At 41.5% G+C, this 140649-nt stretch overlaps 2 protein-coding genes across 5 annotated transcripts; one reads left to right on the forward strand and one right to left on the reverse strand.

The window, feature by feature from the left end:
• Positions 1-5561: 5561 nt before the first annotated feature.
• On the reverse strand, positions 5562-43019 carry klhl18 (kelch-like family member 18). Its single transcript, XM_069922084.1, has 10 exons — positions 42891-43019; positions 42599-42729; positions 39273-39413; positions 33713-33911; positions 28669-28829; positions 27564-27700; positions 26504-26726; positions 22499-22603; positions 11309-11420; positions 5562-9281 (listed from the first exon to the last, which is right to left on the reverse strand). Exons 1-10 carry the CDS (start codon positions 43005-43007, stop codon positions 8895-8897), a joined length of 1713 nt encoding a protein of 570 aa, XP_069778185.1. The 5' UTR covers positions 43008-43019; the 3' UTR covers positions 5562-8894.
• Positions 43020-43047: 28 nt separating this feature from the next.
• LOC138755676 (D-serine dehydratase) lies at positions 43048-97686 on the forward strand. Of its 4 annotated transcripts, none has more exons than XM_069922086.1 (10): positions 43048-43294; positions 46112-46178; positions 46301-46468; positions 47477-47638; positions 61813-62093; positions 63863-64043; positions 73928-74049; positions 85791-85980; positions 89371-89476; positions 95439-97686. In XM_069922086.1, exons 4-10 carry the CDS (start codon positions 47490-47492, stop codon positions 95526-95528), a joined length of 1119 nt encoding a protein of 372 aa, XP_069778187.1. In that variant the 5' UTR covers positions 43048-43294; positions 46112-46178; positions 46301-46468; positions 47477-47489; the 3' UTR covers positions 95529-97686. The 4 variants fall into 4 exon arrangements, with proteins under 4 accessions (XP_069778187.1, XP_069778188.1, XP_069778186.1 ...); XM_069922087.1 differs by having other exon boundaries at positions 43048-43190; XM_069922088.1 differs by lacking the exon at positions 43048-43294 and adding an exon at positions 43475-43935.
• The last annotated feature ends 42963 nt before the right edge of the window (positions 97687-140649 follow it).

Below are 140649 nucleotides of genomic sequence, written 5' to 3' on the forward strand. Positions count from 1 at the left end.
ATAGGCAATTAGGCCCAACAAGTTCACTCCGCCATACCATCTTGAGCTAATTCATTCTCCCACTCAGCCCCACTCCCCTATCTTTTCCCCATAATCTTTGATACCCTGACTATTTACATACCTATCAATCTCTGTCTTAAATACATCCAATGACTTGGCTTCCACAGCTGCCTGGCAGAAAATTCCAGAGGTTCACCACATACTGATTGTGGTAAACCACTGTTGCATGTAATTGTCTGATCAGGCACACCTATTGGCCAACTGTGGCCCCTCCCCACAGGCTCCTGTATAAAAGTAACTGCTCCACAGCCCCCTCAGTGCAGGACAGTCGAACACTGTGGATGTCCTGATGTTCTTAAGTGAATAAAAGCTTATTAGTTTCTCAACAACTGTCTTTCAAGTAATTAATGATGCATCAATTTTATTCACAAAGTTTTTTTTTACAATGAAGAAGATCCTGAAGCCAGAAAAGCTGGAGATTGACCTCAATTGCCTGAGGCATCCACCAACTTTGGCGGTGCTGTTTTGAAGCATTCCTGCAGGCTTCCTCTACCATTGTGTGATCAGAGAGTGATAAACTACAAGTGCTGCACTCTTGGGTCAGCACCCTGGTGTATTCCATGATCAGGGATGCAACTCCATACCAGGAAGCCATTGACATTCTTAAAGGACAACATCTACGTAAGATCAATGTTGTCTACGCTCCTCTCCTGACACCATCTTCCCCACCCCCACCCCCCAAGTTGGAGTTCTCACCTTGCTGCTTTCCTTACCACCTTTCTGGCCTTTCAGAGCTCTCCATATAAACCACAATGTTCTTTTCTTTTAACACTGAAGACGGCTCCATACTATGTATAAATAAAAAAAAAGTCTTTCAGTTAGTCCCATTTTGAAATGGTCTGTTCAGTCCTTTCAGCTGGCGACTTTAATCTTTTCATAACTGTCTTAAAAATTCTTGCATTTCTTTATTCTTGAAAATCTGTCCATTACCTCTGAGACCATCCACTCTCAGCATTGCTGGATAAATCATTGAATATTTAAAGTTTTTGGATCGCATTGTCTCTTTACCTCATCAAATTCCTTTCTTTGTTTGACCAAGGCAGGGGTGAAGTCCTGGAAAAACATTACCTTTGCATTGTCCACCTCTTATGAGCCATTATTATTTTCTGAATATTCATATGCTGCTCCCAAGATCGCATCTCTTTCCTGGTAACTTAAAAGTCTTACCAGGACTGGTTGTGATTGTTGTTCATCGGTTCTTCTGGGTCCAAGGGTCCAGTGAGTCTTTTCAATTTGTAGCTTTGCATTTAACTTATTTTATCCCAGCATTTGTAGGATCCATGTTTCAAAGAAACTCACCGTGTCTTTCCCTTCTATTCCTTCTCTCAGTCCAATGATTCTTACGTTGTTATGTCTGCTAAAGTTTTCCATCAGTCCACACTTTTCTGTGTCCCATATTTTTGCTTTTTCTTCCATTGCCTTCAATCTTTTGTTTGGCTCAGCCTCTGAATGAGTCATTCGTTCACTTAAGTCTTCTACAACTTCTTTAATTAACGTTACCTTCTCTGATATATCTTTCATCGCTGATTCCATGCTCATAAAACAACTGCATGAAGTTTCCAATGTGTTCAGGATGGAGGCTATATCTTGGGCCAACTCCCCAGCTCTGCTGGCTTCATCCAGTCCCAAGGCCACTGCTGAGTCATTCCTCATTCGGCTTCCACTCGATATTCCTGAGCTGTCGCTTCTTCAGTTTTTATTCTCAGTTGCCTCAGTTGTTTAGTACTTACTCTATCCATTTTTGACAATAAAATTCTGTTTCTGAGCTTTTATTTAAACCGTCTTTTTAATACTTTTTGTGAAGAGCTATTTAAAAACATTTCTGCTCAACTCATTAGCATGCCCACACCCCTATAAGATATTCTAGAAAGTGTAAAAAAAAGGAAAAAGTGAAGTAGGGTCCATAGGTTTATTGTCCATCCAGGAATCTGATGGCAGAGGGGAAAAAAGCTATTTTTGAAACATCGTGTGTGTGTGTGTGTGCGTGTGTGTGTGTGTGTGTGTGTGTGTGTGTGTGTCTCTTCAGGTTCCTGTACCTCCTTCAGTGTTTCATTAACAGTAAGCTCGGTTTTTTTTTTGGAGTTGCTGGAACTATTCCTTTGTTTTTTATAGCACACAAGTCAAATCAAGTCAAGTTCATTGTCATCTGATTACACAAAAAGAACCCGATGAAACAGCAATCTCCAGTCCATTCCAAAACTACTGAAACAATTTAATCAAAGGATGTAACTTGAAAATTTAGAGGGCACTTGACGACACAGCAGCCAATCCAATAATTAATCTGTGAGTGAGAGAACTCTGCCACAAAGCCTTATAACCTGAGAAGTATGCTGCACAGGATGGAATTGAATTGTTGCAAGATACATCACACTTTCAAGTTAATCAATAAGCTTGCTAACCATAATGCAAACAAATGAATCTCTTTATTTGAGAGAGCAATGAAGCCGAGGGCACAATCCCAGCCACACTGGAGTTGCTCCTGGAACATTGAATAGTTCAGCACAGGAACAGGCCAATTAGCCCACAATTTTGTTTAGCCAGAGGTGTTAGACCATGGAATTTGTTATCATATGGAATTGATGTATCTAAGGAAAAGATAGATAAAAGACAGAAAGGTAAGATATATTATAAATAGGCTTACTAATACAAGAGCATCTTCATGTGGACTATAAATATTAGGATTAACCAGCTGGGCCTAAATACAAGGTTGGAAATAGAGTACAAGAGGAAACTTGCAGGGAACACAAAAAAAAACAGACTGCAAAAGTTTTACAATAAGTCTGGAAAGAGATTAGTTAAAGCAAGTATAGGTCCCTTTCAGTCAGAAAAACAGGGGAATTTACAATGGGGAACAAAGAAATGGTTCAGTCTTCACTAAAGAAGAAACACATAACATTCTGGGGTGGCAGAACTGATGTGTGAAGAAAGGCTAGATAGAGTTATACATTGAAATTTAGAACGAGAGGGTATCTCACTGAAATATAAAATTCTAACAGGTTACTTGCAGGAAGAATCTTAAGGAGTCAATAGAGGATTACAGCATGGAACCAGGACCACAGACTCATCTTTGACACGTTAAATGACGTCCCCTCCTGCTTTAGTCCCACTGGTGGACATTAGGCCAAAATCCCTCCTATCCATAAGTGTTTCTTAAAAGAACCTAACATATCGGTCCCTACCATTTGGTTTGGTAGCTCATTCCATATGCCCTGAGTGAAGAACTGTCCTGTCATGATTCTTCTAAAGAATCCTAAAGGTCCTCTCATCTTAAGATTCTCCTACTCTAGGAAACAGTCCATCACTTTTCACCTCATCTGTGCCCCTCGTGATTTTATAGATTTCAACAAGTCCCCTCTTAACCTCCTGCACTGCAAGGAAAACAGGTCTAATTTTTTCATCTCTCATAATAATTCACTTCCCTAAACCTAACAATTTCATAAACCTCTTTTGTGCTCTTCCCAACTTTATATCCCTTCTAAAGCGAGGCGACCAAAACTGCAATGCGATATTGCAAATGTAGCCACACCAAAATCTTGTTTCGCTTCAACATGAAGTCCCAACTCATGTATTCAATATCCCAAATGATGAAGTGTCTTAAAAGCTCTCTTCACTACTCTGTCTACCTATGCTGCCATCTTTAAAGAGCTATGTACCTGCACCCCTAAGTCCTTCTGCTCCACAGCTACTCTTCAAGGCACTGCTGTTAACAGAGCAAATTCTAGCCTGCTTTGATTTATCCAAATACAGCACCTCACACTTCTCCAAGTTGAACCGCACCTGCCAATTTCTTAGCCCAATTTGCTACCTGATCTAATTCCATGATAAACCTTCTTCATTGTCCGCTGTAGCACATATTTTTTGAAATCAAACCTTGAGGTACTCCACTGGTCATGGTCCTCTGACTCCTATCGCTAAGCCAATTTTTTATCCAGCTGGTTAGATGGCTTGCTAACCATGTGTCCAAGCAGTCCATACCAACCCACCATGTGGGATCTTTAAACACTTTATTTAAAATCCATATAAATAACATCAATTGCCTTGATGAGGACAAGGCAAATGATGTCTCCTCTTCAAAATAATTCTATCAAGTTTGTAAGAAACAATTTCCCCATGCACCAATCCATGTTATCCAAATGTTTATAGATTTTATCACCCAGAACTCTTTCCAACAGTTCCCCTACCAGCAACATCAGACGAACCAAGTCTGTAGTTACCCAGATATCCTAATAGCCATTTTTCAATAACAGCCCCAATGTTCCCAATGTTAGGGTAAGCCCAGTTCGAGGGGTCTGAGATAGAGAAACCTCTTCAGAATTGCAAGCTTGTTGTTGTTGCAACTTCCTACTACAGAAAGGTATTGAAACCTGTTTTATTAGATATATTTAAAAGGAATTGGATGTGGTCCTTATGACTACTGATATCAAAGCATTTGTTGAGAAAGCAGGCATATTTTACTGAAGTTGCATGATCATGTTGCATAGTGGTGCAGGCTTGAAGGCTAATTGGACTCCTCTACCTGTTTTCTGATTTTCTGAGCTGGGCTAAATAGCTGGTTTGTATGCTTGTGGACTCCAGCATTTACAAAATGATTAAACCTAAGCTTTTTGAAAGCAGAAATAGTCCCCCCTGCAGCTTGAGGTAATAATTAGATCAGCTGACTTAAAGATGGCATTTGTATATAACAATGAGGAATAACAGGCAAATAGTATAGAATGCAGACAGTGCCCCTATTATTAAAAAAATGTTTGTCACCACAGACACCATAAAATATTCATGACTTGTTCATGACAATAAATTCTGATTCTGAAGTGAAGGGCAGCGAAGAGGGAAACACTAGATGATTTTCTTTTTATTTAAGCCAACTCATTAAGAGGCAGGCACAGTGAGGAATTTGGTTTGGTTCTCTGTATATGAGGATTGGAATGGTGCTGAGGCATTGTTTACCAGTACTCCACACTGTGCTGCAGTTCAAATTATTCATCAATTTGGAACTTTGCTTCCAAAACAGCTTCCAAACCCTCATCAGATAGGCTTCTCAAGCAGCATTGCTGAGATCTAATCGACAGACAAGCTGAATTCATGGGCACATATCCCATTCCCACTGCTCAGAACTTTAACTGCTGGGAACCTGGCTGGAATCATGTGTTCTACGGTTTTCGCTCTTACAAATTGAAGTTGCGAGGTGCAGGATGGGTGCCGTTTGGCCAAAAGTCCCTGAAGTTTACTCTGAAGTGCCCACAGTCCAGTTGATTTTCAACAATTTCTCAAGTTTCAAGGTCTTTGGATATGAATACATCAAATAAAGCTCAAGATAATATACATTCCACACAGATTCAATTAAGCCTCTGTGATATCATTCGTTACCTAGTTTCAAATTGTGTACAATGAAAAATTATGGAATTCTTCACAAGCAATGTGTGATTATGTAATCTGACTTTAAGAGGTACTCCAAAGTATTGGTAACATCTGACAATTAATAAATGAAACACAGGATCCCATGATTGGGCTCAGTATAGATGCACATAATTTATTAGTTCTCACATTAAAAATATTTATGTATTCCAAAATAATCTGGTAATCAAGATACTGTTTACAATTCAAAGACTGAGCATACAATATACATCTTAATTATGAACTGGTGTGACACATCATTTGCACGAGAATTGCTGTAATAGATGTATTACAATTGGAAATAGATTTCCACAATGCCCATATTCCATCGAGACTTCCGTTAGCCACTTTCTGATAGTGACAAACTATCTTAGTCTTCCCAAATCAGAAAACAAGAGTTCACATGGAATGTGATGAGAAAGTTGGAAGTACAGGAATCAAATTACCTTTCTTTGATCACTTAGTTTAAAAAAGCTCCACGAGTCAGGATAAGCATTCAACAAATTATAATGATTTAGGAAACAATTTATCTCTGTGTATTAACCATTGGTCAAACAACCACTTCACTTTGCTATCGCTCCTGAAATGTAGTAAAATATCCAAAGAATTAAGAGATCACACCCTGAACTGCAGGGTCTCAGAATGCAAGACATTAAAGGAACCTAATATGAATGTAAAGGAACATAAATATGAATGAAAAGGTAGCTCAGTAACATTGATTCCCACAAGCACCAGGAAAGCCCAGTAAACGTTAATGGCTCAGGACTGCGTTAAGGTTGCCAAAGAAAATTGCACTGGCTCAGTACATTTTTATCAACCAGGATCACATAAAATAACAAAAAGGTACAAGTGTGCGGTCAGTAGAATCATGATTAGAAAGCAAATACACAGGCTCCCAAGTCTGAAAGAACCAAATGTGGAATTCTTAATTAGATTTGGAAGAATCAATTTTGGAACCTCACATTTAGAAATTATAGACAGCATGGATCCTAATTAAACAGTGCAACATGATTTATAATTTTCTAACTAGGAAATGTGTCAAAGAGAAAATTGAGTGAAGAACAATTTTTAACTTTTAATCACAGGTAGTTATCCCACACTGCAACCCATTTGGCACGTCTTTCCTAGTCATATTTTCAAGTCTGATACTGAAAATCTGACGCAACTTATTAATTGCAGAGTGAATGAATAGAGCTTGCAATGCCGACACCTTATATGTGAATACTGTATATCCAAATAGGAAACATATTCAGGATTGTGGGGAGAAAGCTGGAGAGCAGATTGTTTTTTTCAAAGTGCCAGCACATTCAGAATTTAGATTTTTTTTGATGTGAAGAAAGTGAACAGTGAGGCATAGTTCCTCTATGGTGTACTTTATCAGAGATTCAACTATTTATGATAGAGACCGATGTCCTAGAACGCTCACTCTGTGGCGTGGATTAACCATATTTCTAGCCATCAATTATCCACAGTATTATAGAAAGAGGACAGGGGAAACAGCTGTCCAAAGACTCCTGTATGTGCAAGGGACAACAGAATATACTTATAATTTTAGTTATAAACTGAATTTACTGTTGGCAGACATAGTGGCATCAAAACAGACACCTATCATTGAACTGCATCACAGCAAAGTCCAGCATCTGCAGAAGAAAAAGTACAAAATGCTGGACAGCAACTTCAGTCTAACAATATTATCTGGGGTTTGTAATATTATCTGAAACTCAATGTAATCTCGCTAGTCTGACAATCCCCAATAAATAAACCAAGTAAACTCCTTGATTGAATTTCAGAGTGGAATTCAGGATATCTGTTCTACGTAAACTGTTCAAACACCTACAAAAGGTGAGGCCAATATTGATACATTTCATGAGCATTCCCATGAGCAAATTTAAAGTCAATTTTATCTCCTCCTCCAAGTGACCTCTTCAGATAGGCTTGCAAAGACAGAATACATAATCATACTGCCACTGGTCTCTAGTTCAGTAGAATATTGCAGGAAATGTTTGAACACCCATCATCCATTCCAACATTTGGAAAGCATTGCTCCCCCCGCCCCCACAATTTATTGCAATGTACCAACTTGCACAAAATCTAGCAAATATCGCCCTTTCATCAAGGATCTCACCAGCACTCCTCACCATCATTTGAATGTGTCATCTATGCTCTTTTGCATTTACATGCTTAACCACCAAGGCAATTTCAAATGGGTAGAACTTAGAAATCCAAATGGAGGTTCATAACAAACATCTTGATGAAGGACCTGATGATTCAGAATTTTGATTATCTGCATCAGTTATGGTCATCTTGCTGGATCATGCAGGCGACAGCTGATATGAATAAGACTCACAAACAGGAAATAAAAACCTCTATGTGTTATTTACAATCATCAAGAACAGATGATGGAATGTGTGACACCTAAACTGCTTATCTGCAAACATAAAGGATGTACTGTAGTGTTACATTCTGGCATCTCAGTACAATTATCTGGCTCAAGCATCCACACATAAAATTGATTAACAAACCCTTCCAAAGAAGTGGCATGATCAGACTAATTCTAATCTGTAAATTCAATCTTGACATTACTCTAACAAACAGAAAAGCACTGATTGTTGTAAACTAGAAATTTTGGCAGAAGCTTTGAAGGACAAATAGTGTGCTAAGGTGGTGTGAGAGAAAGGATTGGAAGCAGGAAAGCTGAAATAATTAATATTAGAGTGTGTGCAAATGTTATCTAGTTGAGGGATAGCAGCAGACTCCACTAAAAAAATTATCCGGGAAACATCTAATCAGACCCTTCACATTTGGACTCGGATACATTTATACAGATTTAGAGTTTTCTAACAAAAATGAACAGAGCACAAAATTCTATTAGACTTGCAACTTGTACCAGTAACAAGACAAATGCACATGCATCAAACTATTAATCTTGCTGAAATGGTAAGCTCCTCATCAACCAAAGTCTCTAGGCAGGAATGATAATAGTGTGGGAAATACAATGCCCCTATTTAGCAGCTAGTATGCAAGGCAACAAAACTGTAAAAGAGCTCCCCCTGTTATGCCAATTTTGTATTTCCCACAGAGATCCTGAAATAAAAGCATCTAAATCATGCAAATATTTAATTTGAGGGTCTCCTTTAATAATACAATGTTCTGCATTTGTATAATTACTAACAAATTATTCATAAGTTAATATTTGGATTTTTAAGTGTAATTTATAACAGATTAATTATTTTATTTAAATGGCTGTCTTTAAAACATCTGGAGACTCAATACTGACCAGCTAGTTAAAGATACCATTCTTTGTTAGGAAATCATAACTTTGGTCATTGGACATCAACCAATAAGCTATGAAAAATAGGGCTCAGTATTCACCCCACTAATGTACCATTGTTTTGACACAGCTACCAAGTACTAGTCTCCCTGATAAGGAAAACGATGACTCCCTATATGCTGAGAAGTGGTATGCAACCTACACCAACTCCACCCTCATGGCACACCATGGGTGCCATGAATGTCCAACGATTCATCTCAGCATCATACATCTCCATAGAGTTCAAATTATATTGTCCATCGTAACCACCAATGGCGTACAAGCGACCACAGTTTGACACAAGGGACACCCGGCTGCGACGAGTGTTCATGGAGACAAGAGGATACCACTGGTCTGAAGAAGAGTTGTAAACCTCCACAATGCTCAGAAAACCCGAGCCATCATAACCGCCACAAACATACATCTGGCTGCCCAAGGATGCTGCCCCATGGCGACAGCGTTTGTTCAGCATACTCGGTGCAGCATACCAGGTAGTGGTGTGATGGTTGTAGCATTCAACCTGTTAAACAGACACATGAAAAAAATATATTTAAAAAAAACAGGAGTAAGAAAAAGCTGCTTAACTCAGTTTGTTCATCCAGATTTAACTAAGAGATCTTCCAACACTTCAACCAATCCATTTTTCAATAATTCAAAATTATTCTTTCTCTAAGGTCTTTAAATGTACATACTCTGAGGTAGGGTTATCTCATTTGTTCCTGGAATTACCGACAAGGTAGCATTTATCACCTTTTCCTTGCTGCCTTGAAAGTGGTGGCAGTTATGGGTCTTTTACATGAAAAGCTGAAATCAATTGCATGAATGTATTGTGACAGCATAGGTTGTGTTTTATACAGGCACACAATCCTTTATCCGGATGGAACCCTTGGGGGACAATGTGTTCTGAATTTCTGATTTTTTCGGATTTCGGAAAGCCAGATTTAAGCCCACCGAATTGTCTTGCCGCATCCACCCCCACCCCCTTCCAGTTGTGCTGCTGTCTTTTCCCACCCCCCCGCCCGCCAGTCTCGGCTGCCAGTCGTCCCCCCTTGCCATCCCGAGTCGCTCTGCCGATCTCTCGCCCGCCAGACTCACGCTGCCGTTTCTCTCCCCACTTGCCGGATTTTGGAGCTTTTCGGATTTTAGATGTCCGGATAAAGGATTGTGTACTTGTATTGCATATTGATATGATTTTGGGAGATAAAATGTGGCAGGTTTTTTGAGTGTAGGGTCACATACAAACATTTCAAAACAGATCTCATTTAAAATACTGGAGCTTTGCTCAAGCCAGACAGGCCAGCTCCGAAGGCCTTTGCAAAAGCTTCGGGAAGTGCCCAAGGGACTTCACTAATGGATTGTTGTTTGGAAAAGCAACAGCTGAAAGAACTCGGAGGAGTAGGTTCAGAACAGCAGGCTGTCTGGAGTGGAACTTGCTTTTCTAAGAGGGTCATGTGGTTTTGCAAGCAGAGAGGGAGTCAAACAGGCTTTTCTCTGAGAGAGAGAGAGAGAGAGAGAGAGAAAGAGAGAGAGGGGATTCAGTTCTGCAGTGCTACAGTCAGCAGCAGCAGCTGGGACTGGAACAGGACAAGCTGGAAAGCTTGTGGAAAACCCCATTTGGAAGATGAGTTGTGAGAGCTTAGTTCAGCCTGGTCAAAGACCTTGTGGTTCATGCAAGAGGAGAGGACTGGCTGTCGAATGTTTCACTTGAAATAAGAGAAACAAAAAGGAACTCTGTGGTGACCTGAAAGAAAGAGGTTATCATCTGGAGAACCCTGATGGGGCAGGTTTCTTCAGCAAGACACTGACATGGCTAATTAAAAGGGATCAGTTTGTGTCCAGGAACAACAAATCTCTCTCTCTCTCTCTCTGAAAAGTGACAAGAACCTTCATGAGCGGTAACCATTTACCTTTCAAACACCAAAGCCTGGTGAAATTCATAATGTTAAATTCTGTGCACAGTATAAGAATTGCTTGATACCAGTGAACTTGGAGAAATGAGATTGTACTGTGAATTAAGAATTTTTCTAAACTTACACACACATGCACTTAGAATTAGAAGGGGGGGGGGTGGGTTAAGTTAGATTAAGTTAATAGTAATAAGAAAGTTTGATCCTGTCAACCTTTGTTTAAGTAACCATTTGTCTTGGTGAATATCTATTGCTGCTGGGTTTTGGGGTCCTCTGGGCTTGTAACAGTGTACTGTTGGGTAGAAAGTTTTGGATTTTGACTCAGTAACCTAAAGGAATACGTTCAAATGAGAAAGCCTATTCTTCATTTCAAGACTGGAGCTCACAAATTGGCAACTTGCTGCAGTCCATTTATAGACGGTGCACACTGCTGCTCTGATGCACCTCCAAAGGAAGAAGTGTTGGGCCAGTTGATATTATCCTTGTAACATGGCAAACTGTTTCTAACCTGATGTTCATGTTACTTATTCCATTTGAATTTTCACTCATGGAGCATTGCAATATGGCTTATTATGCTTCTTGCTTTATGATCACCTCTATTGGCTTTTTTCCCTGCTCTGGCATGACTCTCAAAACATACCGTATTAAATATTTGTAGTCCATCATGCCCTCCAGAAACATAGATCCTTCCTTCAAACACAGTAACTCCTGCTGCACTTCGACAGGCACTCATTGGAGTCACAGTCACCCATCTGTTGAGAACCAGGTGAAAAATGAATTAGCCTTTTGCTTATTTTGCAGTTAATTTTAAATTTAGCAAACAACAGTGCAAATAATTTTGAGCCCTTCATTTTGTTAGAAGTTTCATAACCCTAAAAAGCCGCCACCTGGATTATAACTTCTGATCACTCCTAATCTCCGTATAGTTTAGGAGACTATTTTCCTTTTACATTGTTGAGGACTCCCTTGGCTGCTATTCCTCAGCAAAAGAATTATATTTTTAAAGGTAAAAATGGGGTTGGCAGCAGCTGAGTGAATCTCTTCTGGTTATATCTGTGATTCAGTTAGCAGCACTCTTACCCAAGTTAGAAGATACGAGTTTAGGTTCCACCTGAATACAATATCTAGCATAATGAATACATTACTAAGGAAGTACTGGATTATCAGAGATGCTGACTTTCAGAAAATATAATAACTGAGACCTTTTCTTCTTTCAGACAAGTATAAAAGATATCATATATGCATTTAAAATGTACAATTCCCAGATTCTTAGGAGTATTTATTCCTCAAACAGAACCAAGGTTGATTTTTATGCTCTGTTAATGGAAGCTTGTTGGCGAATTGATGGATTCATTTCTTATATCACAACAGAGACTATACTATAATAATTCAATGGCTGTGAAATAGTGGTAACACGCTAAGGTCTTGAAAAGGCTGAAATAAGTATAATATTTTTGTCTGCATGCTTTCGATTGTCCTATTATCTTTCCTAAATTTGATGGAAGGTTCCATTGACAGTTTGAACAGGTTTGATTTGTATTTGATATTCCATTTGTTACAGAGTTCTGTGTTGTGTATTGGCCTATGTGTTGTGTGTTTTATGTTAAAAAGTGACAGTTTGCCTTAGAGAGCCAAGGTGAAGGTGGACTGCTGAGAGAGTGGGACTTGGACTATAAACCATCACTGGGGGTGGTGTGGAGTGGAAGAAGGCCCAGAGCATGAGTCATGGTCTGGAGGAAAGTTTAGAATGTTGGGATTTCAAAAAGGATGAACATTCCGAAGGCAGCCAGAAGGATCTGGTCCAAGCCAGTGGTTCCTCTCTCTGCAAGCAACACAAGACAACTTTCTCTCACTCTCTCTCTCTCTCTCTCTCTCTCTCTCTCTCTCTGTTAAAGATCTTTTGGCTTCAGTTTACCAAACAAACTAAATTTTGTTTATGATCTTTGCTTCGGTTGAGATCGAAGTTTTGTGAGTCTTGTGTTTGTTTTGTGTCTAAGTTTTTCTGTGGGCTGGTTGGAAGTGTAGCTTAGACTTTGATTTCGGATGTTATATTTAGGCTGGGGAATTTATTAGTTTTACACTGTTATAGAGATTTGCATTGTAACCAGTGGGTATTGTTATAAAAGGGGGGGGGGATTTTGAATTAAAGTTTGAAGGTGAATTTTTTGTTTACCCCTGTGTGATATGCCTTCTTTGTGGTTGCTGGTTTGATATTGTTACACATTTAATAACTACAAGTTTGCAGATCCTTACTTTACACAAACCTTTGATTACTTTGAACACTACCTCACCTTATTCTGCTCTGTAAATTTAATCGCCTCACAATTCCCTTCATAGAAGTCAAATGAAGCAATCTGTTCAAACAAAAATCCTGTTCCTAATGCTATATTACCATTTTCAAAAGAAAAAAAAATCATAGTAGCCATAGCTTACATCCTCAGAGATGGGTGCCAATACATTTTACATGAATAAATGGACTTGGATTTAAATTTTTTGGATATTTCAAAGTGCTTTAAATGAAATGGAGCACAAAATATAGGCTTTGTCATTGGTCATAATATAAGGGATATTGTCAAAGCAAACTTCCACAAACTGCAAAGGGATAATGGTCAGATGTTAGTTAAAAGACTTCAAAGATGGTTTATTATTCGGGAGGAGTCATAAGATGGAGTAGTGGCCGATAGGAAAATACCAGCCCTCTCCAGAAAAGAAGGAAAAAAGTGAAGAAAAAGCAAAGCACCAGACACACAAATCACAACAAATAAAAAATAAAGGTGTGGAGGAAATGGCACCAAAGAAAGAAAAGCCAAAAACAACGAGAAGAAAGCAAGAAAGAAAGACGCCGGAAGAGAAAGGTGAAGGCCTTACCTGTACGAAGAAGCAGGGACCTGCCATGGAAAGAGGAGCCCACTCCCTGAGGTCAGTGGAAACCCCGCAGGGTCGCGACCCACTGAACGCAGGACTGGAAAGATGGCTCACGGAGCCAAACAGAGGTGCGCAACTGCGCACGCGCGAGGAATCGCGCATGCGCGATGCGCACGACAAAGACAACACCGACGGGAGGGGGAACAGCTGAGAAACACCCGACAGCAGGGCTCCCAGCGGGAAGATACAGAAAATAACGGGAACGGGAGGGATGAGAATGAAAAAAGGAAACCAGGGACACAACAGATAACCAGCCCAGAAGAAGAGGACCAACATCAAGACACCATTAAAAAAAACCCAAAAGACTGAGACAAACAGCCCAACAAGAAAGTCAGAAGAGACACAGATACAAGGAAGAGAAGTAGAAGACACAAACCTTAGAGAAGACACAGAAGAAGAAGGAGAACATCAAGCTCTGCATAGAGAAATAGAAAATAAAGGGAATGGGCAGTACATAGATAAAAAAATTTTCAAGACTATATGGAAGCATTAAAAGAATGGCTGACACTAGAACTTAGTGAAATAAAAAGAAGAAGAAAAAGTACAGAAGAAAAAGTGAGTAGATTAGAGCTGGTCATGTCAGAAATAGGGAAAAGAGTAGATAAGGTGGAAGAATGAGAAACAGCCGTAGAAATGGAAATGGATGACTTAAAAAGAAAATTGGAAGAAACTGATAAAAAAGTTAAAGAAATGCAGGAGTTGTTAGCTCAGAAGATGGATATAATGGAAAACTATGATAGAAGAAACAATATAAAGATAGTGGGCCTTAAGGAAGATGAAGAAGACAAAGATATGAAAGAATTTATAAAAGAATGGATCCCAAGGTCCTGGGAATGCCAGAAATGCAGGAAGGAATGGAAATAGAAAGGGCACACAGAACATTAGCCCTGAAACCACAGCCACAACAAAAACCAAGATCCATTTTAGTAAAATTCCTGAGATATACGACAAGAGAAAATATATTGGAGAAGGCAATGAAAAAAATGAGAGAAGACAAAAAGCCACTGGAATACAAAGGTCAAAACATTTTTTTCTACCCAGACATAAGTTTTGAGCTCCTGAAGAAGAGGAAGGAGTTTAACGCAGCAAAATCGATCCTATGGAAGAAAGGCTATAAATTTATGTTAAGATATCCAGCGGTGCTTAAAATAGTTATCCCGGGGCAGCAAAGCAGACTGTTCTCGGATCCGGAGAAAGCACGAGAATTTGCAGAACGCCTGCAAAACAGAAAGATGAAGAGATGTAACAAGAACAAGAATGATGACAAACTTCATATAAAGAAGAAAAATAATGTATAAGTAAGAACTAAGGAGGGGAAGAAAAGGGAAGAAAGGAAGTAAGGGGGGAATTAAGAGGGTGAGCTTTGTTATATGTGAAGATAAAAGTCTTTTCTGGAGGGGGCTGTGTGGGAGAGAATAACAGTCACTGCGAAATCAGTTGACGCTTGCGAGCGGGTTCGCAATCCAAATGGAGAGGGGAGTTGTGGTTGCCCGGCAAGGGACAAGGGGCAACTCAGAGAGGGGGGGACAGTTGGGGTTAAGGGAATTTTAGATGTGGGAATAGTGGAAATATTTTATGTTTTAGAAGTGTTGTCTTATAATGTGTTCAAAAAAAGAAAGAAATAGATAAGAAGGAAAGGTGGTGATGAGGAAGTGGAAATGAAAGGTAAACAAAGTATGAAATGGCCATGCTGAACTATATGACTATAAATATTAACGGAATACATAACCAAATCAAAAGGAAGAGGCTGTTAAATTTACTGAAGAAAGAAAAAATTGATATAGCATTCATGCAGGAAACACATCTAACTGAAGTGGAACACAAGAAATTAAAGAGAGACTGGGTATGGCACGTAACGGCAGCATCATATAATTCAAACGCCAGAGGAGTAGCTATATTAATCAATAAAAATGTACCAATCAAAATAGAGGAGGAAATAATAGATCCAGCAGGGAGGTATGTAATGATAAAGTCTCAGATATATTCAGAATTTTGGAATTTGCTCAATGTATATGCACCTAATGAAATGTATGCAAGATATCTTTTTGAAGATTGCAGATACGCAGGGGAATATACTGATAGGAGGGGCCTTTAACCTTAATTTGGACTCAAAGATGGATAAAACTGGAAAAAAGACTAGCAGAAAGAACAAAGTAACCAAATTTATGGTTAAATCGATGCAGGAAATGCAACTTTTGGATATACGGAGGAGACAACACCCAAAGGAGAAGGAATACTCATATTATTCGGGTAGACATAAAACATACTCAAGGATAGACCTGTTCCTGTTGTCAGCCCACATCCAAGGGAGTTAGAAAAATGGAATATAAAGCTAGATTGTTATTGGATCACTCACTCCTGTTCTTAGCAATAGAGCTGGAGGATATCCCACCAAGAACATATAGATGGAGATTAAACTCCATGCTACTTAAGACAGGATTTTAGAGAATTAATTGAGCGACAAATTAAAATGTACTTTGAAATAAATACGGAATCAGTGAAAGATAAATTTATACTATGGGATGCAATGAAAGCATTTATCAGAGGGCAGATAATAAGTTATGCAACTAAGATAAAGGACTACAATCGTGAAATAGAACAGCTGGAAATGGAAATAGCAAGTACAGAAAAAGAATTATCAACAAGGGAAGATACAACAAAAAGAAGAGAATTGGCGGACAAAAAAATAAAATACGAAACACTACAAACGTACAAGGTGGAGAAGAACATAATGAAGACAAAGCAGAAGTATTATGAGCTAGGAGAAAAAACGCACAAAATACTAGCTTGGCAGCTTAAAACAGAAGAAACTAAAAGAACGGTATTGGCATTAAGGAAAAAGGACAAACGGGGGGCGTGGCAATATGGTGTAGGGAACAGACGTGCCTTCCAGACCTCTCCTGACTCTGATTTATTGTTTTGTCTTTAAGTGCCCGTTAAAGTTCTTTTAAAAGTTTATAAATAATAAGAGGTGTTGGATTAGTGCCTAATGGTTTATATGCAAAAAAAGAGGTAAAAGAAAACATCAACAGACTGTTAAAAAACTACATTTTCCGAAATTGTCTGAGCCTACTTGTTTACAAGAAGCCAGGTCTCAACGTAGAATGGATCCAGAGGAGGACGTGCAGAGTTCGGCATTGAAGCTTCGTTTTAAGCCGGTGAGGCTCTCTGAAGGTCGCACTCAACAGCTTTCAGAACAAGGGGCTGGACGGGTGCCAGTATTTCACACAGTGGCCACTGCAGGTGTTGTTGCTGAGGCTTTGACAGTTGAATCAGCTGGGGCGCCACCAGCTGGAGAGTTAAAGAGTTGTCATTCGACTGCTACAGTGGTGGCGCTGCAAAATGCATCTTCAATTACAACGGTTTTTCCAGACATCGATTCAGTGAAGATGATTAAAGAGATTTGGCTTAAAGATAACCCTGATCTTCAGTCTCCTGGCATTGCTGGGGGGACTTTGAGAGGGATTTTTATACGAAGTCAAACTGCTAGAAAAGATACTAAATTAAGGGAAGGGACAGAAGATCCCGTGGTCTCTAAGGAACAGCAAGACCCCATTATGCCTGAATCTACTTCTGTTGAAATGTCTGTTAAGGATCTTGAAGATAAGATATATACTGTATCGAGTCACTTAGCTAATTTTGTGAACCTGTTTATTTCCAAGATTAATGCGATGGCGGAAGTCATTAATGGAGCTTTTAAGCTTGAAACCATTGAAAGATTTGAAATGTGTGATCAAGGTTTAGTCGATGCACAGGATCAACTGCAAGATGAAAATAGAATAATTGAAACATTGCAGATCCAAAATAAAAATTTAGCAAAAAAGGTTGATTATTTGGAGAATCAATCTAGACGGAACAACATGAAAATTGTTGGTTTGCCAGAAGGCATAGAAGGACCAGATCCAAGAAAATTTTTTACTGAATGGATTCCACGAGTGTTAGGACAGGATAAATTCCCTGAAGGTTTAATACTGGAACGTGCTTATAGAGTTTTAAGAAGAAATTCTTTTTCAGGACAGAATCCAAGATCTGTTTTGATCCGTTGTTTAAACTATTGTGACAGAGAGACAATTTTACGTACGGCTATTAGAAATGCCCAGCAAAATAGATCTCCTTTGATGGTTCAGAATAATCCTGTTTTCTTCTATCAAGATTTGAATCAAGAAATTATGTTTCAACGACGCGAATTTAATTCTGTGAAGAACGGTTGTGGAAAAAAAGACATAAGGGAACATTCAGGTATTCTGCGGTACTGAAGATTTTTTAGGATGGAAATTAGCCAAAGTTCTTTGACGATCCTAAAGAGGTTATGGACTTTGCTCAGTCTCTACCAATCATGCAGTTTCAGGAACGATGTAGTCCTTCAAGGTCTCCAAAGAGAGTAGAGATGTAAGGTGGGATCCAGTTTTTTTTAAAAGAAATGGAAGCAATGGTGACCGAAGTGGTAACGTTGATTTAAAAAAATAAATCTTTTATCTTTTTTTTGAGAAGAGTTTAAATAGTTTAAGTAATGATGATAGTTTAATGAAATGGGAGTTGGGAGAGGGAACTGGGTGGGCACTAGTTTCCAGAAGTCATCAGCTACCTGTGAGTTATCTCACACCCAATATTTTGGGGGAGTTACCGCTTTGGGCGGTTTAAACAGGAGGAAGTAGTTGTGACCTCCGACCTGTTTTTCTTTTCTTTTTAATTTTTGGGTTAAGAAGTGAAGGTTTTTTTAATTTTTTTAAAATAAATAATTTTTTAAAAACTCTTTTTGTTTTCTGATTGTAATTGAGAGGGAATTAGGAGGTTTTTTTTCTCTCCTTTTTTTTCTCTTTTTTTGGGGTTTTTTTTTTCTTTTTTAAGAGGATGATGTCACAGAAGATAATAAGTCAAAAATTGAGGATGTTGAATTAGATGAAGAGGAAGATGAGGGGAAAGGTGATAAGAAGAAAAAGAAAAAAATTAAGTACAAATACATTGAGGGAGAAGAGTTTAATAAAATTAAGTTAATTTCGATAGAGAATTTTGAAGATGTTATAAATGAAGAATATGGAGAATTTTATGAGTTTGAACTTTTTTCTTTTTTTTCTTTTTTTATATAAGGGGAGGGGAAGGGAATAAAAAGTTTATCTGATTGTTTTTCTAAGGGATGTTTTTGTTCTCTCGATGAATTATAAAGGAAACTTGGTATTAATGGAAATTCTGTATTTATGTATTATTAATTATGATTTTTTTGTATAACAGATATGTGGTTGATATATGATTTTAATATTTGAACTTAGTTTTAAAGTGGATTTCATTTGTTAAATACATGTATTATGTTTGATTTAAATATATGTTTATGGGTATTATTTTAGTATTGATATTTTTTTTGTTGTTAGTAATTTTTTTTGTTAAGTTTTATTTTTTTTGTAAGTGGGGGTTCTTTCTATTTTATTTACAATATTGTTAATTAATTCTTCACTCTTTACTTTGGGGGGAGGGTTGGACTAATTTTAAATTAGATGATTAATGTTGTGTTATAATTATTGGGGAGGGTTAATTTGTGTATTTTAATGATGTAGTATTCTAATTTTTATTATCTTATATTTTATTATTTCTTTAAATGTAATTTTTATTTTATTCATGTCATAAAATTTTAAATAAAGTTTAAAAAAAAGGAAAAAGGACAAACAAATTACATATAACCCAATGGAGATCAATGAAAACTTCAAGGAATTCTACGAGCAATTATATCGAACTGAGAACGAAGGGAAAGAAGACAAAATAGATGAGTTTCTATCTAAAACTGAACTACCGAAATTGCAAGAAGAGGAGCAAAACAAATTAATAAAATCATTTGAAATATAGGAAATACAGGATATATTAAAAAAACTACCAAAAAATAAAATTCCGGGAGAGGACGAACTCCCAATAGAATTCTATAAAACATTTAAAGACTTATTAATTCCTCCTCTCCTGGAAGTACTGAACCAGATTGAAGAAACATAAAACATACCAGATTCGTGCAAAACAGCAATAATTACAGTAATACCAAAGACGGGGAAAGATCCACTAACACCAGCATCATATAGACCAATATCTCTACTCAACACAGATTATAAGATAATAGCTAAACTATGAGCAAACAGATTGGCTGACTGTGTACCAAAAATAGTAAAACTAGATCAAACTGGATTTATTAAGAAAAGACGAACAATGGACAATATCTGTAAGTTCATTAACTTAATCCAAGCAATAGAAGGAAACAAGACGCCAACAGTGGCGGTTGCCTTAGACTCAGAGAAAGCCTTTGATAGAGTAGAATGGAATTACTTATTCAAAGTACTACAGAGGTTCAACCTACCAGAGAAATATATTAATTGGATTAAAGCATTATATAAGGGACCATTGGCGAAGGTGACAGTAAATGGATATATATCAAACCAATTTAAATTAAGCAGGTCAACTAAGCAGGGATGTCCACTATCTCTCTCACTGTTCGCGTTAGCTATAGAACCATTGGCAGAACTGATAAGAACAGAAAATAAAATAAGAGGGATAAAATAAAAGAGAAGGAATATAAAATCAGTCTATTTGCTGATGATGTCATAGTATACTTAACAGAACCAGAATTATCAATATAAGAATTACATAAGAAATTGAAGGAATATGGAGAAGTATCGGGGTACAAGATCAACGCAAATAAAAGTGAAGCGATGCCAATGAATAATGGGGATTTCATAAAGTTTAAGAAAGAATCACCATTTAAATGGCAAACACAAGCAATCTGATACCTAGGTATTCAACTAGATAATAATCTAGGCCATCGATACAAATTAAATTATCAGCCATTAATGAAAAAATTACAAGATGACTTAGAACATTGGAAAGATTTACCATTAACACTGATAGGGAGGGTAAATTGCATTAAAATGAATATCTTCCCAAGGATACAATACCTATTTCAATCGTTACCAATTCACCTAACAGAGAAATTCTTCAAGGAGCTAAAGAAAATAATATGGAAATTCTTATGGAAAGGGGGGAAACAGAGGATAGTGCTAGATAAATTAACAAAATGGTACAAACAAGGGGGCTTACAGCTACCAAACTTTAAGAATTATTATAGAGCAGCACAATTAGATACCTATCAGATTTTTATCAAACAAGGGAAAAACCAGATTGGACTAAATTAGAGCTAGATAAAATAGGGGAGAAGGTACCTGAACATATACTATATAAGTGGGATGAAAAGCTGGTGCAACAGGGGAATTCACCAGTACTGCACTATCTGCTCAACATTTGGAAGAAGATTCACGTAGAAAGGAAAAAACAAATTATCAACTACCAAAATTAATATTGACGCAAAATCAACGAATCCCTTTCACAATAGATAACTTTTCCTTTAGAGAATGGGAGAGAAAAGGGATCCAACGAATAGAAAATTGTTTTTCGGGAAATAAATTATTATCTTTTGAACAAATGAAGTACAAATATGGTATAACTCATGGTACAATGTTTTCATACCACCAACTGAAAACCTACTTAAAGGACAAATTGGGAAGCAGACTGAGGTTACCAGAAGGAAGAAATTTTGAATATGTGATTACAGACACAATGATAATTAAAAGATTTATAACAAACATGTACATCAAACTGCAAGAGAAAGAGAACAAGGAAATAAGCTGTAAACCCAAACAAAAGTGGGAACAAGATCTAAACATAAAGATAAAGAATGAAACATGGGAAAAGCTATGCTCTGGAACTATGAGAAATACAATAAACACGAGGTTACGCATGATACAATATAATTGATTACACAGGCTATACACTACGCCCCAAAAGTTAAATAAATGGGACCCAACAGTATCAGGTAGATGTTTTTGCTGTAAGGATGAAATGGGAACAACAGTACATGCAATTCGGGCATGTGAGAAAGTGGAAAAGTTTTGGGAAGATCTAAATCAGGTATTAAATAAAATCACAAAAAGCAACATACCAAAAAATCTAGAGATCTTTCTTCTAAGTAATATAAGAAGTAAAGAACTTGGCCTCGATTTGGAAGGAGCATAAAAAAGATTTATTATGATAGCCTTAGCTGTAGCAAAAGAATGTATTATGTCAACCTGGAAATCAGAAGATAGCCTGAGAATATAGCAGTGGTACATAGAAATGAATAAATGTATTCCATTGGAAAAAATAACATATAATTTAAGAAATAACATCACAGTATTCGAACAAATTTAGGAACCGTACACGGAACACAACAGAGAAGTCCTACCGCGGACCTCCACCACCTAAAATGACAGAATGAGAAGACAAAATGAACTAATTTAAGTTGTAAAAGTAGATGACACAATTTTCTTGTTTATTTTCATTGTGTGATGACATTGTTTAATGGGTTTAATGTATCATATATGTTGAACATTGAGTGGGTGGGGAGGGGGCGTGGGAAGGAGGGTGGGAATGGAGGGGGGAAAAAGGGGAGAAAATGACACTGTATATTCAAGAGGGAAATGTTTATGTGTATTTTGGTCAATATGGTTCATAGTGTGAAAAATAAAATTTTTTTAAAAAAGATGGTTTATTATTCAAAGTCAGTTCTCAAGTCTCCACCCCTTGGCCTTGAACCCAATCTTCTGAGTTAAAGCCAACAGTATTATCTACTAAGTCATAATTGAATAATTAATGAAAAATGGCATATTACTGTCTTTAACCAATGCATCCCTTCCATTCTACTAAATTCATTTAATATCACACACATTACTGAGCACACCCTTTTTAAAAACCTATATACTTTATACCAATGACATTTATCAACAAAAAACCTCTACTCAGACAGTAGTTTCCTTTATGGACATAGGTATTTTCATAATTCCTTATCTCCTTTGGTTAACCCATGGTTTAAAAACAAAAATGAACTGTTAAAATACCTTACTTGTCAGTTTCCGGTGCATAACATTCCACTGAATTGAGGGAAGCGAATCCATCGTAGCCACCACAAACATAGATGTGCCCATCCATTACAGCTGTTCCCATTGCACTAAAACAAAGAGCAGAGCGAGCCTGAAACACCAGCTGGTTTGCTCTCAAACACTAAGGCTTCATTCACATTATGGATAGAAATAACATTTTAGAATATGTGAATCCTCATTGAAATGTACAAAATATGTATTGAGTGAGTCACTCTTCCCCAGCTTGAATTTGCATCCGCTTTCCTGTCACAACTGAAGTAAGGCTTCTAATCAAATACTTTCTCATCTTTTACTTCTTGTATCCCCTAAATGACTGGCCTTCAGACAGCATAGTCAAGGCCATAAAATTTTAACTGTTCCTCATCATTTGAATAACTGCAACCAGCATAATGTTTTCTGTTGCACTTTCTCTTCAAATAAAAAAAAACAGGTTAAGGCTCATTTTGGCACTGTGTGCTTTCAAGAGTAGAATTTGTTTGTAGAAGCTTTGCTAGATAACTTGGTTGGAATGAACCAATTGGGCCAAAAGGCCCATTTCTGTGTCATAAAATCCTATGACTCTTGACAATCGTGTAACTTGTGAGTTAGGGAGATAATTTAGAGTCAGGTTTAAGAACAAGATCGTATTCAAATCTGCAGCCTTAAATTATGAAACAGTCTGATAACACTCACTAAACATACTAGTGGAGGCATCCATCATAGAGTCACACTACAAAATGAATTCTAATGTCTGCTAAGACAAAAGAAAAAAAAGATCAGTGGGTAAGGAATTGAAGCTGCAGATGGCCTCTAAAAGAGAGTCCTGACAAATGCTGGGTTATGGTCCAAGATATAATGCTCCCCATCTGATACCTAGACTTCAATTGCTTGTTTAGCAGACCCAGAATCATCAATGCAATACAATGCAGTCTGCCGCTAACTAACTCAGGGATCTTTTGTCATATCAAAAGATAGCACCATTTTACAGACTTCCTCCTCCAGTTTTTCCTCTCTCTGCAAAACCTCTCACTGAGCATCAATTCCACATGTAGTAGATATACTGATGACCCCCATTCACCAATATCCCTATTAATGATGATTTGTTTTAGTACTCTTGGTCCTAGAGCAGGGGTCCCCCAACCTTTTAGATCAACCCCTTCATGGAATACTTGATCCCTCATCGACCCCAAGGTATAATATGAAGTCTCAGCACTGGATTATTGTGTGGGGGGGGGGGATGGTGAGGGGAGGAGAATGGAGACAGTGCTGGATAGGGGGGGAGGGGGCAGGGTGACGGTACTGGACGAGGGCTCTGGGCAAAAACACTTGCTCGAGATGAACTGACTGAGGGAGAACCAGCCACCACGCAAAGGGGGTGACCAGATCCAAAGAATGTCCACCGTAAGAGCATGCCGGGGGCACCGCCAGAATCGTGGCACACCTCTCGCACATGGTTTCCTGACACGACTATGAATTAGGGTGTTGGGAAAATGAAATAATAAGTTTGACTTGGCAGTTGTTCACCTTGAGAGGGTTCTAATTGCACCTCAATCCCCAGCTGGGGAGTATGTGGTCTGCTACAGAGGTTTGTGCTCCGATGTAAGTAATGAATTAAAATTTGTGTCTCCATTGTGATTCCACTGAATTCCACATGAATTCCACTGCTGCAACCACTATTTACTTTCACGAATTCTAAGGGGTAAGCTAAATATAGATAAAACATGAATTGTGTGTTTATATAGTGTTTGTGTATAAATGGCGATAGTTATCAGGATAATTGTCAGATATCGAAGGTCGAATGGTCTGTTTCCATGCTGTCCTGTTCTCTGTACATCACCTGAATATTCAGAGCTGGAACCCATTCGTTGGAACTTTAAGTTCGAGGTTGGTATTTTTGATCCAATTTCTTACGAGGTTTGATTTTGCTGTATTCCAAGGCTAGCCTTTTCTCTTAGTTTGGACTAAATCTGACCTATGTATGTTACATTAAAACTTGCGGCTGAGATCCTTGCTCAGACGGAGAAATCAAACAGCAAATAGATTTGTGGTCAATTGCTGTCCTTTGCTACGACATAGCCGATCAGTTGTGTTGATACGATTCAGATGGTAAAGTGGCCACAGATCTCTGGTTGCAGTTGGTCTGATGAGAAGCACAAGTCTGTAACACTTCACAATGCCTGGCATGGGGTGCTACCAAAGGTATAAAGAACACTGAGAGTCAATACTGACCACTTTGGAGAACCCCATCCGAGAGCTTATGCTCAGGGGACATAGCCCACTCCATCTTCTCCCCTATATTTTGAAAAAAATCATCTGCTTGGGCTGCATGCTGGAAACCTGCCACAAATGTCTGCCATCCACTGATTGTCCCACAGCAATAACTTGGTAATGACATGGCCCAGTGTGGAGTCAATAACCAATGCGATGGATAAAAGCTGCTCTGTCATGGATACTGTGTGAGCTGGTGAATGTGAGTCATTGATGTGGACTGACAGATTATTAATACAAAAACACCCCTTTAGAAAAGAGGTGAGGAGGAATTTCTTTACCTAGAGGGTGGTGAATTTATGGAATTCGATGCTGTGGACGGCTGTAGAAGTCAAATAGTAGGGGATATTTAAGGTGGAGGCAAATGCGTTATTGATCAGGAGGGGAATCAAGGGTTACAAGAAGAAGGCAGGAGAATGGAGCTGAAAAGGATAGTAAGTAAGCAGTGTGGACTCAATGGGCCAAATGCCCTAATTCTGCTCCTATGTCTTATGGTCTTATTAGATGTTTCAGAATCTGCTGTCTCCCATACTCTTTGCCTAGCTGCAAAGTTCTTGCACAACTGTTGAGTTTGTATCTGCAGCAAAAATCTCCAGTCCAGGAAAAGCTACATAGCCAAAGAAAGAGAGAGGAAAAGAGCAGTTTTCATTATGTGAAGTCCAAATGTTGACAGTAAATGGAATTGTCACTACTTGCATTCTCCACCCCCCCCCACCCCCCACCCCCCACCCAACTACTTCCTCAATGGCCTACACACACCTTGGGGGCCAAGTTAAGTGGAGCTGCAGTGTCTTGGTGGCTCATTCCACATTGAGGCATATGGTCAATAAGTTCACTTTAACCTTTTCATTGTCTTGGTAGTTCTCTTACCCTTCAACCAGGTTCCTGACAGAGTAGCATCCAATGGCAAGGATTCACAACAGGCTTCAGGCACAACATTACTGTATATACTACAAGCCCACCTCACTGACAAAAGGCAAAGGAGGAAAAACCCAACACCCAACCCCAACCAACCAATTTTCCCCTGCAGCCGCTGCAACCGTGTCTGCCTGTCCCGCATCGGACTTGTCAGCCACAAACGAGCCTGCAGCTGACGTGGACTTTTACCCCCTCCATAAATCTTCGTCTGCGAAGCCAAGCCAAAGAAAAGAACAAGGACCCATTTTAGCACTTATTTGACTTGGATTGTTTTTCCTGGAAAATTATCCTGAGCACCAAGGTACTAGCATTATTGTTTAAAAAAAAATCAAGAAATTGACGGCCATGTCCAACCTAGAAAGTTTCTCACGCGTCAGTTTGTAGAACCACTACTGAATCAGAGAAGATGCGTACACATCTCAATCCAGAGAAACTGAAAACCCCAGGATAACACTAATGATAGTGCTGAGGAAATGCTGTACTGCTGGAGATGTCTTTCAAAGGAGATGTTAAACTAAACTGGTATCTACTCACAGGCAAACATAAATGAATCAATGGTAACATTTTGAAGACGAACAGACTCATTGTGCTGTCCTAGCCAATATTAAATGGGAATGATCATTTAAGCTAATTATTTAGTCATTATCACGTCACTGTTTGAGGGAAATCACTGTGTGCATATTGGCTGATAAATCACAATGAGTACATTTCAAGAGTTGTTAACCCACTGGTTTCAGATGCTGTGAGGTCCCGCAGACATTTGATGTTCCACAGTGTGGTTGATCTTGTCCATTTGTTCCTACCTGCGCTTACTGTTCATGCTGGCCACTTTGGTCCATGTGTCCATCTCTGGATTGTAAACTTCCACCGTGCTCAACCTTGAATGTCCATCAAACCCACCTATTGCATACAAGAGCCCGTTTACCATGGCCACACCCACACGGCTCCGGGAGGTCATCATCTCCTGACATCGCTCCCATCGATTGGCAATGGGGTCAAACACCTCAGCCACATTCAAAGAGTCACCTACAAAGTCAAACATGCAGTAGAGGAGCAGTTAGAGAACATTCCAAGGCAATTTTGCATCTGACTACTCAACTGCAGCTCCAGAGTGCATTTAGCTTATAGAAATTAATTATACACAAAGCTAAAGAAAATTACTGGTCAGCCTTGCACTAGGCAGAGGCTATGAAAACAGATATATTAGGGCACAGAACCTTTCTCCATTTGTGACAAATCACAGCAACAGCATTTAACTGCTGCTTCCATTGAGTGTATAACTTGTGTTTAAAAATTCTACATGCCCAGTTATCTTTTGCCCTTCTCCTAATAAACACAGAAGCAAACCAAGTGTGAGTGAGGGGCTAATATATTGTATCATTCAGCAATTCCAACTCAAGTGCCTTTCTTTTGAGCCACTGTCAATCTTGTTGCACATCCCCATGATGTACATCATTAAATCGATGGTGAATGAGATTACTAGGTTAACATATTTTGTAATCAGTCAGATTCAGAGATACAAACTTGTGAAAAGAGACATACAAAGACTTTGGGTAAATTCAATTTGCTGAAACTGTCAGAAAACTAGGACGGAGGCAAGGGACACAAACTTTACAGGTTTTCTTTAGCGTATCTGTTGCAAGTATTGAATAATTGCAAATTTCAGACACAGAATGAATTACTTGCAGCTGGAGGATCATTGTTAATCTATAAAATGCCTCCAGTGATGAAACAACTTTCTAATAACTCTGGACTGTTTTAGATGAACAAAACAAGAAAGCCACTTAATGAGAAACACAAAAGGTGTCCTTTAAAGGAGCTGGGCTAAACCAAACTTTCTGAACATCCTGAATCAACACAAACCAGCAGAATTGAGACCTCCCACAGCATAGATCAAGCCAGCAATGGAGGTGCAGCATCTAGGCCGTGTTTTGAAGGATGGAAGATGTGGTCGGCGTTCAGGCATCAGATGGTAGTCCTTTGCTTCATCAACAAGATCCCTGCAAGACAAAAGGGTCAGTGCTGAGATGCACAGATATGTAGCTAAAATTATTGATCATCCCACATAACAAAGAGCTTAAACTCATCTACAAGTATGGGCTTGAAAGTGTGGGCGAAAAACAAAAGTCTGCCGAAGCTGTGATTGGAGTGAAAACACAGAAATGCTGGAGGAACTCCCTAGGTCTCGCAGCTTCCATAGGAGGAAAAGATATAGAACTGACGTTTCAGGCCTGAGCCGTTCTTCAAGGTATGTGAAAAGCAGCCAGATGCTGGAATTAAAAGGCTGGGGAGAAGGCAAGAAAGGGCAGCAGAAGGATCACAGACCAATAAACAAAAGGTGATAGTTGAACATGGATAGTCAGGAGAGGAAAGATGAGAATTGATCAGGGGAGGGTGCTTCCCCTTTACCATAATCAATTCAGCCCTCACCTGCATATCTTCCTTTACCCACACATCTACCCCAGCCCTCTCCACCCACATGCACAACAGGGACAGGATTCCCCTAGTCCTTATCTACCACCCCACTAGCCTCTTCATCCAACACATCATCCTTCACCATTTCCGCTACCTACCATGTAATCCCACCACCAGACACATCTTCCACTCTCCTCCCCTCCACAGGGATCCTTCATTCCCTGACTCCCTTGTCCACTCCTCCATTCCTATCAATCGCCCTTTGGCACCTTCCCTTGTGTCTGCAGGAAGTGCTGCACTTGTGCCTACACCAACAAAATCCTATTCTTTACCAAGCAATGCCAGAACTTACTTTAATATTTCTGAGTATTTCTTATTTGTTTGGTGGACTGAATTCAGGCGAGAATAGTATCAACAAGCCAGGAATCAAGAGTATATTTCCCACCTGGTCCCTCCATCCTGCCCCATTAAAATGAAAAATGAAAGTGTCTCTGACAATGTTCATCATGTACCCTCTTCTTGAGTGTAGTCAGGAATTACCAAGTAATTTTACCTGCATTTGTGACAGCAACGAACTAAGTCGTCCTGTTGGACTCTATCAGTTAGGAACTGAGGTCGGCAGAGAGGGAGACGTACTTTGGTTAGCAGCTGAGGCAGATAGTTCTCTCGATAATCACTATTAAATCGCACCCAAGCAAGGACTGCCTCAAACACCTGCAGCAACAAATCATAAAACAACATACAAAATACTATTCTAGCCAAGCCTACTCCTCATATTTAAAAAAATTAATAGTTATTAACATGTCTATTACATAAAGTGCTAAGTCCTGGTGTGAACTTTTGCTTGTCATGAATCATGTAGTTTGGAGGTGTAGCAGGTAATGAAAGAGGTAGCTGGGATGTTTGGCCTTCATTGCAAGAGGGAATGAATTAAAGAGTTGGGAGATTCTGCTGCATCTGAACAAGATATGGATAAGCTCACACCTTGAGTACAGTGTGCAGTTCTGGTCTCCATATTTGACACTAGCTTTGGGAGTGGTGCAGAGGAGGTTCATCAGGTTGATTCTGGAAATGAGGTGGTTAGCTTATGAAGAAAGATTGAGTAGCCTGGGAGTTTAAAAGGATGGGGGGGTGCGGGTGGAGAGGTGGGGGAAAATAATCTTGTATTGACATACAAAATTATGAAAGGAATAGTTAGAGAGAAGCAGGTGGGTTTTTCCACTGGAAGACTAAAACACTGCCTTCAGGGGAACAAATTTAAGACAAAGCCAAGAAGGAATTGCATCTGCCAGAGACTAATTAATTTTGGGAATTCTCTGCCCAAAGAAGAAGTAGAGGCTGACTCCTTGAACACACTTAAGACGCAGATAGGTTTTTGAAGAATAGGGAAATAAAAGGTTTTGTGGAACAGGCAGGTTTCATTCCTGTTAGGGACTGTGAGAGTGAGCTGTTACAAGAGCGGAAAAGCCTTTAAAAACAGTGAGAGAAGTAGGTGCTCTCTTCATTTCCATGGGGGAACTGTGAGAGTGGGCTGTTAGTAGAGTGGAGAAGCCTTTAAAAAGCAGTGGAAGAGGTAGGTGCTCTTTTCAATTCCTCCATTGTCCAGTTAGCTGCAGCACATAAAAATAGGGGAAGCTCAAGTGGAGCAGCCAGTGTACAGCAGCCCAGTGTAGGAGTGGGACTTTGACGCTTTGGCTTGCGAGGCTTCAGTGAGCAGAGGCCGAGAAATTGAAGGAGTTGAGGCAAGGCAAAGACAGATTTTTCTAACTCTTTGCTCTTTAATAGACAGAGGGAATGGCAGCCAAGGCAGGGTCATGTTCCTCTTGCAGAACGAGGACTGTCAGGAAGCTAACACTATCCCTGATGTCATCATCTGCGAGAAGAGTACCCAACTGCAGCTCTTGATAGACTGTGTTAGGGAATTGAAGCTAGACCTGGATGAACTCTGGATCATTTGGGAGGCCATGAGGGTAATAGAAAAGAGTAACAGGGATGCAATCACACTGAGGAGGCAGGAGGAAGGTAGCTGGCAAGAGAGGGAAAAGGAATAGGCAAGTAGTGCAAGGTGCCCCTGAGGCCATTCCCCTCAGCAAAAAAAAAAAAACCTCTTTGGATACTTCTGGGGATGGGGCGACCTATCTTGGTCAGGCAGCAGCACCAGACCAATAGCACTGTAGTCAGCTCCTAAGGGAAAATCTTGCTTGATAAAGCTATTAGAATCAATGAGGTAGTGACAAGCAGGCTGGATATGGGAGATGTAGTGGATGTTGTGTATTGGATATTCAAAAGGCATTCGACAAGATGCCGCACATTAGGCTACTTAACAAGATAAAAGCCCATGGAATTACATGAAACATATTAGCATGGGTGGAGCATTGGCTGATTGGCAGGAAGCAGAGAGTTAGAATTCAAGTATCATATTCTGATTGGCTGCCAGTTGCTTGTGGTGTTCCATAGGGGTAGGTGTTGTGCCTGTTTCTTTTTATGTTCTACATCAATGCATTGGATTATGGAAGGAATGGCTTTTGACCAAGTTTGTGGATGATATGAAGGTAGCTGGAGGAGTAGGTAGAGTAGAGGAAACATGGAGATTTAGACAGATTCAGAGAATGGATGAGAAGTAGCAAATGAAATAAAATAGGCAGACTATTTATTAAAGAGGGAGAAAATTGACAATACACAGATGCAAAGGGAACTGGGGGTCCTTGTGTAGGAGGGCCTGAAGATAAACTTGCATGTTGAGATAGTGTTGAATAAGTCAAATGCATTGTATTTTATTCCAAAGAGGAATAAAATACAAGAGGAGGGATGTGATGTTAAGGCTTTATAAGGCGCTGGTGAGAACTCACTTAAGAGTGCAGCGAGCAGTTTTGGGCTCATCTTTTAGAAAAGATGTGATGTTGGAAATACTCAGATTCACATGAATAAAATGGTTATCATATGAGGAGTGTTTGACAGCTCTTGGCCTGTATATGTTGGAATTTAGGAGAATGATGGAGGATCTCATTGAAATATTTTGAATGTTGAAAGGCACGGATAGAGTATAAAGATTGTTTCCCAGGTTGGGAGAGTCTAACACAAGAGGGCACAACTTCAGAATTGAAGGATGTCCACTTAAAACAGAGATGGATAGGAATTTCTTCAGCCAGAGGGTGTTAAATCTATGGAATTTGTTGCAATACACAGGCAGTTGTGGAGGCCACGTCATTGGGTGTATTTAAGACATAGATTGGAAGGTTCTTGATTAGCCAGGGCATCAAACTTTGTGGGGAGAAGGCCAGGCAGTTGGGTTAAGTAGGTAAATGGATCAGATCATGATTAAATGGCAGGACAGACTTGTTGGGCTGAATAGTCTAGTTTTGCTCCTATGTCTTGTGGTCTTATGGTCACGTCTCCAGAATGGAGGACCATCGCCTCCCCAAGATCATGTTATATGGCGAGTTCTCCACTGGCCACCGTGACAGAGGTGCACCGAAGAAGAGGTACAAGGACTGCCTAAAGAAATCTCTTGGTGCCTGCCACATTGACCACCGCCAGTGGGCTGATATCGCCTCAAACCGCTTCAGAGTTCGGCGGGCAGCAACCTCCTTTGAAGAAGACCGCAGAGCCCACCTCACTGACAAAAGACAAAGGAGAAAAAACCCAACCCCAACCAACCAATTTTCCCTTGCAACCGCTGCAACCGTGTCTGCCTGTCCCGCACAGACTTGTCAGCCACAAACGAGCCTGCAGCTGACGTGGACATTACCCCTCCATAAATCTTCGTCCGCGAAGCCAAGCCAAAGAAAGAAAAAAGGCAGCACTGCCAGGTCTACTGTAAGGGCAGTGCTGTTGCTGGTGCAGACGAAGGAGAGCGGAGACACAGCACTGCTCTCAAGGTTTCAACCGCCAGTCCTAATGTCAGTGGCTCTGTAAAGCTTTAGATGGTCTGTTAGAACCCATGATGTTTGCAAGTAAAATCCTGCAACTGTGAGGTCTGTGCCCAAGATGGCAGCACCTGTGCTCAGCAGTGACCATGAGGGGTTGCAGATTCCGGTGGAGCAGATGACTGCGTCAGGGCCCCAGAAACAGGGATAACATGACCTGAAGGAGAAACATGGGAGACGATCCTATAGGATGATAACCATGGCAGTGGACCAGTGAGGGGCTCAGCGGCTGAGGGACCCACACAGGCAACTTGCGGTTGGGGAACCCGCATAGGTTGCTGGAGACTGGCTCATGGGGACAAGGTATTGAAGCTGGGATTCAAGAGGGTGCTGAGGGCAAGAAGGGCTGCTGAAGGGCCTTGGGCATTGAAAGCTTCATGATTATGGCGGAGGTTTGGATCTGGACCTCGGGTTGCTGATTAATTATCTGTGCGGCTGCAGAGGCTGAGGGAGCACTGGAGTTGAATGCATGGACACTCAGTGACTCTAAAGGGACTCCTTTTGCTTCTCTTTTGCCCATTGTTGGGATGCTGGGTTCATGGTGACTATGTTTGACTTACAGCAGACAAAAGTTAAAGTATATCATGTATGTTACATTTATAATGTATAATTCTTCTTTGGCTTGGCTTCGCGGACGAAGATTTATGGAGGGGGTAAAAAGTCCATGTCAGCTGCAGGCTTGTTTGTGGCTGACAAGTCCGATGCGGGACAGGCAGACACGGTTGCAGCGGTTGCAGGGGAAAATTGGTTGGTTGGGGTTGGGTGTTGGGGTTTTCCTCCTTTGCCTTTTGTCAGTGAGGTGGGCTCTGCGGTCTTCTTCAAAGGAGGTTGCTGCCCGCCAAACTGTGAGGCGCCAAGATGCACGGTTTGAGGCGTTATCAGCCCACTGGCGGTGGTCAATGTGGCAGGCACCAAGAGATTTCTTTAGGCAGTCCTTGTACCTTTTCTTTGGTGCACCTCTGTCACGGTGGCCAGTGGAGAGCTCGCCATATAACACGATCTTGGGAAGGCGATGGTCCTCCATTCTGGAGACGTGACCCATCCAGCGCAGCTGGATCTTCAGCAGCGTGGACTCGATGCTGTCGACCTCTGCCATCTCGAGTACTTCGACGTTAGGGATGAAAGCGCTCCAATGGATGTTGAGGATGGAGCGGAGACAACGCTGGTGGAAGCGTTCTAGGAGCCGTAGGTGGTGCCGGTAGAGGATAATTATGTGACAATAAAAGGAACTTTGAATCTAAGTAGAACTGAGTCCATGGCCAGATCAACCATGATCTTGTTGAATGACAGACCAAGCTCAAATGACAAGATAGCCTACTCCTGCTCCCAATCTTATGTTCAATTAGTCACTTTTGGTATTTGCTAATTAAAATAACTTGTACTTGAGCTATGTTTAAGTTTTATATTTTAAAAGGGATACAATTCAAATTTGTAGTTGTCCGTGATGTTTGGAGATACAAGTAGCAGTCATTAAAGAGTAATGATGTTAACAAGTCATAAATGCTTTTTTCCCCCAAAATAAAGCCCATCACCCTTCCCTGTAATTATGCAGTAATCAAATATCCACCCTTCACTGCTGTAAAATCCCCCTTCTTTCTGTAAAAAAAATTGCCCTCATGGCATTCTTTCTAGCCCTCACTGTAATAACCCATGCACTCTAAATTCTCATACCTGTTCTTCAGACTTCACATTGAGCTCATCTCGAGCAACAAGTTCCAATACTTCCTCAAAGGATAATGCCAGGAACTCCTCAGACATGGATACCTCCACAAAATGCTGATGGATGAAACTGTTGGCTGAGTCATAAAGGACAGTGCACATCATGGTCTCTGCAAACTGACGCACTCCCAAGCAGTTTTTAGGATGCAGCCTGGAAAAGGAATTCATCATTTTGTAACTGGGAATTGATATCCAAAGCTAAACAGAGGGTAATGAGAGGAATTAGCATTAACCACTAGCTCTAGAATGAATTACAAATTGGAATTTAAATGATGTAATCAGTACACTAGGTCAGTGTTGAAATGTATTATTTTCCATTAATCCAACAATAATGCTGCAGGATTGAAAAGATAACCAAGGAGATACACTTTACAAGCTGGAAAATCGCCAGGGGAAGATGGTTTCCCCACTGAATTCTATAAAGAATTTAAAGATCTTCTAATGCCCCTTCTTATGAAGGTGGTGGACCAAGTGACAGAGATATATACCCTCCCAGAATCTTTCTCAACAGCTATCATCACTGTAATCCCAAAAAAAGACAGGATCCCTTAAACTCTGCCTTCTATAGACCAATTTCTTTACTGAATATGGATTATAAAATTATTGCTAAAACATTAGCTAATAGATTAACAAAATATCTACCAAAATCATCGAATCCAGATCAAACCAGATTTGTTGAAAGACAATTAAGAAACAATATACCTAGATTGCTTTCTATAATACATTTAGCACAGAAAGGACTGGATCTGGGAGTGCCCATGACTGTAGATGCGGAGAAAGCCTTTGACAGATTGGAATGGGACTTTCTTTTCAAGGTACTAGAGAAGTTTGGATTGGGCCAAGCATTTATTAATTGGGTAAAGACACTTTACCATAAACCCCAAGCTAAAATTAGTACAAACAGACAGATGTCTCCAAATTTTTTATTGAATAGTTCCAGTAGACAGGGCTGCCCATTATCCACAGAGCTATTCATACTGGCGGAACCACTGGCAGAAAACATTTGATGGGATCCAGACATAAAGGGGTTCAAGGTGGGCCAGGTGAATCATAAAGTCAATCTTTTTGCTTATGATGTGTTAGTATATTTGATAGACCCGGGGAAGTCACTGACTAACTTAAGGACCACACTGGAAGATTATGGGAATGTTTTGGTTTACAAGGTGAATTTGGATAAGAGTTAAATTATGCCTTTAACCAATTGGGATTATAGACAATATCAACAAGGAAGTCAGTTCAGGTGGCCAGAAGAAGGCATAAAATATTTAGGAATAAAAGTAGATAAAAATTTATGTAATTTGTACAAATTTAATTACTTCCCCTTGCTCCAGAAGACTGAGGAGGACCCAGCTAGACGAAGAGCTCTGCCTATAACATTGATAGGCAGGGTTACCTGTATCAAAATGAAGGTGATGCCAAGACTTCAATATCTTTTTTAATCATTGCCCATGTCATTAACCAGAGCTTTTTTAATGGTATTTAATGAAGGTGTCAGGAAGTTCATATGGAATGGTAAGGTGGCTGGAATCTCCATGGAGAAATTAATGTACGATTATAATTTAAGGGGTCTAAAATTACCAGATTTTTAAAAAAATTAATGGGCAGCCCAGGCAAAGTTAATTGCATCATTTTTTTGATGGAGAGATCATCCCATCCTGGGCACAAATTGGGCTATATTTGATAGATGAAAAGATAGCAGAAGAATTTATTTATAAATGGAATACTAAATTAATTAAATCAAATAACTAATTACTAAAACATATACTGCAAATTTGGAAAAAAACAATCAATGTATTGGATTAAAAATTGGGGTATCTCCAAAAACACCTTTGACCCAAAATAATTTAATGTCTTTGACCAGGGATAATGAGATCCTGGATATCTGGTGCCAGAAAGGGATCAGATATATCAAGGATTGTTATATACAAAGGCAGGTTATGACACTGGTCCACTAGAATATCCTTCTGCTATCTACAACTAAAATCTTTCTTAAGGGGAAAATTAGGACCAGATACAATTTTACCCAAATGCAACAATGTGGAGATTCTAATTCGACAAGAGAATGTACATAAATTTATGTCTAGAATGTTTTACATATTCCCAAGTGAAAGTCCGAACTGAATTTATATATAGGGAGAGATGGGAGTTGAACTTGGATACAAAAATTAACAAAGAGTGGCGGCAAGACCTATGTATGAAAAGTATGATAAGTATGATCGGAATCATTAATACCAGATATAAATTGGTGTAATATAATTTATTACATCAGTAATACCTCACACCTCAAATATTAGATAAATTAAAACCTGATTTTTCAGAAATGTGCTTTAAATGTGGTGTAAAGGTTGGAACTTCCGTCCACTCCACCTGACTGTGTTTAAAGGTAAGGCCTTTTTGGGTGAATTTGGGGGACATTCTAAGAAAATTACAAAAGTGGATTTTATACAAGATCTGGAAGTGAATCTTTTGGGAGACAATGGCCACATGGGTTTTAAGTTATCAAAACACCAATTCCTTTTGTGAAGGTTGCCTTAGCTGTAGTCAGGAAATGTATAGCCGTTTCATGGAAGTCTGACTCCATGATAACCAACTCATGATGGCATATGGAAATGCAGAATTGTATTCCCCTAGAGAAGATCACTTAAAAATATAAGGAGAATTATGACAAATTTGTTAAAATATGAAAACTTTATTTGAATTATATTGGCATCTAGTTTGATTAATTTCCCCCACTTGCAAAAAAGATGACGCAGATATCGTATGTGTGTGTTTTTTAAAATGAAGAAAGGTAGTTAATTGATTCTGTATTAATATCTGTAATAAAAAAAAAGGCAAAGGAGGAAAAACCCCAACCAACCAATTTTCCCCTGCAACCGCTGCAATTGTGTCTGCCTGTCCCGCATCGGACTTGTCAGCCACAAACGAGCCTGCAGCTGACGTGGACTTTTTACCCCCTCCATAAATCTTCGTCCGCGAAGCCAAGCCAAAGAAAAGAAAAAATATCTTTATTGATTGCTCCATCGATTATATAGGGGAGGGAGGTAGGGAGAGAAGTAAAAGGTTGGGATTAACACATACTCTGTGTAAATATCAAGTTGATTTGTTTATGATTTGTTGAGTCTGTAAAAATCAAAAATAAAATATTCTAAAAAAAAAGGAGATACCATGTTTATTAAAAAGGGTTGAGCAATTGTACTGTCAGTTTAAACATAAAAATCACAAAGTAAAAAACAAAAAGCAACAGTTACTAAATATAGAGCCATAAAACACAACAGTACAGAGCCAGACCCTTCTATTACTCTGCCTATCCCATTGACATGTACCCAGACCATAGCCCTCCATACTGCTCTCAACCATGTACTCATCTAAATATTTCTTAAATGTTAAAATTTGAGCCTGCATTCACCACTTCAGCTGGCTGCTTATTCCATATTCTCACCACTCTCTGTGTGAAGAAGTTCCCCCTAATGTTCTCCCTAAACATCTCACCTTTCACCCTTAATCCATGTCCTCTAATTCTTGTCTCACTTAACCTCAGTGTGGAAAAAAGCCTGCTTGCATTTATTGTGTCTATACCCCTCATAATTTTATATACAGGTATACGATCCTTTACCTGGACATCTAAAATCTGGAAAGCTCCTCCAAAATCCAGAAAGTGGGGACTGGCGGCCGGGGGAGACTGCCGGGCAGCCAAAGAACGTGGTTGGGGAAGACTGCCGGCCGGCCGAGGGACCAGTGGTCGGGGGAGACAGCCGAGGAACGCGGTTGGGGGAGACTGCTGGGCTGTCGAGGGACCACGGTCAGGGAAGACGTCTGGGTGGCGAGGACTGCGGTTGGGGGAGACGTCCGGGTGGCGAGGGACCGGCAGTCAGAGGGAGACGGTCGGGCGACTGGAAAGGGGTGGGGGTGGATATGGCAGTACAATTTGGGTGGGCTTTCCAAAATCTGAAATTTGGAACACACTGTCCCCTAAGGGTTCCGGATAAAGGATCGTGCACCTGTATTTCCATCAAATTTCCCCTCAGTCTTCTGCGCTCCAGGGAATAAAGTCCTAACCTATTTATCCTTTCCCTCTAACCCAATTCCTCAAGTCTCAGCAATATCCTTGTAAATCTTTTCTGCATTCTTTCTATCTTATTCACATATTATGTTCTGTAGTTGGATGATGAAAATTGTACACAATACTCCAATTAAAGCACATTAGAATTAATTTCATTAGTCACAAACTTTTTACTGTCTTGAAATTAAATGGCAGAGATTAACATTTAATCTACATGGGAAACAAAATGTGTGAAGAGAGTTGGAAAGTAGTACCGAGAAGCTATGATCTTATTAAATAGCAGAGTAGGCTCAAAAGGCTGACTTGGTTTCTCGTTTTCTTTGGTACTTATGATGCTGGGCTAAATTCCACAGATTACAATTCTCCCTGCAATAACTTGTCCAATAACCAAGCATGAACAAGTCCACAGGTATATTCCAGCTTCAAACATTAGAAAACCACTTGAACATCACTGCAGCCAAATTGAATTCTGCCCTGTGTCTTCTTTCTTCTTCTCTTCTTTGGCTTGGCTTCGCGGACGAAGATTTATGGAGGGATAAATGTCCACGTCAGCTGCAGGCTCGTTTGTGGCTGACAAGTCCGATGCGGGACAGGCAGACACGGTTGCAGCGGAAAATTGGTTGGTTGGGGTTGGGTGTTGGGTTTTTCCTCCTTTGTCCTTTGTCAGTGAGGTGGGCTCTGCGGTCTTCTTCAAAGGAGGTTGCTGCCCGCCGAACTGTGAGGTGCCAAGATGCACGGTTTGAGGCGATATCAGCCCACTGGCGGTGGTCAATGTAGCAGGCACCAAGAGATTTCTTTAGGCAGTCCTTGTACCTCTTCTTTGATGCACCTCTGACACGATGGCCAGTGGAGAGCTCGCCATATAACACGATCTTGGGGAGGCGATGGTCCTCCATTCTGGAGACATGACCTACCCAGCGCAGTTGGATCTTCAACAGCGTGGATTCGATGCTGGCGGCCTCTGCCATCTCGAGTACTTCGATGTTAGGGATGAAGTTGCTCCAATGAATGTTGAGGATGGAGTGGAGACAACGCTGGTGGAAGCGTTCTAGGAGCCGTAGGTGATGCCGGTAGAGGACCCATGATTCGGAGCCGAACAGGAGTGTGGGTATGACAACGGCTCTGTATACGCTTATCTTTGTGAGGTTTTTCAGTTGGTTGTTTTTCCAGACTCTTTTGTGTAGTCTTCCAAAGGCGCTATTTGCCTTGGCGAGTCTGTTGTCTATCTCGTTGTCGATCCTTGCATCCGATGAAATGGTGCAGCCGAGATAGGTAAACTGGTTGACTGTTTTGAGTTTTGTATCCAACAGACTAAAAGACAAACTGTAGCTGCCCAATAAATTTCAACATGAAATTAGTCCATGGGCACTACAGTGAGAAATTGAGCCCCAAGAAATCTGGCAACAATGCTTATATATGACGACAATTTTCTCTCCCACTCTAAACACTCACCTCTCTCGCAGGAAAGTACAGCAGGCATCCTTTACATTCTGTAGTTGCAGGAAACTGGCACCAATCAGCAATGACTGGACATTCTGTTGGTCTATTGCCAATCGACCATTGTAGGCAAAGTTAATAAGTGCTTCCAGGGCACTGAAAGAAGATACACTCACTTTACACTTTAATAATTTTAAATTATACCATACAAACTTGAAAAATGATTCAAATTAATCAGCTTGTGCCTGAGACATTGTTTATATCAAGAGTATCTCTCTCTCACAATATCTTTCTTCCCCATCTCTCCTAAAGATATTTCATGCTGAGACAATTCCCAAACTGGTTAACTACTCTATTAGTAACTTATCAAATGATCAAGTGCAATGCACATAGGTATTTTAAATTGTTTGCAGTTAAATGTTAACTGGAGGACAGCCAGCCAAAAGAAATTTTAGGCAGCTTCAGCTTCAGTCAGCTAATATGTGTAGTCAAGGTCAGCTCAAGGGCAATATTTTGATACTAGTTGTACCTTGCTGTTTCTAACACCAGCCTTTCAAGTGATCTGTTTATTGTAACAGGAATTTAAAAAAATTTTTTGTAATATTACTGAATGGCATAAAAATAAATGCTCAATATATTTTCTTTTCTTTTTAAAATATTTCATTGATATTTTACAATAAAAATTTGAACAATTATAAAATGTGCTATAAGAACATAAGTACAAGTTCCAAAGCACCCTCAAGCTAATAAAATAGTACATAACGAAAGAGAAACAAAAGAAAAAAAAATTTTCAAAAGCCCTTGCCCTAAGCAAGGTTAAAGATTAGCATTCATAAATCCAGGTGACAGTCTTAAAGAGGGACAACACAACGCCAAGATTCCAGATTAACCCTAAATCTTAAGATATGGTAGTAGTCCAAGCACGACCCCCATATCATTTGAAATTTAATATTTGAGTTAACTGCATATCTAATTTTTTCAATATATTTTAAGTGAGACTTATATCATTGAATCCACATGTGATGACAAATGATTGGTCCCATTTTCCAAAGTGTCCATATCCTTGTGATAAGTAAAGATATTGTAAGAGGAGGGAAGTCCTTTTCTCATAAGCAACAATAAGATTGATAAAGGTGCAAATCAACAGAAAAATAAAATCATAAATATTCTTCCAAAAGCACCAACATAATCACACTATTAATTACTGTGTCCATATCCTCTGATTGCTACAAAGTGAAATGTGATAGCTACTCAGAGATAGTCACATCCAAAAATAATCCAGAGTTGAATTCATCCTTTGGATAGCAAAACAAGAACAATTTCCGCATACTGCAATGAGGATTGCTAATAAAATTTCTTCCATGATCATCCACAACACCATGGCCCTACAGAGCCCTACTCAGCTCCTTACTATACTCCATGTAACCCATGGCTGCATGGACAAACATTACTCCAGCTCCATCTATAAATTGGCAGATTATACCATGGTAGATAGGACCTTTAACAATGATAAGTTGTAGCATAAAAGGGAGATAAAGGAACTCATGGCTTGTTGCCATGGCAACAACCTCTCCCTCAATGTCAACAAGACTAAAGAGCTGGTTATAGACTTCTGGAAGAGGGTCAGAGCTTATACCCAGGTCAATGGTATTGAGGTGAAGATTGACATCTATGTTCCAATGACTTGTCCTGGACCACCCACAGAGTAGAGTCTTCGGGAATGATTGAATAGATCAGGACTTTAGTCCCTGAAGCATTGGAGGGGATATTTGATAGAGTTATATAAAATTAGTAGGGGTATATATAGGGTAAATACACACAGGCCTTTTCCACTGAGATTGGATGAGACAAAAATTAGAGGACATGGGTTAAGGATGAAAAGTGAAATGTTTAAGGGGCAGCTTGGTTTCCTTAAGGGAAAATCTTACTTACCAAACCTATTGGAATACTTTGAAGAAGTGACAAGCAGGTTAGATAAAAGAGAGGCAGTGGATGTTGTGCATTTGGATTTTCAGAAGGCCTTTGAAAAGACTTAACAAGACAAGAACCCATGGTAATAACATGAAACATACAGGAAGCAGAAAGTCAAAACACAGGGATCATATTCTTGTTGGTTGCCAGTTGCTGGTGATCTTCCACAGGGATTGGGGTTTGGGCCATGTCTTTTTATGTGTATATAAATGATAGAATGGCTTTGTGGCCAAATTTGCAGATGATACAAAGATAAGTGGAGGAGCAGGTAGTGCTGAGGAAACATGGAGGCAACAGGATTTAGACAGATTAGGAGAATGGGCAGAAATGTAGTAAATAAAATACCATGACGCACATTTTCTACATGAGAGGAAAATTGAAAATTCCCAGATACAAAGGGACCTGGGAGTTGTGCAGGGTACCTTGAAAGTAAATTTGCAGGTTGAGTTGGTGGTGAAGAAGGGAAATGCAATGTTGGCATTTATTTCAAAAGGAATAGAATATAAGAGCAGGGATATGATGTTGAGGCTTTGTAAGGGACTGGTGAGACCTCATTTGGAGTCTTGTGAGCAGATTTGGGCTCACCATTTAAGAAAGGATGCGCTGACATTAGAGAGGGTTCAGAAGAGGTTCACAACAAGGCTGATTCCAGGAATGAAAGGGTTATTCTATGAGGAATGTTTGATAGTTCTTGGCCTGCACAAATTGGAATTTTGTAGAATGATGAGAGAATCTTATTGAAACATTTCAAATGTTGAAAGGCATGGCCAGAGTAGATGTAGAAAGGTTGTTTCCCATGGTGGGAGAGTCTAGGACAAGAGGATTAATGGGCGTTCACTTAGAACAGAGATGCGGAGAAATTTCCCTTGCCAGAAGGTGGTGGAATTGTGGAATATGTTGCCACAGGAGGTTGTGGAGGCCAAGTCATTGGGTGTATTTAAGGCAGAGATTGATAGATTCTTGATGAGCCAGGACATCAAAGGTTATGGGGAGAAGGTGAGGGAGTGGGGCTCATGATTGAATGAAGGGGATGACTTAATGGGCTGAAGAGCCTAATTCCGCTCCTGCGTCATGGTCATTACTCACTGAGTAGTGAGAGTGTGGTAGAAGCTGCCACTAGAGGTGGTGGATTTTGACTGAAGAGAAGATTCCATAGGTGCATGGCTGGAAGCTCAGGCGTAGAATTATAGTACACGCCAGAAAAATAGTTTGGCATGGACTAGAAGAGGCACAGGACATATTTTTGTGCTGAAGCGTTCTACGGATCTATTTAACTTTACATTAAAGGACAGCCTAGCCAAAAACAGCAGGTTAATGACAAAAAATAAAAGATCTGACATTAAGGAGATATTTAAAAAAAAATAACTAACCTCGGATCCATTCCCTGCATGACGATCTCGTCCTGCTTGCACTCGATCATGTCGTTGGTGAACATGGCATGAAAGTAGGGAATGGATGCTGCCAGCACGATGCGATGGGCGCTATACTTGTGATCACCAACCTGCAAGGCAAGACCATCTTTACCTGATGTAAGTACGCCCTGCTCCCCTTGATCCTCACCCAGTCCCTTCCCCGTCAGCGAGCCACCCCAGCCTCCTCCCTTCAAGAAGCGCCACCAGGAGACTCGAGACCCCCGGACTCGGCCCGCTGCCAGCCCCTCACCCGCAGGGTCACGTCGCACAGTTTGCCCTGCCGCCGGATCTCTTCCATCAGGCTGTAGCCGCGCACCGGCAAATCGCTGACGCTGAAAAGCATCAGATCCTCGTCCGGGTCCGCCATCTTCCCTCGGTACGTGCGTCACATCCGGTTCCGCGAGCGGGTTGCAGCCGCCGCAGGTGCTTTCACTTCCAGGTGTCAGGAGTGCTCAGAATTCACTCCGAGAAGCCAGGGAGCGTCAACAAAGTTCTCACCGGCGGAGGCAAACACCGAGGTGGTGGGCAGCATCTGCTGGCAAACAGTGAGGTGGATGCCCTGCCAGTTGTCCCCTCCTCAAGTTTCCATTCTCCCATGGGAGAAGGTCAGAGCAGGGGCCCTTCAAAAGCAAAGAGAAGGCAGCCTCCATCCAGGTCAGAAACCTTTCCGGAGACTCGGAGCCCATGGATACTGAACGAGACACCATAGGCTGCAGACGTCGTGATGGAGGAACTCAGCTGGTTTATTTAGCATCCAGGGTCTTTTTGAGAGAAAGGAAAAATATATATTACCGACTGAGCCCCGTCTTCAAGGAAAAATCAGCAAGGATCGATCAGAAAGTCTCAGAATTCGAACAATGGGGGGAGGAATCCAGACCAACAAAAGGGTCCATGCCCCCGAAATGAGCCAGGCAATGGAGAGACCAATGGAAAGCCAGATTCGATATTAATACCATCCGGTTGGAGGGGGCCCAGTTGGAAGATGGGGTGGTGTTCCGCCAATTCCCGGGTTGTCTCAGTCTGGCGGGACGTGAGACTATGGACAGACACGTCAGCAAGGGAGTGGGATGGGGCATTCAAATGGGTGGCCGCTGGGAGGTGCTCAACAAATTGATCTCCCAGTCTGCGTCTCGTCTCTCCAATGTAGAGGAGACTATAGCGTGAGCACTGGATGCAGTAGATGACCCCTGCGGAGTCGTGTGAAATGTTGCTTCACTTGGAAGGACTGTTTGGGGCCCTGAATGGTGCTGAGGGAGGAGGTGTGGGCACAAGGGGAGCATCTCCTGCAGTCAGGGGTAGGTCCCAAGGGGATGATTGGTGGGGAGGAAGGAGTGGACAAGGGAGTCATGGAGGGAGCAGTCCCTGCGGAAAGCGGAGGAGAGGGGAATAGGTGTCTCGTGGTGTGATCACGTCGTAGGTGGCAGAAATGGTGGAAGAGGATGTGTTGGGTGCAGTGGCTGGTGGGATGGTAGGTGATGTCTTCTTGTGGGTGGGAGTGGAAGGGGCCAGGGGAGATGGGAGGGTAAAGGAGGATGTGCAGTTGAGGGCCAAGTTGATAATGGTAGAGGGAAAGCCACCTTGTTTGAAGAAGGAGGACATCTCTGATGATCTGGCACAGAAGTCCTCATCCTGGATGCAGATGTGACGGAGATGGAGGAATTGAGAGAATGGAATGGAATCCTTATGGCAGACAGGGTGGGAAGAGGTGTAGACGAGGTAGCTGTGGAAGTTGGTGGGTTTATAGAAGATGTCTGTTGAGAGTTTGTCTCCTGAGATGGAGAAAGGGAGATTGAGGAAAGGGATGAAACACAATAGGTTGCAGATGCTCAGAAGCACGAAAATGCTGCAGGAATTCAGCTGGTTTGTTCAGCATCTAGGAAATGGATACTGCCTGTCTCATGGAGTCCCTCCAGTTTCTTTTTGTTTGCTCAAGATTCCAGCATCTGCATTTTCTTTTATTTCTATGTGATTCTTTAAGCCTGCACCATCATCTGCTACAATCATTTGATCATCCAAATCTAGGACACTGTTCTTGCCATACTTCTTGCCCACTTCAACATTTGTCCTTAATAAATGTTATGACTTGGACTCACCTTCCTTTAGAAGTAGAGAATTCCACAGATTCATCCTTTGATTCAAGCAATTTCTCCAAAGACTCCATTTTAAATGGCTTGCCTCTTATCCTTGGTTCATGACCTCTTGTTCTGGACTTTCACATTATCTTTTGGTCTATCCCAAGAATCACCATCATCTTCCATCTCATCTCATCTTTTTCCCACTGTATCTAAAGACCACAAATAATCTATTCTTTCTCTATAATTCTTGTCTTCATACCTCCATTTCACAAATCATTGCAAAGATTGATGGTGATTATTACAGGAAAGGTGTAATTGTACTGGCTTGGGCGCAGATGAAATTTATGAGGATGTGGCCAAGACTTGGCAATTGAAAATGAATTCTGCAAGAAAAACAGAAAGTGCAGAAATGCGCAGCAAGTTCAGGATCAGAATGAGGAATAATTTGAGATCAATGTATTTTTATATAAAGAAAAGATGAATGGTGAAGGCTTGATCTACCAATAGGAGATGAAAGTAAAAGAAGAGGAGTGAGAATAAAGGAAAGAGGGGGAAATTAATGCTGAAACTGTGGGATACGAAACAGCAACTTCTGGAAGTATCAGATGAGAGAATATTCAGATGGAGAAAAACAAATTTAACACAGATTGATGAACTGGTTGATAACATTTTAGTAGCTAATTTTCAGAAGGAAATAATGTCTCTGGAGCCCTGTTAATTATCAAATCTGGAGATTTTCCTCTGCCCGTCACAGGTAGATAGGATTGTAAAGAGAACTTTTGGCATATTGGCCTTCATAAATCAGAGTATAGACTCGATGAATTGGAATGTCATGGTAAAGTTGTATAAGACATTGGTGAGGGCAAATGTAGAATACTGATCAATTTTGGTCACCTAAATACAGGAAAGATATCAATAAGATTGAAGGAGTGTGGAGAAGATTTACTAGAATGTTACCCAGACTTCAGGGAAAGATTAAACAGGTTAGAACTTTATTGGCTGGAGTGTAGAAGAATGAGGGAAGATTTGATAGAGGTATTTAAAATTATGAGGGGGATAAGCAGAGTAAATGCAGGTAGGCTTTTTCCACTGAGGTTAGGTGAGATACGAACCAGAGGACATGGGTTAAGGATGAAAAGGGAAAAGTTAAGGGGGAAACATGAGGGGAACTTCTTCACACAGAGAGAAGTGGGAATGTGGAATGAGCTGCCAGCTGAAGTGGTGAATGTGAGCTCAGTTTTCACATTTAAGAAAAATTTGGATGGGTACACAGATGGGAGGGCTATGGACTTGGCAGAATAATAGTTTGGCACAGACAAGAAGAGCTGAAGTGGCTTTTTTTCTGTGCTGTAATGTACTTTGGTTCTGATTGTTCATTGCTATTTCTTCCAACTAGTTGATCCTCTGCCTTGGTAGTCTGCTTGTCTGACGGCTAGATTTCTCCTGCAACACCACCAGAGCAGGTCAATTTTATCTGCTATTTGTTCATAGTGAGATTTTATGTTTTTAAATTCAGTTGTCCTCATTAATTTTTAAAAATAAATTTATGGATACTCCCTTGACTGATTGCAACATACAATTGCAGATCCCCATGTAGGGTTCCAGTCCACAACCTTGGCATTTCTTTTTCTCCCACTGGTGCTGCTGGATCTGCTGAGTCTACTAGCAGATTGCGTGTTGAAACATTGAATCGCTGTCCTTCATAAGATTTGAACTGGATAAATCCTGAGAGGGATAGGTGATAGGTGAAAAGGTAATATAACTTTATGTATAATGGTTTTAGTTTGGACGTGTAAGGTTTTATTTCTTTCAGCTTCTGTCCTCTGTACCCCATCTCTTCTAATCTTAACTAATTTTCAATTCTAAATGTGGCTGATACCTCAGCTAAGAGTTAACTTTATATATAAATAATTAAAAAATGTGTACCAGATCCTGCCTTCATCCAATGTACCGGTGGTGTCTTGACTTGTAAGGCTAGTGATCTTAACTGATGCTTTAGATTTGTGTGTAAACTTTAATTTATTGGGAAGGGCAGGAATATTTTTGTAGATCAGCCTAGTTGAGCACAGCAAATAACTTCTACCTTGTTTTGTACGCATTTGATTAAGCCTTTGATTTAATATAGTGATTCTCAACCTTTTTATGCGCTCACATAACCATCTTAAGTAATCCCTTACAAACCACAGAGCACCTATGATATAGGAAGTACTTGACAGGGTGGCTGGCTAGCTTACGAGATGATACACCCCTCTTGCCATTTATGCTGGAATTTTGTGTGCTCTCATTTCAGGGGGATGAAAATACATGTAGACAAGCACATAGATAAGAAAGGATTAGAGGGATGTGGGGCAGACAGTAGGTTGGGATAGTTCCATGCTATAAAACTCTATTACTTGAAATTAGCCCCTTTAAAGCTCCAGTCACTGCTGTTCAATACTGGTATGTTAAATTTATGGTGGGGAATGATAGTTCTGTGGCTTTCAAAAGTTAAATATTAATCTTCAGCACACTGAGCAAACTAAGTAGAGAAAAACAATTATTGGGCGGTAGAGTGGGGGGGAGGAAAACTGATTGATGATAGTCAAGATTCCTCCAGTGAGCTAACAGAATCCATTCAAACTTGCTTGAAGTAAGAATCTGTGGAAGGATGTGTCAGCCAAATAATGGGAAAGACTATCATGTGACAAATCAGTATTAATAACCTAAAGAAAATGCACGAGCTGACCAAATCATTAATCAAAAGGTGTGCTTTTCTCTCTAGGTTTCAAAAAATCATGATTTCCATCACATCGATTCAGCAACTTTTCACCCCAGCATTCACTGTTGATATCCAAAAAGTTAAAAGTAATGCCAAGAATATGATTGAGCGATGCCAGACTCTGGGAGTTCAACTCCGGCCACATATGAAAACTCACAAAACTCTGTAAGTACCACAGTGGCGAAAAAGAAAATGTGAAAAATCTGGAAATTCAAGAGACTGGGAAGGAAATCATTCGAGATTCTAGGCTGTGAAGGAAAGAACATTTCAGGACTGCACATGCTTACATTTATTCACATTTTTTTATTACCATATATTTTAGTGTATAAGCCAAGTCTTGAAACGCTCAAAAATCAGGGGTCGACTTAGATGCCAGATACAAAAACTGCTTGACATAGATTCAGCATATAAGATAATCCTGGAAGCACCTCCCCACTGCTGGGCGCCGCCATAACCCACCCAGACATTTTACAATTGTAGAGCCCGAGGTCCCTGATCCTGCCTGATAGGCCAAGGTCCCCGATCCTGCCAGGAGCCCGAGGTCTCTGCTCCTGCCCAGTAGGCCGAGGACCCCACTCCTGCCAGATGCCCGAGGTCTCTGCTTCTCTCTGGGAGACAACATATAGCTGTGGTTCCTGCACCGAGCAGGAAGGCAATTTCTTTGTTGCGGATGGCACTGCACCCAATGTTGAGAATGGAGTCGCCATCGCCTACTCTGGCTGCAGCTGATGCTAAAGACTTGGACCCACCTCCGTTTGGCATCTTCCCAGCCTGAAGCAAAGTTTTTCTTACTTTTTTAAAATTTGCTTGCTTAATTTACAGATTTGTAACTTAGCAATTGGAGTGTTGTAACAAAGTTTTGGTTGTTGCTGGGACGCCTGGACACCATTCTCCGCCACGTTCCTTGTAGAAAATTGGGAGGTGGGGTCGACATATGTCTTATATAAGATAAAACCATGAAAATGGGGATTCAACCCATCTAAAGGTAGACTTATACATCAAAATATATGGTATGTAGTACTCCACAAGAACTGAAAAATTAGCACAATTAGAATCTTAAAACATTTGAAATAAATGTAAAGAACATCAATGGAAGTTATTAATCAACTTTTCCAATGTTTTTAACATTAGTTCAGAGTGCCTATAGAAGTAGAATCTGGGGCCAACGCATAAGATGTTGGGAGTGGAGTGAGCTATGAGCTAATGGAAGGGATTCTGAGATTAGAGGGAATGGAGGGAGCTCTGAGCCATGAGGAAAGTGGATGGGGAGGATTCTGAGCCAGGTAGTAGCTGGACTGAGGAGCAATTAAAGATGATGGGCAGGTGGAGCAAGTGGGGGGGAGGAAAAAGATGGAGTTAGGAATGAGATGGAAGCAGACAAAAGGAGGTGCAGATGGGGAGAGGGAAGGATAAAGATAGTGACAGTTGCTGGATCATGACAAATGGGAACAGTAAGGCTACCAGCGCTGGAATGTGATGTAACAATGATGATAATGGAAAGAGGTGAAGGGCAGATGAAACCCAGATGGGGAAGGTTTCTGGTTGGTGAAATGTGTGGGTGGGAGGTGGATGGAAATAAAATAAATACTGTTATGAGCCCAGAGGACCCCAAAACCCAGCAGCAATAGATATTCACGGACAAATGGTTACTTAATCAAAGTTGCTTTTAATTATCTTTAAACAGGAAAACAGAATCACACTTTAATTTGTCACTATTAACTAACCTAACTTAGCCCCCTTCAAATTCTAAGCGCACGTGTATGTAATGTGTATGTAAGTTTAGAAAAGTTCTTCGATTCACAGTCCAATCTCACTTCTCATTCCTCCAAGTTTACTGGTCGGAGGCAATTCTTTTAATAAGTCGCTTCAGTGCCTTGTCGAAGAAACTTGGCCCATCAGGGTTTTCCAGATGATAACCTCTTTCTTTCAGGTCACCACAAAGTTCCTTCTTGTTTCTCTTATTTCAAGTGAAACATTATGCAGCCAATCTTCTCCTCTTGTATGGACCACAAGGGCTTTGACCAGGCTGAACCAAGCACTCACAACCCGTCTTCCAAATGGAGTTTTTCCACAAGCTTTCCAGCTTGTCCTGTTCCAGCTGTTGCTGCTGACTGTAAAACTGCAGAACTGATCTCTGTCTGTCTGTCTGTCTGTCTCTCTCTCTCTTTCTGAGAAAAGCCTGTTTTACTCCCTCTGCTTGCAAAATCACATGAACCTCTTAGAACAGCAAGCTGCACTCCAGGCAGCCTGTGGCTCTGAACTCCTCCTCCGATCTCTTTCATCTGTTGCTTTTCAAAACAACAATCCATTAGTGAAATCACTTTGGCACTCCCGAAAGTTTCTTTGCAAAGGATTCTGCCCTGACTGGCTTGAGCAGAGTTCCAGTATTTTAAATGAGATCTGTTTTGAAGTGTTTGTAAGTGACCTACACTAAAAAACCTGCCCCAATTTTTCTCACAAAAACATCTCTATATTAAATACAAAGACTACATAATCTGTCACAATACTGTATGGATAGAAGAGGGAATGGGAGAAATGGAGGTAGATCAGAAGGAGAGAAAAAGAGGAAAACAGTAGTTAAGTGTTACCAGAAATTTGAAAATTCAATGTTCATCAGTACTAAACTGTGCTGTAGCAATCTTTGCTTTGGCAGAACCTACTGGTTCATATTTCCAGTTTCTACAAATTCTAAGTGTAAAGGTTAAAACCTAAGAGTTTTTGATTCATAGTTAATTTTGTGGCTATCCCTTGAAAAAAAAATGTTGTTTGTAGTGTTATCATAGTAACTATGACATATGTCATAATATCTGAGTGGACCGAGAGCTTGCATCTCATTCTTCGAAAGGGATCCTCTTAAAGGGATACTTTTATTTTAATTCATCTTAATTCATCTTAATTTTGTCTATTTCTTCTTATATCTGTTTAAAGTTGAATAACATTATACAGTATGCTTTGTTTATGTATCGTTATGAAAGTCTCAATGCGAAGTTATGCAAAATGTTTATTCATTTTATCAACAAATTAAAGCTACCTAAAGCTGCATCTCCAAAGTTTGGTTTATTGGATTAATAAGGTAGTAATTCAGAATATTGTTGCTCATGTTTCCTTGAAGATGATACATTTTGAAATTGGGAAATACTAGAACTTGGAAATTTATAATTGTGAACTTTGGAGGAAAGGCTCAAAAAATTTGTCTGCTTGTTAAAAGCAAGAAACACTTAAGCTTTAACAATAAGTGAGTATATGTCTGCCAATTGCACAGTTTAAAATTGAATGAAGCCTTGAAAAACATCTGTGACCTTGAAAAAGAGCTAGCAGCCAGAACTTAATGTTTTGAAAAGTTATAAAAACACCTGATATGCCAGCTTGTGTGAAGTACTACAGAACACAGAGACAATTCAGCCAGCAAAATCCTCTTAAAGGGCCAAGCAAGTTACAAATTTGTTTACAGTTCCAAGGAACCAAGTTAAGCCTGGAGAAGACAGACTGCAGTGTGAAGAATCCAAGATGGAGAAGAAGTCTCATCGAGAAAAGAACTCCTCTCAAAGAACGATTTGATCGTGAATTAAGCAAGCAAGGCGGAATGACAACGCTTGCAGGAGATTGGAGCCAGACACCATTGAAGAAGTGGCGTCAACTACCAAGCAAGAAGAAGACTCCAATAAGGCACTGCAGGCCTCATTAGATGACTTAAAGGTTAGTGGAACTGAAACAGATGAATGCATGTTGCAAAGCCCCAATGGTGCTGTACTGAGAGAAATGCTGAAGATAGAGACTCAATCAGCGGTATTTGAAAGTTTATCCTAATGATAGTATTTCCAAGGTTATGAGCATAGGAAGATCTTCAAAGGCATCTAGAGCAAGCACAACTTTGCTTGCTTCAAGCATATCAGCAATGTATGCTAAGGCGCAAGCTGACTTGGCTACTATCTGTACACAACGTGAATGGTTGGAGAAAAGATGTGCTTTAGAAGATATGGAAGCTGAAATGAAGAATCAGCAACTGAAGTTACAAATGGCTAGTGAAGAAAAAAAAATTATTGAAAAGAGAAAAGACTAGAGCTTGAAGAACAATATGCTATGAATATGGCCAAAGTAAAAACATTAGCTCAGGCTTTTGCAAGATCTATCATTCAAAGTGAAATACCCAAAGGGCTCGCACCTAACATTCCAGCAAATCAATGGGTACCACAGCCACAAGAGACGAGTCTACTGAGCAAGGAGCCACGGGTGGTGGTGCTAGTGCTCAAATGACAATCACCAACCATGTGGAAAGAGCTGTCTCTTCGTGTTGCTGAAGAACCAGCAACAAGTCAAGGATCTCCACTGGTGTCATCACAAACATACCAAAGATCCCTATCAATGCCATCAGTTACAACTCAAGGTTCTTCACCTATGGCACAAGTTCAAGTTCCATATGCTCCACTCACAACAAGACAACCAGTTGCAAGCCACGGTGGGCAAGACAATATATTATCACTCATAGCAAAACAAAAATAAATTTTGGCTTTGTTAGCACACCAACAAGATTCAAATGGTTTACCTAAGAAATTCCAGTTTTTAATGGAGATCCATTACAATATCTGATATTCATGAAATCCTTTGAAAGTAATACTAAAAATGCTAAAGATCGTCTGTATTACCTGTAACAGTATACTGGAGGACAGGTGAAGGAGTTAATCAAAAGTTGCCAATATATGAATCCAGACCAAGGTTTTAAAAGGGCAAAATAATTATTGCATCTTCATTATGGCAATGAACATAAAATCACAAGGGCCCACATAGACAAGATTCTTTCTTGGTCAGCAATAAAATCAGAGGACACAAAGGCTTTACATGCATATGCACTCTTTCTGAGAGGATGTTGTAATGCAATGGGAAGTAATGTACATTTGCAAGAGCTGAATTTGCTTGCTAATTTGTCGATTATTGTAAATAAATTACCTTATAAGGTGAGGGATTTATGGAGAACCAAAATTTCAGAGCTTAAGATGCTTTCTGGAAGGGATGCCATTTTTGAGGATGTTGGAATGGCATGTGCGTATTTTTGGAAATATTAAGGAAACTTCAATAGTTTTTAAAGATGTAAAGAAGTCTAAATCATTGTCTCAACAGAAACCAAAGTGAAGTACCTTGATACTGCTGTGTCAGATACAAGCACAAGGAAATAAAGGAAAAAGATCAGACTGTTCTGTAAGGCTGTTTGTATTGCAAAGATAAGCATGCTTTAGAAAAATGTTCACAATTGGAGAAAGAGCCGTATGATGAGAAATTAATCTTTTTAAAGAAGAATGGAATATGTTTTGGTTGCTGTGTAAAAGACACATCAACAAAACTTATAATAAGTGACTCAATTGTGATAAATGCAGTTTAAAACATCCTAAGTTACTGCATACTCAATGAAGTAAAGTTGATAAGGAAGTCAAACAATCTGAATCCAAGACTAAAGACACAGTCAAAGAGAATGCCTCAGCTTCGGTTCAAACAAACAGTCTTACTGCGGTTGGTGACAAAGCTCTCTCAATAGTTCCAGTGGAGGTTAAAGCTGAAAAAGGAAGCTTCATACTGAAGACCTACACATTTCTTGATCCAGAAAGTACCACATCATTTTGTACTGTTAAATTAATGAATAAACTTAATCTTCATGGTAAAAGATCACAAATCTTGTTGAAGACAATGAATGATGAAGGGAACATTAAAACTAATGTAGTTACAGATTGCTAGATTGAATAGCAATGAATTTTGCAATCTTCCAAGTGTATATACTCAGAAGACTATACCTGTGAATAAGGAGAATATTTCCTGTCAGGATGATATTAATAGTGGGATCAACTAAAATACGTTTGCTTACCCAAAATTGATGCTAAAATTGAGATGTCAATTGAATTTAATGTACCAAAAGCTCTCAAACCTCTAGAAGTAATAAGGAATCAAAATGATGGACCTTTTGCCGTGAGAACTTTGCTTGGATGGACAATTAACAGAACATAAGGAGGAAAAATGAATAATGATCAGGAGTCGTCGAATGTAAATGTCAACAGCAAAACTTAATGATCTGTGGGAACAACAGTTTAAAATTGATTTCCCTGAATGTTTCAAAGATATTCAAGAACCTTCAGAGGAAGATGAACAGTTTCTGGATTTAGTTTAAAATTCTGTGAAACATGTTGATGGTCATTACTGTATAGCATTATTTTTGAAGAATAGATAACTTTGTATGCCAGACAACAAAATAATTGTAGAACAGTGTACGCTGAATTTGAAGAGAAAATTCAAGAGAAAATCTTTTTTTCATTTGGAATATACCAATGTCATGTTGGACATGATGTCCAAGGGTTATGTAGAAAAGGTATTAGAAGTTATCTTGGAACGTAAAGATGGTAGAAAGTGGTATTTACCTCATATTGGAGTTATACATCCACAAAAGGAGAAACTACGTGTAGTATTTGATTGTGGAACATCATTTCAAGGAGTTTAATTGAATTCTAAACTTTTACAAGGTCCAAATTTAACCAGTATTTTAAGAGGCATTCTGATAAGATTTTGTAAAGAGTCTATTGTAATTGCTGCAGGTATTGAAGCGATGTTTCATCAAGTGAATGTACCATCAGAAGATCGTGATCTTCTACAATTGTTATGGTGGCCCAATGGTGATTACAATAAAGATATGATTGAATAAGAATGACAGTTCATTTATTTGGAGCAACTTCATCACCAAGTTGTGGAAATTTTGCTCTCAGGAAATGTGCTGAAGATAATGAAGAACAATTTAGTTCTCAAACTATAAACATCATCAGAAATAATTTTTATGTTGAAGATTGTCTTACTTCAGTGAATTCAGAAAAAGAAGCAATAGATCTTTATCATGTCAAAAGAGATCTGTAATAAAGGAGGTTTCTTCCTTACGAAATGCATTAGCAACAGTTGAGATGTGTTGGCTGTTATTCCTGAGGCAGAAAGAGCAGAGAAAAAACATCTTGACTTGGATTGTGACGTTCTACCTCTCAAAAGAATTATAGGAGTGCAGAGGGTGTACTGTAATGTTCAATGATCCTGAATAATTCGCATGTGATTAACCCAAATTTTATTCAAGGTTATTTGTGTACATTTTGGTTTGACCATGTAGAATTACAGTATCTTTTAAACATAGTTCCCCCATTTCAGGTCACCATAATGTTTGGGACATTTGGCTTCACAGGTATTTGCGATTACACAGGTATGTGTAATTGCTTCATTGGTGCAGGTATAAGAGAGCTGGGCTTGCTTCTAAGTTTGGAGTCCGTAGTTGCCATTTTTTAACGAGGACCAGAGTTGTGCCAATGAAAGTCAGATTGCTGAGTGGACAATGGTTACTGCGTATTTTTAAAAACCTTGTACAGTACAACTCTGATTATCCAAAATGGTCAGGTCCTGGCCTATGTCAAATAAACAGCTCAGTGGCAACAGCAAATCACTTCTAATAGTATTTAAACAACAACAAACAACAAGGGAAGGTTTTTAAAGCATTAAAATAATGTTTAATTCTCACCAAAAAACTTCTGGCTGCCACCGATCACCGACACCTCCCCACCAAGGTCCCGTTTCCCCCCCCCACCGCCGCCAGGACCCCGAGGTCTGCGCTGCCGTTGAGAGCCTGAGGTCCGCGCTGCTGCCGAGAGCCTGTGGTCCCTGCTGCTGCTAGCAATCCAAATTCACCAGTTAGTTTGGCTCTTGAAAAAAATGAGGATTTCTGATTTGTTTTGCATATCCACATTTATCCAAAAAAAAATTTTAAACAAGAACGGTTAAACAAAGAAGAATAATTTTCAAGAACAATAGAATGTTGAGAATGTAGGCAGTTTTTAAAACAAACAGTGATAAAATAGATATTAAGAGAGTTGACTACTATAATCTCAGCTCTTCATCCCCAATTATCTTGGTAACTTTTTGTCTCCTTGCTTATCAAGTATCTAATCAATATGACTTTTAGGGTATGGGCCTTTAAACTAAAGTTCACTCCAAAGTCCATAGAAATTTGATAACTTACATAAATGACTTGACACTAATAATCCTTTCTTGCAGCAAGGCCTAGACAACATGCAGACATGGGCTGATCAGTAGCAAGTAATATACAAAAATACCAGGCAATATTTGACTGTGATAGCTTTTACAGACCAGAAAACTCCTAGTCCACTAACATTCTTAGTCAAAGGAAAACCTGCTCATTTTGCCTTCTTTATGTTAAAGATTGAGGTAGCTTGAGCTATGTGAGCAACAATTTATCAATCTTCAATTTCAACAATATTCAATACCCACATTCAAAACCATTTGAATTCAATGTAAACAAGAAGTAACAGATTTGAAATTCTGGCAAGCACAACTGGTTAGTATACTGCTATAAAAAAAGATTTGAATTTGTGGTTATGTAGATTTTTTCTGATCTCTGCAGATCTCAAAGCATTTCACAGGAAGTTATTCTTGTAATGGAAAACATTATTCTAAACAATTCATATTCATCTATGAAATAAATAAAATTAAAGGATCTTGGTTGAGGTATAAATGTTGGCTGAGGAATCAGGGAGGAGTTTTCTTATATTTTATGCATAGAGCCTGTTATTTCTTCAAACATCTGTCCATAAAATTCAACTCCTGCTATCTTTGACATTACTATGGTGAGTAGTCAACTTTCTGCCAACCAAGCTGGTGTATGCTTGTGTATGCACTCACACAATTAAGACTCGGAGACGTGATGCTTTCTCATCCTTTACTTCTATTAGACTAACATGGCTACTGACACACAGGGTTATATATATGGAAGGGTGAAATCATGATGTCCAGCAGAGGGCGGGCTTATACCCAACACTCTTCCCCACTCTTCCCCCCCCCCACCCCTGTGCCGTAAATGCTAACTGGGCCCCTTCAAACTAATAAGATTACATTGGGCCCAGGACTACAAGTGAGAATTAGAATACATCTCATGAGTAATTATAATTATAAAGGGGAAAGTATTTAATAATAATCAGGACACATAGTCCTTAAACCATTCAGGTGGTCTTCTTTCTCTTTTGGACCCGCCTTGGCATTGTTTGCTGTGCCGGTCTTTGCTCGGGTCCTGTCGATAGTCGGGTCGGCGGTCAAGTCTATCTTCACTGCCCTCTTGGCTGTGTGTCTCAGTTACTGGGCTTCTCACTGGACTGTACAGCTCCGTGACCGTCTCTGCACCCCCCCCCCACTCAGTCTGAGGGGTGGGGCAGTTGGGGCAGGCCACAGCAGGTCTGATTCCACTTCTTCCAGTTCATGAAGTAGTTCATGGACCTTAGTGTCAGTCAATGCATGTAATTGGTCAAAGTGTCATTTCCACAATCTGTACTCCACTAGAACAGAGTATGAGCAGGGGCTCAATTTTTGTAAGATTACTCCTATAATCTTGTACCAGCAGAGGGCGGGCTTATACTCAACATTCTTTCCCCCCCCCCCCCCACCCCCCCCCCCACCCCCGTGCCGTAAATGCTAACTGGGCCCTTTCAAACTAATAAGATTACATTGGGCCCAGGACTACAAGTGAGAATTAGAATACATCTCATGAGTAATTATAATTATAAAAGGGAAAGTATTTAATAATAATCAGGACACATAGTCCTTAAACCGTTCAGGTGGTCTTCTTTCTCTTTTGGACCCGCCTTGGTATTGTTTGCTGTGCCGGTCTTTGCTCGGGTCCTGTCGATAGTCGGGTCGGCAGTCAAGTCAGCAGTGACCACTTCCAATGTTCTAGATGAGGTCTGTGGCGATGCTGCCTTTTGCAATTGGAGACCCAGATCTGGATGAACTGTGGACAGCCTGGTCCGCAGATTGTGGCCAAACATTAGTTCTGCTGGGGTGTGTTTTGTGTAGAATGTGCTGTGTTTCTGTACCCCATTAGGAAATCTGCAATTTTGTGTGTCCAGGAGGTTTCATGGTTTTCATTGCTTTTTTGAAAGTTTGTACAAAATGTTCTGCCTCCCCATTAGTACTTAGGTGATGGGTGTGGACAAAATATGTCTGATATTGATGTCGCGCATAAATTTTTTTAATGCTCTGATATAAATTGAGGCCCATTGTCCATAACTAATCCATGAGCCAATCCATAAGTGACAAAGATATCTCGTAGACAGTCAATCGGGGGATCTGCTTTGGTATTTTTCACCTGTGAAACTACTGGCCATTTGGTGTGTGCGTCCACAGCTCTTAGGAATGTCTCACCCATGAATGGTCCAGCGAAGTCTACATGAATCTAATGCCAGGGTTTGGATGGCTATATCCATGGGTTAGCTTCAGCTTGCGGCATTTTTGGCTGCATTGACTGACATACTTTGCATTCTCTTACTGTTGTTTCAATGTCTCTGTCTATGGAGGGCCACCAGACATGCATCTGGGCCAGTGCTTTCATTTGTACCATTCCCGGATGGTTGTGGTGTAGTCCTGATTACATGGTAGTTTGCCATTTGGCTGGAATAATTGTACGGGTACCCCATAGTAAACATTGTTCTTCGACTGATAGTTCATGGTGATGTGTGTGGTAAGGTTTTAGGTCTTCTGGAATGACTTCAGATTTGGGCCTCACATTAAGGTTGAAGTATAGGATCTTGCTTAATTTCCCTCTTTTCGCGTTTCCTTTACGATCATCTGGGCTGTAATGGGCAGTTGTTGAAGTTGTTCTCAGTTGATGGCTGCTACCTCTGCTGTCCATTTAATAATTTCTTCTCGTTGTTCTGTCTCTGGTAGTGGCATGTGTGATAAGGCATCTGCTTGGATGTTGAGTGTTCCTGGTTTACGTTTTATATCATAGTTATACACTGCTAGTAGCATGGCCCATCTTTGAATCCTGGCTGCAGCTAAAACTGGTATACCTTTGTGTGGCCCCAGGATTAAACTAAGAGGCTAGTTGACTGTGATTGGGGTGAATTTTTTTCTGTAAAGATATTGGTGGAATTTTTTTGTACCAAAAATAATTACCAATCCTTCTTTTTCTAGTTGGGCATAATTGCATTCGTTTGTGGTTAATATTCGTGAAGCATATGCTATTGGTTGCTCATCTTTTCCTGTGATTTGGGGTAGTACCACTCCTAGTCCCACTGGTGAAGCATCCATGGCGAGTGTAACTTCTTTACTAGGGTCGTAGTAGATCAGCACCTTATTTGTTGACGTTAGTATTTCCTTCAGTTCATTGACTGTGTTTTTAGTTTCTGGATAATTGGTTCTGCGAGCTGCATGGTGTAGACATATTAGGGATATGTTTTCAGTGGTGATTAACAAGTCCTAGGAAGGACTGTAATTCCGATTTGTTGTTTGGGTATGGGGCCTTGCGAATGGCTTCTATTCCTGGTGGATTCATTCACACCCCCTCATTGTCGACTGTAAACCCAAGGTATGTTACTGAGGAGCGTATAAAGACACATTTGTCCTTTTGTAATCGTATATTAGTCTGGTTACAACCTTTTCAAGGTTTTGTAAGTGTTCACTGTCGTTTCGGCCTGTGATGACGATATCATCTAGGTAACCCCAACTGAGGGTCCATGTAGTAATTTGTCCCTTGTTGCTCGATAAATCGCAGGAGCTACCGAAACTCCGTCAGACATTTAGAATTTTTGAAGAAACAGTTTTCTTGTCGGTGGTTGTATTTCTCACAACAGAAGCATTGTTGGCGGGAAGACCTCCTGACCAGTAGGTCTGGTTGACCCACATCCAAGTTTTATCGGCCATTTTAGAGCTGCAGGCAGTTCTGTATGCAATCTGTAACGTAACATTTTGATCCATTCCTAAAAATTTTTGCCTTGCTTGGCGATTTTCCATTCCCCATCACTAATCTGTCTCACAGTGTTTGATTTAGAAACTACTCGAAATGACAGTACTTCGCCAGTTTGCACAACGATGCCAAGTATTTACTGACTGTTTCTCCTGGTCCTTGTCTCCTTTCATAGAATCGTTGCCATTCTGCCATAACTGGTGGTTTGGGGCTTATTGGTTCCTTAGAGCTATGCATAATTCATTGAATATCTTCGTCCTGGATCCTCCAGGATCAGCAAGGTCTTAAGGAGGTCAAATGTTTGTTGCCCATTATACTGAGGAAGAGGGCAAATTTACAGTTTACTGGACCTTTCACAATATTGTGGGCTATGGAGTAGTGGTTAAATCATTCTATGTAGTTATCCAAACTTTCTTCTACTTCATTGAATTCCCCGAACTTTCCCTCTGCCATCTTGGTGCACTTCCCACTTTTGCCTTGATCTTTTGGTGGAAATTTGTTGTGCTTGTTAGGTAGTTGTTTTCTACCTTTCTTCTGTTGTTTTCTTTCTCTCAGTTGGTGCTGTGTAGGGTTTGTTTTGTTCCTCGTTGCCGCTGTTATGTATGGACTCACAATTAAGACTTGGAGACGTGATGCTTTTTCATCCTTTACTTCTATTAGACTAACATGGCTGCTGACACACAGGGTGATATATATGTAAGGGGGACATCATGACGTGGGCATCATGATGTCCAGCAGAAGGGGGGCTTATACCCAACATCTCCTGCTTTGGTTAACTGGATTTTGCCTTGATCATATAAGTAAACAAATAACTTTCCACTCATTGATCTCTTTAGTGGTTACAAACTGTCAGTCCTTCTAAAACATTTTTTCCTTCAGAAGTCCTTGAAAAAGCTGTTACTTCAGGATTTTGTGTCCCATCTTTCCTATAAAATCAAGTGGAAGACTCATAAAATAAGATTAAATTCCTGTTGCATACATGAAACAAAATCAAATTGATAAACCGTAACTTTGAAATTGTAACGGTACTTCAAGAGAATTTCATTGGATTTATGATGCTTTATGATGTCTTTTAGTCACAAAAACTACTTCATAAAGGTTTATCTTTAAACACTTTTCCTCCTTATTCTCCTCACCATTATCTCCAATGCCTGTTTCTGTTATTTAACTAAGTGGGAACCCACTGCTGATTCTATTCCAATTAATCCAGGCAAATACCACAGAATAAAAGCAGAAAATGCTGGAAACACTCAGCAGATCAGGTAGCATCAGTGGAAGGAGAAATAGATTTTAATATTGCATATCAAACACCTCTCTTCAGAACTGTAAAAGGCAGGAAACAGTTTATTTTTTAAATGGCTGAGAGGCCAGGATTGTCATGCCTGATAAATTATTGATAAAGCAAGGTAATAGATCAATGAGAGTAACTGGAGAGAGGGAATAGAACATGTGATACTCTGCTAGTGGAGAGAGAAAACCTGAATCATGCAAAGAAAAAGCCCGATTGTAAAGGCGAAGGTTGTCCGCCCTTACATCGGGAGATTAACCTTCTTCAATGCACTTCATCTGGCTCCAAGGTGCCGACTGCAATTCCTCTCGGGATGCATCTCTCCACTCACCCCTCTTCCTCCACGATCTTCTCAAGCCAAGGGCGGTGGGAGACGACAGTCAGCGTGTCAGTCAGGTCAGGGGCGGTTGGCGGGTGCCGTCAGGCAGCGGGAGCTGTCAGGCATTGTGGGCCGTCAGGCAGTGGGGGCCGGCGGGGGCCATCAGGGGGTGGCCGCTGTGGGCTGTGACAGCCCCAACGGGCCACTTCAGCCTTTGGGACCACTTTCTGAAGCTCAAAACACGGCAGAGCAATGGCTGTTTTCCCTACCCATAATCCCCCACGCAGCTGGAACTGTTCCGGGAAACACAGAGCTCTGCCGCGTATTTATGACAGATGGCGCTACGGCCCGACTTCCATTGGCTCTGGAGGGCGCTACAAGGCACCGCTCAACATGAATGCAGCGCAAGAGCCGCCTTTTAGTGCTGCTCCATGAAAGGTATGTTTTATGTTTTCCCTCCGGGCTTGCCTGGCATGAAAGGGCCTAATATTACATTTCAACCCTTGTCATGTATAGGGTCCAAACCTCTTCAAGATTTGGACCTAACCACTGTATATAGGCTCTGTTCTCACTACATTTCAGTGTTCAATATGGCTTGGAGTTGAAATAGCCCATGCTTCACGATAACTGAATGGATTTCTATCTTCTTCAGCTGAATGCTTGCACCAAATACACATTGAGCTCAAGTAAATAATAGAGGTTATTGTTAAGTTTGTGATAGATGTTATGAAGGTAGTTTGTGATAAATTTAGGTGAATTTTTGAGGAGTTCCTGGTTGAAGCAACATCCGTAAGTTTTGTCTGTGCTGGGTTACAGAACAAATCTGACAATGTTTCACACAAAATATTACAATATTAAAGATTGAAGAATTGTATGTAAACTTGTGACCTACTATTTGATATGTTGCAGAATGGGATAACACTCCGATTAGTAGGAAATATGCACATGAAACTTGTATTTTCCAATTCCAGTGAATGTGCAGATATAATGACTGGGGGCTCTCGACGCTGCATCGCAGTCTCCACTTTGGCTGAAGCTCGCTTCTACGCTGACAATGGCTTTGATGATATCTTATATGCCTATCCGCTTCCCCTGGATAAAGTGGGAGCCTGTGCAGAGCTAGCAGAATGTCTGGAGATGTTCCATGTGCTGGTCGACAATGAGGTAGCAGTGACAGAGTTGAAGAAGCGGCGTCTGCAAGTCGAGAAGTCATGGCTGGTATGGTTAAAGTTGGACTGCAACAATGGAAGAGGTAAAATCTCATGGCGTTATGTATTGGACTGCAAAAGAAAGAAAAGGAAAAGAAAGAAAGAGGATCTGTTCATGATCAACCAATTCAAAAGTATAGTCACTCTTTTAATGCAGGGAACATAGCAAGGACATACCATGTGGTAATGATTGTAAAATCTGATATTGTTGAAGGATTAAATGTTACCCAGGGTGCAGTGGACAATACTTAGGAAAACCAGGGTACTAAGAGTAATGTTGAAATAGGGTATTGTGAAACTTGGTTTAGACTCAATTTTAATTTTTATCTTGAGATCAGTAGATATTCTGTTAAAATCCTATTTTTGTGTTCAGATTTTTAATTTAGCCTTATTCTTCAGTGGTATTCCAGGAGAAATTCCTGGAATGTCAGGAGTTCCAGGGGTGTCAGGCAATGCTCATGGCGATGCTTTGTCTGCCTTATGGCAAAAAAAAGTTGAAGTATATCATATATTGCATATTATGTGACAATAAAAGGCACATTTGAACCTTTGAAATCTACATAGGGATCTCCTTGCTATTTGTTTTAGAGAAATTTTTCTCCAAAGTCCTCCGCACCTATCTCTCTTTCTCTCTCTCTCTATTCTACCCAATTTTGCAGAGTAAATTATATCCATCTATCCAATGACCTGATTGTGGCGGCATGCCACTAGGCAGGCGAACCGGCCCTGCTTGTAATCCACGTGGCAGGGCAGCCGGCCAAAATGGTGCCATCAGGGGTTTCCTTTTCTTCTCAGCACCGGGCTCAGAAACTCACGCTGGGGGACCACGTGACACCTGAGTGACGTCAGCGCCCCCCAGCACAGTTCTCAGCCAGGTTTGGGCTGGGTCGGCAGCCAGCAATAAACCAGTTTTCGGCTCACTGAGCTCAACCCATCTGGTTGTGTGTTCTTTCAGTAGCAGTGTAGCTGCCGCTACATGATATTCATTGTGGGACACCTCTAAGAGAAATAATGTCAACAATACCACCACGAGATGGCTCTGTGGTCTCTGGATTGTATATCTTTCAGCATTAACTAATGACAGGGACTTCCACATATGCATCAATGCAAATCCAGATTTCTACCTCATTGCATTATAAGGTGCAACCCATTTTCCAGCTTTTGAGCTATAACCTTTCATGTGGAGTTCCTGACATGCTTTAAATGTAGTGAGGCATTTGCCTTCCTTTCAGGGAGTAAGTTTCACCACCCTCTTGGTTAAATTATATTTTTCCATTCCCCTCCTTTACAATTACTTTAAATTTATGAAGGTCTCAGGCCTGAAACATACAATGCCTTTTATTTTCTATGGATATTGTGTGACATGTTGAGTATCTCTAGCACTTCTGTTCACTGCACTACATCCCAGCATCTGCAAATTTTCTTAAATTTATCCTGCCTAGTTTTTCAGTTTTCTGCTGAGAAATAGGGACCCATTTTTAGTCCTTTCTACTTTAGACATCACAAAGTATGGCTGCAACTGTTTTAAAAAAAAATACCCCCAGTTTATCTAATCTTTCTTCACAACTATCTTTTATTCATCCTGACCATAATTTCATAAGTCTCCTCTGAACCTTTTCCAATGCAGAAAGCAGACACAGATGAGATAGGACATTATGCTGTCCAAGAATGCCTCAGGCTTCAACAGTACCCTGCAGTTAAATGGTTCCAAACATTATTTCTTTGACATCTGTATTGATGATAACATTAATAAAGTATTTACATTATAATAGCTTACTCCTGCTTTTATTCTTATGTATTTCTTCCTGTCCAGCCGGAGTGCAACCTGAGGACACAATGGCATTGAAACTGGCAAAATCCATAGCGGACAGTGAGGGAATGGAACTGGTGGGTGTGTATGCACATTGTGGGAATTCTTATGAAGCAACCAACGTGAAGGAGATCCAGGCCGTAGCACAGGAAACCACACGTGCCACTTTGAAATTTGTGGAGAAGTATGAGCATTTATTTCATATAAAATTTTAATTTCCCTTTTATTTTTGGGATTGTAGAGAAAGAAAAATAATGGAGAATGTATCCATTAATCTTAGGGGACATCAATAACTAGGTGATAGAGCTCTCCCCTCCAAGACAAAAGGCTCCATATTTAACTTTCACCGAAGAGACTTAAACACCAATATTTAAACCAATACACAAATGATGTACTGAAGAATTTTGTGGGAGATGTCAACATGTGGAATAGATGGTAGACTTCTCTCTGAGCATTTATCAATCCCTTGACACTATTTAGAAGAATGGAGAGAATATTTATCAGGATGCTGTCCTTCTGTCTGTCTGTCAGTCACAGCAAATAATAGATTAATCCCTCATCATCACTTTCCCACAAGGGAGCTTGCTCTTTGGCAAACAAATTCTATTGTTGGCATTTTGCATTTCAAAAGCACTTAATTGGCTGGAAAGTGTTTTGTGGCATCCTGAAGTATACAGAACGACCTGCGTACGGATATCGCTGCGTGTTTAGACAAAGTAACGTAGGTGTGGTACTTATGTAGGCTAAACGTGAGTCAACGTTGTCCGTGACGTATGATGTACATGCGACGCACTGCGTCGACGTCATCAGTGACGTCATTCACCTGCAACGGAAAAAACCTCAAGACAGAGAGCAAAATGGCTGTAGATCCACAGATCCTGTTAATGGCAGCATCATCCCCAATGATTCAACATAGTGGTTGACTGCTACTGGTAAATAAATATCACCTTGCTTCACATATAAATCTCCCATATTGCAATGTCACAAGATGAACGTGTCAATGCACGTGGTCATGTACGTTGTATTCTTTAGACCATTGTTGCGGACCGCCTGCAGTTCAGTTTAGACTACAGGCTGTCCGCAAAAATGTCTAGGGCTGCCACAGGAAAAATTTTGGAACGGGAATGGGTCACTCATTTCCTTTACAAACTTTTTACACAGCCTTTGTTATGGAAATTTTGTGAAAATTTCCTGTTACGTAGCAGCTGTGTAAAAACCATAGTTGTAACACACTCAGCATTAGCTTTGAGTTACTTGAAGGTCATGGAAATTATCCACTCTCTCAGTCTCGGTGTCTCATTTAGGATTTTATCTACCATTGAGAAGCAGTCCTTTCCAAAACCCATGGTCACCAAGTTTGAGCAAGACAAACCACAAAATCAGGATATATGAAATCAGGACAGAATTTCAAGGATCAAATATCAAGGCATTTGGTCATACATTTCCATCCAGTTGTTCAGACTGTCCTGCTTCGACAGCTTCTTATACCTCCTTTCTATTGTGCATGTTAAAGTCCATTACAAGGCTCTGCAGGGTTTTAACACCTCATTTATCTTACCATTCTTTACTGTGGTAGTCTAGACGTGGATGCCAGGAGGGCTATTTGACACCATAAATAATCACAATGGAATTCCAGCATTGCTTTTGCTCGATCCTCAGAAACACAGATGAGGACTTTGGTGCTGGGGGGAACTGAAGGAGGGAAGAAATAAAGACCTAAAATTTTATCTTCAGAGGGAACTTTTTAGATGCAGTCCATTTAACGTCTTCCTTCACTGACCAACCTGAAGGATAGAACTTCAGCTTTGTGCCATAGAGAGACAAAACATTTAAAGTAAGGCTTCTGGTAATAACATATCCTTTGAACTCAACCCCATTAAACAGCAGGGAAGTGGGGGAGTGGAAAGGTTATTGAGGGATGATGAAGGCGAGTAAAAGAGACCTATAACAACTATGCTAGATAAAGGCTGCTTCCATAACATGAATTGTTAAGTGTTTAACAACTTCTTGTGACACTTCCCTTTCACCCCTTCTTCTACCCCTGCCCTCAAGATACTCATGGGCAATCTTTTATATAATTGCTTGCAGATACAACAACCTTTAATTATTTTCTGTCTCTAATGTTCAACAAGAATCAGGTTACGACAGGCTATATACAGGAGGCACTATTATGACCCAACAGTTCTTTTATCTCTCCATGTTTGATTTTTCATTAATTTTGTATTGGCAGCAGTGGATCAGAAAAAACAATAAAGCTGTTTTTTATAACAACTAAGTGAGGAGTCAGAACCGGAAGACATGGTTCTATTCTAGATTATTCTCAGTCATAAGATCTTGAAATCTTTTTTCCTTTAATTCAATCCCTAAGAGATTCTGCCCACTCTTGTGCTGTTCAGTTGTTCCCTTGGATGGATTATTCTAATACATTTGTATAGTCCTATTGTGGCTACTATAAGTAAAGAAGAATTTCTTTACTTTATGCCTTTATGAATATGAAACTGTTTCCTTTTGATCTGTCCAGATATATCTTTTCCATCCATTAATTTTCTATATTTCTCCTTTTAAAATTAGTTCCCAAATGCTTCATTTCCAGGGCATTAGTCACAAATTTCTCCAGAACAGCAGATAAAATACCTATAGATTCAAAATATTGCCTCTAAATCTCCTAAAGCATGGCCATATATAAAATATACTCCATTCAGGACATTTTGTTACCTAAAAGAAGCATTATAAATGTGTCTACTGTCCAAGACATTGTTAACTCATTTCTTGAAATATACAGAGGATGGAGATCAGGGTTTCAACTTGACTTCTTCTGCTGCACCATACAGTCTTCCTTCAGTAAAGGTTCATGAGACCCTGGAAAACATTCATTCCCCATGTTTCTGGAGCCATCTCTTAGTGAAAGCAGAGTTAATGATGAAATTAATCACTTCCTTCAGTGCACCAGCAAAGTCTTTGATGGATTGAAGGAAAGGATATTTGAAGATTTATGACCTTAGACCTAGCATAAACTTGTGGTCTATCAGGTAGCAGTGATTTTGTTCTTCTATACACTTCTACCAATAGTAGGCATTCAGGAACTAGAAAAAAATCCACCAGTGCTATCCTGGCAAAATCCTTCAAATTTACAAGACAGAATCAGTGGGAGCTTTAAGGTCATTGTCACAAACACTGAACTCCTCATTGCATTCTGCCGGCTACATTGGCTTGACTATGCTGTTCACGTGCCCAACAACATACTCCCAAAACATGATCTAACCTCTGTCGTTGGAGGAGATAATCAGATTTTACAGTAACAGGCTATTTCGGCCCACGAGTCCATGCAGCCCAATTTATACCCAATTAACCAACACACCCAGTATGTTTCAAACAATGGGAGTAAACCAGAGCCCCCAGGGAAAACCCACGCAGACACGGGGAAAATGTACAAACTCCTTACCGACGGTGCAGCATTCAAGCCCCAGACCCAGTCATTAGCTCTGTAAAGGCTTTGCACTAACCGCTATGCTAACCGTACCTCCTTAATGCCATAGGTGTTCTGTGGTTAGTATGGGGTTACTTAAGGTGGGATGTGAGTGAAAAGATAAAGGTTAAAAACCTTATCATCTTATGGTCTTATGGTCTTCTCAAAGGTAATTAGAGATGAGAAATAACTATGATGTCCAGATCTCAAGAAAGAAATAAAACAAAGTGATGTTTCCTCCCCTAAAAGATCCCATAAACCCACTTCTATTCTGAGGCAGCCTGTGTTCTATTCAGAAGATTTATAAAAATATGTGGTGTGGCATAGTTGTTAAATTAATGAATAATAGATTGATAAATTCATCTTGGGCAGCAGTGCGAAACTTGCAGTACTAAATTGGCAGGCCGTTTACACTGTATGCTTTGGGAAGAGAAGAGTGTAAAGTGAGCTGCCAAGTAGCTATTGTCTGTTTTATGCTGCCATCCATATGTAACTCACGCTCCGTTTAATTGCTATTTGTCCCAAGGGCCTAGTGTGATTACACGGAATTACAGAGAAGGACTTTAGCATCCATCAGTTTATCAAATATATCATGTGAGAATCCTGTGTGAGAAACAACAAATTAAGCTCAAATTTTTTTCTCTCATCCCAGTGTTATCTCACTCATTAAAAGAGTCACTGTGCAATCACTTCCAACCAAAATTCCACTGTCCACAATAGGCAGGCCATCAGATCTATCCCTTGTTTTAAGAATCATACAGCAGGGTTCCATTTTATTAGTTCCAGGAATGGGTCAGGTTTTTTTAATTTACTGAGCTGGCAGTGATCTGTGTTGTAGATGCTTTCTGTTCAGTGCAATGGGGGAGGGTTAGCTGGATGAAAGAGTGCTGAGACCTCACTGCTTTGTGTTGTTCTTTTCACTTCCTCTTCAAATCCAACTCATTTTAGAGATGGGATTTGCTCAACACATCTTTCTCAGCCCTCTGCCTCTTCCCCCAATCATCTCCTAGTATTCATCTATCACCTGCCGTTCTGTGCTCCTCCTCCTACCCTCTTTATGGGTTTCTGCCTGTTTCTTGCTGTTCCTCATACAGGGGTTCAGCCTGAAACGATGACCTTTCTGTTGTCTTCTGCTGCCTGACATGCTGAGTTCCTGTAGCATATTGGGCATTGCTCCAGTTTTCCAGCCTCTCCAGTCTCTCTTATTTACAAGCCAAACATAATCTGCTGGAGAAATTCAGCAGGTCAAGCATCATCAGTGGGAGAAAAAGCATATTCGACCATTAAGTCTGAATGAAGGGTTTCAGCTCAAAGCATCGACCATTCCTTTTCTCCCACTGACACTGCTCAGGCCACTGAGTCATACCAGCAGATTGTTTAGCTTTAGATTCCAGCTTCTGCAGTCTGCTGTGTGTCTGTACTTAAATACAGATAAACACTTCCGTTCACAAACCTACTTGCATTCAACTATACATACTTGAAAATACAACTCTATATATACTGTATGTTCACGCTTTTAAAACAACGCAGACCGTGCTGGTTGGGCCACGTCCGTCGCATGAAAGATGGTAGAATGCCAAAGAACATCCCCTATGGAGAACAATAGGCAAGAGGAATGTTGGTAGACCCCAGCTTCACTTCAAAGACCCTTGCAAGCACAATATGAAAGCCTTAAAAATCAACACAGAGTTCTGGGAGAATATAGCAGATGACCACAACAAATGGTGAGATACTCTTCATCAACAACTGGAGCAAGATGAAAGAGTGATCTTGAGTCAGTTTGAAGAGCAGAAGAATGCAGCAGACAGCGGACAACAATTCAACGATGCCCTATATTTGCAGCAACTGTGGCAGAGCCTGCCGTTCTAGGATTGGTCTCCATAGCCACAGTCGATGCTGCTAAACAAACCAGTGACTACCAGAGGCGCAATACCCATGGTCAATCATGACAGGACTGGTTTGATGAGAACAACCACTCTGCGCAAGATCTTCTAAGAGCTAAGGCAGTCGCATTCCAAGCTCTTCTTCGACACCCAAACTCAAATTCCAAAGAACTTGCCTTTTTTGAGTGCAAAATCAACTTTGCAGAGGCAGCTCAGAGCTATGAAAGACCAGTGGTGGGCAAACAAGAACAAGGAATTACAAGCCTTCGTTGACTGTAATGACACAAGAAGCTTCTATGAAGCAATCAAGGTTGTGTATGGTCCATCAAAGCAAGGTATCTCACAACTCCTGAGCAAAGACAGTACATCCATCTTCACTGAGAAGTCTGAGCACAAGAAAAGATGTCAAGAACACTTCTACGAGCTGTTGAATAGGCCAGGAGCCACCATCAATGAAGCACTAGGCAGAGTACACCCTTAGCCCATATTGTTCAAGCTAGATGCTCCCCCTACTCTTCACAAGGTTATCAAAGCCATCAAACAGCTAAACCCCAACAAAGCACCAGGTCAGATGGTATTGCAGCTGAGATCTACCAGTATGGTGCACCAGCTGTTGACAAAGTTGTGGGGAACTGCAGAACTACCACAAGACTTCAAAGACGCATCAATTGTGACCATCTACAAGAACAAGAGAGATTGCAACAATTATTGTGGCATCTATCTTCTGTCAGTTGTGGGAAAATGCCTCGCAAAGATCATCCTTAGACATATGGTGTTCATCAGTGACATCATCCTTCCAGAAAGCCAGTGTGGTTTTCGAACAGGCCATAGTACAGTGGATATGATCTTCTCACTGAGGCAGCTCCAAGAGAAATGTGATGAACAGCAGAGAAGTCTCTATGCCATATTTGTTGATCTAACCGAAGCATTTGACATTGTTGGTAGAGATGGGCTGTGGAAGCTGTTACCTTTCTCTGTCAGAATGCCAGCAGTTTCAGTCTTGGTGATGTCAGCCCAACTGCGCTGGGCAGGACATGTTGTCAAAATGCCTGACGGAAGACTGCCCAGGGACATCTTTTATGGCCAACTGTCCAGTGGTACCTGAAAACAAGGAGGCCAGCAACTACGGTACAAGGATATTCTGCACAGGAGCCTCAAAAAGGTTAACATTGTCCCATAAACATGGGAGGATCTGGCTCAAGATCGCTCGCAGTGAGGGCAGCCATCAGAAAAAGTGTGGATGCTGCTGAGAAAAATCTCAAAGAGGCAACAGAGGAAGGGGACAGGAAGCACCACAACAGAGCTTCTGCCCCTTTTTCCCCTCCAGACCTCACCTGCCATGTATGTGACAAGTAGGGTCTGTTAAGGATCAGCCTGTGCAGCCACTCCAGGGCGCACACATCAAACCCAACAAACTGACTGAAAGGAGCCATCATCATCCTATAGGATGGCTAGCCAGAAAAACATTACATATATATTCCAACCAGACTCATTGATAGTGTTCCTGGGATCATTCTTACCACCCAAACACAGATGGTGTTAGTTATAAGAACATAAGAAATAGGAGCAGGAGTAGGCCATCCGCCCGTCGAGCCTGCTCCACCGTTCATGGTTGATCTGATCATTGACTCAACCTACCTGCCTTTTCCCCATATCCCTAAATTCAATCTATCTAACTGAACCTTAAATTAGTTTAATGAAGCAGCCTCAACTGCTTCTCTGGGCAGATAATTCCACAGATTCACTACTCTCTGGGAAAAACAGTTTTTCCTCATCTCTGTCTTAAATCTACTCCCCTGAATCTGGAGGCTGAGTCCTTTAGTTCTGGTCTCACCTACCAGTAAAAACAATTTTCCTGCCTCCGTCTTGATTTTTATAGACACTATCTCATGAATTCGAGTGAGTATAATCCCAAGTGATTTAGTCTCTCCTTGTAGGTCAACCCTCTCATCTCCAGGATCAACCTGGTGAACGTCCTCTGGACTGTCTCTAAAAGGTCAGTATATCCCTTCTCAAGTATGGAGACCAGAACTGCACATGGTACTCCAGGTGTGGCCTCACCACCAGTACCTTGTATAGTTGCAGCATGACCTCCCTGCTCTTGAATTCAATTCCTCTAGCGATGAAGGCCAATATTCCATTGCCTTTTTAATAAGCTATTGTACCTGCAACCTAACTTTTTGCTATTCATGCACAAGCACTCTGAAGTCCTTCTGCACCACAGCATGCTGCAATTTTTCACCATTTAAATAATAATCTGCTCTTCTATTTTTCCTTCCAAAGTGGATGACCTTGCATTTACTAACGTTGTACTCCATCTGCCAGACCTTTACCCACTCACCCTAATTTAACTATATCCTTCTATCGCCTCCCCACATTCTCTACAATTTGCTTTTCCATTCAATATAGTATCATCTGCAAACTTGGCTACACTACACTCTATCTCCTCCTCCAAATCACCAATGTAACTGGTGAACAGCTGTGGGCCCAGCACCGACCCCTGTAGCCCCCCACTTACCATTGTCTGCCAATCAGAAAAACACCCCTTTATCCCCACTCTCTGCCTTCTGTCAGTTAACCAATCCTCAATCCATGCCAATATACTTCCCATGATCCCATTCATCTGTATCTTATTAATAAGTCTCTTGTGCGGCATGCTTTCTGGAAATCCAAATATACAACAGTAACCTGTTCCCCTCTATCAACCACACCCATTATATCCTCAAAAAACTCCAGCAAGTTTATCAAACAAGATCTGCCCTTTCTGAATTCATGATGGAACCCTTTGTTCTAAATGTCTCGCTATTTCATCTTTAATGACCGCTTCAAGCATTTTCCCGACTACAGATGGTAAGCTAACTGGCCAATATTTATCCATCTTCTGCCTACATCCCTTTTTTAAAAAGTGGCATGACATTTGCTGTCTTGCAATCAGCCAGAACCTGCTCAGAATCCAGAGAATTTTGGTAAATGCCTACCCACGCATCGACTCTAACTCCTGCCATTTCCCTCAGTACCCTGGGATGCATCCCATCAGGACCAGGGGATTTGTCTGCCTTCAGTCCCATTAGTTTTCTCATCACTATCTCTTTTGTCAAAATCATTTTATCAAGGCCCTCACCTCCCTTCACATCCCTATATATTCACTCTTTGGCATCACTCTTTCGTATACTAGATGTGTCTTCCACCATGAAGACTGACACAAAATATCTGTTCAATGTCTTAGCCATTTCCTCATTATTCAATATCATTTTCCCTTTCTGATCCTCCAATGTTGACTCTAGCCATCCTCTTCTGTTTTACAAATTTATAATTTTTTTGCTATCTATTTTTATATTTTAATCATATAACCATATAATAATTACAAGCCATCTTGGCCCCTCTAGTCTGCACCGATTTGTGATCTCCTCTAGTTTCACCTACCTGCCTTCCAATAAGCCTCCAATCCCCTCACATCCATGCACTTATCCAACCTTCTCTTAAATGACAAAATTGACCCTGCTGCAGCCACCTCTTCCAGAAGGTCATTCCATTTAGCCACCACTCTCTGAGTGAAGAAGCTCCCTCCCATGTTACTTCTAAACTTTTACCCCCTAAACCCTTAACTTATGACCCCTGATTCCAATCTTACCTACCCTCAAGGGGAAGAGCCTATTCAGATCTATTCTATCTATCCCCCTCATAATTTTAATTACCTCTATCAAATCCCCCCTCAACCTTCTATGCTCCAATGAATAAAGACCCAGTCTACTCATTCTTTCTTTGTATTCTAGATACTGCAATCCAGGCAACATTTTAGTAAATCTTCTCTGCACCCTCTCTACCTTATTGATATCCTTCCTATAATTTGGAGACCAGAACTGCACACAATATTCCAAATTTGGCCTCACCAATGTCTCAACATCACCTTCCAGCTCCTATGCTTTGATTTATAAAGGCCAGCATACCAAAAGCCATTTTTACCACTCTATCCACATGAGAATCCACTTTCAAAGTGCTAATTTACCTTCATAATCCTTCTTCCCTTTCCTTATTTCTCGTTTAGTTGTCCTTTGTTGCCTTTTAAAATGTTCCCAATCTTTCAGTTTTCCACTACTCTTGGCTACTTTGTACAGATGAGCTTTTAATTTTATACATTCCTTTATTTCCTTAAAGGAAAGAGAGACTCTTCCCTCTCTTACTGCCCTTATTTTTAGCAGGAATATATTTTTGTTGAGCACTGTGAAAAATCTCTCTGAAAGTCTTCCACTGTTCCTCAACTATTCTGCCAACTAGCCTGTGCTCCCAGTCCACGCTGACCAATTCCTCCCTCATCCTGTTGTAGTGTCCCCTGTTCAAGGTGTCTTCCAATAGGGATCAGCTAACAGCACAACTAAGTGCTGAAAATTATTATTTAACAGAATTTGCACCTATGCTGGAATTGTTTACAGGATTTTTAAGTATCTGGAACTTTGGCAAGTGATGTTTCTTTCTCTGTTAATCTACAAATAAAACTAAATTTAAAAGTGTTGGTGAAGGCAAAACCATTGGAAATCTTAAATAAATGGAGAATGTTCTGGAAGAACACAGCAAATCTGTCAAAACAGAGAAGCCAAACAATGAATATAGTTGGGGAAGGATGGTCATCAACTTTTCACTTTATACTGATGACAGACCTGTAATAGATTACTGGAATCTCAATGAGAATGTGTTGAAATTAAATCATCCAAATCCTTGCAGGTTGGAGAAAGCTGGGGTGAGATGTCCTCGCAGTAGTATCGGATCCACACCATCCTGCAGTCACCCTGTATCGAACATGGGATGCCTCAATGAGGTCCACCCTGGAAACTACATCTTCTATGGTGAGAATTACTTGCCTCATTGTATTGCTGAAAGACGAGCCAAAATGTATGCAGATTTTGTGGAGATAATCTATAGAATCAGAATTTATGGTCATGAACAAGTCACGAAATTCAGTGTTTTGTGGAGCATCATTAGTGCAACTATTCAGAAAACCACTTTTCCAACAATAAATTAAAAAAACCCAATATGCACAAAAAGTAAGGTAGTGGCTTAATCTAAACCTAAATAAAAGTTGTTGTTCAACATTTTCTGATACAATAACACAAAGTGCTCAAAAATAATGAAGAGACAAGGCAGAGAATTTGGTACAAGTTCTAGAGGGAAGTAAGCAAGGGCATAAACTCCCTGAAATGAGAATTTTTAATCAAAGTAAATATTTGTATTGAAGGTTGGGTTTGTCCACAAGTCTTGCCCATCCAAAAGTTGTAAAACTTGAATACTTGTGACCACCATGACTGTGTAGGTGTAGAGAAGTTGTTTACACTGATGAACTGGAGAACCCAAATTTGTGACTTATTGCAATAAGCAGTTAGTATGTGGAATGGATTGGTTTAAGAGTGGAGAAAACAGATTCAAAGATACTTTTCAAATACTGCAGCAATATAGTGATATAGTAGCAGAAAATAATCATGGGTTTAAAGAATCCAATGGTTTCTTTCAGTGCTGTTACCATTCTAAGGTTAGCCTTTCTGATCTTTCCTACCTGTCATCTCCACCTCTGACTTCCCCAACTCTCAATTTCCCCTTCCCTTTATCTCCACTCCTGTCACTTCTCATTTTTCTTTCTCTTGTGCTCTCCCACTCCTCTTGATTGTGGCCCTGAGCTCCTCCCACCCCTTCCCCCCCACCACTATTTTGTACATGCACCTGCCTGCTTTAGGCTGGTGCCGAATGAAGGCTCAAGCCTGAAGTTTCGGTTCTGCATCTTTATCTTTGATACATAAAGAATGTTGAATGACTTACTGAATGGGCTGGATGGTTAGAGTTTGTCAAATTGCAATACTGGATCTCCTATTTGGGACGAGACAAGACAGATGACAGAAGGGAACACTTTGGCTCTAGTGATCATAAGCCACTTGTCTCCAGAATGAAACAACACATTTTTATGTTTATTTTGAACAGTGAGAAAATGGGCAATAAAATGTATGGGCCACACATAACCCAAGAATTTATAAGTGATAGAACATAAAAATTATTGGCATTCAATGGACTAGTAATTTTATTGTACATCTCCGTGGTCGAGATCGAGACTTTTGCATGGTATGTTGGCTCCCAGGTGCCAGGGGAATCTTGGATCGAGTCTATAGCATTCTCAGGTGGGAGGGTGAGCAGCCAGATGTCGTGGCCATGGAGGAACTAATGACATGGGTAGGATGGGTGATGGGGTCCTGCAAAATGAGTTTTGGGAGTTCGGTGCCACATTAAAGGAAAGGAATGCCAGGGTTGTGATCTCAGGATCTGGTGAGGTTAGAAATGGGAGGATAATACAGCTTAATATGTGGTTAATGAAATGGAGCAGAAGGATGGGCTTCAGACCTTTGGATCATTGGCCTCTCTTTCAGGGAAGGTGGGACCTGTGCCAGTGGAATGATTTGTATCTGAACTGGAAGGGAATAATATCCTTGAGGAAAGGTTTACTAGTGTTGCTCGGGGGTGGGGGGGGGGGGGGTTTAAACTAGTGATGCAGAGGGTGTGAGCCAGAGCAGATAGTGGAGTGGTTATGGAAAAAAAAGTTGTTAAGGTTGCAGACAAAAACAGAAATAGAAAGATTGAGTAGGTTCAATGCAAGGAGTATTGAAAGAAAGGTGAATGAAGTTAGAGCATGAATCAGCATGGGGAGTTATGATATTTTAGCCTTTGGTGAAACTTTGTTGCAGGAGGGCAGGACTGGCAGCTCAATGTTCTGCGTTGCCATTGCTTTAGATGTGATAGACAGGGAGGAATGAAAGGGGAGGAGTGGCATTGCTAGTTAGGGAAAATGTAATCTATTGCTGCTATATGTATTGAAAGAGAATGTTAATAAGATTATATTTCAGACCACACAAGAGTCAGTGGGTATAGGAGGAGAAAATTTGTAGAGAGAGAGAGAGAGAGAGAGAGAGAGAGAGAGAGAGAGAGAAATGTATAAGGTTGTGATAGTTGGAGATTAACTTTGCAAACATTGACTGAGACTCCCATACTGTAAAAGGGCTGGATGGTTAGAGTTTGTCAAATTGCAATACTGGATCTCCTATTTGGCACGAGACAAGACAGATGACAGAAATGTATGTAAGGGAACACTTTGGCTCTAGTGATCATAATGCCACTAGTTTCAAGATAACTATGAAAAAGGATGAGTTTAGTTCTTGGGTTGAGATTTTAAATTGGAGAAAGGCCCAATTTTGATTGAATTAGAAAGGATCAGGCAAGTGTGGATTCGGACAGGTTGTTTTCTGGCAAAGGTGTGCTTCATAAATGGGAGGCCTTCGAAGGTGAAATTTTGAAACTGCAGAGTTTCTGCCTCCTCTCTGACCCCCTACCTCAACCTCCCCTTTCTGATCTTTCCTACCTGTCATCTCCACCTCTGACTTCCCCAACTCTCAATTTCCCCTTCCCTTTAGAGAATTATCTCCACTCTCGTCACTTCTCATTTTACTTTCTCTTGTGCCCTCCCACTCCTCTTGATTGTGGCCCTGAGCTCCTCCCACCTCTTCCCCCCTCACCCCCCCACCACTATTTTGTACATGCACCTGCCTGCTTTAGGCTGGTGCCGAATGAAGGCTCAAGCCTGAAATGTCAGTTGTGCATCTTTATCTTTGATACATAAAGAATGCTGAATGACTTACTGAATGTTTGTGTTAACTACAGAGTTTGCACTTTCCTATCAGAATTAAAGGTAAAACTAAAAGGTATAAGGAACCTTGTTTTTTGAAATATATTGAGGCCCTGGTGAAGAAGGAAGAGGGACATACACACACACACACACACACACACACACACACACACACACACACACACACACACACACACACACACACACACACATAGGCAACAAGGAACAAACAAAATACTTGAGGTGTATAAGAAATGCAAGCAAATAGAACAAACAAAGGAAATCAGGGGGCTAAAAACAGCATGAGGTTGCTCTGGCAGACAAGATGGAGGAAAATCCCAAGGGCTTCTCCATATATATTAAGGGAAAAATGGACAAAATTTGTCCTCTTGAATTTCAGTGTGGTCTTCTATGCATGAAGCCAAAAGAGATGGGAGATTAAATGGGTCTTTTGCATCTGTACTTATAGGGAGTCAAATATTGAGTCTGTATAAGTGAGGCAAAGCAGCAGTGAGGTCATGAACCTTGTATAGATTACAAAGGAATAGATTATGGAGGAAACCCACGCAGACCCACGGAAAACATACAAACTCCTACAGACAACTCCAGATTTGAACCCCCATTGCTGGTGCTTTAATAGCGTAACACTAACTGCTATGCTATCTTGCTACCCCCAAAGAGACATTTGGATAGATGAGAAAGATATGGAGGGCTTATGATCTGGGTGCAGGTCAATGGGACTAGGCGATATAAATAATTTGGCACAGACAAGATGGGCTGAAGTGCCTGTTTCTGTGCTGCAGTGTTTTATGGTTCTATGGAAAGTAAGTGGAGCTGGATGTCTTCAGGCAAATAAGGCTGGGTGAATCATAAGGGAGGCTTATGCAGAAATTGCAGAGGGCCAAGCAGAGGTATTTAAAATGCTCTTAGCCACAGGTGCTGGAAGATTGGAGGAGAGCTAATGTTGTTCCATGTTTTAAGAAAGGCTCTAAGAATAATCCAGAAAATTATAGGCCAGTGAATCTGACATCAGTAGTGGGTACGTTTATGGAAGTTATCGTATGAGATTGGATATACAAATACTTGGAATGACAGGAACTGATTAGAGATAATTAATATGGATTTGTTCATGTTAGGTCATGTCTAACTAATGGAAAGAAGGCTTTTTTTAATGAAGTTGCCAGGAAAGTTGATAAACGAAAGGTAGTAGATATTGACCACATGGACTTTAGTAAGGCCTTGACAAGGCCTGGTCAAGAAGGGTGCTTTATATATTGGTCAAGAATTGGATTTGTGGGAGAAACCAGATATGGTAGTAGTGGATATCTTCTCTGACTAGTGGTATGCCTCAGGAATTGATATTGGGGGGGTGGGGGGGGGGGGGGGGGGGCATGGCCATGCGGTACTTAGACAGTCGTGTTTTGATTGAGCTCTCTGTGAAGAGTACCAAAAAGACAGTTAAGACTTTAAAATTAAGAATTTTTTAACCAAAAAATGGAGAAAACTAACAAACCAAAGCAGCCGAAAACAAAAAAAATGAAGTTTCTACTCAGCCAGGAATATTGAGTGAAAGCCCAAAAGGGAATGGTGCAGAAGTGGCATTGGGTCCGGCGATCCTGGCAGAGCTGGGGAGTCGGGACAAGAACAAAATATTATCCTGGATAAAATGGAAAACTTGAGTAACTGATTTGTTGGTATCAAAGATGCAATGTAATACATGACTGAAAGGATGACTGAAATTAAAGAAATCATTGAAGACTTAATGGAAAGAATGACCCAAGCAGAAGCAGACTTGGTAAAAACACAAGATAAGCTAAAAGCTTTGGAAAAATATGCAAAGCAATGGGAGTTGGACAGGCAAGGACTGCTGGACAAGATCAACTACATGGAGAATTTTAGCAGATGAAATAATATCTGAATTATTGTACTGAAAAAAGGAATTGAGGGAAGAAATCCGGTTATCTTCTTCAAAACATGGATCCCGCGTGTAGTGGGAGAAGACAAATTCAGAGAAAACTGCATATTGAAAGGCCTCACCTGACCCTTGGACCCAAGAGAACTGGTGATAGTGACCATGCCTGGTCCTGTTAAGCCTTTTGATTTACCAGGAATAGGAGACAATTCTGGGAACTGCATATGAATACTCTTAAGAACAATAATGGTTCACCTAATATTGACTGTGGAAAAAGAGCTATTCTTTCAAGATTTTAGTCCTACTTTGATTAATCAAAGGAAGGAGTTTGACGTTGTAAAAAGACAACTCCATTCCAAAAACTTGAAATACTCGATGATATGCCCCGTGTCGAATTAGTAGAAGGTAATGGAAGATTTTTCAAGACTAAGAACAAGATGGAAGACTTCCTGTGAGGTTTATGAAAAAGCTAAGGCAGCCAAAGAGGAAGTCTCTGAAGAATGTTTACATTGTCTAAGTAAAAGTTGTTTTTTTTTTTTAAAGTCGTATATTTATTGTTGAAAAGTAAATTTTATTGAAATGTTCATGGAGAGCTTAGAAAAGAAACAAAACTTGGGAAAAGTAATAGCAAAGTGGAGACTCTATTCTAAGGAGGAGAATGGCACCCAGAGAGGAGTATCTATAAAAGATGGCACTAAAGGGAGGGGTTCTTCTTCCTCAAGAGATTCCGTGGGCTTTTTTAGCAGGATTTCTGTGTTTCCTGTTTATGTCACCATTAGGGCTAGGACATGTATGTGTTTTTTAAAGGGGATAGAACATTTAAATTTATTAGTCTTAATGTTAATGGGATAAATGGACCGGTGAAGACGAAGAGAGTCTTGGCACATCTAAAAATAAATTAAAGGTAGATATAGTATTTCTACATAAAATGCAACTTACCACGTCAGAACATGCTACATTAAAAAGAGGATGGATGGGACAAGTTGGTTCAAAAGCAAGAAGAGTAGCAATCCTAATTAATAAAAATATACCAATAATAATAGAAGAGACACAGACTGACCAAGCTGGAAGATTTATAAAGGCACATTGTAAAATTTACGCTGATTCATAGATGTTTATGAGCATCTATGAGCCAGATTATGATGATGAAGCCTTTATGAAAGATAACTCTTTAAAAGCAGCATATGGAAGACAAAATATACTGGTAGGAGGAGATTTCAATTTATGTCTAGATCCAATACTGGATAAATCAACTGGAACAATGACAAGGGCAAAAGCTGCAAAAACGACACTATCATATTTGAAGGATTTAAATTTGATTGCTATATGGAAGCAGCTTTACTCTGTAGAAAGAGACTACTCATTCTACTCAAGGGTACATGATTCACATACAAAGATTGATTTGTTTTTAATGTCTGCCCAGTTAAAAAATAGAGTGGTAAAAACAGAATATTTGGCGAGACTTCTATTAGATAATTCGCCATTAACTTTAACTATTGCAATATAATGGAAAACAAGAAAATGTATGCAGTTGGTGTCTCAGTGCTACACTGTTGAAAAGGAATGACTTTTGTGAGTTTATTAAGAGACAGATAGAACTATTCTGTGAAACTAATCGATCTTCTATTGATAGTAATTTTTTAATATGGAATACTCTTAAAGGTTATCTAAAAGGGCAAATTATTTCCTATACAAAAAATCTGAAGAGAAAATTTGCTACAGAACTAGATGGTCTTGAGAAAGATATATCAAAATTAGAAAAAGAATATCCGAGAATAGGGTCACAAGGAAAATATAGACTGTTGGAGAATAAAAAATTGAAATATAACACATTTCAAATGTAAAGAATGGAAAAAATATATATTAAAAACCAAACAAAAAAATTATGAATTAGGGGAACAGATGCATAAAGTTTTATCTTGGTAAGTAAAGACAGAGGAGTCATCCAGAATGATAAATGCAATAAAAACAGAGGTCGATATTATAACATATAATCAAAAATAAATAAATAATTCTTTTAGACAATATATGAAACTATATAAAGCAGAACTATTAGGAGATGAAAATGAGATGGACTAATTTTTAACAAAATTAGAAGATAGAGGATGAATTGATTTCGATGCCCCTTTCACAAGTGAAGAAATCGAGAAATCCTTGGGTACTTTACAAGCTAACAAATCTCTGAGAAAGGATGGGTTTTCTGCCAAGTTCTACAAGCAATTTAAAGATTTATTGATACCTCTTATGATGGATATATTGGACTGGGCGGTGGAGACTCGGAGCCTTCCAGAATCTTTCACAACTGCTATAATTACAGTTCTACTGAAGAAAGTTAGAGACCCATTAAAAACTTCATCATGTAGACCTATATCACTTCTCAATGCTGATTATAAAATATTGGAAAAGGTATTAGCTAATAGACTGGGACAATATCTACCAAATTTAATATATACAAACCAGGTGGGATTTGTTAAAGGAAGGCATTCTTCAAATAGTCTAAGTAGAATATTTAATATAATACATATGGAAAAATCAAAGTAGAATCCAAGTATATCCATTTTCCTAGATGCAGAAAAAGCATTTGATCAATTAGAATGGTCTTTCTTATTTAAAACATTGGAAAATTTGGTATAGGCAGAAAACTTATAAACTGGATAAGGTCTTTATCATAAACCACAAGCCAAAATTATAACTAACAATCAGATGTCAGTGGTTTTTCCCTTTAGTAGATTGAGTAGACAGGGGTGTCCTCTGTCTCCAGCACGTTTTATGCTTGCTATTGAACTACTGACAGAGATTATAAGGAGAGATCCAGACATCAATGCCTTCAAAATTGGACAGGATGAACACAAAAATAGTTTATTTGCTATGATGTGCTATTATATGTGTCTGACCCAGCTGAATTCTTGATAAAATTACAAACAATATTAGGAAAATATGGAAGAATATTAGATTATGAAATAAATATGGACAAAAGTGAGATAATGCCATTGAAATCTTTTTATTCTGAAATATATAAAAAAGGTAATAGATTTAAATGGAAGATAGATGGCATCAAATATTTAGGAATAATGACAGATAATAATTTACAGAACATATAAATTTAATTACACTCCTCTTTTAGGTAAAATAGAGAAAGGTTTACAGAAATGGAAAGACCTGCTGATTACTCTAGTAGGAAGAGTAAATTGTATTAAAATGACTGTGATGCCAAGGTTACGGTGTCTTTTTCAATCATTGCCTATTGCACTACACTACCCAAAATGTCTTTATATAAGGCAATTCCTATGGAATAATAAAATGCCAAGAATTTCATTGGAAAAGCTAACATGGGACTATAAATTGGGAGGACTTAGACTTCTGGACTTTAAGAAATATTATTTATCAGCACAAGCAAGATTTTTATCATTCTTTTTTAAAGAAGATATTCCCCCTTCTTGGATCCGAATGGGATTGAATTCAATTGAAGAAGAAACAACGAGGAACTTCATTTGCAAGTTAACAAAAAAGACGGATAACCCTACATTAATACACGTGATTAGAATATGGCAAGAAATAAATGAGTGTATTTGAAAAAAAAAAGCAGGTCTATCATTATGTAAAAATATATGGCTGCCTATGAATATGGATAACAAAATATTGAATTTGTGGTATAATATAGGAATAAGATAAATTGATGATTGTTATATGGAGGGATCTCTTATGTCTTTTGAACAATTAAAAAATAAATATGGAGTGCCTAATGGGATTTCATTTTATTCTTGCTTTTGTTCCAAAGAGAAAGATGGGGTCCAATCTGGCCCCACTTGAAATTAATGAAATAGAACAATCGATTTGGCTGTGGGTGTTCCACCTAAATTTAAAAACCAAGATGTACTATGCTCTCCAGAATGAAAGTGCAAAACCAAGTTTACAGAGATCACAAGAGTCATATCTCGGTGTTGCAATAGTGGAAGGATGTTGGTCTGATTGGTGTTTGGATAGCAGGACATCAATTATAAATGCAAGATACGGATTAGTGCAATATAATTTTTACACCAATTATATCTCACCACAGAAGTTGCGTCAATCAAAATCTGAAATATTGGAAATGTGTTTGAGGTGTGGGATTGAATTAGGAATGTTTTTATATGCTACATAGTCATTTGTGAAGGTAAGACCTTTCTGGCAGGATATTACTGAAATATTAACAAGGATAACAGGGGTAGCCTTCATGGGCAACCTGGAGCTTTATCTCTTGGGCAATTTCATTTAAATAAGTAATAATCTAACTACATTCCAAATTTATTTTGTTAAAATAGCCTTAGCAGTGGCTAAGAAATGTAATGAATTGCATGAAAATCCAACTCCCCTCTACATATAGCACAATGGACTGCTGAGATGAATAGTTGCATACCTATGGAAAAAATTACATACAAATTACATACAACTTAAAGAACAAATATGACATATTTATCAAGATATGACAGTCATATTTGGATCATATAGGGGCCCAACTGTAATTATAAATACAAAAATAAAAAGGATAATAATAGTTGCTGCTATAGAATAAATACGTGAGTGACTTCCCCATATAGAATTTTTGATGATCAACATAAATGTGAGCCCTGGCGCTCTGTGGATTTATATTGTGAAAGGGAGGGGGGTTGTTTATATTTAATATTGGAGAGTTTTTCTATGTATATTTATGAAGAAAAAAATTTTTTTAAAGGAATTGGTATTGGGTCCATTGTTGCTTGTCATTAATATCAACAATCTGGATGATAATGTGATAAACTGGATGAACAATTTGCAGATGGGACTAACTGGGGGTGTAGTGGACAGTGAGGAAGACTTTCAAAACTTGCAGCAGGATCTGGACCCACTGGGAAAATAGGTTGTAAAATGTCAGATGGAAGCACAGATAAGTGTAAAGTGTGGCACTTTGGGGAGATGAATCAGGGTAGGACTTGCATGGTAGGGAACTGCAGAGTGCAGCAAAACAGAAGGATTTGGTATTACAAATCTATAATTTCTTGAAAATATCTTGTAAAGAAAGATTGCCCTCCATAAATCAAAGTATTGAGTATAGGCGTGGGGATGTTATGTTGAAGTTGCATAAAACATCGGTGAGGCCATTTTGAAGTATTGTGTGCAGGAAAAAATATCAAAAAGATTGAAATTGTACAGAGAAAATTTATAAGGATTCCGAGACTTGAAGAGTTGGGCTATAGGAAAAGTTTGGATAGGTTAGGACTTTATTCCCTGGAGTATTAGAAAATTAATGAGATTTAAGAGAGAAATTGAAAGTTATGAGGGGTAGAGATAGGGTTAATGCAAACTAGAGGACAATGGTTAAGGCTGAAAGGTGAAATGTTTAAGGGAGCATTAGGGGGGACATTTTCATTCAGCTGGTGGTTGAAAGTGTGGAACGAACTGCCAGAAGAGATGGTGGATACAGTTTTGATTTTGACATTTAATTTTTAAATTAGACAAACATGTTTTGAAGGGTGGGAGTAAATGGAGCAACCCGGAGGAAACCCACACAGACATGGAGGGAACGTGCAAACTCCTTAGAGACGACTCCAAATTCAAACCCGGTTGCTAGCTTAGCCCTGATCCCACACTACCTTAGCACTCCAAAGAGACAATTGGATAGCCACATAGATGGGAAGGATATGGAGAGCCATAGTCCAGGTGTGGGTCAAAGGGATTAGCTATTATAACTAATTTGGCACAGACAAGATGGGCCGAAGGGCCTGTTTCTGTGCTGCAATGTTTTATCGTTCTATGGAAAGTAAATAGTGCTGGCAGGCTTTAAAAAATGGATTAACTCAATGTAGAGACATGTGTATATCTCTGGGTGTGTTTGCACCTACAGGGAAAGGTGCCATTAAAGGATGCCATGACTGGCATTGGTGCTGTGCTCACACTACAAATGTACAGAACCAATAACACTATGAGTGTATAGACTGAACAACACTGAATGTAAAGAAAGCCATGCACTGTTTTTTGTGTTACTTGTATGTATTTTACTGAATAAATTTTATTTTTGTAATAAAAAAGGTGGCTTCCCAAAAGTGCAGGCATTCACAGACTGCACACACATATTTATAGAGACCTCCCTGAAAATTTCCTGCAGGAGAGCTTGACTGTGGCGTTGGAGGGTCTCCAAAGTCCCCATGTGCAAATAATTTGCCTCCCATGAGGACTGTTTTACATCAGCCTATTCAGGTTCCTGTGAACACCTTTTCCATCATTTCAGTATTCATTCATGTGGTAGGAACAATCGCCTGTAGCATGAAGAATATTACTTGTATTGACGTATAACCCTTTATAAGCTGACTGCAGAAAACCCAATTACAGGCTGGGTACAGCAACATAATGAAGTAATGTTACAAGAATAGCAGCCATAGTCTTGAAACTTTGATCAAGAGATTTAGTTCAAATCCAAGCATGCCAATTGCAGAATTCAACTAATTATATAAATATGGAATGTAATAAAATATAGTCTCACTGGTGATAATAATGGACAACATTGGATTGTAAATGAAAACTATTTGGTGCACTAATATACTTTAATGAAAGCAGATTTGCTGTCTTTAATTGGTCTGGCCTATATGTGACCCAAATCCATCAATGTGATTGACTCTTAAGTGCATAAAGGACATTAGGAATTGACAATAAATATTGGCATGGTCAAAGAGATCCACATGAATGAATAAAAGGGCTTTGTTTGGTAGAGAAGGCATGATAGAAATGACAGCATTAAGTTCAGTGTAGCATTACACAGGAAAAGCTGAAAGTGCAGTGAATTTCACAATTGAAAATCTCAGTCTTTACGCGATTTCCCAACTACAATAGTGTGATGCCCAATGCTGTTGTTTCCATGAATAGGTGGTGAAGTAACTTCTATCCTAATGAGTTTGCAAAAATCAAAATTACTTCTAATAATCTTCTGGATTATTTTAGCATAAGTCAAATATTTTTCAGATGAGATCTTCAACTGATAACCTTTGAATGATTTTTTTTCCCAGATGTCCAGCAGCTGATGATTGGCTCCTGCCAGATGGATGATATTGCTGTTCGAGTGTTAACAAGGGTGATAGGTCACTACCCTCATCGGAACCAACTATTGATCGACTGTGGCTGGACAGGATTGAGCCTGCACAGTCTGGGAAAACTGCCTACTGGCTACGCACTTGTTGAGGGACATCCTGAGCTGAAGTAAGAGAAGATGAACAATATTGTCTCTCTGAGTCCTCTTTGTGTTCACCTTAATAGTGTTAATTCATGGTGGATTATTTCTACTTGGGCACCATTTGACCTCAAATTCATGATGTAAGAGGAATCTCATCAATCAGCACAAAAAAGCAGATCAAAGTATCCCTTGCTATTTGAGCTATTCAACGACAAAGGACATTATATCCAAGGCCACTCTTGCAAATGCACTTCCCATGCAAGGGCCACTCTCCCAACATAGAGGTTTATTATTATCATTATGCATTATTTCTCTTTAATAGAGTGATCAGATTATAAACATTAGGGGGGACATTTTCTTGATCAGAAATTCTCAGTCTTAATGAAAAATTCTTTCAAGTCAACAAAAACAATTTTTGCATATATATATATAAGCCATTCATGAGTTCTTTGTATTCCAATCACTTTACATTCTATTTAGGATATTTTGTACTCACAATGAGAATGAGGGAAAAAAGAGGTACATCTTCTTAGTCAATCCTTCAACATCAAGTTTGAATTTCTTCTACTTTGGTTCTGTGATTTGTGAGGTGACTGATGAACCCAATTTGGGAACCACAGATGGAGCAGGTGCTACGTAACAGAATGAGTTAGTACTCATGCACGGGGCTTCTGAATGTTCCTGACTCAATGTTCTCAAAACCATCCTAAATGCTTTTCCACTTTGAGCAGTTGTGGATCAGGAATTGTATGGATATGTGGCATTTTATTGTTTATATTTTATTCTTTGGCCCTTGATGTTGGGGATGCTGGCATGTGAGAGGTCATTTCTCCTTCCAATTAGATAGCATTGGTGGTTTCTTTCCAGTGCTTTGAGGTGCCTGCTGCAGGTGGTCCAGGTTTGCAATTGCCCAGCAGTCCCTGAATTGGGGCCTTGACTTTAGAGCACACTTCCCTCTATCGACCAAAGGCTGACCTGTCACACTGAAGGCAATGATGAATTTTATGCTGAGAGAAGTCTCTCAAAATGTGAGGTGTCCATGTTTTCTCTGGTCTTGTCACGAACTTTGATAGTCAGAGGACAGCGTCAGATTATGAGAGCACATCTGTAGAGGACCTTTGTCTTGCAGATCTTGTCAATTCTTTTGTTTGCTTCATTGAATCGCTTGACAATGGCTTTGGGAGCTTGATATCTAAGCACTGAAAGCACAAGCTAATTCCCTTACTGCAGGCCAACTACTGAGGTGGGGATGACCTTAGTTCTGAATGTAGTTGCTGTGGTTTGAACAGTTTTCCTTTAGTTATGTTGATTAGCTCCAAGCCTGCAGAAGGTTTGATGGAAACAAGGTGTAGTATTGAGATGAAAAAGACTGAAAAAAGGTAACGTAGTAGATAAATTATGGACAACAAAGTCGTATGATGTTTAAGGAGATAATGATACAATTAAGGAATAAGTATAACCTCAGTACCAAGAGAATTCCCATGTTCTTCATTCTTCATTCTATTGTCATGGCAGACAAGGCCATTTTATTCCAAGTCCTTACTCAGTTCAGGTAATATATCCATTCTTGTGCAATATAAAATGGAGTAGGAGCTGAAGGCAGTGAAAAATGTGTACTTTTCTCTTCAGCTTTGGTCATAGACCAGAGAAGTTGGGAATCACACACAAATTCTGGAGGAGCTCAGCAGATCAAATTGCCTCCATGGAAAGCAATAAATACTCAATGTTTTGGGCTGTAACCCTTCATCAGGAATGACAAGAAAAGGGCAGAATCCTGAATAAAAGGGTGTGGCAGGGAGGGCTGGCGGGTGATAGGTGAATACAGGTGGGAGGAGGAAGAAATGAGAAAAAAGTAAGGATCTAAGGATGAGGGAGATTGGTTAGGACTGTTATCCAGGAAGAAGCGGAGAGCCTTGAGCCCTTTCTTATAGGGGAATCAAAGTGTACACTTGGTGTACAGGATCTCCATGGTGAAAGTAAGGCAGTCAGGGACGAGGAACAGAAAGTTGTTAAAGTGGTGGAGAGCATGTGAGGTACCACAGATGTAGGTGGGAAGAAACTGAACCAAGATACAATGACACAAGTTCAGTGGGGCAGGCAGAAACAATGAACCTACCAGGGTAGTTAGATTTGTGGATTTTTGGTATTAGATAGAACCAGACACCGTGGGGTTGTCAAACAAAGAGGGTGGAGGCTGTGGAAGAAAGATCTCTGGAGATGATGAGGTCAGTGATAGTTTGGAAGACAGTGGCTTGATGCATTTTATGTGTTGCTCCAGTTTTCCAGCGTCTTTCTAGTTTACTAAATGTGTCATCTTTGGATTGAATGTAAACATAAAGAGCAGGTATCTCAAGCCTGCTCTACCATTCAAAATGAATCATGGTCGATCTTAATAATAACTTCAAGTCCTCATTTCTGCCTCCTCTGTTAACCTTTCATTCCCATTGCTAAAAAGAATTTTATACAATTACACCTTAAAAGCATTCAAAGATCCTATTTACTCTACCCTTTATGGAAAATAATTCCATCCCAAGAGAAAAACCCATCATTGTCATAAATGGCCATTCATTTACTTTTAAAAACTGATCTTTAGTTCTAGACTCTCCCATATGAGGAAACATCCTGTCCACATCTACCTGTCAAGATTGGATATGTGTTTCAGTGAAGATTCTTCTCAGTCATTTAAATTACAAAGGACATTGGTTTAGCTTGTCCATCCTTTCCTCATTGGTAAACTTACCCATTCCAGATATTAGTCCAATAAACAGTCTCTGAACCATTTCTAATACATTAACATTCTTCTATAAATTGGGAGGTTCCACTGGACAATGCATTCTGTACATGTGGTCTTACCCATGCCTTATATTACTGTTGTGTATGAAGGAAGCAGGGCCACCCTGCCTGAATGGAACGTGTGTACTGTATTGTGGGTTGTCATGTGTCCTCCCTGTCTGAAAATTATTTGGAAGTCACATCACTTGTCAATCAAGGTTGAACTCCAGCCTCTAATTAGTGCACACCTCGCCGTCGGCTAATTTTAATGTGAATGTTGCTGGAAGGGTCGTGGGTAAGGACTAAACTGAAGTTGAACTGTAGTATTGCGATAGATCAATACTTGCAGTAGGGCCGCACCCTGTTATCAGGGAACCATGAGCTTATGTTCTCCCCATTTGTTTCCCGTGTGTTAATAAAAGTTATGTGTGATTGTAACACTTGTGTCTAGAATCATCTCACTGTATCTGATACTCTTCCCAACACAATGACTAAATACTGCTGCAATACATAAGACTAATGACTATGTTCCCTGAATTTAAATTCTGTCTCCAACTGCTGAGAGCCTGTTTTCTACTTCCAGTTCCCAGCAATTCTGAGCGTCCTTTACTATTTGACTTTTAACTTGCATCTTTCACCCACAGGTTGGTGGGAATGACACAGGAGCATGGGAAAATTGAACCATCCTCAGGAAAATTGGATTTTGAAAAATTCCCATTGGGGTCCCTCCTCTCACTCATTCCTTATCATGTAAGTGTCCTGGTTTGTGATTATAAGCGTCCTTCATTGATGTGGTAATTTACTTGGTTTGCTCTTGTTCAGATTTGTGTATGAATCTAAGAATATCTTTAAGAGGTTCTTCTAATAAATCATTTACAATGTGCATCAACTATATAGGCACAAATTATAGAGTTTTTTATAAATACAAAAAAGTTAATATTTCAGTATTATGCGCTGGATGGGTCACGTCTCCAGAATGGAGGACCATCGCCTTCCCAAGATCGTATTATATGGCGAGCTCTCCACTGGCCACCGTGACAGAGGTGCACCAAAGAAAAGGTACAAGGACTGCCTAAAGAAATCTCTTGGTGCCTGCCACATTGACCACCGCCAGTGGGCTGATAACGCCTCAAACCGTGCATCTTGGCGCCTCACAGTTTGGCGGGCAGCAGCCTCCTTTGAAGAAGACCGCAGAGCCCACCTCACTGACAAAAGGCAAAGGAGGAAAAACCCAACACCCAACCCCAACCAACCAATTTTCCCTTGCAACCGCTGCAATCGTGTCTGCCTGTCCCGCATCGGACTGGTCAGCCACAAACGAGCCTGCAGCTGACGTGGACTTTTTTACCCCCTCCATAAATCTTCGTCCGCGAAGCCAAGCCAAGCCAAAAAAAAATACAGTAATAGTGCCATTCAGCCCATCAAGCCATCACCATCATTCATTTAGATCATGGCTGATCTTCTACTATTAGTACCCTATTCTTGTCTTCTCCCCATAATGGTCATGCGGTGTCAAGAGACTTGGGGAACTTTCCTGGGGAAGTAGGGGATCTAATGGATATCCGGATCCAGAAACAGGAGGTTGTGAGTAATTTGTTGGGACTGAGGGCTGATAAATCCCCAGGGCCTGATGGGCTACATCCCAGGGTGCTTAAAGAAGTTGCTATGGAAATTGTGGAAGTACTGGTCGACATTTTCCAAAGTTCCATAGATTCGGGGGAGGTCCCTGAGGATTGGAGAGTGGCTGATGTGGTGCCGATTTTTAAGAAGGGAGGGAGGGAGAAAACGGGAAATTATAGACCGGTCAGCCTGACGTCGGTGGTGGGGAAGATATTGGAGTCTATCATAAAAGGAGTAATAGCAGAACACTTAGGCAGAAATAATAGTATAAGGGCTAGTCAGCATGGATTGCTTAAGGGTAAGTCATGCTTGACTAACCTTCTGGAATTTTTCGAGGATGTGACAAAGAGGGTGGACTTGGGAGAGCCTGTGGATGTGGTGTATTTGGACTTCCAGAAGGCCTTTGATAAGGTACCGCACGGGAGACTAGTGGGCAAGATCAGGGAGCATGGTATTGGAGGTAAGGTGCTGACATGGATAGGAAATTGGTTAAGAAATAGGAAACAAAGGGTTGGGGTAAGCGGGTCTTTTTCAGGATGGCAGGATGTGACGAGTGGAGTGCCGCAGGGATCGGTATTGGGTCCTCAGTTGTTTGTAATTTATGTAAATGATTTGGATGAGGGGATTATTAATAATTTGAGCAAATTTGCAGATGACATGAAACTGGGTGGCGGTGTGGGATGTGAGGAGGATGTCAGGAAAATGCAGAGGAAATTGGACAGGTTGGGGAGTGGGCTGCTGAATGGAAGATGACGTTCAATGTAAGCAAATGTGAGGTTATCCATTTTGGGGGCAATAATAGGAAAGCTGAGTATTATTTAAATGGAGACAAGCTAGGGAGTGGGGAGGAGCAAATGGATCTGGGAGTACTTGTTCACCGGTCACTGAAGACTAGCATGCAGGTTCAGAAAGCTGTGAAGAAGGCTAATAGCATGTTGGCTTTCATAAAGAGGGGATTGGAGTATAGGAACAGAGACGCCCTTCTGCAGTTGTACAGGGCCCTGGTGAGACCCCACCTGGAATATTGCGTCCAGTTCTGGTTTCCAATTTTGAGGAAGGACATACTAGCTATAGAGGGTGTGCAGCGCAGATTTACAAGGTTGGTTCCAGGGATGGCGGGGTTGACATATGCTGAAAGGCTAGAAAAACTGGACTTGTATCTGATGGAGTTTAGAAGGATGAGGGGGGACATGATTGAGGTATACAAAATTATCAGGGGGATAGACAGGGTGAAGTCGGATTACTTGTTCCCAATGATGGGGGAGACGAGGACTAGAGGGCATAGTTTAAGAATACAGGGTAGGCCCTTTAGGATGGAGATGAGAAAACATTTTTTTACCCAGAGAAGTGTGAATCTGTGGAATGCTCTGCCACAGAGGGTGGTAGAGGCAGATTCGCTGATTATGTTCAAAAGAGAGTTAGATAAGACTCTAGTGGGCAAAGGAGTTCAGGGTTATGGGGATAAGGCTGGAAAGGGGTACTGATGGTAGTGATCAGCCATGATCTGTAAAATGGCGGTGCTGGCTCGCCGGGCCGAAGGGCCTACTCCAGCTCCTATTGTCTATTGTCTATAACCCTTAATTCCCCTGTTCACTAACTCCCTCTGAACTTATCCAGAGAACCCGACTCTACCACCATCTGTGGCAAAGCATTCCACAGACCAACAACACTCTGGGTAAATTTTTTTTTCTCGTCTCTGTCCTAAAGGGCCTTTTCTGTATTCTTGAACTATGGCCTCTAGTCCTAGTCTCCCCTAACATCAGGAACGTAATCAGTTTCTATCGTGTCCAATCAAATAAAATATTCATCCCTACATAATTTTTGACTTGCTCAATAAAAAGGTAGACTTGCAGGATCTTGGAACAATTCCTATTTTTCCCAGCTTAATCCAGTGGAGTTACTATGTCCAGTGGAGTTACTATGCTATGTCCAGTGGAGTTACTATGTCCAGTAGAGTTACTATGTCCAGTGGAGTTACTATGCTGCATCCAGTGGAGTTACTATGTCCAGTGGAGTTACTATGTCCAGTGGAGTTACTATGTCCAGTGGAGTTACTATGCTGCATCCAGTGGAGTTACTATGTCCAGTGGAGTTACTATGTCCAGTGGAGTTACTATGTCCAGTGGAGTTACTATGTCCAGAGGAGTTACTATGTCCAGTGGAGTTACTATGCTGCATCCAGTGGAGTTACTATGTCCAGTAGAGTTACTATGTCCAGTAGAGTTACTATGTCCAGTGGAGTTACTATGCTGCATCCAGTGGAGTTACTATGTCCAGTGGAGTTACTATGTCCAGTGGAGTTACTATGTCCAGTGGAGTTACTATGTCCAGTGGAGTTACTATGTCCAGTGGAGTTACTATGTCCAGTGGAGTTACTATGTCCAGTGGAGTTACTATGTCCAGTGGAGTTACTATGCTGCATCCAGTGGAGTTACTATGTCCAGTGGAGTTACTATGTCCAGTGGAGTTACTATGTCCAGTGGAGTTTCTATGTCCAGTGGAGTTACTATGTCCAGTGGAGTTACTATGTCCAGTGGAGTTACTATGCTGCATGAAAAACAAAGCAAGAAATTCTACTTTAAAGCAACAATACCACTGTTACAGAAATCACTTCTAAAATTTGTGTCGGTGAGGACATATTTTCAATCTAACCTGTCCAATGGGAAATTGACAGGATCTGATCAGCTATCCCTTTTATGTTTCAAATAAATTGCCCTTAATGGAAAGATAACTGAGTGAGGTGTAAGACATCAGGTTGATTGGATCCTTATGGTTAAAATATTTAAGGAGAATTTCCTTAATTGATGGGAAAAGAGCACAGACAGTTAAGATGGTATAATCCATTTCTTGATAATCCCTCAGTAAATACTGATGCTATTGTTGAAAGAATGCCATGATAAACTACTTGATAAATGTAATCGTAGAACTATAGAACACTACAGCACTGAAACAGGCCCTTCGGCCCGTCTAGTCTGTGCATAACCATTATCCTGTCTAGACCCAATAACCTGAACCCAGACCATAGCCCTTCATACTTCCTCCCATCCACATACATATCTAAATTTTTCTTCATTGTCAAAATTGAACCTGCATTCACCACTTCAGCTGGCTAATCATACCACAGTTGCAGATTCTAGCCATAAACACTAGGAAGCTTGAAAATAGCTGATAAAGAACATACCTTATTGAGACGAGGTAGAGAGGAAGTGGTCCTCTGAGCAAATTTTGGACTTTTGTTACAGCAGACCCTTAATACCACCCCCAACCTGCTACTGGATCACCCATGTCTCCTCCATTTTCCAACTGGTGATCATAATCTGCCTTCTCACATTTTGCCAAGAAACTAAATTTACTGACACTGCCATCTGTGCCTAGGTTCTGGCTACACAATTGGCTTTAAGTGGATGGAAGCTAGAAGAACCAAGTACTGGAGTTAAAGCCTTCCCCTCCTGTACTATCTCTCCAACCTTACATTCATCTGTGAGATCCTCCTGTTTCTATATTTACTGGTATATGGCATATGGAGTGTCATCTTTGAGTGTTTGATTTTTCACTTCTTTCCTTACTCCTTAAAATCTTCCTGAAAGTGCCCCACCTCCCCACCTTTGGCTATGTCATTGCACTGATATCTCCACAAACTTGGGCTGTTCAACCTTGTCCTCCAGCTGTTAAGTGAAATCCTTAGAACATGATCATCTTGAATAACAAACCCACATTATTTTGTCTGTCTGGTTATAACCCATTCACTCTCTTCCTATATTCTTATAAACTAGAGGATAGCCTCCTCCTGAAATGTTTAAGCCACAAAATATTCAACCTCATGTATGGGCGTAATGACATCAAACTACAAAGTCCAGACCTTAAACTCTAGCTGACAACACTTCCTGCATCTGTGGTTATCCTGGACATGGAAATGATTTGGAGTTCCCACATGGCACAGGATATACATTCCACAGGAGTGAGCTACCCTGCAATGCCTCTATATATTAAATTAACCTAATAAATAGATAGAATTCTGAACTCTTCTCCAAATTTCTGTCCAGTATATGTTGCTTCTGTAGGTGGCCATTTTGGCCCATTCCCCCACCATTCTCTCACCTCCACAACACTAAACATGCAGGCAATTTACAGTGACCTATTGGTCTCCCAGTTCACAACTTTGGGATGCGGATGGAAAAAGAACATCCAAGGAAAAGCCCATGCATTCAGAGGGAGAATGTGCACATTCCACACAAACCACAAATCACAAAGAAATCCGGCTGTGAGACACCTGAAATACCAGCGGCATACATGGTTTCCTAGAAGTCCAAATATAATCAATTTAAGCCTTGAAGATGTCTTATGGCTCACATCCAGAGCTTCCTGAGTCAAAAAATGTCAGAAGTTCACATCCGTCTTGGAAAATAACTCTTTTTCCATTCCAGCACTTCAATGAAGTAGGCACAACAGCAAATCAAATTCCTGATATCTCGCAGCAAGTGGCTCACTTGATTTAACGTACAAGTGATTTTGGAACTCTTAACTTCTTCCTAAGATCTGGGGAAACATGTGCTGTTCCATCAGCATTCAAGAAACTCCACACCATCCAGTCTATGCAATCCTGGCACTGCAGTTGCTTGGGCTCCTTTGACAGTACCTCCCTCTCCAACCCATGACCTCTAGCAGTGAGAAGGATAAGGGCAGCAATTCACACATATTGTGAACTGAAATGTGCTATTTTGATGATAATTTCTTCATTAATGCTTGGTATGTTCTGTGCAAATTATAAAGTATTCTCACAATTGTCCTTTTTTATTTTCCACCCCTTTCTTTCATTCTCCAATCCCATATATAACTGCCTTGTTATCTCCCCCTCATCATTCCAATCTTTTTTCTTTCTCTTTAACTTCAACCTTCCGTGTTTTACTTTTTCCTATGTCAAAATTGTTCCCTTTCTTTTTTATCCACTTTTGAATTCTCTGTTTCTTTCACTCCTTTTCCACCTTTTTCTGATGGCTACTTTTTCACTTTTGTCCATTTAATTCTCTCCTTTCTCTTTTTCTGTCCTTCCCCCTCTCAATCTCACCCCTTGTCTTTTTTTTCCTCTTGACAGGCCTGTGCCACTGCAGCAATGCATCCTGTCTACTACGTGCACTCGGATGGGAGAATTATAACGGAATGGAAGCCAACCCGAGGCTGGTAGAAATGTTCAGGAATATTTTATTTTTTGCTTTAATAAGGAGGTGCAGAGCATAGATTTAGGCCTGGAAATTCAACTTTAAAAAACATTTTAGACAGAACTGTGTTATTGCGTCCCTATTATATTGTTTTCAAAAACTCTTGCAAGAAATTGTGAAAATTATAGGTGTCAGTTCCCAAACAAGGTAAAGGTGTTCTCTAGTGTAACATCCCGATGCCCGAGGAATATATAGAGTTCAATTTTTTTTTTAATAGCATTGACTTCAAGAACCTTTCTCACTGGATCAGGAATTTTGCGACAAACTTAAACTTCATGAAGTTACTCTTGAAAGGTTAAACCACCTTATATTAGCACCTGATGAAGGCAAACATGCCAAACACCTTCTTCACCACCTAATCTAGCTGTGTTGCCACTTTCATGGAACTATGTACCTATACCCCCCAAGTCTTTTGTTCTACTTCTTCTTTATTAAAATATTGAATTGATTCTTGATATTTCTATTAAACTCTTCATGTTTGCTCAGCCACTCATTTAAATCTTTTCAAGATTTGAATTGTATGTCCATATCTGGGGATATATTTTGTGCCTCTCACACTCCTGAATGACTCACACGAAAGCTTGTCATTTTATTTTTGTGTACTTCTTTTAAGAGGTTTAGCTTTACTTATTGGTCCTGCTCTGAATTTTCCTCTGACTTCATAATATCTTGCTAACATTGTGATTTATTCCATTCACTTGTTTTAAATGTCAGTCATCATGCTTCATAGTAGCTCTTCTATCTCTGTATAAAAAGATAGTAGGCTTGAGCACCATTCCGGAGACCTGAGTTTATAATTTGGGAAAAAATGTTAAACTCAGGTCCTATTTGCCTTCTCAAATATCTGTATAAGATCCCCTTATGAGGGGTTGAGGCAAACAATGATTACTGATGCTGGAAATCAGGAGAAACACACAAATTGCTGGAGGAACTCAGTGGTCAGGCAGGATCCATAAAGGCAATAGGCAATTACTGTTTGATGCTGAAACCCTTCATTAGGACTGGGAAGAAAGAGGATAGAAGCCAGAACAAAAGGGTAGAGGAGAGGGAAGGGGAGGAGCGAGATCAAGCCAGTCATAGGTGAGAATACATATGGAAGGGGGAAGAAGGTTGGTGGGGGAAGGGGAAGGAAAAGTGGGAATAATGTAAGAAGCTAGGAGGCGATTGGAGCAAGAGGGCTGAGGAAGAAGGACTTTGATAGGAAAGGAAAGTAGATTATGGAAAGAAAGGGGAGCTGGAAGAAGGTGTGGGTGACAGGCCAATCAAGAGGGCCAGGAAGGAGAAATAGAAGGAAAAAGGAGGAAAGAGGACAGAGGGATCAGGAAAAGCAAGGGTGGGTAGAAAACCAGGATAAATTGGCAGGAATTTGAGGTCGATGTAAATGCCATCTGAATGGAGACTGCCAAAACCAAATATAAGGTGTAGATTCCTGTGATAGTACAGATTCTTTGTACATATGTATAGATGGTAGTGTAGGATGACTGTGATTGGCTGAGAGTGTAGCCACACCTACTGGCAGGTCTTAAAGGATTGCTCCTAGCCAGACCAGGTCATTCTGGACTGGTCGACCTACTTGTGATATGACATATGCTGAAAGGCTAGAAAAACTGGACTTGTATCTCTGGCCACCAGAGATCCTGGCTCTTGAAATAAACAGAGAAAAGATGCTTGACAAACCAATCCTCTAATCTGCATCCAGTTTCCCCAATGTAGAGAAGGTCACACTGGGAGCACCTGATGCAGTAAATGACCCATTCGGATTCATAGATGAAATCTTTCTTCACTGTGTTGAGGCCCTGAATAATGATGAGGGAGGAGGTTTAGGTGCAGGCGTAGCATTTGGTGCAGTCGCAGGGATATGGGAGGGAGGCAATTGGTGAAGAGGGATGAATGGACCAGGGAGTTACAAAGAGTGCGATCTCTGCAGAAAGAGGAAAGATTTTAGATTTATTGACATGACATTACATACAACCCTGAGATTCTTTTTCTTGTAGTCAATCCAGAATTATCACTTATTGGTAGTGCAAAAATTAACTGTATAGAATATACACATGTAAACAATTAAAGAAATGTAAACAAACTGCATTACAGAAAGAAAAATCAATAAAGTGCAAAAGTAAATGAGTCCCTGATTGAGTTTGTTGTGAGGAGTCTGATGGTGGAGGGGTAGCAGCTGTTCCTGAACCTGGTGGTGCAAGTCTTGTGGCACCTATACCGCTTTCCTAATGATAGCAGCGAGAACAGAGCATCTACTGGATGATGTGGATCCTTGATGATTGCTGCTGCTCTCTGACGGCAGCGTTCCTCGTAGATATTCTCAATGGTGGGAGGGTTTTGCCTGTGATGTCCTGGGATGTTTCTACTACCTTTTGCAGGGCTTTACACTCAGGAGTATTGGTATCCCTATACCAGTCCATGAAGCAGCCGGTCAGCACACTTTCCACCACAAATCTGTAAAAATTTGACAGGGTTTCTGGTGTCATACCAAACCTCTGCAAACTCCTGTAGAAGTAGAGGTGCTGACACGCTTTCTTCATAATACCATTAGTGTGTTGGGTCCAGGAAAGATTCTCAAAGATAATGACTCCTAGGAACTTAAATTTGCTCACCCTCTCCACCTCTGATCCCCCAACGATCACTGGATTATACACCTCTGGTTTTCCCTTCCTGAAGTCAACAATCATGTCCTTGTTTTGGTTATATTGAGTGCGAGGTGGTTGTTCAGAAAAGTTTTCAATCTTCCTCCTGTATGCTGACTCATCTACCCTTTTTATACAACCTACTAACGTGGTCCTGCATTGAACCTCTTTCTGGGGGCTCCACTGTTCTTGAACTTTGGCTTGAAGTGAAGGTTGAGCTTGCAGTGAACAAGCCGGTGGTCACTGTGGCATTCCGCGCTGGGAATGACCCTGGTGTGGAGCACATCTCGTTTGTCTCTTCCTCGCACCAGATCGTAGTCCAGGAGGTGCCAGTGTTTGGATCGGGGATGCATCCAGGTAGTCTTCAGGCTGTCTCTCTGCTGGAAAAGGGTGTTAGTAATGACAAGCCACTGTTCTGCGCAGAGTTCCGACAGGAGGCGCCCGTTGTCATTGCACTTGGCGACACCATGCTTGCCAAGGATTCCTGGCCAGGTTTCTGAGTCATTGCCAATGCGAGCGTTGAATTCGCCAAGGATGACAACCTTGTCGGCTGTAGGGGTGCGTTGGATGAGGTTGCGCAGATCAGTGTAGCACTTGTCCTTTTCTGCTGGTTCCACCTGAAGGGTTGGAGCATAGACACTGATGAGAGTGATGCGTCGCTTGTTTTGAAGGGGGAGTCGCATGGACATGATCCAGTCAGAGTGGCCTGTCAGGAGGTTTTCGAGTTTGGAGGCAATGGAGTTCTTGACCATGAAGCCAACAACAGATAGGCGTCATTCAGCCTGAGGCTTGCCAGACCAGTAGAATCTGAAAAGTGGCAAAGCAGCAGGTATGGATGGAATCCCCCCCAGAAGTCTGGAAGGCTGGCAGCAAAGCTCTGGATACCAAACTGCATGAGTTTTTCATGCTCTGCTGGGACCAAGGAAAGCTGCCTCAGGACCTTCGTGATGCCATCATCATCACCCTGTACAAAAATAAAGGCGAGAAATCAGACTGCTCAAACTACAGGGGAATCACGCTGCTCTCCATAGCAGGCAAAATCTTCGCTAGGATTCTCCTTAATAGACTAATACCTAGTGTCGCCGAAAATGTCCTCCCAGAATCACAGTGTGGCTTTCGCGCAAACAGAGGAACTACTGACATGGTCTTTGCCCTCAGACAGCTCCAACACAAGTGCAGAGAACAAAACAAAGGACTCTACATCACCTTTGTTGACCTCACCAAAGCCTTTGACACCATGAGCAGGAAAGGGCTTTGGCAAATACTAGAGCGCCTCGGATGCCCCCCCAAGTTCCTCAACATGGTTATCCAACTGCACGAAAACCAACAAGGTCGGGTCAGATACAGAAATGAGCTCTCCGAACCCTTCTCCATTGACAACGGCGTGAAGCAATGCTGTGTCCTCGCACCAACCCTCTTTACTATCTTCTTCAGCATGTGCTGAAACAAGCCATGAAAGACCTCAACAATGAAGACACTGTTTACATCCGGTACCACATGGATGGCAGTCTCTTCAATCTGAGGTACCTGCAAACACACACCAAGACACAAGAGCAACATGTCCGTGAACTACTCTTTGCAGACGATGCTGCTTTAGTTGCCCATTCAGAGCCAGCTCTCCAGTGTATGACGTCCTGTTTTGTGGAAACTGCCAAAATGTTTGGCCTGGAAGTCAGCCTGAAGAAAACTGAGGTCCTCCATCAGCCAGCTCCCCACCATGACTACCAGCCCCCCCACATCTCCATCGGGCACACAGAACTCAAAACAGTCAACCAGTTTACCTACCTCGGCTGCACCATTTCATCGGATGCAAGGATCGACAAAGAGATAGACAACAGACTCGCCAAGGCAAATAGCGCCTTTGGAAGACTACACAAAAGAGTCTGGAAAAACAATCACCTGAAGAAACACACGAAAATCAGCGTGTACAGAGCCATTGTCATACCCACGCTCCTGTTCAGCTCTGAATCATGGGTCCTACCGGCATCACCTACGGCTCCTAGAACGCTTCCATCAACGCTGTCTCCACTCCATCCTCAACATTCATTGGAATGACTTCATCACCAACATCGAAGTACTCGAGCTGGCAGAATCTGCAAGCATCGAATCCACGCTGCTGAAGACCCAACTGCGCTGGGTGGGTCACGTCTCCAGAATGGAGGACCATCGCCTTCCCAAAATCGTGTTATTTGGCGAGCTCTCCACTGGCCACCGAGACAGAGGTGCACCAAAGAAGAGGTACAAGGACTGCTTAAAGAAATCTCTGGTGCCTGCCACATTGACCACCGCCAGTGTGCTGATATCACCTCCAACCGTGCATCTTGGCGCCTCACAGTTCGGCGGGCTGCAACCTCCTTTGAAGAAGACCGCAGAGCCCACCTCACTGACAAAAGACAAAGGAGGAAAAACCAAACACCCAACCCCAACCAACCAATTTTCCCTTGCCACCGCTGCAACCGTGCCTGCTTGTCCCGCATCGGACTTGTCAGTCACCAGCGAGCCTTCAACAGACGTGGACATACCCCTCCATAAATTTTCGTCCGTGAAGTCAAGCCAAAGAAAAGAAACTAACGTGGTATCGTCAGCAAATTTGTAGATGGTGTTGGAGAGGGGAAGGATAGTTAGGTCTGGTAGTAGAAGCCCCTTAGAGGTGACAGAAATGGCAGAGAATCTGTTGGAATGGAGGCCATTTGGGAAGTAAGTGAGCACGCTTTCCCTGAGATGGGGGTGATGGGGTGTGGGTAGGTGTGGGAAATGGAGATGCAGGTATAACTTGCATTCATAACAGTGGAAGAGAAACTGTTTACTGATGGAGGAGGACAGCTTAGATGTCCTGGAGTGGAAAGCCTTCCCATAGGAACAGATGCAGCAGAGACGGAGGAACTAAGAATAGGGAATAGCATCCTTACTAGAGATCGGGTGGGAACAGGTGTAGTCCAGGCAACTGTGGGTGTCAATGGGTTTGTAAATGATATTGGTCATTAGACTATCTCCCAAAATAAAGACAGAGTGTTCGATTAGGGGATGAGATGTACTGGAGATGGATAAAATTAATTTCAGGACAGTGTGGAAGTTGGCAGTAAAGTTGATAAAAATAAAGGAGTAGGGGGTGTGGGGGGGGGGTGTTGACCCAGAATTCTGATCGACAATTATGGCTCAACCAATATTATTAAAATGAACTCTTTTGAGAACTTTCAATACACTGCCTAAGTGTAACAGGTCTTCAAAATATTGGTTTTATATACTATAAGACATTTTGAAACTGTGAAAGGGGTTTTATAAATGGAAGTTTTCTTTGGTGCCTTTTCTTCAACTGCTTGAACAGACACAAACTCAAACATACTTGCCTTCCCACTCCCTCCCCAACAACCTCTATGTTTCCCTTCTTCAACTCCTACTCTTGACAACAGATTTTTGAAACAAAACCACAATTTTAGTTTTGTATGATGTTTGGTTTATCTGATATTCTACTCTCTGAATTCTGTTTTTTTTAACTAATCACAAAAACTACTTAGACTAATTGGGCAGGAAAGCTCCTTTGAGGCAAAGGTTTTTATTGCTCTTTATTTTTGGTCTTTTTTACTACCTTAAATCTCCACACTCCTCCCCAGAGGGAAGATCTGTAATGCACACATACACCTCTGGACATCAGTGCACTGCTTTGATGTTGGGCATAGCTATTGTTCAGCAGGAAGCTTTCATCTGTCACTTCAGACAAGAAGTCCCTCCAGGGGGTGAGGGGAACTTCAATAGTTTACAAGTGGTTGCAGTAAAACGCTGTCAAAAGATCAGGAGAAGTAAGTCTGAGGAGATGGGCAAAAGCAGTTTTAAATCAGCTACACAATAATTTGGAGTTAAAGAAGAATGTACATGAATGATAAGTTGATTCAAAACCAGCTTGTTTACATTTCTGAATCTCCCTCATGTACATCCCTGATAAATCAATTAGTGAAGGAACCACCGGCTCTTCTACACTTTTCATCAGACCAGGAAATCCAAAGCAGTCTCCTTGACTGTGCTCAGTCAGAGCTGAGACAGCATGCAGTTTGCCCAATAGTAAAAGGGCCACACAGTAAATGAGGAAAAGTATTATTCTTACAGAGTCTTCTTCTTTGGCTTGGCTTCGCGGACGAAGATTTATGGAGGGGGTAAAAGTCCACGTCAGCTGCAGGCTCATTTGTGGCTGACAAGTCCGATGCGGGACAGGCAGACACGGTTGCAGCGGTTGCAGGGGAAAATTGGTTGGTTGGGGTTGGGTGTTGGGTTTTTCCTCCTTTGCCTTTTGTCAGTGAGGTGGGCTCTGCGGTCTTCTTCAAAGGAGGTTGCTGCCCGCCAAACTGTGAGGTGCCAAGATGCACGGTTTGAGGCGATATCAGCCCACTGGCGGTGGTCAATGTAGCAGGCACCAAGAGATTTCTTTAGGCAGTCCTTGTACCTTTTCTTTGGTGCACCTCTGTCACGGTGGCTAGTGGAGAGCTCGCCATATAACACTATCTTGGGAAGGCGATGGTCCTCCATTCTGGAGACGTGACCCACCCAGTGCAGCTGGATCTTCAGCAGCGTGGACTCGATGCTGTCGACCTCTGCCATCTCGAGTACTTCGACGTTAGGGATGAAAGCGCTCCAATGAATGTTGAGGATGGAGCGGAGACAACGCTGGTGGAAGCGTTCTAGGAGCCGTAGGTGATGCCGGTAGAGGACCCATGATTCGGAGCCGAACAGGAGTGTGGGTATGACAACGGCTCTGTATACGCTCATCTTTGTGAGGTTTTTCAATTGGTTGTTTTTCCAGACTCTTTTGTGTAGTCTTCCAAAGGCGCTATTTGCCTTGGCGAGTCTGTGGTCTATCTCGTTGTCGATCCTTGCATCCGATGAAATGGTGCAGCCGAGATAGGTAAACTGGTTGACTGTTTTGAGTTTTGTGTGCCCGATGGAGATGTGGGGGGGCTGGTATGTCAAGGGATTATGACAAGATTGTTCAGTTAATTTATGCCCAGTACTGGCGGAATTGGAAATTGTCTAATATTTCTTTGGATGAATGGCATCACTGTTATATAATGTAAAAATGTATCAGACAATGTGGACATAGTAGGATTCCACAATGGATAAAGAGATGATGAACAACTACATTATTTGAGTGAGGATAGTTTAAGTGTAAATATTGGCCAAGTCACTTGAGGAATTCCCTTGCCTTTCTTTGAAACAGTGAAGTGGTATCTTGTCTCACCCACCTGAGAGGGGAGACAGGAGTTTGATCAGGCATCAGCCACAGGAAAGGAGAGGATAATCAATCATAGCCTCCTCCTCAGAGGTTCCCATCACACAGAAAACAATCTTCAGCCAATTTAATTCACCTCTTGGGGTATCAATAAATCTTGACAGGAGTGTTGGATACAGGATAAAGTATGGAATCTGTCAACATTCCAGCGAAGTCATGCCTTCTAGCCAACCCCATATTGAAGACAGTTAAAACACTGACATGCACCCAATAAAGTAAAAAAAACATTTCTTTTTAAAATATTTTTATTGATTTGGTAGAGAGAAATATTACATGTTATATATTGTCCACATATTAGTTACATATAATGCCATACAGAATATGAATTATAAGTGATTTGTACATTGTCTTGTACACAATGCTTGAATAAAAGGAAATTCCCCTGTGAAAACTTCACCTCATATTCTAATATTACAACATATTCATTGTTGGTTATCTAATTGGACTAAACTCTTCTACTTAAAAAGGAAAATGGAAAAATAAAGATAAAGAAAACATTTCCAATTTTATCCTGTGCACAAAAAAGCTAAGAGTCTCTACTGTCATTAATTACTACCCCACCAATCTTTTGTTGATCATCAACAAAGTGATGGAACTCAGGCCATAGGTTCACATTGGTGTGTGCGCCGCAACATCAAGGTCTTAAGATGTATCAGTTAGTTTACACTCCACTGATGCTCAAGTAAAATACGTTTCCTTATTCCTCAAAATGTTGAATTGAATGTAATTTTCATTTAGTCATCTACTTTGCATAATGGTAACTTTAGTCTTGATTCAGTAACCTGTGGGAGCAGCCCCACCATAAAGTTACATCTTGCTTCCAGGCTTGGAGAGGGCAATAGCAGGATTAAGGAGTCAAAATACTACTTTCTCCCTTCATCTCTTCCTCGCAAGGCAGTGCAAACAATAAAAAGAGACATTTATGTGCTCATAGGGTCAATGGGATCCGAATCAGGTGTTAAGATCATCACTTCAGCTTGGATGGACTTTTGGAAGTCCATGATATAATGCCACACCTCCAGCCAGATCTCTCAATTGGAAAAACAACTCTATCCTATCAATGGTCACCCATCAGAAGCAAATGCTCCCTGTGTTTACCAGAACAAGAACGACCTTACTTTCTTGATTTAATATCCATAGATTTTGATTTGTTACAATAGTACAACAGTAACTAAACAAAAAAAATTGGCAATAAGAAACTTTATGATAGCTTAAGGCTTCAAGAGAATCTGTTTCATGTTTTCCTAATGACACAATGATTCGTCACAGAATATGAGACTCCAGGTCAGTCATGCATTGAGATTACCCGAACTTGCATATACTTTCCTGTCCATTATTATCTCACTCCTAAAAAATGAAGCATTGATTTCTCTCCAAAATCTTTATATACATTGTAGTCTTGCAGATTCATGCCCATCTTTCCAAGTACCTTTAGTTTGAGTGCCCCCAACAGGTTTAGTAACAATATGACTGTTATCAAAGACACTAATGACCATCCTATATGATTGAGAGCATAGAACCATAGAACATTAAAGCACAAAAACAGGCTCCTTCGGCCCTTCCAGTATGTGCCAAACCATTTTTATGCCTAGTCTCACTGACCTGCACCGTCCATAGCCCTCAATACCCCTCCCAATCATGTGCCTGTCCAAATTCTTCTTAAATATTAAAATTGAGCCTACATTCACCACTTCAGCAGGCATCTCGGTCCAAACTCCCCTAATGTTTCCCCAAAATATTTCCCTTTTCACCCTTAACTCATGTCCTCTGATTTGTATCTCACCTCCTCTCACTTGAAAAAGCCTACTTACATTTACTCAGTCTACCCCCCTCATAATGTTAAATACCTCTATCAAATCTTCCCTCTTTCTTCTATGCTCCAGGGAATAAAGTCCTAACCTGTTTTACCTTTCCCTATAACTCAGTTCCTAAAGTCTGGGCAACATCCTAGTAAATCTCTGCACTCTTTCATAGGAACATTGGAAGTAGGAACAGGAGTAGGCCAAAAATGGCCCATCGAGCCTGCTCCGCCATTCAATACGATCATGGCTGATCTAATTTATGACCTAACTCCACCTACCTGCCTTCTCCCCCTATCCCCTAATTCCTCTATCATGTAAAAATTTATCTAACCGAATTTTAAATAGGTTTAATGAGGCAGCCTCAACCACTTCCCTGGTTAGAGAATTCCAAACATTCACTACTCTCTGGGAAAAACTATTTTTCCTCATCTCTGTCCTAAATCTACTCCCCCGAATCTTGAGACTGTGTCCTCTCGTTTTAGTTTCCCCGGCCAGCTCAAAAAACCTTCCTACATCTATCCTATCCATACCCTTCATAATCCTATATGTTTCTATAAGATCTCTCATTCTTCTGAACTCGAGCGAATACAATCCTAGATGATTTAATCTTTCATCATAAGTCAACCCCTTCATCCCAGGGATCAACTTAGTAAACCTCCTCTGGACCGTCTCCAAAGCCAGTTTATCCTTCCTCAAATATGGAGACCAGAACCGGACACAGTACTCTAGGTGCGGTCTCACCAGTACCTTATACAGTTGCAACATTACCTCCCTACTCCTGAATTCAATTCCTCTAGCGATGAAGGCCAACATTCCATTTGCCTTCTTAATAACCTGCTGCACCTGTAACCTAACTTTTTGCGATTCATGCACAAGCATTCCCAAGTCCCTCTGCACAACAGCATGCTGTAGTTTTTCACCCTTTAAATAATATTCAGCTCTTTTATTTTTCTTGCCAAAGTGGATAACCTCACACTTACTAACATTGTACTCCATCTGCCAGACCTTTGCCCACTCATCCAGCTTAACTATATCCCTCTGCAGACTCTCCACATCCTCATTACAATTTGCTCTTCCACTCAATTTGGTGTCATCCGCAAACTTGGCTACACCACATTTTGTCCCCTCCTCCAAGTCATCAATGTAAATGATGAACAGTTATGGGCCTAACACTGACCCCTGCGGCACCCCACTTACCACTCTCTGCCAACCTGAAAAACTCCTATTTATCCCGACTCTCTGCCTCCTGTCAGACAACCAATTTTCAATCCAGGCCAATATACTTCCCCGGACTCCACTTTGCAGTAACTTACTGATAAGTCTCTTGTGCGGCACCTTATCAAACGCTTTCTGGAAATCCAAATATACAACATCAACCTGTTCCCCTCTATCCACCGCACCCATTATATCCTCAAAGAATCCTAACAAGTTTGTCAAACAAGATCTTCCCTTTCTAAAACCATGCTGTGTCTGCCTGATTGAACCCTTACGTTCCAAAAGTTTCACTATTTCATCTTTAATGACGGCTTCAAGCATTTTTCCAACTACAGACGTCAAGCTAATTGGCCGATAATTTCCAGTCTTCTGCCTACATCCCTTCTTAAAAAGTGGCGTGACATTTGCTGTCTTCCATTCTGCCGGGACCTGCCCAGAATCCAAGGAATTTTGGTATATGACCACCAATGCATCAACTATAACTTCTGCCATTTCCTTCAAAACCCTTGGATACATATCATCAGGACCAGGTGATTTGTCTGGCTTTAGTCCCATTAGTTTCTCCATCACTACTTCCTTTGTAACAACTATTTTATCAAGGCCCTCCCCAACATTCGCATCCTTAACTCCGCACTTGGGCATGCTGGACGTGTCTTCCACCGTGAAGACTGACATAAAATATTTGTTTGATGCCTCGGCCATTTCCTCATTTTTTGCTACCAGTTTTTCTTTCTCATCCTCCAAGGGTCCTATGTTAACTCTGGCCACCCTCTTCCGTTTTATATATTTATCAAATTTTTTGCTTTCAGATTTTATATTTTGTGCCAATTTACTTTCATAATCCTCTTTCCCATTTCTTATTACCCGCTTTGTAACCCCTTGTTGTCTCTTAAAGTTTTCCCAATCTTCCAGTTTCCCACTGCTCTTTGCAGCTTTGTACACCTGCGCCTTCAATTTTATACTCTCCTTTATTTCCTTTGTTAACCACGGTTGATTTTTCCCTCTCTTGCTGCCCTTTTTCCTGACCGGAATATATTTTTGTGGAGCATTACAAAATATTTCTTTGAAAATCTTCCACTGTTCCTCAACTGTTTCATCAATTAGCCTGTGCTCCCAGTCCACTCTGCCCAATTCCTCCCTCATCGTATGGTAGTCACCCCTGTTTAAGCATAATATATTAGTTTTAGATCTAACTATTTCCCCTTCCATCTGAATGAGAAATTCAGTCATATTATGATTGCTATTTCCCAGATGGTCTCTGACTATTACATCATTTACTCTACCTATCTCATTGCACAACACTAGATCCAAGAGAGCATTTTCTCTTGTGGGTTCCTTAACATCCTGCTCAAGAAAGCTATCGTGGATGCATTCTATGAAGTCCTCTTCTAGACTCCCATGACCAACTTGATTTTCCCAATCTATGAGGAAGTTAAAGTCCCCCATGACTACTGCTGTATCATTATTACATGCCTCACTTATCTCTCTATTTATTTCCTGTGGTGCTAAACTATTGTTATTTGGTGGGCGATAGATAACACACACTAATAATTTTTTCCCTTTGTTATTCTTTATCTCTACCCAAATGGACTCAACATTATGCTCTTTAGATTTTATATCATCCCTCACTATTGCCTGGAGCTCATCTTTGATTAAGAGTGCAACTCCACCTCCCTTACCATCCTGTCTATCTCTTTGCACCACCTGATACCCTTGAAAGTTAATTCCCATTTAGGGTCACCTTGTAGCCATGTTTCCGTGATGGCATGGGTACCGATTTGCGCCTCAAGTTCACTAACCTTATTTCTAATACTGCGGGCATTCAGACAAAGTGCCCTTATGCTCTTTGTCCTTTTAATATCTAGTGACTTCTGTAACCTTTTCTTTTGATTTTTCTGCCCACTATTTTTCTTTGTAATTTTCTTTAGACTATCATTGACCCGAAAACTCACTGCACCAACTGATTTTTTACTTTCTCCTCCCAACATTACTTTTCCTATTTTACTTTTCCTGGCCATTACTTTATCTTCCCTACCCTTTTCCCTATCCATATTTCTACCATATTGATACCTTTCCTCTGGTTAGGTGACCAAGTATGCACACAAAACTCCAAATTTGGCCTCATCAATATTTTGCAGAACTTTACCATAACATCACAACTCCTATACTCAATACTTTGACTTAAGAAGACCAAAGAGATGCAGGAAGATAGGTTAATTGGCCACTGTAAATTGACCCTCTTATGTGAGTGAGTGTGCTTTAGTGTGGGGAGAGTTGAGAATGTGGGTAGAATAAAAAATGAGGTTAATGAAGGATTAGTATGTATGGACTATTAATGTACAGTGAGCAGGAAGGCTTGATTCCATCTTTACATCCTTCCCTAAATCTGTGTCAAAATTTGATCCAACCTTCATTATCCATCTCCAAATATCTGCTGATGCATTATCAGTAACTCCATGGTCCCTGTTGCAGACTTCCTAGGAAAGGAAAACATTCATTCATGTGGTATGGCATTGATGGCAGTACATAGGAGTGATCTGATTGAGTGGAGGACCTCTTGCCAGCAGGAGACAGGAAGGCCTCTAGACCACAGGGCTAGGAGGACAGTCTTCCAGCCCGTAGCGTTATTCCTTACACCTGCCCATTCCCACAAGGGTTGTAGCTGGTGGTCCTGCTCGTGGCCTTGCCTCTGGCCAGCAGGTTCTAGCGCAGCTCATCGCTCATAAAGGAGGGCCCCCGGTCGCTATAAATATAGCCGGGGAAGCCAAACGGTGAAGATACTGCGCAGGAATTTTATGACTGAAAGCTGTCATGTCTGGGCAGGGGATGGTGTGTGGAAAATGCAAGTACTCATCAATGATGTTGAGGAAGTACACATTGCAGTCCAAGGAGAGGAGGGGGTCTTTTGAAATCGGTACCTAGTCATTCAAAGGGGCAGATGGCCTTTATCAACTGCACTCTGTCTGTCTGATAGAAGTGTGGTTTGCACTCCGTGCAGACCTGGCAGTTTTTGGTCATCAACCTGATCTCCTCAATGGAATAAGGCAGACTGTGGGCCTTGACAAAGTGAAAGAACCTGGTGACTCCAGGATGGCAGAGATCATTGTGGAGGGCCTATAAGCAGTCAATTTGTGTGCTGGTACAGGTTCTGTGGGATAGAGCATCTGAGGGCTCACTGAGATTTCCTGGCCTGTACAAAATATCGTAACTGTAGACGGACAGTTCACCTCAATATCTTGTCGTTCTTGACTTTACCTCACTGCTGGTGGTTGAACATGAATGTGACTGTACATTGATCAGTTAGCAGGGTAAATTGTTTGCTGGCCAGTTAGTGTCTCCAGTGCCGTACTACCTCGACAATGGCTTGGGCTTCCTTCTCAATGTCGAATTTCGGGGCCCTGGCAGGTGTGGGAAAAGAAAGCGATGGGTCTGCTCACCTGGTTAAGTGTGGCAGCCAGAACAAAGTCTGGCGCATGGCTCTCTACCTGTAATAGGGTGGATTCATCCACGGTATGCATTGTAGCCTTGGCAGTGTCTGCCTTGATGCGGCTGAAAGCTGCACAGTCCTTTGGTGTTAAGGGAAAAGAGGTGGATTAAATAATGGGGCAGGCATGTCAACATAGTTGGGGACCTACTGAACATAGTAAGAGAAAAAGCCTGGGCTTTATTCAGGGCTTTAAGGCTGTGGGGGAGGGGAAATTCCAAAATTAGATGCATGCCATCAGGGTCGGGGCCAATGAATCCGTTCTCAATGATACAGCCAAGGATAGCAAGGTGGGTTGTGAGAAATATTCATTTAGCCTTATTGTACATGAGATTAAGGAGTTTAGCAGTTTGAAGGAATTTTTGGAGATTGACATCATGATCCTGCAGGTCATGGCCACAGGTCATTGGCCTTACCATGAGGGAATAGCACTACACCATGCCGGGATGGATAAAGCTCTCTGTGTTCCCACTATCGAACAGACAACTCATCACGTGGTTGTTTACTTGAATGTCCATCATTGATCTGACGAGTTGATGAGGACTACCTTGGTCCAGTATGATGGAGACCAGTGTCAGGTCGCTGCTTGTTGATGTAGTAGAACATTCGTGTGTTTGGTCGGAAGATGGCAGCACCCATCGCTCGCACGTGGTGCTGCTGGATAGTGGTGGTTTGGATCTACACACCTTCTTGAAGTGCCCTTTCTTCCCGCAGCTGGAGCAAACTGCATCTTTTGCTGGGCAGCGTTTCCTCAGTGCTTGCCCAGGCAGCAGAGGAAGTACTTCAGGTGTTCACAGAGTACAGCGGCCGTGGTCAGGTCCCTGACGGGACATGGCAATGGTGGTGTTTGGTGCTTGCGGAGTACAGCTGCCATGGTTGGATTGCTGGTGGGACGTGTCAGTGGCAGCACGTCCCAAGTTGGCAGCACCTGGGGCAACCACAAGGCAGCTGCATTGTTAGCCGAGTAGGCCTCCATATTCTGAAGGGCCACCTCCAGTGTGCCTGCCGATTCAACTGCCCTCTGCAAGTTGAGTTCACCTTACTCTAACTGTCTCTGACTGATGTAATTGGACCTGATGCCTGCGACATAGGCATCTCTAATCAGGGCCTCTGTGTCCTCCACGGCCATCATGGCCTTGCATTCACAGACTTGTCTGAGGGTTCACAGGGGCCGGAGGCACTCAGCATTCAATTCCCTGGTTCGCTGTTTTCGGTTTGCACTTGTCTAAAGAGTAGGATACATTCATTTTCAATAATCCAATTGGAAGTTCCTGGATTTCTGAAAGATGTTCTCACTGATGCAGGACATTGATTTTTCAACTAAATTAGCTCATCCAAACAAACCTAAAAATATATATGTAAGAGTTGTCAGGGTATGAGTTCATCCATTTGGAGGAGAAGTATGAGAGAAGAACCTTCCCCTAATGTTCCCCTTAAACATTTCCCCTTTCAGCTTAAAGCTATGATCTCTCATATTTATCTTCCCTAATCTCAGTGGAAAAAGTCTACTCACATCCACTCTGTCTATACCTCCCATAATCTTGCAAACCTCTATCAAATCTCCCCTCATTCTTCTCTCCAAGGAATAAAGTCCTAACCTGTTTAATCTCCCTGTAACTCAATTCCTGAAGACCCAGCAAGATCCAAGTAAATCTTCTCTGCACTCTTTCAATCTTATTGATATCTTTCCTGTAGTTCATTATCTCGGAGGATCTTTCCTGGAACCAGCACACCAATGGCATCATGAAGAAAGCCTCTACTTCCTCAGGAGTTTGCAGAGGAGCTAGTGGAGTTGTTCAAGTGAACCGGTACGGACTTGAAGGGCCGACATGGCCTGTTTCCGTGCTGTAAACGGTTATATGGTTATGGTTATATGGTTATATGGGTCACCAGGAGGTCTCTTACGTAGACTTTGTTGACCTTCCTCAGGCTCTGGCCTTTCAAGATGTCCATTGCCTCCAGGTAAGATGCAACATCCCTGATCATCAATTACAGGAATGCAGTACCTGTAGTTTGTCGTTCTCTGACCAAACGATGGCCAATTATGCCTGCAGGAACACTTTGAAGCAGCGCAGTGAGAGTTCGAAGTTGGTAGAAACCTCAAGCAATTGAGGGTCAATTTCCAGCTTCTCTGACTTCAGGATCTGCTGCATTGTCAAAATTTATTGTGAATAAAATTGATGCACCATCAATAACTCCAAAAGACTGTAAGTTATGCAAATCTGACAGGCTTTTATTCACGATAGAATGATGGAACGTCCATGCTGGGGTCAACTGTCCTGAACTGGGGAGGGGGCTGTGAAACACTCAACTTTATTCAGGAGTCTGTGGGTGAAGCCATAGGTACAGTCAACCAATGGGGGTGCCTGGAGGCAATGGACATCTTGAAAGGCCAGAGCCTGAGGAAGGTCAACAAAGTCTACGCAAGAGACTGTGGTTGACCACACCTGCATTTTATACAATTCTCTTTCCATCATCATTCAGCCAGGTAGGGCTGCCTGGTTTGCTATCTTACTTTTTCATTTGTAGCAGATTATTACCAACACCAGCTTCTCTTTATTTCTTTAGTTGTCTCCCAAGGATCTGGCTTTAACCTTCTTTATTTACAATCATCATGTTATTTCCCACATTTAATCTGGAGAATCTGTTCTGCATCAAAATTGTCTGACTGTGAGCACCCAGTCTTTGATGAGTGAAAACTTATTATAGTGAAGTATTTGGAAGGTGGAAGTTCCTGTTTGCAATCCTCATCACAAGTATCGTCACTGGTCACTGATTTGTAGTTCCTGCTTGGCAAGTATCTGAAACTCAATCAAACGTTTCAGTCTTACCGCCTTTTGTCACCTCAGCACCCTTCCAGTTCTGTCCTCTTGTTCATGGCTGAATTTAATAACTGTCATTGGTCACTGTGACTTAAGCTGCCAAGACACTGGAATTTATTTCCCATTCTTTGTTTACTCTCTCTTGCTCCTGTGAAGTCTCTTGGAATGTTTTGCTGCATTAGAAGTGCTATATAAACACAAGCTGTTGATTTTGTGTTAGTTCTTCTGCTAGCATTGCAGCACTGAAGAATTACAGACCGTAGTGTGTATGGCTGGAGCAGATGAAGGGCAAGGCTTGTGTGTGAAAGGGAGTTGAGGAGGGGCATTACTGGGTTTGATGGATGAGTTGTAGAGTCTACTCTTTCCTATTGAACATGTTATTGAAAAACCCACTCTGTATTTCCTGAGTTGGAGCTCAGAAGTGCTACAAAGGCTCCGAAAACTAAACCAGGCTTAAGTACAGGAAACCTGGCCTCCCGGGCCCCAAATAAAACCCACCCCTTTAAAGCAACATTTCTCTCCACAAGGTAATGTACTGCAGCTCAAGTAAAACAAATAATGTAAGGTATGTTAACAAAATTCACATTTAATACAAACACATGGTTCTTTTTGTACAAAATACTATGGGAGTAAGTTTCATATTTATTGATGATAATATATAAAATAGAATTTTAATCTTTCATTTAATACACAGCTCTATTTATTTACTACTCAGAGTCACCAATTTTAATACAAGTGAGGGACTTACTTTCATTTCAAAAATAGACTTTTTCATAAAATTTGGAATACTATGTGCAACTACAGGAAAGATATGAACAGAATAGAGAGAGTGCAGAGGAGGTTTACAAGAATGTTGCTGGGGTTTCAGGGTTTGAGATACAGGGAAAGGTTGAGCAGGTTGGGACTTTATTCCCTGGAACAAAGAAGATTGAGGGGTGATTTGATAGAGGTATTTCCCCCTTATTAGAGTCAATGTGGATAGACTTTTTCCATTGAGAATAGGGGAGATTCATTCAAGGGGTCATGGATTGAGATTGAAGGGGTAAAGTTTAGGGGAAACATGAGGGGAATTTCTTCACACAGAGGGTGGTGGGGGTGTGGAATGAATTTCCAACAGAGGTGGTAGAAGCGAGATCAATGTTAATATTAAAGGAACAGTTGGATAGGTATATGGACGGGAGAGGTGTGGAGGATTATGGGCCAAATGCGGGTCAGTGGGACTAGGTGGGAGAAAATGTTTGGCACGGACTAGTAGGGCCGAACTGGCCTGTTTCTGTGCTGTAAATGGTGATATACATTATATAAAACCTACATACAAAATCAATGCATGCCTTTCTTTACTTTGAGAGTGCCATGCAGTCGATACACTCATAGTCTATATATTGACTAAACATTGGTATTGTTAGTATATTCGATTTACTGGGCACCATTGCTGTCCATGTGGTCTATTTGTCCATTTGGACAATACACACAAGAGTTTGAGAGGATTTTCCACAGGACCTAGGTTTTCAAAGTTTTCTGGTGGCAGGACCTTAGACTGCAGACCTTCCCTACAAACTCTTTGCATTGGTTGCACCAAACTGCAATGAATCCTTTAGCATGTCATCCTGCAGCTTGGAATGTGCCAGGCATCAATATTCCCTAACGGACAGCTTATTGTGCTGGAAGGTCAAAGAGTTCCACGCAGACTTATGTTCACCTTCCAATGAGTTGCTGGCCAAGCAGTAGCACTTAGTGTTTGTCTTGGTATGGAAACACCCTGTAGATCAGAGTGTTACATAGCTACTTGGATGAACATCGACTAGCCACTTGCTTCCTTTCCATAATCCATAAAGAGGTGGAGAATTATCTCCTGTTCTCAACTCTCTTGAGAGTAACATGTGTTGTGGTAAGATTGTGCAGGAAAGATCTGGCAGGAGGACCCTTCTCACTGCCAGCCAAGTGAAGTCTTGGTCCTTGTTTGTGAATTCTGCCAATGAAGTGTTTCGCAAGTGGATTTGATCAACCCCTTGGGAAACCATCCCGTAGGACCCATCGTGTTCAAGGCATGCAAGACATTCTGTGCTAACCTCTGCCTGATGTTTTCTTGAAATAATTTTTCCATGAAGGTCAGCCAGATAGAGCAGCAATGTCCAACTAAATAGAAAATTGTGTACCATTAAGGTCAGGCCTATTCTTCACACCACTGGGGGTAGGTAGAATTCCAGCATATGGAGACGTTTAATGCTTACATAGTTACATTCTACATTCAGCAGGATGAAATCACATGCAAAGGTGGCCATCATGATAAGAGAAACTTTGGGTACTCTATTCCCCTTTTTTCTGGAGACATGTGTATTATGATCCATAGGATCACTCCATCCAAGATTGGCAGAGGAATGGAAGATGGCACAGTTGACTGCCGTCGTAGCTGTGTAGATATTTGGGTGTTGAACATTCATTGATCCACTGGTCTTCTGATGTCCATGGACTATATGCCTACATAGGTACAAGGGTAAGGTGGTTGTTTTTAGCTGGGTTATCCTCACCAGAAGGGGAGCAGAGAGAGAGAGACAGAGATAGAATTCCAATCCCTCCAATAGTCAAGTACCTTAGAAGAGGAAAATGAATGAAATGTTCAGTCAATTAAAAATGCAATAAGCTTGCTGTTAATTCTCTTCAGCCGTAAGTTAAAATAATGTTCCCATGTATTACTAAATAAGCATTGCATTGTCAGAGGTATTACTTATTATGTTGAATACAACACAAGAACACAAGGATATAGAAGTGATCACTTAGCCGCTCCAGGCCACCCCACCATTCAATATGTTGTAGCTGATCTGTCCAGGTTTCAACTCGGAATAAAACAGACTGCTGGAGAAAATCAGTGGGTTAAGCAGTATCACAGAAGGATGTGGGAAGTGGCAGACTTAGCCTCATTAATCATGGGCACTGACCTCCCAACCATTGAAGACATCTACATTAGGCGCTGCCTCAAGAAAGCATCCAATATAAGATACAGAAACTTGAAGTTCAGTATATCTAAGCACAATTTTTTTCCAATCACAGTCAAACTCTTGACTCTTCCTGTCCAGAACACCTCCAGGGCTAAAGATCTGTCTACCCTATTGTAACATTTTTTTGCACTGACTTCAACTGTGCATATTTATCTATCTTTATTTTTTTTACATTTTTTGTATGATAATCTGATTTATACTTATTGTTTATTAGTGTGTTTTATACACTCCATAAATCTTCGTCTGCGAAGCCAAGGCAAAGAGAAGAGAGAGTAGCTACAGCTGACAGAAGAATTTCAGTGCATTTGTACCTTGCACTTATATGTATGACAATAAACTCTCATCATGTCATCTCATCCATGGAGGGAAAGGAATATTTTGGGTCAAGACCCAGTGTCATTGACTATCCCTTTCCTTTTGCATATGCTCTTGATCCATTGAGTTCCTTCACCAGTTTGTTTTTTTGCTCCAGTTTACAGCATCTACAGTTGTTGATGATCTGAGGCTTATTAGGGAAAGTGAGGAAGTTATTGACATGACTTTCAAGCAGGTGGTTAACCCCAGACTGGGGGAGTCAGGTAAGTGGACTTCTGTCAAGGGTGGGAGGAAGGTTGCTCAGTCAGTGGAGAGCACTGCAGTGGCTACTCCTCTTAGCAACAAATATATTGTTTTGGATGATGTTGGGGAAGATGGCCAGTCTGAGATTGGATCAAGGGAGCCAGTGGTGCAGAATGGAAAGAAGAGGGACAAGGTGGTCATTAGGGGAACAGACAGAAGGTTCTGCGCACCCGACAAATATTCCTGCATGGTATGTTGCCTTGCAGGAGCCGGAGTGCGGGATATCTCGAACAGGGTTCATGGTTTTATGAAAGGAATGTGTGAGCAGCCGGACGTCCTGGTACACATGGGTTGCAATGACATGGACAAATTAAGAGAGGAGGTCCTGAAGAGGGAGTACCGTGAACTAGGACGGAGATTAAAAAGCAGGACCTCCAAGGTCATAATCTCAGGGTTGCTACCTGTGCTACGTGAGGAAAGGGGAAAAAATGAAAAAAATCAGAAAGTTAAATGTATGGCTGGAGGATTGGTGCAAGGTGCAAGGTTTTGGGTTCATGGATCATTGGGATCTCTTCTGGGGGGAGACATGACCTCTACAGGAAGGATGGGTTGCACCTAAATCCAAAGGGGGCAATTATACTTGCAACAAGGTTTAATAATGCTGTTTTAAACTGAATTGGCAGAGGGAGGGGAACCAGACTGATAGGGAAATGGATAGGAAGGAGAACATAGGGGTAGTTCCAATAGTCTGAAATCTCAAAGCCGGAGAGAGCAAAGAGGGATAGGAGAGTTTCAGAGAGGGTGTCAGGTAGCAAATTGGAGAGAGCACGGTGGTACAGTTTCAAGGTATTGTATATGAATGGACGGAGTATAAGGAATAAAATGGATGAGCTTGAGGTGCAAATGGACATCAGAGGATATGATGTTATCGGAGTAACAGAGACATGGCTGCAGGAGGGACTGGATTGGGAAATGAATGTTCCAGGATATATGTCCTATTGAAAAGACAGAAAGTTAGGAAGAGGAGGTGGAGTAGCTCTGTTGGTGAAGAATGAAATTCAGGCGATGGAAAGGAAAGACATTGAATCAGGTGGAGTAGAGTCTGATTGGATAAAATTGAGAAATTGCAAAGGCCAAAGAACCATAATGGGGGTCATATACAGACCTCCAAACAGTGGCTCTGATGTGGGAATCAGTATTAATAAAGAATTAAAAATAGCATGTCAGAGTGGTAGTGATACAGTAGTTATGGGTGACTTCAACTTGCAAGTGGACTGGGAAAATCAAGTAGGTGTGGGAAATGAATTTATTGAATGTCTCTGAGATACATTCTTGGAGCAGCTTGTGACAGAACCTATCAGGGGGAAGTCGATTCTGTACTTAATACTGTGCATCGACGTGGAGTTAGTAAGGGACGTTGAGTTAGGGGTGCCATTAGGTAATAGTGACCATAATATGATTACTTTAAATCTGCAAATGGAAAGGGAGAAGAGAAGGAAGTCAGAAACATAAATGCTACAGCTAAATAAGGGTGACTATACAGCAATGAGGGAGGTGCCAGCCAAAATAAAATGGAAGGGCATTCTAGCTGGGAGGACAACTGGACAAAAATGGCAAGTATTTCTAGACATTTTTCACAGGATTCAGAATAGATTCATCCCAAAGAGGAGGAAAGGCTCTATGAAGAGCAAATGGCAGACGTGGTTGACAAAGGAGATCAAGTGCAGTATCAGGTCTAAAAGAAATAAGTATAAGATGGCAAAGCAGAGTGGGAGGTTAGAGGATTAGGAGGCCTTTAAAAACCAACAGAGAGAAGTCATTCAGGAGGGGAAAATGAAGTACAAGGGCAAATTGGCAAGTAATATAAAATGGGATAGCAAAAGCTTCTTCAGGTATGTTAAAAGGAAGAAATTGGTTAGGGCCAAAATTGGGCCCTTGAAAACGGAGAAAGGTGAAATTATCAATGGGGACATGGAGATGGCTGAGGAATTTAACAATTACTTTTCATCTGTTTTCACCATGGAGGATATAGTTTATGATCAGAATAGGGGTAAGGGTCAAGCAGTATCTAGGGAACGATGAAATTACCGAAGGAAGCAGTAAATTTGATGGATATTCAGATCCAGAAGCAGGTGGTTGTGAGCAAATTGTTAGAACTGAGGCCTAATAAGTCCCCTGGGCCTGATGGGCTGCATCCCAGGGTGCTTAGAGGGTGTAGAGCACATCAAAAGAACCAAAGACTTGTTGATCCAAACCAAAGCTTTTATTAACTAAAAGACTGGAACATATCACATATAGGTCGACCAGTCCAGAATTACCTGGTCTGCCTAAGAGCAATCCTTTAAGACCTGCCAGTAGGTGTGGCTTCACTCTCAGCTAATCACAGTCATCCTACACTACAATCTGGACATAAACACATTGGTGATAGAATCTGTACTATCACAGAGGGGTTGCTCTGGAAATTGTGAAAACACTAGTTGACATTTTCCAAAGTTCTTTAAATCCCGGGGAAGTGCTTGCAGACTGGAGAGTGGCTGATGTTGTATCACTTTTTAAGAAGGGAGGGAGAGAGAATACGGGAAATTAAAGACCGGTCAGCCTGACGTCGGTGGTGGGGAAGATATTGGAATCCATCATGAAAGGATAAATAGCAAAACACTTAGGAAGGAATAATAGTATTGGTGCTGGTCAACATGGGTTCCTTAAAGGAAAATCTTGCTTGACTAATCTGGAATTTTTCAAGGACGTAACAAGGAGGGTAGATTCGGGAGAGCCAGTGGATGTGGTTTACTTTCAGAAAGCCTTCGTTAAAGTACCACACAGGAGGCTAGTTTGCAAAATCAAGGAGCATGGTAGGGTGCTGTCATGGATAGATAATTGGTTGAGAAATAGAAAACAAAGGTTTGGGATAAACGGGTCATTTTCTGGATGGCAGGATGTGCCAAGTGGGGTCCCGCAGGGGTCGGTGTTGGGCCTTCAGTTGTTTATCATTTATGTAAATTATTTGGATGAGGGGATAAATAACTACATATGCAAATTTGCAGATGACACTAAACTGAGTGGTAGTGTAAAGAGCGAGGAAGATGTCAGGACATTGCAAGGGGACTTGGACAGGTTAGGGGAGTGGGCAGAAAGATGGCAGATGAAGTTTAATGTGAGTAAATGCGAGGTTGTCCATTTTGGAGGCAGAAACAAGAGAGCAGAGTATTATTTAAATGGTGTTAAGCTAGGGAATGGGGTAATGCAAAGGGATCTGGGCGTACTCATTCACCAGTCATTAAAAACTAGCGTGTAGGTTCAGCAAGCGGTGAAGAAGCCGAATGGGATGTTGGCTTTCATAAAGAGGGGATTGGAGTATAGGAATAGAGAGCCCTCCTGCAGTTGTACAGGGCCCTGGTGAGACCTCACCTGGAGTATTGTGTCCAGTTCTGGTCCCCATATTTAAGAAAGGACATACTTGCTGTAGAGGGAGTGCAGCACAGGTTTACAAGGTTAGTTCCTGGGATGGCAGGATTGTCATACGTGGATAGGTTAGAAAGACTTCAATTATCTGTGATGGAGTTTAGAAGGATGAGGGGAGACATGATTGAGGTATTTAGGATTATCAAAGGGCTTGATAGAGTGAAATCAGAGTACATTCCTAATGATGGAAGAGACTAGGACTAGAGGGCATAGAATACAGGGAAGGCCATTTAACACAGCAATTAGGAGAAATATTTTTACCCAGAGAGTTGTGGGTCTGTGGAATACATTGCCACAGAGGATAGTGGGGGTGGATTCATTGGACAGATTTAAGAGAGAGTTAGATTAGGCTCTTGTGGGCATGGGAGTTAAGGGTTATGGGGATAAGGCTGGGATTGATTATTGAAAGGGAAAGATCAGTCATGATCCGATAAATGGTGGTGCTGGTTCGAAGGGCCAATTGGCATACTCCAGCACCTATTGTCTATTGTCTATTGTTTATAACTCCCTAGCTCATCATTCTTTAACCAATCAATATAATCAATATTGCAGGTTAATTATTATTCATCTCATTATGTGATTCTGCTGTGAGAGAATATGTATAAACATGTTTTAAATCAAGATGTTTCCACTATTAAAATATATATCTCTTTTAAAATACTGTGTATGAAAAAGTCAAACAAAGGAGATATCCACTTAAAAAAATATATTTTCTAATCTCAGGGCATTCCAAAGAGCTTTAGAGCCTACAGTGGAGCTTCTGCTTTTTAATCTGTAATAATGGTCAGGTAACCTCCTGAGGGATTATTAGCCACAAATGGCCTCAGGACCATAGCACCATAGAACACTATAGCACAGAAACAGGGCCCTTTGGCCCTCTTAGTTTGTGCTGAACCATTTTATTTTGCATAGACCCACTAACCTGCACCAAGTCCATAGCCCTCCATACCTCTCCCATTCATGTACCTGTCCAAACTCTTCTTGAATGTTAAAATTGAGCCTGCATTCACCACCTCAGCTGGTAGCTCATTCCAGAGTCCCACCACTCTGTGTGAAGAAGTCCATCTAAACTTTTCCCCTTTCACTCTTAACCCAAGTCCTCTGATTTGTATCTCACCTACCCTCAGTTGAAAAAGCCTAACTACATTTACTCTGTCTACCCTCCTCATAATTTTAAATACCTCTATCAAATCTTTCCTCATTCTTCTTCACTCTTGGGATTAAAGTCCTAACCTGTTTAACCTTTCCCTGCAACTCAGTTCCTGAAGTCTGGGCAACATCCTAATAAATCTTCTCTGTACTCTTTCTATCTTAGTGATATCTTGCCCGTAATTAAGTGACCAAAACCGTACCCAATACTCCAAATTTGGCCTCATCAATATTTTATACAACTTTGGGTATGGTTTTCTTGACATTGGTCTGGTTAAAGTTGCCAACTAAGAATTGTAGTGCATTGGGATGGTCTGTCTTGTGTTTACTGACCACATCATGCAGCTCTGCAAGTGCCTGTTTGTATTCAGCATTGGGAGGGATATAAACTCCAATGAGAATCACTGATGAGAACTCTAAGGTAGGTAGAAGGGTTGGCATTTAATTGAGATTTGTTCTAAGGCAGTAGAGCAGGAGGTCGACATAAGCCTAATGTTCATGCACCACCCAGTATTAACGAAAAAGCACCGACGACCCCCTCTACCTTTTACAGAATCTGAGTTCCAATCTAGTCTATGAACAATGAACCCAATTGGTCAAAATTAAGTATGTCCCCTGTGTTCCTCATAAACTCTAGTTGCCCCATCGAATGCGTACTGTCAGGGTGTATCACTGCATTGTCTGGGAATTGCAGAGTTGTTAACTCAAGTCAGACCATCACATAGAACCACTCCCCTCCCCTCTACCATCTCCATCTATTCTTCCCCTCAGAAAGCAGCCAACATTTTGACTCACCCCACCCTAGCCACTCTCCACATCCTCCTTCTGTAAGGAAGAAGATTCATGGGCGTGATATCACCCACCACCAGATTCAAGGACAGTTTCTGTCCTTTTGCTATGACTCCTGAATGAACATCACACTCATAAAATAATGGTCCTGAGCAGTTCTGAGACTCTAAACTGTGTTTTTACTGATGAGCCATGTATGAGTTAACAGGCTTGAATGCAGGCAAAACAAACTTTCTCGTTGAACATTGGTATGTGTTGCAATAAACTTGGACTGATTAAATTGGCTTCTGGGTAGCAGATACAATAGTGATGTTGAAGAGGCATTTAGTAGGCACTTCTCATGGACAGTAAGAATACTGAACGGCCAAATGAACTGCTCACACTAACCATCTAAGACTCTCATATTCATGAAACAATATTTATATGTATATAATATGTCCTGCATATGTACTGTTTTTCTGAATGTGTGTCTGCACGTTTGGCAGAAGGTGGTAGAGGTGGGTTCTCTGGATAAGTTCAAGAGGGAGTTAGATAAGGTTCTTGTGGACAGGAGAATTAAGGGTTATGAATAGAAGGCAGGGACAGGTTACTGATAGTGGAAGATCAGCCATGGTCTAAATGAATGGCGGTGCTGGTGGGCCAAATGGCCTACTCCAGCACCTATTATCTGTATGTGAGTTATATCTGGTTCTATGTTTGCATGTTTTGCAACGAGGACAAGAGAATACTGTTTCATCAGATTGTACTTATACAATCAGATGACAATAACTTGACTAGACTAAACAGGAACAGGCAGGGAATGAAGGGTTCATGTCATGTACAGACAACTGGGGTTATCTTCGATTGAACTGGTTAGTGCATATATGTTGGACTGAATGGTCTATTCTCTAAACCAAAGAGATATCTCGGCAGAATATAATGGGAGAGAAAGGAATGACCATTTGATGTCTTGTGGAACTTTTCCAGACCCCTAAATGATCTGATTCTGCCCCATTTCCATGAGTATTCCCAAAAGGCACATCCACTCTGAATGGCAAGGCTGGTGAGGGGCTCTGCTGCTTGCAGTACCATTTCATGTCCTACCTTTTCTCTTTCTCTGGTCAGCTAGACAGGGAGCCCGAGTATCTTGATCAAACCAAGTCAAAGGAAATGTAATTCTTGGCAAGTTGTCCTGGTTTTCTCATTCGCAAAGCCGAATTAGAGAAGATTATATTGAGAAAATGGGGATAAAACATGAAAGTAGGTAGACACCATGGTTGAAGTAAAAACACAATGCTGGTGAAACTCATTTGTCCAAACACATTAAAGATAAAGATAAATAATCAACGCCTCAGGCCTGAGACCCTAATCGAGTCATGACCAAAATGTAGGCAGGTGCCCAAGCCCGAAACGTTGATTATGTATCCTCATCTATGCTATCTAACATTTTGCTCATACCTTGATGAAGGGGTCAGGTCCAAAATGTTATCAAATCAAATTTATTATCATCTGATTGTACAAGTACAACCCAACGAAAAAGCATTCTCTTGTCCTCGTTGCAAAACATGCAGACATAGAACCAGATATAACTCACATACAAACAATACATATGCAGAACAAGTATTTCATCTATACAAATAAATTTTTTATTCATGAATATGAGAGTTTTGGATGGTTATTGTGAGCAGTTCCTTTGGTTGTTCAGCATTTTTACTGCCCGTGGGAAGAAATTGTTCCTCAGCCTGACAGTGCTGGCTTTGATATTCCTATATCGAGATGGCAGAGGTCGACAGCATCGAGTCCACGCTGCTAAAGATCCAGCTGCGCTGGGTGGGTCACGTCTCCAGAATGGAGGAATATCGCCTTCCCAAGATCCTGTTATATGGCGAGCTCTCCACTGGCCACCATGACAGAGGTGCACCAAAGAAGAGATACAAGGACTGCCTAAAGAAATCTCTTGGTGCCTGCCACATTGACCACCGCCAGTGGGCTGTTATCGCCTCAAACCGTGCATCTTGGCACCTCACAGTTCGGCGGGCAGCAACCTTCTTTGAAGAAGACCGCAGAGCCCACCTCACTGACAAAAGGCAAAGGAGGAAAAACCCAACACCCAACCCCAACCCACCAATTTTCCCCTGCAACCGCTGCAACCGTGTCTGCCTGTCCCGCATCGGACTTGTCAGCCACAAACGAGCCTGCAGCTGAGGTGGACATTTACCCCCTCCATAAATCTTCGTCCGCGAAGCCAAGCCAAAGAAAAAAATCTCTTCCTTTGCAGGAGCAGCTGAAAGATGCTGTGTGCAGGGTGGAAGGGGTCCTCAATGATTTTGCGCACCCTCTTCAGACAATGATCCTGGTAGATCACATCGATGTGGGGGGGGGGGGGGGGCAGGAGGGAGAGTCCAGTTTTACAGTCCTGTGGATTGACCTCTGATCCATTTCTCTGCAGTAACCGCACCCAGCCAGGATGCTCTTGATAGAACTCCTATAGAAGGTTGACATAATGGTGGCCGGTAGCCTTGTCTGCTTCAGTCTTCTCGGGAAATATAATTGCTGTTGCACCTTCCTGACAAGTGAACCCTGATGGGTTCAGGGTACACAATCCTGAAGTTGGTTATGTATCTTTATCTTTGCTGTATAACATTTGGCAACCTTGCCTTTAATCCTGACAGGAGCGTACAAACTCTGTACTCTCAAAATTTCACCTTTGAAGGTTGTAGTGCACGTCAAAAGAATCAAAGGCTTGTTGATCCAAACCAAGGCTTTTATTAACTAGAAGACTGGAGCGTATCACATGTAGGTCAACAGTCCAGAATGACCTGGTCTGGCTAGGAGCATCCCTTTAAGACCTGTCAGTAGGCGTGGCTACGCTCTCAGCCAATCACAACCATCTTATACCACAATATATACATATAAACATTGGTGATAGAATCCGTACTATCACATTCACCCCTTCTTTGAGAACTGACCCCGGGGTGAATGGAGGGCTGTAAAAAAGAAAAGGGGAGGGAAAACTGGTGGGAGGTTAGAGGTTGTAATGGTCGGGGAGCCTGATCATCCGGCATGACCGCTGTGGTGCTGGGATTGGGGTCACTGGAGTCACGTCACTGGTGGGCTCGTTGTGTGCGGCCACCGCTTCGCTCAATTCCCCAACGGAGTTGTTGACAGGCTGGCCTGAGTTGGTGGGATGGTGCTGATCCCTCTGTTCAAGCACGTGACCTAGGGGAGAAGGAGTTGGAGGAGGTTGGGTTGGGCACATTGCTGGGTCCGATCCAGCTTGGGCTAGGTCCCTTACCGAGACTGTGTCCTCCTGCCTGTCCGGGTACTCAATGTAGGCATAATGCAGGTTCGCATGGAGCAGCATCACTCAATCAACCAAAGGGTCATTCTTTGAGTACCAGACGTGGCGTCGCAGGAGGACAGGCCCGGGTACCATGAACCACGCCGGCGTGGTTATTCCTGATTTGGATTTCCTTGGGAAAGAGAACATCCTTTCATGGAGGGGTGGCATAAGAGGGAGCGGGTGGAGTGTAGGGCGCTAGTGAGCATGTCCTGCCAGCGTGCGGTGGGGAGGCCTTTGGACCGGAGGTGGCATTCTCTCTTTCGACTTGCCCATTACCCTGTGGGTTATAGCTGGAGGTCCTGCTCGAAGCAATACCACGCTCCAGAAGGTACTGCTGCAGCTCCGCACTCATAAACGAGGACCCACGGTCACTGTGGATGTAACTGGGATACCCAAAGATGGCGGAAATGCTGTGCAAGGCCTCTATGACTGAGGAGGCTGTCATGTCCAAGCAGGGCACAGCGAACAGCAAGTGAGAATACTAGTCGATCACCGTAAGAATGTAGGTGTTACGGTTGGTCGACAGTAGGGGCCCCTTGAAGTCCACACTTAGACGTTCAAAGGGTCAGGTGGCTTTGATGATGTGGGTGTTCTCTGGATGGAAGAAATGGGGCTTGCACTCAGTGCACACTGGGCAGGCTTGGGTCATGGAGCGAATCTCCTCGACCGTGTAGGGCAGGTTGCGAGCCTTAGCAAAGTGCGTGAACCTAGTGACCCCTGGATGACAGAGCTCCTCGTGGAGTCTCTGCAGCCTGTCCAGTTGTATGTTGGCAAAAGTCCCCCTGGAGAGCGCATCTGGCGGGTCGTTAAGTTTACCAGGCTGGTACAGTATGTCATAATTGAAGGTGGAGAGTTTGATTCTCCACCTAGCGATCTTGTCGTTCTTGATCTTACCTACTGGGTATTGCTAAACATGAAGGAGACCACACTTTGGTCGGTCAGCAGTGTAAAGCGCCTGCCAATGAGGTAGTGTCTCCAACGACGTACTGCTTCGACTATGGCCTGGGCCTCCTTCTCGACAGAGGAGTGTTGGCTCTCAGGGCCCTGGAGGGTCCTGGAGAAGAAGGCTACCGGCTGGCCGGCCTGTTTCAAAGTGGCCGCCAGAGCAAAATCGGATGCATCACTCTCTACTTGGAACGGAATAGACTCGTCGATGGCGTGGAGTGTTGCAGCGGCGATGTCCGATTTGATGTGGTCAAACGCCGCTTCGGCTTCAGTTGACAGGGGGAAGGAGGTGGTCTTGATAAGTGGCCATGCCTTGTTGGCATAGTGTGGAACCCATTGGGCATAGTATGAAAAGAAACCCAGGCAGCATCTGAGTACCTTTTGGGTGTGGGGGTGGGGGCAAGTCCATGACAGGATGCATGCGGTCAGGGTCTGGCATTACCACCCCGTTTTCCACCACACAACTTAGAGCCGAGTGGTCCAGAAGACACACTTGTCAAAATTGTAGTTTAAGTTCAGCCGAATCGCAGTCTGAAAAAATTTATCGAGGTTCGCATCATGGTCCTCCGTGTCATGGCCGCAGATGGTGACATTGTCCAGATAGGGGAAAGTAGCTGTTAGCCCATTCTAGTCTACCATCCGGTCCATTTCTTGCTGGAAAACCGCGACACCATTCGTGACCCCAAAGGGTACCCTGAGGAATTGATACAGCCGCCCATTCGCTTCGAAGATCGTGAAAAGTCGGTCTTCTCGGCGGATCGGGAGCTGGTGATAGGCCGAATGTAAGTCAATGGTGGAAAACACACGGTATTGGGCGATCTGATTCAGCACATCCGTGATCTGTGGGAGGGGGTACATGTCCAGAAGTGTGAAGCGGTTGACTGTCTGGCTGTAGTCAACCACCATCCACGGCTTCTCCCCGTTTTTAACCACCACCACCTGGGACCTCCAGGGACTTGAGCTGGGTTCGATAATGCCCTCCTCCAGCAGTCTGCACACCTCGCTTGTGATGAATTTCTTGTATTTGTAACTGTATTGCCAGCTTTTGGTGGCCACTGGTTTCCAGCCAGGTGTGAGGTTTGTGAAGAGTGCTGGAGGAGTGACCCGGAGGGTGGAGAGGCTACAAGTGGGCTGCCTGGGTGTGGGTGCAGGTGGCTTGGGCTGTCGCTGGCAGGAGGCCTCCAGGATGGAGTGGTTACTGGCAGAGAGTGGGGCGTGGGGCCTCCCCCATAGTGCAGGGAAACAGTTCGGAACTGGCACTGAAAATCCAGTCCCAGCAATACGGGAGCGCACAGTTTGGGGAGGACTAACAGTTTAAAATCGGTAACTGTGATGCCCTGGACTTTCAGGGTCATCACGCAATACCCCTTTATCCCAGTCGAGTGTGTTCTGGTCGCCAATGAAATCTTCTGGTCAGTGGGAAGAATGACCAGTCCGCAATGGTGGCCCAGTTCTGGATGGACAAAACTCTCGGTTGACCGCGAGTCAAATAAGCAATTTCTATGGTGTCCATACACTTTAATCAGTTCCATTGCTTTTGTAAGGGGATGGGGGCAGTCCTGGTCAAGGGTCACTGATGCAGAGACCTGTGCTGGGAACAGTGGAGTCTTACATGATGATGTCACGCAGCGTCGGGTCTGAAGTGCACTACGCGTACATGGTGACGTCACAGAAGCAGTTGGGCTGGAGCTGTCAGCATCGAGGAGCTGGGGCTGCTGCCTGGAGCCTGCTGGGGGTGTTGGCCAGCCAACGGTAAGTCCTGGGGGTCTCTGCTTGCAGTTGGTGGTGGTGGGGTGGTCAGGTGGGCAGTTGTTGGCGGTAGCGGCGGTGGGTACCGGGTCGGTAGCGGCAGTAGTGGCGGCGGGTACCAGGTCGGCAGCATCGGTGACGCCAGGTCCCTGGTCGGCAGTGTCGGTAGCAGTGATGGCAGCGGCAGCAGGCACATGGTTGGCAGCGTCGGTAGCGGCGATGGCGATGGCAGCAGTCATTGAAGTCGGGGCTTTGGCTTGGGCGGTCGTGGGAGGTCCGAGCAGGCCAACATCATCGCGGCGAGGGTGGGCTGTACCTTCCGCGCTCGGCGCCTGCCCCGTGACGTGAGGCACTGCCACACGGTGGAGCCCTCGCTCTCATTGGACAAGAGCTCTGAAGAAGAGATGTTTGAATGGGAGGGTGACAGTTGGGCCTCACACGAGGTGCTGTGTTTGACGGCAGCCATTTTGGAGCAAGAGACTTCAGCAAAGTGGCCATTTTTAAGGCACTTCTGGCACCTGGGACCTGCTGTGCTTATCCCTCCCGCAAAAGTAGCACTTCAGGGTCGCATCAGGCAGTGTAATGGCGGTCGACAGGCTGTCGGTGGGCCGTGGGGTAGTAGGGTTGAGGGAGGGCATCCTATTCACTTCATAGTGTGAGGGCCAGCCCTGAGAGTAAGTGTCCATACTTAAGACCGCATCCTCCATTGTCTCTGCGATCTGGATCACGTCCTCTAGGTTTTCTCCCCCATGCTCTAGCAGGTGCTGGCTCACCTCATTCAATCGGATCCCGGCCACGTAAGCATCCCGAATGAGATCGTCAGTGGTCTCAGCAGCAGTTCTGTCTGAGCAGACACGGGCTCTGCCCAGTGCCCTTAATGCTTGGCTATAAGCTCTACAGGACTCACTGGGCAGTTGCCTCCTGGTCGCTAGTTTGTACCAGGTATAGACCCTGTTTACCGGTCGCTTGTAGAGTCCTTTCAACACCTTCATGGCTGCGGCGTAAGTGGCTGCATCCTGGATGCTCTCATAGACTCTCGGGGACACCATAGACATCAATACTAGTAGTCGATGGCCGTCCTCCTCCACGGCAGGGCCAGAGAGTTGTAGGTAAGCTTCAAAACACCTCACCCAGTGCTTAAAGTCATTCGAAGCTCTAGCCGACTGCGGGTCGATGTTGAGGCGTTCCGGTCGCAGCGTACGCTCCATCCCTTGAAAACCTTCTAGTTAATAAAATTGTAGTGCATGTCGAAAGAATCAAAGGCTTTTGGTCCAAACCAAGGCTTTTATTAACTAGAAGACTGGAGCGAATCACATGTAGGTCGACCAGTCCAGAATGACCTGGTCTGGCTAGGAGCAACCCTTTAAGACCTGCCAGTAGGCATGGCTACGCTCTCAGCCAATCACGCCCATCTTATACCACAATATATACATATACACATTGGTGATAGAATCTGCGCTATCACATAGGTCCTCCACTTACCTCGCACGTCCTTGCCTGAAAACAATTTATTCCAATCCATGCATTCTCGACCCTTTTTCATTTCCTCAAAATTAGCCATTTTCCAATTTGGAATATTAACTTGAGCCCAAGACCTATCCTTCTCCATAGTTAACTTGAAACTCATTGCATTATGATCACTGGTCCCAAAATGTTACCCTACATATACTTCTGTCACCTGTTCTGTCTCATTCCCTACAAGGAGATCAAGTATTGCATTCTCTCCAGCTGATACCTATTGATTTAGAAAACGTTCCTGAACACATTTGACAAACTCCAAGCCATCCAGCCCTTTTACAGTATGGGTGTCCAAGTCAATATGTGGAAAATTAAATCCCCTCCTATCACAACCATTATTGATGAACCTTCTCAACAGTGTAGCACGCTCTTGGTAGAGAATAACGTTGCCAAATCATATTTATTATTCAACTGTCTTGCACTTTGACCTTCTGACTTTAAGACTAAAATATTATCAACTGAGCCAAGTGTGACAAAAGTAAAGCTACAGTTCAGGCCATTCCTGAGTATACAAAAAATGGCATCAAGGTACTAAGAGTTTTAGAGTGCTTCCAATCACCCACCTCACTGATGCCAAGATAATTAAATCATAAGTGAAAAGGTAGGCAAACTGTTCTGTTCCTTGTTGAGTTGGATGGTGTGAAGGATCAGAATTCATTGCCAGTCAGAGATGTCATTCCAGATTGGTGGCAAATGAATCCAACTGTGATAGGCAAAAGCAGATCTATATAATATTATGTATGCCCAAAGGAAACAAAAATAAATGCTCATAATTATTCTGTCACTTTCTGCCCAGAATTCACCATAAAGCATTTTAGAAGCAAGGTTTTAAATAGGAAAGTTGCAGATGATTTGATTGTAGCACAAATGGGCTGTAGAAACTCAGCAGGGCATGCAACATCAATAGGAAGTAAATGGCAACCAGCGTTTCGTACCTGAGCTCTCCATCAAGGTATGAGCAAAAGGCAGATGGGAACCTGAATAAAAAGGTTGGGGGGAGGAAAGGAGAGGAGGAAGGAAGGAGCAGGGGGAGGGCCACAGGGTAACAGGTAAGTGGTCATAGGTGGGTACAGATGGGAGGGGAGAAAAGAAAAGAAGCTGAGGTGAAAAAAGATCAGGGGGAGCAGGTAGCTCTCTGAATGGAGAAGAGAGGAGGTGTGGAGCTGAAGGAATGGAGACAGAAGGATAGGGAAAGAGAGAGAGAGAAAAAAGAGAGAAAAGAAATAAAAAGAAAGGGAGAGGTTTAATGGAAACTTCAATGAAGTCAATGTTAATTCCATCTGCTTGGAGAGTGCCCAGATGAAATATTAAGAATCGTTCCTCCAATTTGTGGGTAGTCTCGGTTTGGCAGTGCGTGAGACCATGGAGAGACATGTCGGTGTGGGAACATACTTTAGGAGTATACTCTATGCTGTAATGTTGTAAAGGCAACAGCTAATCTGTAAACAGCAAATTCCCACAAATCCCATAGCTTACCTGTCTTTGTGATTTTGATTGTACTACAGAGTGCCGTAGATCTTTTAAGTTCAATAAAGACACAAAGACCTCACCCAAAATGACACCACTTCATCCTTATATCGCCACTTTCATCTTGTGAAATATCCTAAGGTGCCTTTTTAGGAAACTTAACAAGCAAAAATTAAGACCTAGCCACATAAGGAGTATTCATGAAGATAGACAAGTACTTGGTCAAAGACTTATATTTTATGGGATAAAAGAGAAGAGAGAGGGTGCAGAATGATATGTGGGAATTTCAGAGCTTAATGCCTCACGATCTGAAGCCTCTGCTCCTCATGCTGAAGCAGTAAAAGGCAAAGATTAGCAAGAGGCAAAGTGCAGAGGATTTGGAGGATTAATGAGCTGAAGGAAATAACAAGGATAGTGAGGAGCAATTATGAAATTTTTAACATCAAGGAATTCCTTAACCATCAATGAGAATAATAGCCCTGCAGCAGTCCTTCAGCTCCACACTGGAGTATCAGTGTGATGGTACACCACTGGCCTACTGCAGGGGGCAACCTCTGTACCTGCAGGAGTGTAAGGGGACAGGACAACACCTGGCCGGCTGCCAATCAGTCGGCCTGAATGGATCAAGCCCCACCCGGTCAGGTGTCAATCACCCTCTGGGCTATAAGTCTGCGCTGGCCTACCAAGGCCTAACACTGAGTTGCTGCAGCCACAGCCAGCCTGGCTCTGTGGAGGTCTTTATGGATTAAAGCCTGTTGTTCAGTCTTTACCTTGTGTGTGTCTGATTCTGTCTAACAGCGCACCACAATCAGCTTAAGGTGGTACGTGGGTGGAAAGAAAACATTTGAAAACCACTGTTTTAATTGTACCTAATTGACTCATTATGTGCACGGTTTCGAAACTCCAAAGGGAATGGGCCAATGACAATTTTTCTCAAGCAAAATATTTCAGTAACAATTGAGTCTAGAGCTGTGGTTCTGAACCTTCCCTTCCCACTCACATTCCACCTTAAGCACCGATGGCACAGGGATTACTTAAAGTGGTATTTGAGTGGAAAGAAAAAAGTTAAGAACCACTGCTACAAGTCAAGTCACCTTTATTTATCGTTCATACCGTGCTTGCATGGTAAAGAAAAGATAGCATTACTCCAGGACCATGGAGCATATTTACATAAATATGTTAGAATAGAAGTTAAACACATTGAAATATCAAAATAATAAGATGTATGCAGTAAAGTCCACGGTACACTATCCACATATGTTCTAGGAATTCAGGAGCCTGATGGCTTGGGGGAAAATCTGGATCTAAGGACCAAAGTGCTACGGTACCCTCTACCAGATGGCAGAAGGAAGAACAGTTTACATGAGGGGTGTGTGTGGAATCCTTCAAACTATTTATTGCCTTTCACCTGCATAGAGTGTTGTAGATGCCCTTCATGGTAGGAAGAGAGCCCCCAATGATCTTCTCCGTTGACTTCACTATCCTCTACAGGATCTTGCAGTCCGAGGTGGTATGCTTCCAAACCAGGTGGGGATGCAGTTGCATAGGATGCCATCCTCTGTAGAATGTAATGAGGATGGAGGGTGGGAGATGAACATTCCTCAGCCTTTGCAGGAAGTAAAGGCACTGCTGGGGTTTCTTGGGTATAGAGTTGGTGTTAAGGGACCAGGTGAGATTCTCTAAATACAATGCATCAATACAAAGTAAGATTATATTACCTGTTTGTACGTATATGGCTGTGGGGGGGAAAAAAACTGTCTTTGAACCAGTTGCTGTGTAATTTCATATTTTTGAAGCTTCTCTCTGAGGGGACGAGTGAGAAGTGAGTGTGGATGGGGTGGGATAGATCCTTCAGAATGTTGCCTGCCTTTGCAAGGCAGCAGAATGTATAGATGGAGTTGTTAGAGGCTTTAATTAGGCCAACGTTGGATTATTGTGTAGAAGTCTTATCATCCATTAGAGGAAGGATGTGGAGTCTTTGGAAAGAATGCAGAAGAGACATACCAGGGTGCAGCCTGGATTAGAGGATTTCAGCTCTAAGAAGAAATTGGACAAACGTTATTTTCAGGAACATTGGAGACTGAGAAACACTTGATGGATATTTATAAAATTATGAGAGGCAATAGATAGGATAGATGGTCATCTTTTTCTTTGGGTAAAAATCTCAAATACTAGAAGACTAGATGAGAAGGGCTGGGTGAAGAAGATTAAAAGATGTGCAGGGAAATTTTTTTATGTAGAGAATGATAGGTACATGGAATGAACTGGCAGGGGTAGTGATGGAAGCAGACACTATAGTAGCATTTAAGAAGCTTCCATATAGACGGGAAATGGAGGGATATGGCTCACATGCAGGCACATTAAATTTAGCTTAATTTGGCACCTGTTCCTGTTCTGTACTATTTTATGTTCCAAGATCACGTCTTAACTCACTCAGCAAGACTGGCCAGCCAGGACTGTATCCCAGTAATTGCCATTAGGTGTTGTGTTGCCTTCAGGAGCTCAAGCATTTCCAAAGGGAGTGGCTGCATTTAGTGCTATTTTAAGATGAGTCCACAAACAGCAACCAAAATAATGTAAAAACACAATGCAGGAGAAACTCAGCAGGTTAAAGAGTGTACAATATAGCAAAGATAAAGAATCATAACAAACGTTTCTTCAAGGTATGAAAAAATGTAGGCAGGCACCTGAACAAAATAAAGGGAAGATTGATGGTTCAAATTGAGAGTACAAAACAAATCTGACAGGTTAACATTGGGGAATGTCTGGCTCTTGGCAACCAAAGTAATAATAGGATTTCCTTTGCCTACCACAATAGTGTGGGAAATATTAAATCAAATTAAATGCCACACAGACAATAAAAAAAATGTTGTGTTTGAGCCTTGATCTGTGCTGTGCCTGTTGGAACTGAGCTAGAAACAAATTAGTCAGTATGGATCTCACTTCTGATCTCCCTTCTGTAAAACACCAGAAGCCAATTTATTCCCTTGTATGTGCCACCATTCAAGCACATCGAAGTTGCTCTCAACTCCAACTTTTTGAGTTTCTTTCTTCCATTTTCTAACCAAATTCAATTGCCTTTAGTCTTGAAAATCTATGTGTTTTCAGGGACTGTAGCCTTTTGATGGAGAGAATTCAATATTTTTGCTTGGTGTGTGTGAAAAGTTTTTTTTTTAACTTTATATCTAAATACTTTATCTGAATTTTAGATTATATCCTCTTGTGTACAGGAAGAAATATTTTCTCTTTCTCTAATAAAATGAGTTCTTCAGAATCAGAATTTATTGTAATGAACAAGTCACGGAATTTGGTGTTTTGCAGTATTATCACAGTGCGAACATTCTTAACACACGAATATATTAAAAAAATAATAATGTACAAAAAGTAAGGCGTGTCTTTGGTTCATTGATCATTCAGGAATCTGATGGCAGCGGGGAAGAAGCTGTCCCTGTGCTGCTGAGTGCCCATCTTTAGGCTCCTGTACCTCCTTCCCAATGGTAGCAGAGTGAAGGGGACATGGCCTGGGTGGTGGGGGCCTTTGAAGATAGAGACTGCTTTTTTAGACACCGCCTCATATCGATGTTCTTGATGGAGTGGAGTCTGGTGCCTGTGATGTCACAGGCCAAGTTAACAACCCTCTGGAGTTTTTCCTTGTCCTGAGATTTGGGGCTTCCATACCAGCCAGAATGCTCTCCACAGTACATCTGTAGAAGTTATTGAGAGTCTTCAGAGATATACTGAATCTTCTCAAACACCCTCACAAAGTGTAGCCGCTGGCAAGCCTTCTTTGTGATTGCACGGAGGTTCCAGGACAGATACTCGGCGACGTTGACACCCAAGAACTTGAAGTTCTTGAGTGTCTCCATTACTGAGCCCTCGATGAGGACTGGGTCATGTTTCCCTGACTCCCTCCTGAAGTCCATAATCATCTCCTTGGTTTTGCTAGCATTGAGCACAAAGTTGTTGATGCCACTCAATGAGCCAAACATGTGCCAAAATCGAGTGAGGAGAAGAATGAGAATGGCTACAGTGGATCCATTCTGTTGGTATGCACAGTCTAAACCATAGATCTCAAGGTGGGGCATATGCCCCACCGGTGGGGCCTGGGAATATTTTGGTGGGGATTGGGGCTTAAGAATATTTTAATAGGAATATTTTGGGAAATAATTAAAAAGTTGGTTTGAAAAAATAAACTCGTTATGTTGGTGTGAAAGATGAGACTGTCAGTTCAACACAGTTGTGGTAACTTCCAAGTCAAATCACTTTGTTCTTTTTATTTTCACAACGTGTGTTTTTGCTCTTCTGTTGTTTCTCTTATTTTAACTGTTGTTATCCTTGGTTAACATTACAATTACATTTTTTTCTGACCGGTCTTATTATCATCCATTCCAAATTATCTCATTGGAGACGAGGATTCCAAATTATCTCAACAATCGTGTTTCCGTCCATACCCCTTTACATTTTCAGATCAATACTGAGAGACCTGTGTCTGTATGTATCTTTGTATACTAGCGTATTGATTGGGGGGTGAGGTCTGCCCCAGGCGCCAGCCTGAGGGGGACGCCAAAATCGGAAAAAAATAGGGACCCCAGAAAGTGCAGTTTTGATGCACTCTCTGTGAGACAAAATGTCAGAAATCGTGGGTTTTTTAGGGTCAGTATTCTTCCTTTGATACAACCATTGCTTTTATTACATTTTTCAATTCTAAGACATAATAAAATATTGATTAATCTGTTTCAGGGAGCTCGCGCTGTTGTATTAATCTGTTTTGGGGAGCTTGCGCTGTTGAAAATTCAAAATGAGCAGACCAAGCAAGCAAAAGGTTTGTCAATATTCAGTGGAGTTCTTGAAGTTTCGGTTTATACCTGCTGTATACGATGAACATACACCTTTTTGTCTATTATGCCAACAAACTTTGACAAATGAATCAATGAAAGCAGGCTGTCTTGAAGCTCATTTGAGGGTAAAATATCCCAACCATGTCAATTCGAAATTGGAATATTTTAAATCACTGAAAGAGAAGTTTGAAAGTAATCAAAAATCACTTCATTATTCACTGCGCAAACTATAGCCCTGAATCGTACCCTTGAAGCTAGCTATGAAATTTCTCTGCTGATCACAAAACATGGGAAGAATCATATGATTGGGGAGGAACTGATTAAACTCACAATATCATTGTTTCTCAAAACAGTTCTGCAAAAGGATGACCAAGATGTCCGAGCAATGCCATCGAGTAACAGTACTGTCTGCAACAGAATAGATGACATGGGTCAAGATGTTAAAATAACACCTTATTGAGAAGTTGAAATCACGAAAGTTCTCAATACAACTGGATGAATCTTCCGTATGGGACAGTGAGGCTCTGTTATTGGGATACATGAGATATATTGATCAGGAAGTGTTTCAAGAAGAGATGTTCTTTTGTGAATCATTAGAAATAACCACTACTGCAGTTGATACCTATAGCAAGCTGAAAATAATTTGGATGAAAATTAAATACCAAAAGGAAACATTGTATCTTGTGCTGCAGATGGGGCACTTGCTATGATGGGTAAAAAAAAAACAGGATGTTTAAAATTAATGAAGGATGAAAATCCAAACATGTTGGTTGTGCATTGCGTAATCCACTGAGAAAACTTAGCTGCCAAGAAAGTTTCCCCTGTTCTACATGAGATACTGCATTCTGTGATCAAGTGTATCAATGCCATCAAAGCTAATGCCAAATGTGAATGTCTGTTTAAGCAGTTTTGTGTTGATAAAAATGCGGAACATGTGAGATTATTGCTTCACACTGAAGTAAGGTGATTGTCAAAGGGAAACTGCTTCAAAAGGTTTATGTAACTGTTTGATCTCCTCAACAAGTTATTGAAAGACAAACCTGAAATTAAGCTCTTGCTAACAACAGATGGCAAAGTTTATGTGTGTTACTTGACAGACATTTTTGAGAAACTAAGTACATTGAACAAACAATTCCAAGTAGCCAATATGATGCACATTGATGCAAAATCAAAGACATTTGGATTCATTACTCTTCTAGAATTATGCCAAAGGAATATTTCTGCAAGAAATTTCAGTCAATTCTATTGGTTGAATAAGTGTGAGGTAACTAATGCTGCTACAAATGTCATTGTTGACCATTTGAAAATGTTAGTTATTGACTTCAATGATAGATTTTGTGATTTAAAGGCAATGGATTCTCCCTCATGGTTAACTCAGCCATTGCTGGTGGACCTATCTGAAGTTCCAGTGCAATACCAAGAGGAGTTATCTGAGTTGCAACATGATGAATCTGTGAAAACTCTGTTCAAAGTGAAAGGAACCATGATGCAGCTGTCTAACGAGATCGAAAAGAAATACCCAAACTTGACTACTTTAGCAACGGAACTATTGATACATTTTCCATCGTCTTATTTAGTAGAATGTGGCTTCAGTGCTGTTAGTGATTTGCTACAAGATAAGAGATACTGACTGGAAATTACAAAACGTGGAGATTTAAAGTTGAAATGAACAAAATTAGTCCCTCGAATCAAAGAAAATCTGCAGTCAGCGTTAGGGGCAAGGTTCCCATTGAAGTGACGACAATTGTTGAATGTGTATTTGAGATGGTTAACATGCATTCAAGTAATAGTTGAATATGAAATATGTTCCAGTGCATTCCTGACCGTAATTGCTTTGAAATCCACTTGTAGTAAATGAGTTAATTAAAACTTTGAATGTATAACTTTTTTCCGCTAATGGTGGGGCGTACATTCTTTTGAAAAATTAAAGTGGGGCCTAGGGCAAAAAAGGTTGAGAACCACGGGTCTAAACTAATGCTTGAATAGGCACAGGCAACCATAAAACATTTGAGACTATTGTATAAGTGTCATCACTATGTTTTAAAAAACAGTGCTTGTAGCATGTGCAATGGCAGGGTGTGAAAGCAAAACACTAACACCAGGTGAGTACAGTCGATACTGCTTTATTGATGGTTTGCCCTGCATTTATATAGGCCTGCTGAGCCTGGTTGTCATGTCGCTTCAGGCAGAAATGACATCACTGACTTGCCAGCCACAGATAGGCTAACATTCCCGCTTGCTCTTACCCGCCTTGCGGCCGGAAGCCTGTGGTGAAAGCTGATTTAGCCAGCTTGGCCCTTGCTGGATCACCGCATTCGGACATCATCCTGTGTGTTTGGACGCCGTGGGCCGCCACACGATTCCCCGTCCCTGAACCAGTGATCTGAACGCTGTCCTTGGTTTTGGGGGGGCCTGCCTCTGTGGCGTGGGAATGTTGGGTTGATCAGCTGGCTGGTGTCCAAATGTGCTGGGTTGAGGCAGTCAATAGTAAATGTTTCTTCCTTGCTGTCAATGTCCAGCATTCATGTAGTCCCGTTATGTCTGACCACCCTGTAGGGTCCTTCATATGACTGATGTAGCAGCCCCTGGTGTCCCCCTTGTTGCACAAAAACCTATGTGCAGCTTCTCAGGTACCTGGGGATGAATGTCTTGGGCTGTCCTTGCACTGAGGGCTGTGTCAGGGCCAGTGTGCCCATTCGTTCCCTTAGTCTCTCGAGGGCTGCCGCTGGTGATTTGTAATGGACAGGAATTCCCTGGGGATAATCAGGGATACTCCATACACCATCTCCACTGCTGAGGCATTGAAGTCTTCCTTGGTTATGGTATGGATCCCCAGGAGGATAAACGGCAATTCGTCGATGCAGTTAGGACCTTTGACTTGGGCCATCAGAGCCGCTTTATGGTGCCTGTGGAACCTCTCCACCAACCCTGGGGATGGTATGCCATGGTGTGGTGGAGTTGGGTTCCCAGGAGGCTGGCTAATGCTGTTAAGAGCCCTGAGGTATATTGTGCACCTGGTTTGGTCAGGTGCTCCAGGACTCCGAATCAGCCCACCCATATGTTTATTTCTTTGACTTGACTTCGCGGACGAAGATTTATGGAGGGGTATGTCCACGTCTGCTGCAGGCTCGTTGGTGACTGACAAGTCTGATGCGGGACAGGCAGGCACGGTTGCAGCGGTTGCAAGGGAAAATTGGATGGTTGGAGTTGGCCAAACACTTTGGCAGTTTCCAGAAAACAGGACATCATGCACTAGAGAGCTGGCTCTGAATGGGCAACTAAAGTGGCATCGTCTGCAAAGAGTAGTTCACAGACAAGTTGCTCTTCTGTCTTGGTGTGAGCTTGCAGGCGCCTCAGATTTAAGAGACTGCCATCCGTGCGGTACCAGATGTAAACAGCATCTTCATTGTTGAGGTCTTTCATGCTGAAGAAGATAGTAAAGAGGGTTGGTGCGAAGACGCAGCCTTGCTTCACGCCGTTGTCAATGGAGAAGGGTTCGGAGAGCTCATTGCTGTATCTGATCCGACCTCGTTGGTTTTCGTGCAGTTGGATAACCATGTTGAGGAACTTGGGGGGGGCATCCGAGGCGCTCTAGTATTTGCCAAAGCCCTTTCCTGCTTACAGTGTCAAAGGCTTTGGTGAGGTCAACAAAGGTGATGTAGAGTCCTTTGTTTTGTTCTCTGCACTTTTGGAGCTGTCTGAGGGCAAAGACCATGTCAATAGTTCCTCTGTTTGTGCGAAAGCCGCACTGTGATTCTGGGAGGACATTTTCGACGACACTAGGTATTAGTCTATTAAGGAGAATCCTAGCGAAGATTTTGCCTGCAATGGAGAGTAGTGTGATTCCCCTGTAGTTTGAGCAGTCTGATTTCTCGCCTTTGATTTTGTACAGGGTGATGATGAAGGCATCACCAAGGTCCTGAGGCAGCTTTCCTTGATCCCAGCAAAGCATGAAAAACTCATGCAGTTTGGTATGCAGAGCTTTGCCGCCTGCCTTCCAGACCTCTGGGGGGGATTCCATCCATACCTGCTGCTTTGCCACTTTTCAGTTGTTCAATTGCCTTATATGTCTGTTCCCGGGTAAGGATCTCATCCAGCTCTAGCCTCAAGGGTTGTTGAGGGAGCTGGAGCAGGGCGGATTCTTGGACTGAGCGGTTGGCACTGAAAAGGGATTGGAAGTGTTCTGAACATCGATTGAGAATAGAGATCTTGTCGCTGAGGAGGACTTCTGTGCAGAGGGCTTTGGACTCTGGCAAAGGACTTCGTTGAGGTTTCCGCCAGCAAGACTGCTTCCGGCCACTCTGTGAGACAGTCCATCATCATCAACAGGTACTATGCCCCACATGACACTGGCAGGTGTCCCTCAATGTCTATGTGCACATGGTTGAATCACTGTCGTGCCGGTTTGAATGGTGGGGGGGGGGGGGGTGGGTTTGCCTTGATGTGTGTCTGTATCTTTGACAACTGGCAGTGTGTGCAAGTTCTGGCCTATTGGCTCATCTGCTTGGAGAGGCCATGCCAAATGAACCTGCTGGCCTACCATCTTAATGGTGGTCCTGATGGCTGGGTGTGCTAGGTTGTGCGCCATGTCGAACACCAGTCGTCTCCATGCTGCCAGGATGATGGGGCAAGGGTTGCCAGTCGAAATGTTGCAAAGATGGATCTCGTTACCAGGACCAATGCGGACGTCCTCCAGCTTGAGTCCTGTCACTGCCATGCTATACGCAGGGATGTCGGGGTCCATCTGTGTGCCTGGGCCAGGGCTGTGTAATAGATCCCTTGGGATACAGTCTGTATTGCCTCGACTGTTGGTTGGGACAGTGCATTGGCCACCACGTTGGTCTTCCTGGCAATGTGTTCTATATCCCTGGTAAACTTGGATATGTAGGACAGGTGCTTCTGTTGCCTGGCTGACTATGGGTCCAAAATTTTGTTGAAGATGAAATATCTAAAATGTCGGACCGCTAAGTACAATGCCAAGTGTTCATGGTTGAAAGCACTGTATTTGAGCTCGGGGGGCTGGAGGTACCTGCTGAAGAAAGCCAAGGGTTGCC

Source organism: Narcine bancroftii, chromosome 2 (assembly GCF_036971445.1).
Source record: "Narcine bancroftii isolate sNarBan1 chromosome 2, sNarBan1.hap1, whole genome shotgun sequence".
Lineage (NCBI taxonomy): Eukaryota > Metazoa > Chordata > Chondrichthyes > Torpediniformes > Narcinidae > Narcine > Narcine bancroftii.

Bases quoted from the DNA above. Each gene is read 5' to 3' on its own strand.
- LOC138755676 (XM_069922085.1), top strand. From the start codon at position 43,236: ATGGGAGAAGGTCAGAGCAGGGGCCCTTCAAAAGCAAAGAGAAGGCAG. The intron at 43,295-47,476 runs GTCAGAAACCTT...TTTTCTCTCTAG, and splicing joins AGAAGGCAGCCTCCATCCAG to GTTTCAAAAAATCATGATTT. The intron at 64,044-73,927 runs GTATGAGCATTT...AAATCCTTGCAG, and splicing joins ACTTTGAAATTTGTGGAGAA to GTTGGAGAAAGCTGGGGTGA.
- klhl18 (XM_069922084.1), bottom strand. From the start codon at position 43,007: ATGGCGGACCCGGACGAGGATCTGATGCTTTTCAGCGTCAGCGATTTG. The intron at 42,730-42,890 runs GTGAGGGGCTGG...CTTGCCTTGCAG, and splicing joins TGTGCGACGTGACCCTGCGG to GTTGGTGATCACAAGTATAG. The intron at 39,414-42,598 runs GTTAGTTATTTT...ATCTTCTTTCAG, and splicing joins ATGCAGGGAATGGATCCGAG to TGCCCTGGAAGCACTTATTA.